Genomic DNA, 144,179 nt, shown 5'->3' with positions numbered 1-144,179 from the left:
CAGCCAGGGGATGTTAAGCCCATTTAAACCACAGCCAGGGGATGTTAAGCCACTTTAAAGTGGCTTTGTGTGTATTGTTAGAAATAATCATACTTGTAGAGTGTAACACCGGGATGTGAAGTTTATATCAGCCAATAAAACTAAACAACAATCTTGGACAGTGTTGTTGCACTCAAACAAACCAAAACAAAGGCAAACCACTTGTAAGAGTATGGGCACAATGTTCTACAGTATGTAGAGATCCAAATTACCCTTACAGTATATTGAGAAATACCCCCCTCCGCCCCCCGTGGCAGTCCTGTAGAGTAGAGCGTGTTCAGTGTGCAGGCAGGGCATGGTGTCGTGTGTGCTACAGCAAGGTCCTGCGTAGCCATAGTAACTCAGAGACTACACCTGTATCAAGCTGCTCTCCGTATCTGCAGTGGCAGGTCGGCCTCCGAGGTGTGCTGCATCCACACGAACTAACGCCAATGAATTAAGCCATATGTCCCCTTCAAATGGCTGCATGTCAAGTCAGCCACTGAGATGGCATTCAGGCCCCACGGCTCCATGGAATGCCTGGGAGAGAAGAATTGTGCACTACGAGGATATCAAGAGGCCAGGTCAAGATATCATCGGCTGGTGAAGAGACAACGCTATAGTGAGGATACCAAGAGGCCAGTTCAGGATATCATCGGCTGGTGAAGAGACAAGGCCTACCAAGATGCCAGGTCAGGATATCATTGGCTGGTGGAGAGACAGGGCCTACCAAGACGTCAGGTCGGGATATCATTGGCTGGTGGACTGACAAGGCCTACCAAGAGGTCAGGTCAGGATATCATTGGCTGGTGGAGAGACAAGGCCTACCAAGAGGTCAGGTCAGGATATCATTGGCTGGTGGAGAGACAAGGCCTACCAAGAGGTCAGGTCAGGATATCATTGGCTGGTGGAGAGACAAGGCCTACCAAGAGGTCAGGTCAGGACATCATTGGCTGGTGGAGAGACAAGGCCTACCAAGAGGTCAGGTCAGGATATCATTGGCTGGTGGAGAGACAGGGCCTACCAAGAGGTCAGGTCAGGATATCATTGGCTGGTGGAGAGACAAGGCCTACCAAGAGGTCAGGTCAGGATATCATTGGCTGGTGAAGAGACCAGGCCTACCAAGAGGTCAGGTCAGGATATCATTGGTTGGTGGAGAGACAACGCTATAGTGAGGATACCAAGAGGTCAGGTCAGGATATCATTGGCTGGTGGACAGACAAGGCCTACCAAGATGTCAGGTCAGGATATCATTGGCTGGTGGAGAGATAACGCTATAGTGAGGATACCAAGAGGTCAGGTCAGGATATCATTGGGTGGTGGAGAGACAAGGCCTACCAAGAGGTCAGGTCAGGATATCATTGGCTGGTGGAGAGAAAGGGCCTACCAAGAGGTCATGTCAGGATATCATTGGCTGGTGGAGAGACAAGGCCTACCAAGAGGTCAGGTCAGGATATCATTGGCTGGTGGAGAGACAAGGCCTACCACGAGGTCAGGTCAGGATATCATTGGCTGGTGGAGAGACAAGGCCTACCAAGATGTCAGGTCAGGATATCATTGGCTGGTGGACAGACAAGGCCTACCAAGATGTCAGGTCAGGATATCATTGGCTGGTGGAGAGATAACGCTATAGTGAGGATACCAAGAGGTCAGGTCAGGATATCATTGGCTGGTGGAGAGATAACGCTATAGTGAGGATACCAAGAGGTCAGGTCAGGATATCATTGGCTGGTGGAGAGATAACGCTATAGTGAGGATACCAAGATGTCAGGTCAGGATATCATTGGCTGGTGGAGAGATAACGCTATAGTGAGGATACCAAGAGGTCAGGTCAGGATATCATTAGGTGGTGGAGAGACAAGGCCTACCAAGAGGTCAGGTCAGGATATCATTGGCTGGTGGAGAGAAAGGACCTACCAAGAGGTCAGGTCAGGATATCATTGGCTGGTGGAGAGACAAGGCCATAGAGAGGGAGGGAGCTGTTGCAGGTTGCATGCTGGGAGTCAAGGGAAGGGGAAGTGTAACATGAAAACGTGATTCTGCAGCCCCAAGAGATGTTGTAAATCTCTCCTCTTTGCACTTAGGCTCCTATTGTAGTATGAGAAGTTTTCTGCCTGAGTTGGTAAATGTTTTAATGTGTCTGAGTCAAAGCAGTTTCCTGAGTTGGTAAATGTTTTAATGTGTCTGAGTCAAAGCAGTTTCCTGAGTTGGTAAATGTTTTAATGTGTCTGAGTCAAAGCAGTTTCCTGAGTTGGTAAATGTTTTAATGTGTCTGAGTCAAAGCAGTTTCCTGAGTTGGTAAATGTTTTAATGTGTCTGAGTCAAAGCAGCTCAATAGTTTTTCTGTTCCTTTTTGAAGAATATGCAAACTTTTGCACAAACGATTCCCACATATCCATGTAGCATCACACATTTTAAGCGTTTATATTCCACACATCAATTCTGAAGCACATACTATCTTTCTTCACCATTACTCAGTGAAGCTTGTGGATTGTTAACCCGAAACAATGCAATTCCCCCTGAACAAAGGAGAGATGCAATCTATCATAGGCCCCAGAGAGTCCAGTAACATCTTGGCACTTAAACTGAGCTCTGCTTGTTACTGAGGCTGCCTCTTCAATCTGCAGAGAGAATCGAGGGCAGATTTAAACACTAGGTTTTCATCTCAAATGGCACCATATTCCCTACATAGTGCACTACTTTGGACCAGGGCCCTATGGCACCATATTCCCTACATAGTGCACTACTTTGGACCAGACCAAATGGCTCCATATTCCCTACCTACTTTGGGCCAGGCAAATGGCTCCATATTCCCTACATAGTGCACTACTTTGGACCAGGACCAAATGGCTCCATATTCCCTACATAGTGCACTACTTTGGACCAGGACCAAATGGCTCCATATTCCCTACATAGTGCACTACTTTGGACCAGGGCCCTATGGCACTATATTCCCTACATAGTGCACTACTTTGGACCAGGACCAAATGGCTCCATATTCCCTACATAGTGCACTACTTTGGACCAGGACCAAATGGCTCCATATTCCCTACATAGTGCACTACTTTGGACCAGGGCCCAATGGCACTCCATATTCCCTACATAGTGCACTACTTTGGACCAGGACCAAATGGCTCCATATTCCCTACATAGTGCACTACTTTGGACCAGGACCAAATGGCTCCATATTCCCTACATAGTGCACTACTTTGGACCAGGGCCCATAAGGCACTTCGGAATAGGGAGCTATTTGAGACAGCCTTAAACAATGGCAATCCACGTGTTTGCCAGCAAGACAGTTGCTATGAAAGGTTGCCAGTTGACTTGAAGTATATTTTTTATATCTATATTTGCAGATAAAGAGGGCTGAAGATTAGAACCAAAATATTGTTCTGTAGCAACATTCCGATTAGGTCCCTTTAACGGTTTCGGCTAGACGTTATCCCACTGACGTACTGAGAATGTTCTAGGAACATTAAATCATGAGATTCAGTGCCGTTCCCGTTTGGTCACAGTATAACATTATAATAAGGTATTTAGATGTCCATTAGGGAACTTTACGAAAAGGTTCCTATTTGGTTCTGATAGAAAGTTATCCATGAGACATTCATTGACCACAAGGGAACGTTTCATGATGGTCCCAAGGGAACGTTCTCTGCGGGACGTCACTGAGGACCATGTCAGTTCTTTTTCAGGACGTTGTCAGGACTTTAATTTTACTAGTCATTAGGATGTTGCGTGATGGTCCCAAGGGAACGTCCCAGCAAAACAAATATTAGACGTTAGGACGTCTGCAGGACTTCACTAACTGGTTGCCTAAAGTGGTCAGGACATTGTGTCATGGTCCCCTGGAGGGTTTGTATAGTTCCCGGTGTCATGGCACTTAACAACCGGATCGTAAATACCTGGCAGAAACTCTCCCTTCTGCTCTGCAGTATTGAGTGAAAAATCCTTTGTACCTAAAGAGAGACTCTGGCCTAAAAACTCTAACATCCAAATATTGGACATTTGAATATTAGTTTTGAGATCATATCGTTTGGAATGGTTGGTGGGGATCTAAACAATAAATCATGTCAAAAGTTTATTGTATATAACTATCTTTGAAAGCTTACGCATTTGAGGTGTCAGGTTTGCATCTAAAGGTTGTAAAACGTATATGAATCCATTTGTGAAAAGATAGCAATGTGATTTTAGCCTTCCAAATAATAATTGTTTTTCTTGCAAAGACTTGTGCGAGTCAGTGGCTACGCCCCGAATGTCACGCCTTGGTCATAGTGTTTTGTGTTTTCGTTATATATTTGGTCAGGCCAGGGTGTGACATGGGTTTAATATGTTGTGTTTCGTATTGGGGTTTTGTATGCATTGGGATTGCGGCTGAGTAGGGGTGTAGCATATGCTTGGCTGCCTGAGGCGGTTCTCAATCAGAGTCAGGTGATTCTTGTTGTCTCTGATAGGGAACCATATTTAGGTAGCCGGGTTTCACTGTGTATTTCGTGGGTGATTGTTCCTGTCTCTGTGTAGTTGTTCACCAGACAGGCTGTATTAGGTTTTCACGTTCCGTTTGTTGTTTTTGTATTTGTATAGTTATTTCATGTATCGCGATCATTCATTAAAGACATGAGTAACCACCACGCTGCATTTCGGTCTGACTCTCTTTCGACAAACGAAACGACGTTACACCGAATGAGGTCAGAGTTTGTGTCCACATGATAGATCGCCCCTTTTTTTTACAGAGTGCTTTAAAGGACTCGCTGAAGAATTACATTAGACCAGAGAACGTGAGGACCATCCACACGTTGAAATGGTTGGAATTTAAATGAGACCAGGCAGTGTGGATTGGGGTCTACACGGTTGACAAATGGTATAAAACTTACAAGACCAGAAAATTGTAAGACCCTCTGAAACTCTCGAGTGAAGAAGATAAAGACTATCCCAGAACATGCGGTCTGCAGCTGTTAAAGTACCAGTAGCCTAGTGAACTTGACCAAAGACCACCGCGTGTACAACGTCTGGAGGATACATTCTAGCAAAACGCTCCAAGACAAAGAAAACTACAACTACATCTACAACTAAAATCAAATCAAATCAAATGTATTTATATAGCCCTTCGTACATCAGCTGATATCTCAAAGTGCTGTACAGAAACCCAGCCTAAAACGCCAAACAGCAAGCAATGCAGGTGTAGAAGCACGGTGGCTAGAAAAAGGACATTGTGACCTCTGGTGGACAAACCAGAGACTTCTGTCGAACTCCTCCTCAAAGACGGACTGGGTGATTTCAACAGCGAGAAGGCAAAGACATGCATGCGTAAATATACACCTTGCAATTATTTTCGAATGACTGGTTGTTCATGTGCAAAAGTATTCATTCTCATGAGTATAAATTCAACATGTATTTACCAGCCCAACCCTTTGTCTCTCCCACTCTCTTTATCTTGCCTCTCCCTTCCCATTGTGTAACCAAACGGTCATATTGGGTTCGTCCACTAGGGACTTTTCATTGCATTATGTTAGTAATCGATGATCTATACTGTGTGTGCGTTTATGTAATTCTGTGTGGTTATTTAGTTAGTTAGTGAATAAATAATTAAGCCAATTTGTGTATCGCTAATTCATCATTTAGGCTAGGGTTCGTGCAGATTTATGAGGTCAACGACATTCAGAATGAGACTGATATGAGGAAATTATTGATTATTGATTATTGACTGTTATGATATCGAGAGATTTATTTTGGGAAACGGTAACTCATTAAACAAACATCTCCCGTGGTGCCCCAAGTTACGAATGAGTTCATTCTTACATGATTAATTTAATCACGTAATAAATTAAACATAGCTAATTCATCGATAAATAGCATGTCATCACATGAATGATAGTCACGTTACAACACCGGTTTGTCCCAGGAAAGTCCCCAAGGACGTTTTTAGGACGTTCTTGGGACATTGTGTCATGGTCCCCTGGAGGTTCAGTGGTGAAGGACACAGAGGACTATGTTCTGTGGTGGAGGACACAGAGGACTATGTTCTGTGGTGGACACAGAGGACTATGTTATGTGGTGGACACAGAGGACTATGTTCTGTGGTGGACACAGAGGACTATGTTCTGTGGTGGACACAGAGGACTATGTTCAGTGGTGGAGGACACAGAGGACTATGTTCTGTGGTGGACACAGAGGACTATGTTATGTGGTGGACACAGAGGACTATGTTCTGTGGTGGACACAGAGGACTATGTTCTGTGGTGGACACAGAGGACTATGTTCTGTGGTGGACACAGAGGACTATGTTCTGTGGTGGACACAGAGGACTATGTTCTGTGGTGGACACAGAGGACTATGTTCTGTGGTGGACACAGAGGACTATGTTCTGTGGTGGACACAGAGGACTATGTTCAGTGGTGGAGGACATTTAGAACTGTTGTAGTAAAAAATACTCCAAAACACATGATTCTAAGTGCATATATACTGTCAACGTTTCAGTATACATGTAGTTATATCAATGTTTCAGTATACATGTAGTTATATTAATGTTTCAGTATACATATAGTTATATCAACGTTTCAGTATACATGTAGTTATATCAACGTTTCAGTATACATGTAGTTATATCAACGTTTCAGTATGCATGTAGTTATATCAACGTTTCAGTATACATGTAGTTATATCAACGTTTCAGTATACATGTAGTTATATCAATGTTTCAGTATACATATAGTTATATCATGTTTCAGTGTACATATAGTTATATCAACGTTTCAGTATGCATACTGTAGAGTTAAATCTGTGAAGAAGATCAAAACACATGCTGCTTGCCTAGTGCATTTGTTTTTCAAAAGCCTTAAATATACTCAAACGGCGGAGACTCGAAAAAGAGGTGGGCTGAATGTTTACCCCTGTACATATGTCCCCCCTCTATCACATAGGTTAAAGATTGAGACAGAGAGAAGAGAGAGAGAGATAGCAGATACACACAGAGAGAGAGATAGCAGATACACAGAGAGAGAGATAGCAGATACACAGAGAGAGAGAGAGATAGCAGATAGCAGATACACAGAGAGAGATAGCAGATACACAGAGAGAGAGAGAGAAGATAGACACAGAGAGAGAGAGAGAGAGAGAGAGAGAGAGAGAGAGAGAGAGAGAGAGAGAGAGAGAGAGAGAGAGAGAGAGAGCAGATACACAGAGAGAGAGATAGCAGATACACAGAGAGAGAGAGCAGATACACAGAGAGAGAGAGAGAGAGCAGATACACGGAGAGAGAGAGAGAGAGAGAGAGAGAGAGAGAGAGAGAGAGAGAGAGAGAGAGAGAGAGCAGATACACGGAGAGAGAGAGCAGATACACAGAGAGAGGAGAGAGAGCAGATACACACACACATAGAGAGAGAGAGAGAGAGAGAGAGAGAGAGAGAGAGAGAGAGAGAGAGAGAGAGAGAGAGAGGGAGCAGATACACGGAGAGAGAGAGAGCAGATACACGGAGAGAGAGAGCAGATACACAGAGAGAGAGAGCAGATACACGGAGAGAGAGAGAGCAGATACACAGAGAGAGAGAGAGAGCAGATACACGGAGAGAGAGAGAGCAGATACACACACAGAGAGAGAGAGAGAGAGCAGATACACAGAGAGGAGAGAGAGCAGATACACAGAGAGGAGAGAGAGCAGACACACAGAGAGAGAGAGAGAGAGAGAGAGCAGATACACAGAGAGAGAGAGAGAGAGAGAGAGAGAGAGAGAGAGAGAGAGAGAGAGAGAGAGAGAGAGAGAGAGAGAGAGCAGATACACAGAGAGAGAGAGCAGATACACAGAGAGAGAGAAAGCTGATACACAGAGAGAGAGAGAGAGAGAGCAGATACACGGAGAGAGAGAGAGCAGATACACAGAGAGAGAGAGAGAGATCTCAGATACACAGAGAGAGAGAGAGATCTCAGATACACGGAGAGAGAGAGAGAGAGAGAGCAGATGCAGGGACAGCAGCAGTGCGACAGTAAGGCTCGTATTTCTCTGCAACCCACAATGGTCATTGACTCCAGGGCTGAGTGGAATACTGAACGTCACACTGCACCACATCAGGACTGGACCAGGACCACTAGGACTACAGGATGACGATCAGATGGAGATGAAACAATGGAATCCGCCAAGGATGACTGATAACACTTCTAATATTGAAATAAATCACATTTTATTGGTCGCATACACATATTTAGCAGATATTATTGCAGGTGTATCGAAATGCTAGTATTACTACTAAGGATGGCTGATATCACCTCATACCTTTCTACACACTGTATGTGGATTATATATATATATATATATATATATATATATATATATATATATATATATATATACTTTGAGAGAGATGTGTGTATCTCTGTCCAGTCATGTACTGTATACGTTAGACATAAAGGAAAGCAAATTCATTAGGTAAGAGAAGGCATTAGTTGACCACTGGTATTGTTCAGTTTCCCCACCTGACCTTTCCTTACTCATTCTATTTTGTGTTTCAATATTTCAAGCTATCTGCTGTTATTTAAAACAAAAAAAATTACATTTGAAATTGGTCACTGTTCACTTGACATGATAATTGAAGATTTAACATACCAATTCACTTAACAAAATGAGTTATCCATTGTATTGTTAAATAAATAAATACTGTTTGGAAATAAAGTTCTCTAAGATCTACCCAGATCATTGTTCATTTATGAACATAAACGTAAATACAACCCCATTGAGTGGGATGCAGCTTTTTGTCATGATAGTTATTGGTGCAGTAATGAAGGAGGGGAACCGTTCAGATGTGGCCACGCAATTATATATGACTTTAATTAAACCATTTTTCCTTTCCTCAGCCATGGAAATCCTCGTCTCTAAATAAAGTAAATGTCTCCCCTCCCCTCTCACCAATTTGGCTCTGTGAAGGCATATAATTCCTTCTAATTGGTTCAGCCAAGCCCCTCCCACCTTTGTGATGTGTAACATTCTGCATAATTAATTGGTGAAGCTTTAGTGGCAGTAGAAGAGCTGAAGGGCTGAAGCCAGCTCTAACACGCACCATTAAAATACTAATCAAGCAGTGTGATATAAAAGAGAGATCTATGTTGTCGTAGACTATAGAAGATGAAATCCCATCAAGGCTTCCTGCTTCCTTCCAGCCCTGTCCTAGGAGGCTAAACTGCACTGCATGGACCTCTTAACCTCTTCATTACCTTGGAGAAAGAGTGGACCCTAATTAGAAGGTGCAGGGCCAACCCTTACAACAACAACAAAACACACATGAAAAAATCACATGTGAAAAAACACGTGGATTTCAGACACAGGTTAAAATTTATTTTTTTCGATTTGGAATTTTCACGAGTCAGACAGTGGTTTGTGGACACGTCTAACATTTCACATTAACTTTTCACGTGAACAAATCATGTCACTTGGGACAAACAAACACGTGAGGTTTTCGGACACGTGTGAAGTTTCACGACTCAGACAAGTGGTTTCACGACTCAGACAAGTGGTTTCACGACTCAGACAAGTGGTTTCACGACTCAGACAAGTGGTTTCCCAACATTCTGCATATGATATTATTGTAAGTCTTTTTATAGCTGGAGGGATTCTCGGTTCTCATACGGGAGAAGCCAACGCGATGTTCATTTCAAATGAACTGTGAACAACTTGAAATGAACAAAAATTATAATAACTGCAGATATCTTGAAATATTTTAAAACGTAGAATAGAACGAGTCATGGTTGCTCATGGTCATGTGATGGTCATGTGATGGTCATGTGATGAGGAAGCCTCGCCTGCGACTTAAAAATGAATGTTGTTTGAATGGTCACCATTCTACCAAGAGGGGCAACACTCATTTTGAAGTCGCAGGTGTGACTTCCTTATCACGTGACCATCACATGACCATCACATGACCATCACGTGACCATGAGCAACAATCCCGACTCATATGTCCACAACACTTTCACATGTGCATTTTCATATTTAATGTCAACTAGGGCTGTCAAACTATTCAAAAATGTGTTTGAGTTTATTGCAGGATTTGCTGTGAATCATCACGATTCATTGCAAATTCATAATTTTCTCAAATTGAGCTGTGATTTAAGATTTTCTATACAAAAAGCCTTACAAGAATATTGCAGTTTTGATTTTGTTCAAAGGAACGGTTAGTAAAATCAGATAAACACACTTGTCATGCCCTGATCTGTTTCACCTGTCCTTATGCTTGTCTCACCCCCCTCCAGGTGTCCGCCATCTCCCCCACTTATCCCCTGTCTGACTGCCCCTTGTCTCCTGTTTCCAGGCCCCCCCCGTCTCATCGACGGCCGACCGGCGTACATGAGGAAAGGCCTCTTGAAGGTTCGATCATGGGGCAGGGGATTCCAGTACCTGGTTGACTGGGAGGGTTATGGCCCAGAGGAGAGGTGCTGGGTCTCCGCTAGGAACTTCCTGGACCCAGGCCTCATCTCTGAGTTCCAACGCCGACCCCCAGCTCAACCAGGTATGGACCAAGTAGGACGCCAGGACTGTCACACTGGGAGGTTTATGGCCCAGAGGAGAGGTGCTGGGTCTCCGCTAGGAACTTCCTGGACCCAGGCCTCATCTCTGAGTTCCAACGCCGACCCCCAGCTCAACCAGGTATGGACCAAGTAGGACGCCAGGACTGTCACACTGGGAGGGTTATGGCCCGGAGGAGAGGTGCTGGGTCTCCGCTAGGAACATCCTGGACCCAGGCCTCATCTCTGAGTTCCAACGCCGACCCCCAGCTCAACCAGGTATGGACCAAGTAGGACGCCAGGACTGTCACACTGGGAGGGTTATGGCCTGGAGGAGAGGTGCTGGGTCTCCGCTAGGAACTTCCTGGACCCAGGCCTCATCTCTGAGTTCCAACGCCGACCCCCAGCTCAACCAGGTATGGACCAAGTAGGACGCCAGGACTTATTTATACCTGTTGTTCTTCCCCACATATTCCCTGGTTATATATCCCTGTTGTTCTTCCCCACATATTCCCTGGTTATTTATACCTGTTGTTCTTCCCCACATATTCCCTGGTTATTTATACCTGTTGTTCTTCCCCACATATTCCCTGGTTATTTATACCTGTTGTTCTTCCCCACATATTCCCTGGTTATATATCCCTGTTGTTCTTCCCCACATATTCCCTGGTTATTTATACCTGTTGTTCTTCCCCACATATTCCCTGGTTATATATCCCTGTTGTTCTTCCCCACATATTCCCTGGTTATTTATACCTGTTGTTCTTCCCCACATATTCCCTGGTTATTTATACCTGTTGTTCTTCCCCACATATTCCCTGGTTATATATCCCTGTTGTTCTTCCCCACATATTCCCTGGTTATTTATACCTGTTGTTCTTCCCCACATATTCCCTGGTTATTTATACCTGTTGTTCTTCCCCACATATTCTGAGCCCACCTGCCTGACCACTCTGCTTGCCTGTCCTGACTCTGAGCCCACCTGCCTGACCACTCTGCCTGCCTGTCCTGACTCTGAGCCCACCTGCCTGACCACTCTGCCTGCCTGTCCTGACTCTGAGCCCACCTGCCTGACCACTCTGCTTGCCTGTCCTGACTCTGAGCCCACCTGCCTGACCACTCTGCCTGCCTGTCCTGACTCTGAGCCCACCTGCCTGACCACTCTGCCTGCCTGTCCTGACTCTGAGCCCACCTGCCTGACCACTCTGCCTGCCTGTCCTGACTCTGAGCCCACCTGCCTGACCACTCTGCCTGCCTGTCCTGACTCTGAGCCCACCTGCCTGACCACTCTGCTTGCCCCTGACCGTGGGCCTGCCTGACCACTCTGCTTGCCCCTGACCGTGGGCCTGCCTGACCACTCTGCTTGCCCCTGACCGTGGGCCTGCCTGACCACTCTGCTTGCCCCTGACCGTGGGCCTGCCTGCCGTCCTGTACCTTTGCCGCTACTCTGGATTATCGACCTCTGCCTGCCTTGACCTGTAGTTTTCCTGCCCCTGTTGTTGCAATAAACATGGATACTTCAACACAGTCTGCACTTGGCCCTCACCTGAAACCTGATAACACCTCATCATCAACTTGTTTTATATCTCTTTGTTTATTTTAGATGTATAGATTACATATTTTGGATGTTTTCAGACAATGCAATAAAACAATTGACTGATTAACTCTGACAGAACAATATATATGTATTTTGGTACTTTTAATTTCGTGATATCCAATTGGCAGTTACTGTCTTGTCCCATCACTGCATCTCCCCTACAGACTCGGGAGAGGTGAAGGTCGAGAGCCATGCGTCCTTCGAAACGTGACCCTGCCAAGCCACACTGCTTCTTGACACACTGCTCATTTAACCCGGATGCCAGCCACTCCAATGTGTCGGAGGACCGAGGTCAGCTTGCAGCACCCGGGTCCCGCCACAAGGAGTCGCTAGAGAGCGATGGAACAGGGAAATCCCGGCTGGCCGAACCCAGAAGATGCTGGGCCAATTGTGTGCTGCCTCATGGGCTCGAACCCGTGTCTGTAGTGACGCCTCAAGCACGGCGATGCAGTGCCTTAGACCACTGCGCCACTCGGAAGAGAGAGCTAATTTGAACATGTTAAACAGGATAAATAAGGAGACACAGAGCGCAAGCTTCTCTGTTCTTTTCACTGGGCTTCTTCCAATGGTCACTGACCCTGAAGAAGAGAGGCGTGTGCCAGCAGCAGTAACACATCGAATGGATGTCTCAGAAATAAGAAATTATTTTTAATACACTTGAGTTATTATACTCAGGTAGGATCAGTTACATTTTTACAGAATGGCATTACAACATTTGCAATTCCATTTATGGAAACACTGTAACCTGTTAACCCCACCTTTTCACATGTGAGGAGAATAACACTATTTCACCACCACATGTGAACTTGCAATTTCACCTGTGAATGTTTCTTACATATGTAACTGCAAATTCAATGTTTATATGTAAATGGTTTCCACATGTGAACTGGCAATACCACAGGTGAAAGTGATGTTTTTACATTGGAGTTTTCTTACATGTGAAACTGCAAATGGGATTATTTCATGTGATTGTTTTTTTATAATGTGAAAATGCCCTTCCATATGTAAAAGTGAGATTTTTTACTTTGCATTTTCTTAAATGTGAAAACACCACCTTTTCACATATGCAATTACATATGAGGTAAAAACATGTTTTTCTTCTTTTCACGTGAAAAGGTGGTGCTAACATGTGAACTCCAAATGTTAAACGGGAAAATATGCTTGCGCATGTGAAATTTGAGCTCAACATGTGAAACTGCAAATTTGACCTGACATTATATGACGTTCTAGTGCCACGGTAATGTCTGAGGTGTGTGTTGCACAGAACAGAACAGTTACTAAGAATTCAATTGATTAAAAAAATATAAATTCTAATTGTGAAATATTTGTTTTCCATATTAAAAAGGACACACAGCTATGGTTTCATCAATCAAAAAGAGAAGCAGACAAACATCATGACAATGATTAATGCAATATACCTCCAATTATCTTGTCAAAGTCAACTCTGTATTCTATTTATGTAACTAGACAAGTCAGTTAAGAACTCATTCTTATTTTACAATGACGGCCTACCCCCGGGCCAAACCCTAACGACGCTGGGCCAATTGTGCGCCGCCCTATGGGACTCCCAATTACGGACAGTTGTGATACGGTCTGGAATCGAACCAGGGTGTCTATGGTGACACCTCTAGCACTGAGAGATGCAGTGCCTCAGACCGCAGCGCCACTCGGGAGCCCCTGTTGTGTTACGCAGACGTCGATTGATCAGAAGAGACTGTTGTTCTTGTGGCTGTCACTTCCAAGTGTAAATGGACAATCTCTGGTAGTGTAAAAGACTAGTGTCAAAATACACAAAACGTCACAGTAATGCAATGATTGAGGGAGGCATAGAGTACTACGCTTGGCCTTCTCCACTATACTAGTGATGTTAAGCTCATAATTAGAGGGTATAAAAGAATGAACTGGAGCCGTATGCTGTGCTTTCGGCACATACATGTATAATGCATGTAATAAACAGTATATATTTCCTATACGGAGAGAGAAAAAATGTCCCGCTTCAAGGGATTCAAAATGTAACGTCACAAGTAATTCCATCAGGAAAATATTGCAAGATCCACAGCCTTTGGCTAGAATCATGTAGATTTACCATGGCATGGGGTTGCATCCCAAATGGCACCCTATTCAATATATAGTGCAATACTTTTGACCAGAGCCCTGTTCAAAATTAGTGATCTAAATAGGAAATAGGTTGCCATTTGGGATGCAGACAGTGACTGTGGAAAGGATGTGCCAGGTTATAAATAGGATGGCAGGCACAGTTGTACCCCCTGGTTGTGTCAATAGACTACTGTTTCATAGGGGGCTAGAGGATTCCCCCGCTGACTAAATAGCAAAACACCCCCCAATGTCATGCAGTGTACTAACAGAGACATACTGGTGAAGTGCAGCCAGCCAGCCCATACCCAGGAGGAGATACATACTGGGCAAGAGCAGCCAGCCAGTCACTACCCAGGAGGAGATACTTCATACTGGGGAAGAGCAGCCAGCCAGTCACTACCCAGGAGGAGATACATACTGGGCAAGAGCAGCCAGCCAGTCACTACCCAGGAGGAGATACATACTGGTGAAGTGCAGCCAGCCAGCCCATACCCAGGAGGAGATACATACTGGGCAAGAGCAGCCAGCCAGTCACTACCCAGGAGGAGATACATCATACTGGGGAAGAGCAGCCAGCCAGTCACTACCCAGGAGGAGATACATACTGGTGAAGAGCAGCCAGCCAGTCACTACCCAGGAGGAGATACATACTGGGGAAGAGCAGCCAGCCAGTCACTACCCAGGAGGAGATACATACTGGGGAAGAGCAGCCTGCCAGTCACTACCCAGGAGGAGATACATACTGGGGAAGAGCAGCCAGCCAGTCACTACGCAGGAGGAGATACATCATACTTGGGAAGAGCAGCCAGCCAGTCACTTACCCAGGAGGAGATACATACTGGGGAAGAGCAGCCAGCCAGTCACTACGCAGGAGGAGATACATCATACTTGGGAAGAGCAGCCAGCCAGTCACTACCCAGGAGGAGATACATACTGGGGAAGAGCAGCCAGCCAGTCACTACCCAGAAGGAGATACATCATACTGGGGAAGAGCAGCCAGCCAGTCACTATCCAGGAGGAGATACATACTGGGGAAGAGCAGCCAGCCAGTCACTACCCAGGAGGAGATACATACTGGGGAAGAGCAGCCAGCCAGCCACTACCCAGGAGGAGATACATACTGGGGAAGAGCAGCCAGCCAGCCCATACCCAGGAGGAGATACATCATACTGGTGAAGAGCAGCCAGCCAGTCACTACCCAGGAGGAGATACATCATACTGGGGAAGAGCAGCCAGCCAGTCACTACCCAGGAGGAGATACATCATACTGGGGAAGAGCAGCCTGCCAGTCACTACCCAGGAGGAGATACATCATACTGGGGAAGAGCAGCCAGCCAGTCACTACCCAGGAGGAGATACATACTGGGGAAGAGCAGCCAGCCAGTCACTACCCAGGAGGAGATACATCATACTGGGGAAGAGCAGCCAGCCAGTCACTACCCAGGAGGAGATACATCATGAAGTCCAAGGATCCATATGGGTGAGATAGGAATCGTTGCCTCAGAATTTGTGTGGAACTGAATGGGTTGTGCAGCAAAAGAGGTCTGAAAGGCACCACAACCCATGGTTCCAAACCATCACAGTCCCCTTGCTGTGACAAACCAGAAAAGGGATAAGTCACAATCCTATTTTGCACACGACAATTGATTATTTAAGGAGCGGTATTATGCATGTCAACCTATTGTTGCATTAATAGGAAATGAAGACGATGTCAAACAGAAAAATATATGATTATTTTATTGTAAAGGAGAAAGGATGATTTTCAATGGAAAATGTCAACATGTAAAGGCAAATGAAGGATGGTTGATCGAGTCAATCTAATCAATCGGCCTGCAAAAGCAATGATTTCCAGAACCGATAAATACTGCACTGTTCTCCATCTGTAGATAAATACTGTACTGTACTCCATCTGTAGATAAATACTGCACTGTTCTCCATCTGTCGATAAATACTGCACTGTTCTCCATCTGTAGATAAATACTGCACTGTACTCCATCTGTAGATAAATACTGCACTGTACTCCATCTGTAGATAAATACTGCACTGTACTCCATCTGTAGATAAATACTGCACTGTTCTCCATCTGTAGATAAATACTGCACTGTACTCCATCTGTAGATAAATACTGCACTGTACTCCATCTGTAGATAAATACTGCACTGTACTCCATCTGTAGATAAATACTGCACTGTACTCCATCTGTAGATAAATACTGCACTGTACTCCATCTGTAGATAAATACTGCACTGTTCTCATCTGTAGATGAATACTGCACTGTACTCCATCTGTAGATGAATACTGCACTGTACTCCATATGTAGATGAATACTGCACTGTACTCCATCTGTAGATAAATACTGCACTGTACTCCATCTGTAGATAAATACTGCACTGTACTCCATCTGTAGATAAATACTGCACTGTTCTCCATCTGTAGATAAATACTGCACTGTTCTCCATCTGTAGATAAATACTGCACTGTTCTCCATCTGTAGATAAATACTGCACTGTACTCCATCTGTAGATAAATACTGCACTGTTCTCCATCTGTAGATAAATACTGCACTGTTCTCCATCTGTAGATAAATACTGCACTGTTCTCCATCTGTAGATAAATACTGCACTGTTCTCCATCTGTAGATAAATACTGCACTCTTCTCCATCTGTAGATAAATACTGCACTGTTCTCCATCTGTAGATAAATACTGCACTGTTATCCATCTGTAGATAAATACTGCACTGTACTCCATCTGTAGATAAATACTGTACTGTTCTCCATCTGTAGATAAATACTGCACTGTTCTCCATCTGTAGATAAATACTGCACTGTTCTCCATCTGTAGATAAATACTGCACTGTTCTCATCTGTAGATAAATACTGCACTCTTCTCCATCTGTAGATAAATACTGCACTGTTCTCCATCTGTAGATAAATACTGCACTGTTCTCCATCTGTAGATAAATACTGCACTGTACTCCATCTGTAGATAAATACTGCACTCTTCTCAATCTGTAGATAAATACTGCACTGTTTCTCCATCTGTAGATAAATACTGCACTGTTATCCATCTGTAGATAAATACTGCACTGTACTCCATCTGTAGATAAATACTGCACTGTTCTCCATCTGTCGATAAATACTGCACTGTACTCCATCTGTAGATGAATACTGCACTGTACTCCATATGTTGATCAATACTGCACTGTACTCCATCTGTAGATAAATACTGTATTCAATCTGTAGATAAATACTGCACTGTACTCCATATGTTGATAAATACTGCACAGTACTCCGTCTGTAGATAAATACTGTATTCAATCTGTAGATAAATACTGTATTCAATCTGTAGATAAATACTGCACTGTACTCCATATGTCAATAAATACTGCACAGTACTCCATCTGTAGATAAATACTGCACTGTTCTCCATCTGTAGATAAATACTGCACTGTACTCCATATGTCGATAAATACTGTATTCAATCTGTAGATAAATACTGCACTGTTCTCCATCTGTAGTATAATACTGCACTGTACTCCATCTGTAGATAATGTATATATACTACAAACAGTTATCTGGGCCCAAAATACAAACACTGTTGATGATGTCATTCAGTTGATAATCAGTGATGTAGAGAAGATGCAAGGTTCCTTCTTGGTCCTGGGGGGCCTTTTGGTTTAGAACCAATGTAACATGTTTCCGTGTACAAAGTTGCATAGGACGGCCCATAGAGTGGCCCATTGGACGGCCCATAGAGTGGCCCATAGGACGGCCCATAGAGTGGCCCATAGGACGGCCCATAGAGTGGCCCATAGGACGACACATAGGACGGCCCATAGGACGGCCCATAGAGTGGCCCATAGGACGGCCCATAGAGTGGCCCATAGGACGACACATAGGACAGCTCATAGGACGGCCCATAGAGTGGCCCTGGGCATTCCCTGTAGATCTTTGGATGATGATATGCTCTATGACAATGTCCTCCCCACTGATATAGGACACAAGCTATACTGGAAAGGGAGGGATGGAGGGATAGAGGGATGGAGGAGGAGTATAGGGATGGAGGGATGGAAGGATAGAGGGATGGAGGAGTATAGGGATGGAGGGATGGAGGGATAGAGGAGTATAGGGATGGAGGGATGGAAGGGAGGTCACCAGATCGATAGGATTATCTATCAGCCATTCCAGTCTTCATATCATTGGCCAGTTAATCTTATTTCCCGGTGACATTTGTCTATGAAGGGCATTATTTTCCTTTCAGACAAGATTACCCCCCTCTACCCTACCATCTCCCTAATCCCATGGGAGACCCCTTCCTTGGTTCACGAGTGTACTGCAATACATTGAATGGATTGGATTTATCCATACAATTAGCCCCAAGTCAAAGTTTGGATTAGTGTCCGTTATGGACAGGTGTGCTGACCGTAGGGTTGTTCACAGTTCTCCTGCTGCAGGCCAGGCGCTGCCAGAAAGGTCACACGGGAAAATATAATAGACTTTGGCATGCCCCAAATGGCATCCTCTGCTCTACATACAGGAGTGCACTAATTTTGACCTGAGCCCACAGGGCCTGGTCAAAAGTAGTGCACTACATAGGAAATAGGTTGCCGCTTGCGACGTAGAATTTATCCAAGGCTTGTATAGCTGCAATTTACACCTTTACACTTAGACTAACAGGATAAATAGGAGGGTGGTTATACCTGAGAAAGTCTCTATTCCAAACAACCATATCTCTGCCTCCCTCAGCAGGTTTATAATGGCCGTAGTGGAGCCTCACAGTGATGGACGTCGTGGAGCCTCACAGTGATGGATGTAGTGGAGCCTCACAGTGATGGACGTAGTGGAGCCTCACAGTGATGGACGTAGTGGAGCCTCACAGTGATGGACGTAGTGGAGCCTCACAGTGATGGACGTAGTGGAGCCTCACAGTGATGGACATCGTGGAGCCTCACAGTGATGGACGTAGTGGAGCCTCACAGTGATGGACGTAGTGGAGCCTCACAGTGATGGACGTAGTGGAACTTCACAGTGATGGACGTAGTGGAGCCTCACAGTGATGGACGTAGTGGAGCCTCACAGTGATGGACGTAGTGGAGCCTCACAGTGATGGACGTAGTGGAGCCTCACAGTGATGGACGTAGTGGAGCCTCACAGTGATGGACGTAGTGGAGCCTCACAGTGATGGACGTAGTGGAGCCTCACAGTGATGGACGTAGTGAAGCCTCACAGTGATGGACGTAGTGGAGCCTCACAGTGATGGACGTAGTGGAGCCTCACAGTGATGTTAGAGGGACAATCTGCAGTTGCTACCTCCCATTTTTGGACTTATAAATGAATGATACGTACCCATTGATTATTAAAGAATAGAACTTATAAATGTCTCATGAGCTTAGTTCAACGGTCGTACCCCATCATGACCCAAAATATAAGCTTGTTTTACTCCGATGTTATTAAACAAAGTAAATGTTAACACTCACTGTAAGGTTTAGTAGCATCCAGGTATGAAACACGATATTTTGACAGGGAAAGGACTCTGGGTGGAGTATTTATTACTTCATGGCGTTCATACTGTAGATACAAACTGTCTGCTGACATTCACACTACACATACAGTCCACTGTGATTTTCTTTAGATAACAATCCACAATGGAAAGGTCGAAGAAAAACCATGTAGGCCTCTGACACTGATGTTGTTGTCGTCCCATTTCCTTGTGCCTGAACACATACCAACTCTCCCTGCAGGTGTAACAGAGAACTAACTCTCAGAGGATAATAGACTAGTGAAAAATGGAGATATTAGATATATAGAGCACACAGCGTTTTAATCCGTTTGCTCAGCTTTTAGTTCAGGATCAGAACATATAAAGAGCATTTGTGTTTGATGAAGATGAACTCTCATCTTGCGTTCAGTCCACATGTTTGAACTTGAGTGAACCGTCTATCAGGCACCAAACTGTGAGGGCATTACCTAGGCATATTCATCTATGCATCATAATGTCTTTACTCTCCTTATTAATAATGTAGTTTTTACTAATTGAATTTATCTTCTCGTTCATACTTTCCCATTCCTTCATGATGTAGATACAGGCATACGAAGCTTCCTTCCGTGTTAATGCTCTCCCTCACTGGTTGTCTTAACGTCTCATACCGTGTTCAGTCGCTAGGCAAAGTAAGATACATTTCAACTATCATTTTTACTCACTGCCTCACACTTAATTCATCAATCTTTCACGTCCACGATTTCAGTCGCTATAGTCAAGGGAAAGTAAGCTACAGTACAGTCGTGGCCAAAAGTTTTGAGAATTTCCACAAAGTTTGCTGCTTCAGTGGCTTTAGATATTTTTGTCAGATGTTACTATGTCATACTGACATATAATTACAAGCATTTCCTAAGTGTCAAATGCTTTTATTGACAATTACATGAAGTTGATTCAAAGAGTCAATTATTTGCAGTGTTGACCCTTCGTTTTCAAGACCTCTGCAATCCGCTCTGGCATGATGTCAATTAACTTCTGGGCCACATCCTGACTGATGGCAGCCCATTCTTGCATCAATGCTTGGAGTTTGTCAGAATTTGTGGGTTTTTGTTTGTCCACCTGCCTCTTGAGGATTGACCACAAGTTCTCAATGGGATTAAGGTCTGGGGAGTTTCCTGGCCATGGATCTAGAATATCGATGTTTTATTCCCCGAGGCACTTAGTTATCACTTTTGCCTTATGGCAAGGTGCGCCATCATGCTGGAAAAGGCCTTGTTTGTCTCCAAACTGTTCCTGGATGGTTGGGAGAAGTTGCTCTTGAAGGTTGTGTTGGTACCATTCTTTATTCATGGCTGTGTACTTAGGCAAAATTGTGAGTGAGCCCACTCCCTTGGCTGAGAAGCAACCCCACACATGAATGGTCTCAGGATGCTTTACTGTTGGCATGACACAGGACTGATGGTAGCGCTCACCTTGTCTTCTCCGGACAAGCTTTTTTCCGGATGCCCCAAACAATCGGAAAGGGGATTCATCAGAGAAAATGACTTTACCCCAGCCCTCAGCAGTCCAATCCCTGTACCTTTTGCAGAATATCAGTCTGTCCTTGATGTTATTCCTGGAGAGAAGTGGCTTCTTTGCTGCCCTTCTTGACACCAGGCCATCCTCCAAAAGTCTTTGCCGCACTGTGCGTGCAGATGCACTCACACCTGCCTGCTGCCATTTCTGAGCAAGCTCTGTGCTGGTGGTGCCCCGATCCTGCAGCTGAATCAACTTTAGGAGACGGTCCTGGCGCTTGCTGCACTTTCTTGGGCGCCCTGAAGCCTTCTTCACAACAATTGAACTGCTCTCCTTTAAGTTCTTGATGATCCGATAAATGATTTGGGTGCAATCTTACTGGCAGCAATATCCTTGCCTGTGAAGCCCTTTTTTGTGCAAAGCAATGATGATGGCACGTGTTTCCTTGCAGGTAACCATGGTTGACAGAGGAATAACAATGATTCCATGCACCACCCTCCTTTTGAAGCTTCCAGTCTGTTATTCGAACTCAATCAGCATGACAGAGTGATCTCCAGCCTTGTCCTCGTCAACACTCACACCTGTGTAAACGAGACAATCACTGACATGATGTCAGCTGGTCCTTTTGTGGCAAGGCTGAAATGCAGTGGAAATGTTTTTTTGGGGACTCAGTTCAGTTGCATGGCAAATAGTGACTTTGCAATTCATCTGATCACTCTTCATAACATTCTGGAGTATATGCAAATTGGCACCATACAAAGTGAGGCAGCAAACTTTGTGAAAATTAATATTTGTCATTCTCAAAACATTTGGCCACAACTGTACATTTAGCTGTTAAGTCCTCCTATACATACAGTTTGAATTAGAGGTTTTCCTCCCTGAATTTAACTCATAATTCGCTCACGTTCTAACAGTGTACAGTAGCTAGGCAAAGTAAGCTACATTTTGGTGTTCAGAAAGCAGACCTCCATTCTCTGAGATTTGATCAATATAAAAAGCTATTAGCATTCATGGCGTCATATGAGGCCCCTCTAAGACATCAGCAACAGAGTTAGAGTGGAGATAATGCGTTTTCCCTGAAAGAGTCTAGATGAAGCTGTAAGTCTCCTCTGTACACTACCTATCAATACAGTGACATTGTACGTGTAGTGCAATCACTTTGGCATCAGGGGGAGAGCAAATGACTTTTAAAAAGCTGTCATTTTTCATTTTTCATTTGGCAGCGGTTTATAAGGGTTTTCATCCTTGTCTCTCTTTCTGCAATGCAGCCGGTGCTCGGGCGTGGGGGGTCAGATACTGAACCACATTACCCTAACATGCCCACATTAAATCACTTTAGTTCGTTAACAACCGTGTCATGACTTGACAGCATTTTCTTGACTTGACACCAAATGATCGTTTTTTTCATTGCACATCAGAAAAGGGCAAAATACCCTTTGCAAGGTGACATAAACAAAACAGATACTGAGACCAAAACAAATATTCGGATAAGTTAAACAAACAACAACAAACAGAAGTACGCATTAGCATATGAATTTCTCGGATTTTGATTCTCTAAACCTAAATATTCCAATTGGCTACACATGGTGGGGAAGGCAACTGAGAAAGAAGGCCTGACACCATTGGTTGCATTTTAGACCGCAGAGGAGCTAGTCTAACCAATTGCCATCCTCTTTAAGAAGCATTTTGCCACTTTCCGCTGCATCTTGCAACGCTGCATCCATGCAGTTTCCTCCTCCTCTAGGAAATATCAAGGGAAACTAAATCAGTTTGTGTGATAGTGAAATGCCAGTGAGCAGGAGAGGGAGGAGGGAGGGATGGAGGGAGGGAGGGAGGGAGGGAGGGAGGAGGGAGGGAGGGAGGGAGGGAGGGAGGGAGGGAGGGAGGGAGGGAGGGAGGGAGGGAGGGGATGCACCTGAGAGACCCAGTGATTTATTGCTTTACTGTGCTAAAACCAAGTCGCCTTGCTAGCTGCTTTAATTAGGAAATACTGTGCAGGCAACTGAGCGCACCAGGAACCCTTAAATCTCTTCCCTCCACCAGCATTGATGTTCATAGCACTGCACCATTCATCAACATTGAGAAGATATCACCACTACATCTGCAGTACTACATATACAGTTATATTTATTATAGAATACAGTTTTCTATATATATACAGTGGGGCAAAAAAGTATTTAGTCAGCCACCAAGTGTGCAAGTTCTCCCACTTAAAAAGATGAGAGAGGCCTGTAATTGTCATCAAAGGTACACTTCAACTATGACAGACGAAATGAGAAGAAAAAAATTTGAGAAAATCACATTGTAGGATTTTTTATGAATTTATTTGCAAATTATGGTGGAAAATAAGTATTTGGTCAATAACAAAATTGTATCTTAATACTTAGTTATATACCCTTTGTTAGCAATGACAGAGGTCAAACGTTTTCACAAGGTTTTCACACACTGTTGCTGGTATTTTGGCCCATTCCTCCATGCAGATCTCCTCTAGAGCAGTGATGTTTTGGGGCTGTTGCTGGGCAACACGGACTTTCAACTCCCTCCAAAGATTTTCTATGGGGTTGAGATCTGGAGACTGGCTAGGCCACTCCAGGGCCCCATTCATTATTTCCTTTACAGGGATCAGTCGTCCTGGTCCCTTTGCAGAAAAACAGCCCCAAAGCATGATGTTTCCACCCCCATGCTTCACAGTAGGTATGGTGTTCTTTGGATGCAACTCAGCAATCTTTGTCCTCCAAACATGACGAGTTGAGTTTTTACCAAAAAGTTATATTTTGGTTTCATCTGACCATATGACATTCTCCCAATCTTCTTCTGGATCATCCAAATGCTCTCTAGCAAACTTCAGAAGGGCCTGGACATGTACTGGCTTAAGCAGGGGGACACGTCTGGCACTGCAGGATTTGAGTCCCTGGCGGCGTAGTGTGTTACTGATGGTAGGCTTTGTGACTTTGGTCCCAGCTCTCTGCAGGTCATTCACTAGGTCCCCCCCGTGTGGTTCTGGGATTTTTGCTCACCGTTCTTGTGATCATTTTGACCCAAAGGGGTGAGATCTTGCGTGGAGCCCCAGATCGAGGGAGATTATCAGTGGTCTTGTGCCTTTTTGTCCCCCCTCCTTGTTTTATAATTTCACTGCGAGGCGATATGCTTATTGACCATTTGAATGCCTTGGGCAGGCTGTTTAGAGGTTTTCGGAGGATGAATTTAGGACCACACGGACACCTCGGAGTAGGGGTGATGTGCTAAAAGCTGTGTGAATGGCTGTGTGAATGCAAAGATTACAGTGAATGGCCCGCCAGGTCATGCCCCCCCACCCCCCACTTCTAAAACAAAAGTTACAACCCTGATATCTAGAACTATATATAACCTAGCCTTTTACCATTATTTAACTAGGCAAGTAAGTTAAAACCTCTTGAAACTAGGGGCACTATTTTTATTTTTGGAAAAATAACGTTCCCAAAGTAAACTGTCTATTGCTCAGGACCAGATGCTAGGATATGCATATAATTGACAGCTTAGGATAGAAAACACTCTAAAGTTTCCAAAACTGTCAAAATATTGTCTGTGAGTATAACAGAACTGATATTGCGGGCGAAACCCTGAGGAAAATCCAATCAGGAAGTGCCTCTTGTTTTGAAACCGTTGTGTTTCTATGCATCCCTATTGGCTATTGAAAGGGATATCAACCAGATTCCTTTTTCTATGTATTCCCTGAGGTGTCTACAGCATTTTGACGTAGTTTCACACCTTGATGTTGAAGAATGAGAGTAAACGACTACATTGCGTAAGTGGCCAGCTGAGGGCTTTCAGAGTGATTCTTGCGTAAAAGACAGAGGTAGTCATTTTGAGGATTGATTATAAAAAACGTTTGCCATATTTCTGTCGATATTATGGATATCATTTGGATTTTTTTTCGGCGTTGTCGTGACCGCTATTTCCGGTGGATTTCTCAACATAAGTGACAAACAAACGGAGGTATTTTGGGTATAAAAATTATCTTTATGTCTAACTGGGAGTCTCGTCAGTGAAAACATCCAAAGATCATCAAAGGTAAAGTTAATTTAATTGCTTTTCTGATTTTTGTGACCAAGCTTCCTGCTGCTAGCTGGACATAATGCTATGCTAGGCTATCGATAAACTTACACAAACGCTTGTCTTGCTTTGGCTGTAAAGCATAATTTCAAAATCTGAGACGACAGGGCGATTAACAAAAGGCTAAACTGTGTTTCGTGGTGATTTCATGAATATGAATATTTTCTAGTAAGATTATTTGGCCGTTGCGCTATGCTAATTAGTGTAGTTGATGACAATTCATCCGGATCCGGGATGGGTAGTTCCAAGAGGTAATTAAGAACAAATTCTTATTTACAATGACGGCCTACCCTAGCCAAACCTAGATGACGCTGGGCCAATTGTGCGCTGCCCTATGGGACTCCCAATCACAGCCAGATGTGATGCAGCCTGGATTCAAACCAGGTACTGCAGTGATGCCTCTTGCACTGAGATGTAGTGTGTTAGACCGCTGCGCCACTCAGGAACCCTGGCTATACAGCTTCAAATTCCACATATGTCAAATAGAGAGTAGTGTGTGTGTCATGTCTTTGGCTATGCCGGATTAATTGATAAAACATGCTATTCTATAAAATAATTTCTCCGTAATTAATATCACCTGATTGAGCTAATCATGTAAATGTAATTAACTAGAGAGTCAGGGATCACAAAATAATATTTATAGAGCTGTTATCTTCCGAATAAACTCTTAAAGACTAGGTAATATTTTACATCAATAGCAATCAACATTAATCTTCATTTTACTTCCGCCTCATAATCTGAAAGTTGTAAATTCTTGGTTATCTGCAAGAACCCTGGCTAACAATTTGAATCAACAATTCAAAATTGTGTTTAATAATTTATTTACTAAATACCTAACTAATCACACATAATTCACATACACATAATTAAATCATAACTTGATTACTAATTACGTCATAGGAAAACGTCCCTAGCGGGCGGAATAGATATGACGGCTTGTTACACATTAGGAAAATGGGCTGGGTTGAGTGAAAGAGCGGGAAGACAGGAACAAAGGTGAAGCTGTGCTATCGTAAATACAGTATCTTATGCATTCTAAATTACCGCCCATTTGGAAAAGGAAAATGCAATACATATTTACTCTGAGCTGCGATTCAGTAGGTTGGTGGTAGATGGAAGGCCGTGTTGCCAGAGTCCTCTGTCCTTTGAATAATGTCTCTGGTTGTCAATTGGATACGTTGTAGTACCGTCGTTGTGTGATAGACGGGATACTCTGTCTGTTTCTTCCTAACCTGCGATTGCAGCTGCGGTCGCTAACTCAACAGCTAGGAGGTATCACTTCTGTAGTGAATAAGAGTTCAAAGTTCATACCATTTGCAACCAAAGCTCCTGCTGATGTTGGCTTCGTCCTGTAGTTATTTTCTGAAACATTCTGACATAGGATCGTCATCCTACCTCATCGGAACAGGAAGTTCTGTTGTCGTCAAGTCTTTATATAGGAAGGGAGAATAGGGCGTGTTTGAACAGTTTTATAGCCCTTGTCCCTTCACAGGGGAGGGCCACTGATTGAGCAGCCCTATCTTATGAAAACCCAAATGTCACATTTTAGAAGCTAAAATCACATTTCATCCCATCACAAATAATATTTCATTTTCAAACATTTAAATTGAACAACAATTCCATGTGAATCCGATAACTCTGATGTGTAGACTTTCCACTGTAGTGTTTATGTCATCTTATCATTGATGAGAATGTCTCAGATGACAACCGAACTGACATCATATTCATTAAGTACCACCGCATATGTTCAATTGTTCGAATTACCAGAATATAGTTCATTTCCCCCCACATTTTGACGTTCCCAGAATCTCTATGTTGACCATGGGTTTTGCAAATTTAGCTTTAGTAGGGTAGAGAGAGGAAAAAGGGGGGAAGAGGTATTTATGACTGTCACAAACCAACCCCCCAGGCCAACGTCATGACATGTGCTTTGTACACATTTCACTGTGTCATTATAATTGCATGAAAAAGCTCCTCACTGTCAGAGGTGTCCTTGGTACATCACACTGGAAGTTCAGATTGTCACGTTCTGACCTTTATTTTCTGTGTTTTGTGTTTAGTTAGTATGGTCAGGGCGTGAGTTGGGTGGGCAGTCTATGTTTGTTTGTCTAGGTTTTGGGAATTTCTATGTTTCGGCCTAGTATGGTTCTCAATCAGAGGCAGGTGTCATTAGTTGTCTCTGATTGAGAATCATACTTAGGTGGCCTGGGTTTCACTGTGTGTTTGTGGGTGATTGTTTCCTGTCTTCGTGTATGCACCAGATAGGACTGTAATTTGAGTTTTCACGTTTTCTTGTTTTGTTAGTTTGTTCATGTGTACCTTAAAACATTAAAGAAGTACCATGGAAAATTACCACGCCGCGTATTGGTCCTCTGATCCGTTTCGCCTCTCCTCTTCGGAAGAAGAGGAGGAAACTCGTTACAGAATCACCCACCACAATCGGACCAAGCGGCGTGGTAAAGGACAGCGACGACAGCAGCAGCAGCATCAACAACAGAGGCCACCATCACAGGACTCCTGGACATGGGAGCAGATATTGAACGGAGAGGGACCCTGGGCACGGGCTGGGGAAAATCGCAGCCCCAAAGCAGAGCTGGAGGCAGCGAAAGCTGATCGGCGGCAATATGAGGAGCCAGCACGGCAGTGCGACAGGTACGAGAGGCAGCCCCAAATTTTTTTTTTGGGGGCACACGAGGGGTGGTACTAAGCCAGGTAGCAGACCTGAGCTCACTCCTCGTGCTTATTATGAGCAGCGCATTACTGGTCAGGCACCGTGTTATGCGGTTGAGCGCACGGTGTCGCCAGTGCGTGTCCATAGCCCGGTGCGCTATAGGGCAGCCCCGAGAGTGCCATGCGAGTGTGGGCATTGAGCCAGGGCGTATGGTGCCTGCTCAGCGGGTCTGGTCGCCGGTACGCAGTCTGGGTCCAGGTTATCCTGCGCCGGCTCTGCGTGCTGTGTCTCCGGGCGCTGGGAGGGTGCAGTGCGTCCCTCTGCCTGCGCTCCGCTCGTACCGGGCAACTGTGGGAGTGGAGCCTAGGGGAGAGGTGCGTGTAGTAAGCACTAGATCTCCCGTGCTTACCCACAGCCCGGTTCAACCTGTGCCTGCACTTTTGAGGGTCCGGGCTCGAGTAGTTGTCCAGCCTGGGGAAGTGGTGCCAAGGTTGCGCACCAGAGCTCCAGTGCTCCCCACAGCCCGGTCTTTCAGGCTCCTCCTAACACCAAGCCTCCTGAAAGTCTCCCCAGCCTGGTAGTTCCTGTGGCAGCCCCACGCACCAGGCTGTCTCTCAGTCTCCTCCCTGCAGGTGCTCCCGCCTGTCCGGCGCCGCTGCCGGAGCGTTCCGCCTGTCCGGCGCCGCTGCCGGAGCCTCCCGCCTGTCCGGCGCCGCTGCCGGAGCCTCCCGCCTGTCCGGCGCCGCTGCCGGAGCCTCCCGCCTGTCCGGAGCCTCCCGCCTGTCCGGCGCCGCTGCCGGAGCCTCCCGCCTGTCCGGCGCCACTGCCGGAGCCTCCCGCCTGTCCGGCGCCGCTGCCGGGAGCCTCCCGCCTGTCCGGCGCCGCTGCTGGAGCGTCCCGCCTGTCCGGCGCCGCTGCCTCCTGTAGCAGCTCCACGCACCAGGCTGTCTCTCTGTCTCCTCTCTGCAGGTGCTCCCGCCTGTCCGGCGCCGCTGCCGGAGCCTCCCGCCTGTCCGGCGCCGCTGCCGGAGCCTCCCGCCTGTCCGGCGCCGCTGCCGGAGCCTCCCGCCTGTCCGGCGCCGCTGCCGGAGCCTCCCGCCTGTCCGGCGCCGCTGCCAGAGCGTCCCGCCTGTCCGGCGCCGCTGCCGGAGCCCCTCAGCCCAGAGGCGCCAGAGCCCCTCAGCCCAGAGGCGCCAGAGCCCCTCAGCCCAGAGGCGCCAGAGCCCCTCAGCCCAGAGGCGCCAGAGCCCCTCAGCCCAGAGGCGCCAGAGCCCCTCAGCCCAGAAGCGCCAGAGCCCCTGTCCCTCTGTCCAGAGCCCCTGTCCCTCTGTCCAGAGCTTCTGCCCCTCTGTCCCGAGCTGCCCCTCTGTCCAGTGGGGTCATTGAGAGGGGTTGCCATGGTGAGAAAGCCACGGAGGCGGACAAAGACAATGGTGAAGTGGGGTCCGCGTCCCGCGCCAGAACCGCCACCGCGGACAGATGCCCACCCAGACCCTCCCCTATAGGTCAAGGTTTTGCGGCCGGAGTCCGCACCTTTGGGGGTACTGTCACGTTCTGACCTTTATTTTCTGTGTTTTGTGTTTAGTTAGTATGGTCAGGGCGTGAGTTGGGTGGGCAGTCTATGTTTGTTTGTCTAGGTTTTGGGAATTTCTATGTTTTCGGCCTAGTATGGTTCTCAATCAGAGGCAGGTGTCATTAGTTGTCTCTGATTGAGAATCATACTTAGGTGGCCTGGGTTTCACTGTGTGTTTGTGGGTGATTGTTTCCTGTCTTCGTGTATGCACCAGATAGGACTGTAATTTGAGTTTTCACGTTTTCTTGTTTTGTTAGTTTGTTCATGTGTACCTTAAAACATTAAAGAAGTACCATGGAAAATTACCACGCCGCGTATTGGTCCTCTGATCCGTTTCGCCTCTCCTCTTCGGAAGAAGAGGAGGAAACTCGTTACACAGATAAAGTACAGTGGCATGCTGAGACATTGGAGGAAGATCATGCTGAGTCAAGCCTTACATACTGTACTGTAGTAGATTGCTGCTTTAGTAGTATGACGAAAGCATGAATAATCTCAAAAATCTCAAATGTAACACGGGTATTGTTCTGGTACATTAGATAGTCGAAAAACATCCTTAGGAGTAGCCCTTTTGCTCTAGCAGGGCCCATCCCAAGTCTGTTCATGGCTTTGTAACTTGATGTTCAGTTGAGATGTCTCCTGGTTCAGACTGAATGCATTTATACTGCTGTCCCAGTCAGATATAGAGAAGGCTGACAGAGGATTGCAGCGCTGGAGCTCAATCCTAAACCTACTCCTACTCCATAAGGTCGTTCAGTCTTTAGTGTTCTTCGTGTCGAAGAGCTTGGCAAGAGCTTGTGCCACTCAGAAAAATGGCAAATGTGATTATTAGGCCATTGTTATAAGGTATACTCCCTAGTGTATAATGTGATTATTAGGCCATTGTTATAAGGTATCCTCCTTAGTGTATAATGTGATTATTAGGCCATTGTTATAAGGTATCCTCCTTAGTGTATAATGTGATTATTAGGCCATTGTTATAAGGTATCCTCCTTAGTGTATAATGTGATTATTAGGCCATTGTTATAAGGTATCCTCCTTAGTGTATAATGTGATTATTAGGCCATTGTTATAAGGTATCCTCCTTAGTGTATAATGTGATTATTAGGCCATTGTTATAAGGTATCCTCCTTAGTGTATAATGTGATTATTAGGCCATTGTTATAAGGTATCCTCCCTAGTGTATAATGTGATTATTAGGCCATTGTTATAAGGTATCCTCCTTAGTGTATAATGTGATTATTAGGCCATTGTTATAAGGTATCCTCCTTAGTGTATAATGTGATTATTAGGCCATTGTTATAAGGTATCCTCCTTGGTGTATAATGTGATTATTAGGCCATTGTTATAAGGTATCCATCCTCCTTAGTGTATAATGTGATTATTAGGCCATTGTTATAAGGTATCCTCCTTAGTGTATAATGTGATTATTAGGCCATTGTTATAAGGTATCCTCCTTAGTGTATAATGTGATTATTAGGCCATTGTTATAAGGTATCCTCCTTAGTGTATAATGTGATTATTAGGCCATTGTTATAAGGTATCCTCCTTCGTGTATAATGTGATTGCTAGGCCATTGTTATAAGGTATCCTCCTTAGTGTATAATGTGATTATTAGGCCATTGTTATAAGGTATCCTCCTTAGTGTATAATGTGATTATTAGGCCATTGTTATAAGGTATCCTCCTTAGTGTATAATGTGATTATTAGGCCATTGTTATAAGGTATCCTCCTTGGTGTATAATGTGATTATTAGGCCATTGTTATAAGGTATCCTCCTTAGTGTATAATGTGATTATTAGGCCATTGTTATAAGGTATCCTCCTTAGTGTATAATGTGATTATTAGGCCATTGTTATAAGGTATCCTCCTTAGTGTATAATGTGATTATTAGGCCATTGTTATAAGGTATCCTCCTTAGTGTATAATGTGATTATTAGGCCATTGTTATAAGGTATCCTCCTTGGTGTATAATGTGATTATTAGGCCATTGTTATAAGGTATCCTCCTTAGTGTATAATGTGATTATTAGGCCATTGTTATAAGGTATACTCCCTAGTGTATAATGTGATTATTAGGCCATTGTTATAAGGTATCCTCCTTAGTGTATAATGTGATTATTAGGCCATTGTTATAAGGTATCCTCCTTAGTGTATAATGTGATTATTAGGCCATTGTTATAAGGTATCCTCCTTAGTGTATAATGTGATTATTAGGCCATTGTTATAAGGTATCCTCCTTAGTGTATAATGTGATTATTAGGCCATTGTTATAAGGTCTCCTCCTTAGTGTATAATGTGATTATTAGGCCATTGTTATAAGGTATCCTCCTTAGTGTATAATGTGATTATTAGGCCATTGTTATAAGGTATCCTCCTTAGTGTATAATGTGATTATTAGGCCATTGTTATAAGGTATCCTCCTTAGTGTATAATGTGATTATTAGGCCATTGTTATAAGGTATCCTCCTTAGTGTATAATGTGATTATTAGGCCATTGTTATAAGGTATCCTCCTTAGTGTATAATGTGATTATTAGGCCATTGTTATAAGGTATCCTCCTTAGTGTATAATGTGATTATTAGGCCATTGTTATAAGGTATCCTCCCTAGTGTATAATGTGATTATTAGGCCATTGTTATAAGGTATCCTCCCTAGTGTATAATGTGCTTGGAACAAAAGAGTTGATGTATGTTCAAAACCTGCACTGTAAATACTGTTCTCATATCAATAGAAATATCCGTAGACCTTCATGGGGCGATATCAACATGTCCTCTATGATTATTTCAAATCAAATTTGATTTGTCACGTGCGCCGAACAAAAACAGGCCCCTAACCAACAGTGCAGTTTTAAGAAAAACCTACAATTTTAATTTTAAAAAGGTAAGAGATGAGAATAAAAAAATAATTAAAGAGCAGCAGTAAATAACATTAGCGTGGCTATATACAGGGAAACTCCTCATTTAGTATACATGGATAGTCTAACTGTACACTACAGGAACACTTTCCCAGTCATTCAAATGGGATCATTTCAGCTATTCCCTGTTGTATTACTCTAAGATCTATTTAGCAGGAAATGTCATTAAGAACATTCATTAAATACTAAGATTATCAATTATGCAACGGAGGCACTCCACACTACAATTGTGTAATATGTTTGTAAATAATTTAAAGATTTAAAATACAGACGGTAATGTTATGCTGCTACCCAAGAGGAAGGCTTTTCACATCAGTTTGGGGACAGAGATGATACAAAATAGAAAGTACCATTTAGACAGATCTGATAACCACGTCTGGGATTCCTCACGTCAGTGACGTAGATCTAACCAGACATTATAATTGGACATGGCGTATGTGTACACTGTGTAGCAACGTAGTTAAGTAAGTAAGCCTTGTCCCATGTCTTTCCAATGTGCTACTATTTAATGATGACGGTTTACTGAACATAACATACGGGCAGAGAAGGATTTGGCTTGCTGGCCTAACAGCAGCCAAGAGAATGGTTGCCTTACGATGGTAAGCCCCACACACTCTGCCACATCCTTACGATGGCAAGCCCCAACACACTCTGCCACATCCTTACGATGGCAAGCCCCAACACACTCTGCCACATCCTTACGATGGTAAGCTCCACACACTCTGCCACATCCTTACGATGGCAAGCCCCACACACTCTGCCACATCCTTACGATGGCAAGCCCCACACTCTGCCACATCCTTACGATGGCAAGCCCCACACACTCTGCCACATCCTTACGATGGTAAGCCCCACACACTCTGCCACATCCTTACGATGGCAAGCCCCACACACTCTGCCACATCCTTACGATGGTAAGCCCCACACACTCTGCCACATCCTTACGATGGTAAGCCCCAACACACTCTGCCACATCCTTACGATGGCAAGCCCCAACACACTCTGCCACATCCTTACGATGGTAAGCCCCAACACACTCTGCCACATCCTTACGATGGTAAGCCCCAACACACTCTGCCACATCCTTACGATGGTAAGCCCCAACACACTCTGCCACATCCTTACGATGGTAAGCCCCAACACACTCTGCCACATCCTTACGATGGTAAGCCCCAACACACTCTGCCACATCCTTACGATGGCAAGCCCCAACACACTCTGCCACATCCTTACGATGGTAAGCCCCAACACACTCTGCCACATCCTTACGATGGCAAACCCCACACACTCTGCCACATCCTTACGATGGCAAGCCCCACACACTCTGCCACATCCTTACGATGGTAAGCCCCACACACTCTGCCACATCCTTACGATGGCAAGCCCCACACACTCTGCCACATCCGTACGATGGTAAGCCCCACACACTCTGCCACATCCTTACGATGGTAAGCCCCACACTCTGCCACATCCTTACGATGGCAAGCCCCACACTCTGCCACATCCTTACGATGGTAAGCCCCAACACACTCTGCCACATCCTTACGATGGTAAGCCCCAACACACTCTGCCACATCCTTACGATGGTAAGCCCCAACACACTCTGCCACATCCTTACGATGGCAAGCCCCACACTCTGCCACATCCTTACGATGGTAAGCCCCAACACACTCTGCCACATCCTTACGATGGCAAGCCCCACACTCTGCCACATCCTTACGATGGTAAGCCCCACACACTCTGCCACATCCTTACGATGGTAAGCCCCAACACACTCTGCCACATCCTTACGATGGCAAGCCCCAACACACTCTGCCACATCCTTACGATGGTAAGCCCCAACACACTCTGCCACATCCTTACGATGGCAAGCCCCAACACACTCTGCCACATCCTTACGATGGTAAGCCCCAACACACTCTGCCACATCCTTACGATGGTAAGCCCCAACACACTCTGCCACATCCTTACGATGGTAAGCCCCAACACACTCTGCCACATCCTTACGATGGTAAGCCCCAACACACTCTGCCACATCCTTACGATGGCAAGCCCCAACACACTCTGCCACATCCTTACGATGGTAAGCCCCACACACTCTGCCACATCCTTACGATGGTAAGCCCTCACACTCTGCCACATCCGAAACGATGGTAAGCCCCAACACACTCTGCCACATCCTTACGATGGTAAGCCCCAACACACTCAGCCACATCCTTACGATGGCAAGCCCCACACACTCTGCCACATCCTTACGATGGCAAGCCCCACACACTCTGCCACATCCTTACGATGGTAAGCCCCAACACACTCTGCCACATCCTTACGATGGTAAGCCCCACACATTCTGCCACATCCTTACGATGGCAAGCCCCACACACTCTGCCACATCCTTACGATGGCAAGCCCCACACACTCTGCCACATCCTTACGATGGCAAGCCCCACACTCTGCCACATCCTTACGATGGTAAGCCCCACACACTCTGCCACATCCTTACGATGGTAAGCCCCACACACTCTGCCACATCCTTACGATGGCAAGCCCCACACACTCTGCCACATCCTTACGATGGCAAGCCCCACACACTCTGCCACATCCTTACGATGGCAAGCCCCACACTCTGCCACATCCTTACGATGGTAAGCCCCACACACTCTGCCACATCCTTACGATGGTAAGCCCCACACACTCTGCCACATCCTTACTATGGCAAGCCCCACACACTCTGCCACATCCTTACGATGGTAAGCCCCACACACTCTGCCACATCCTTACGATGGCAAGCCCCACACACTCTGCCACATCCGTACGATGGTAAGCCCCACACACTCTGCCACATCCTTACGATGGTAAGCCCCAACACACTCTGCCACATCTCCTTACGATGGCAAGCCCCACACTCTGCCACATCCTTACGATGGTAAGCCCCAACACACTCTGCCACATCCTTACGATGGCAAGCCCCACACTCTGCCACATCCTTACGATGGTAAGCCCCAACACACTCTGCCACATCCGAAACGATGGCAAGCCCCACACTCTGCCACATCCTTACGATGGTAAGCCCCAACACACTCTGCCACATCCGAAACGATGGTAAGCCCCAACACACTCTGCCACATCCTTACGATGGTAAGCCCCACACACTCTGCCACATCCTTACGATGGCAAGCCCCACACACTCTGCCACATCCTTACGATGGTAAGCCCCACACACTCTGCCACATCCTTACGATGGCAAGCCCCACACACTCTGCCACATCCTTACGATGGCAAGCCCCACACACTCTGCCACATCCTTACGATGGCAAGCCCCACACACTCTGCCACATCCTTACGATGGCAAGCCCCACACACTCTGCCACATCCTTACGATGGCAAGCCCCACACACTCTGCCACATCCTTACGATGGCAAGCCCCAACACACTCAGCCACATCCTTACGATGGCAAGCCCCACACACTCTGCCACATCCTTACGATGGCAAGCCCCACACACTCTGCCACATCCGAAACGATGGTAAGCCCCAACACACTCTGCCACATCCTTACGATGGTAAGCCCCACACACTCTGCCACATCCTTACGATGGCAAGCCCCACACACTCTGCCACATCCTTACGATGGTAAGCCCCACACACTCTGCCACATCCTTACGATGGCAAGCCCCACACACTCTGCCACATCCTTACAATGGCAAGCCCCACACACTCTGCCACATCCTTACGATGGCAAGCCCCACACACTCTGCCACATCCTTACGATGGCAAGCCCCACACTCTGCCACATCCTTACGATGGCAAGCCCCACACACTCTGCCACATCCTTACGATGGTAAGCCCACACACTCTGCCACATCCTTACGATGGCAAGCCCCACACACTCTGCCACATCCGTACGATGGTAAGCCCCACACACTCTGCCACATCCTTACGATGGTAAGCCCTAACACACTCTGCCACATCCTTACGATGGCAAGCCCCACACTCTGCCACATCCTTACGATGGTAAGCCCCAACACACTCTGCCACATCCTTACGATGGCAAGCCCCACACTCTGCCACATCCTTACGATGGTAAGCCCCAACACACTCTGCCACATCCTTACGATGGTAAGCCCCACACTCTGCCACATCCTTACGATGGTAAGCCCCAACACACTCTGCCACATCCTTACGATGGTAAGCCCCAACACACTCTGCCACATCCTTACGATGGTAAGCCCCACACACTCTGCCACATCCTTACGATGGCAAGCCCCACACACTCTGCCACATCCTTACGATGGTAAGCCCCACACACTCTGCCACATCCTTACGATGGCAAGCCCCACACACTCTGCCACATCCTTACGATGGCAAGCCCCACACACTCTGCCACATCCTTACGATGGCAAGCCCCACACACTCTGCCACATCCTTACGATGGCAAGCCCCACACACTCTGCCACATCCTTACGATGGCAAGCCCCACACACTCTGCCACATCCTTACGATGGCAAGCCCCAACACACTCTGCCACATCCTTACGATGGCAAGCCCCACACACTCTGCCACATCCTTACGATGGCAAGCCCCACACACTCTGCCACATCCTTATGATGGTAAGCCCCACACACTCTGCCACATCCTTACGATGGTAAGCCCCACACACTCTGCCACATCCAAAACGATGGCAAGCCCCAACACACTCTGCCACATCCTTACGATGGTAAGCCCCAACACACTCTGAAGTACATCGAAAAAATCAAGAGAAAACTGCAAGACTCAATAGAAGACAAAACAAGGAACAAACCAAAAAGGACAGGCTTTTGAAAAATTAACTATTTTTCATAAAATTGTACAGTTATCTTAGCTAGCTGAATTGCTAGCAGAATTGTTTACTTTTTGCTAAGCAGTTGCTATGGACTCTCCTGGAAGAAGCTAGCTAGCTTACAAAGAATAACAACAAAAAATATCTAGTTAACAGAAGAAAGGAAGACAAAATAAGGACAAAAGAAGGACAGAAGAAAAAGGAAAAGAAAGAGGACAACAAAGTGAAACAGTCGTCCTAACGTAGTCTACACTGCTATCTGCCCAGCAGCTAGCCAGCTAGCAAACGTCCACCGTCTACCGAATAGCAGCACTGTAGAAACTATTACACTCAACTGAACGACTTGATTAGTGTAGTGTTAGCTAGCTACATAGTTGTCTTTGCTGTCTTCGTATCCAAGATAATTGTGTAGTTTAGAGCGTGTAGTCTTAGAGTGATTATCTTAATTTACCGAGGTTAGCTAGCCAGCTATTTGTCGTCCTTAACGTAGGAGACACTGCTAGCTAGCCAACAGCTAGCCAACGTCTACTGAATAGAACTTCCGCACTCAACAACCCGGTCGCATTCCGCTTCGCTCCACAGGTAGTATCACATTTTCATTTCATTTCATTACAGCACAACGGTTTGATTTGTTTGATCGTAGCTAGCTACATAGCTAGCTACATAGCCGTCTGTGTATCAAAGATAATTGTGTAGTCTAGAGCGATTTTCTAGGTTAGCTAGCCAGCTATTGTCATTCTTTTAAGCAACGTAACGTAATCAACACTGCTAGCTAGCCAGCTAGCCCCGAATAGCAGCACTGTAGATACTATTACACTCAAAGGAACGACTTGATTAGTGTAGTGTCAACAACGCAGCCACTGCCAGCAAGCCTACAAAGTCAACAACGCAGCCACTGCCAGCTAGCCTACTTCAGCAGTACTGTATCATTTTAATCAATAAGATTCTTGCTACGTAAGCTTAACTTTCTGAACATTCGAGACGTGTAGTCCACTTGTCATTCCAATCTCCTTGCATTAGCGTAGCCTCTTCTGTAGCCTGTCAACTATGTGTCTGTCTATCCCTGTTCTCTCCTCTCTGCACAGACCATACAAATGCTCCACACCGCGTGGCCGCGGCCACCCTAATCTGGTGGTCCCAGCGCGCACGACCCACGTGGAGTTCCAGGTCTCCGGTAGCCTCTGGAACTGCCGATCTGCGGCCAACAAGGCAGAGTTCATCTCAGCCTATGCCTCCCTCCAGTCCCTCGACTTCTTGGCACTGACGGAAACATGGATCACCACAGATAACACTGCTACTCCTACTGCTCTCTCTTCGTCCGCCCACGTGTTCTCGCACACCCGGAGAGCTTCTGGTCAGCGGGGTGGTGGCACCGGGATCCTCATCTCTCCCAAGTGGTCATTCTCTCTTTCTCCCCTTACCCACCTGTCTATCGCCTCCTTTGAATTTCATGCTGTCACAGTTACCAGCCCTTTCAAGCTTAACATCCTTATCATTTATCGCCCTCCAGGTCCCCTCGGAGAGTTCATCAATGAGCTTGATGCCTTGATAAGCTCCTTTCCTGAGGACGGCTCACGTCTCACAGTTCTGGGCGACTTTAACCTCCCCACGTCTACCTTTGACTCATTCCTCTCTGCCTCCTTCTTTCCACTCCTCTCCTCTTTTGACCTCACCCTCTCACCTTCCCCCCTACTCACAAGGCAGGCAATACGCTCGACCTCATCTTTACTAGATGCTGTTCTTCCACTAACCTCATTGCAACTCCCCTCCAAGTCTCCGACCACTACCTTGAATCCTTTTCCCTCTCGCTCTCATCCAACACTTCCCACACTGCCCCTACTCGGATGGTATCGCGCCGTCCCAACCTTCGCTCTCTCTCCCCCGCTACTCTCTCCTCTTCCATCCTATCATCTCTTCCCTCTGCTCAAACCTTCTCCAACCTGATTCTGCCTCCTCAACCCTCCTCTCCTCTCTTTCTGCATCCTTTGACTCTCTATGTCCCCTATCTTCCAGGCCGGCTCGGTCCTCCCCTCCCGCTCCGTTGCTCGACGACTCATTGCGAGCTCACAGAACAGGGCTCCGGGCAGCCGAGCGGAAATGGAGGAAAACTCGCCTCCCTGCGGACCTGGCATCCTTTCACTCCCTCCTCTCTACATTTTTCTCCTCTGTCTCTGCTGCTAAAGCCACTTTCTACCACTCTAAATTCCAAGCATCTGCCTCTAACCCTAGGAAGCTCTTTGCCACCTTCTCCTCCCTCCTGAATCCTCCCCCTCCTCCCTCTCTGCAGATGACTTCGTCAACCATTTTGAAAAGAAGGTCGACGACATCCGATCCTCGTTTGCTAAGTCAAACGACACCGCTGGTTCTGCTCACACTGCCCTACCCTGTGCTCTGACCTCTTTCTCCCTCTCTCTCCAGATGAAATCTCGCGTCTTGTGACGGCCGGCCGCCCAACAACCTGCCCGCTCGACCCTATCCCCTCCTCTCTTCTCCAGACCATTTCCGGAGACCTTCTCCCTTACCTCACCTCGCTCATCAACTTATCCCTGACCGCTGGCTACGTCCCTTCCGTCTTCAAGAGAGCGAGAGTTGCACCCCTTCTGAAAAAAACCTACACTCGATCCCTCCGATGTCAACAACTACAGACCAGTATCCCTTCTTTCTTTTCTCTCCAAAACTCTTGAACGTGCCGTCCTTGGCCAGCTCTCCCGCTATCTCTCTCAGAATGACCTTCTTGATCCAAATCAGTCAGGTTTCAAGACTAGTCATTCAACTGAGACTGCTCTTCTCTGTATCACGGAGGCGCTCCGCACTGCTAAAGCTAACTCTCTCTCCTCTGCTCTCATCCTTCTAGACCTATCGGCTGCCTTCGATACTGTGAACCATCAGATCCTCCTCTCCACCCTCTCCGAGTTGGGCATCTCCGGCGCGGCCCACGCTTGGATTGCGTCCTACCTGACAGGTCGCTCCTACCAGGTGGCGTGGCGAGAATCTGTCTCCTCACCACGCGCTCTCACCACTGGTGTCCCCCAGGGCTCTGTTCTAGGCCCTCTCCTATTCTCGCTATACACCAAGTCACTTGGCTCTGTCATAACCTCACATGGTCTCTCCTATCATTGCTATGCAGACGACACACAATTAATCTTCTCCTTTCCCCCTTCTGATGACCAGGTGGCGAATCGCATCTCTGCATGTCTGGCAGACATATCAGTGTGGATGACGGATCACCACCTCAAGCTGAACCTCGGCAAGACGGAGCTGCTCTTCCTCCCGGGAAGGACTGCCCGTTCCATGATCTCACCATCATGGTTGACAACTCCATTGTGTCCTCCTCCCAGAGCGCTAAGAACCTTGGCGTGATCCTGGACAACACCCTGTCGTTCTCAACTAACATCAAGGCGGTGGCCCGTTCCTGTAGGTTCATGCTCTACAACATCCGCAGAGTACGACCCTGCCTCACACAGGAAGCGGCGCAGGTCCTAATCCAGGCACTTGTCATCTCCCGTCTGGATTACTGCAACTCGCTGTTGGCTGGGCTCCCTGCCTGTGCCATTAAACCCCTACAACTCATCCAGAACGCCGCAGCCCGTCTGGTGTTCAACCTTCCCAAGTTCTCTCACATCACCCCGCTCCTCCGCTCTCTCCACTGGCTTCCAGTTGAAGCTCGCATCCGCTACAAGACCATGGTGCTTGCCTACGGAGCTGTGAGGGGAACGGCACCTCAGTACCTCCAGGCTCTGATCAGGCCCTACACCCAAACAAGGGCACTGCGTTCATCCACCTCTGGCCTGCTCGCCTCCCTACCACTGACGAAGTACAGTTCCCACTCAGCCCAGTCAAAACTGTTCGCTGCTCTGGCCCCCAATGGTGGAACAAACTCCTCACGACGCCAGGACAGCGGAGTCAATCACCACCTTCCGGAGACACCTGAAACCCCACCTCTTTAAGGAATACCTAGGATAGGATAAAGTAATCCTTCTCACCCCCCTTAAAAGATTTAGATGCACTATTGTAAAGTGGCTGTTCCACTGGATGTCATAAGGTGAATGCACCAATTTGTAAGTCGCTCTGGATAAGAGCGTCTGCTAAATGACTTAAATGTAAATGTAAATGTAAAATTACAGCCATCAACCCTCAACTCACACAAACATCCCAAGACAGTAGACTGTCTGCAAATATACCCCATTCCAAAAATGTGTTTTCCCTTTTCTGTTTTACCAGGAGGAATGGTATCTAAAATCTAAAATAACCTATTTCAGGGAACTAGAATATTTTGTGCTGCCACAGTCTACAGCACAGTGGCTAGAGGCAGAGAGAACTGTCACAGTCTACAGCACAGTGGCTAGAGGCAGAGAGAACTGCCACAGTCTACAGCACAGTGGCTTGAGGCAGAGAGAACTGCCACAGTCTACAGCACAGTGGCTAGAGGCAGAGAGAACTGCCACAGTCTACAGCACAGTGGCTAAAGGCAGAGAGAACTGCCACAGTCTACAGCACAGTGGCTAGAGGCAGAGAGAACTGCCAAATCAAATCAAATCAAATCACATTTTATTTGTCACATACACATGGTTAGCAGATGTTAATGCGAGTGTAGCGAAATGCTTGTGCTTCTAGTTCCGACAATGCAGTGATAACCAACAAGTAATCTAACTAACAATTCCAAAACTACTGTCTTATGCACAGTGTAAGGGGATAAAGAATATGTACATAAGGATATATGAATGAGTGATGGTACAGAGCAGCATACAGTAGATGGTATCGAGTACAGTATATACATATGAGATGAGTATGTAGACAAAGTAAACAAAGTGGCATAGTTAAAGTGGCTAGTGATACATGTATTACATAAGGATGCAGTCGATGATGTAGAGTACAGTATATACGTATGCATATGAGATGAATAATGTAGGGTAAGTAACATTATATAAGGCAGCATTGTTTAAAGTGGCTAGTGATATATTTACATCATTTCCCATCAATTCCCATTATTAAAGTGGCTGGAGTTGGGTCAGTGTCAATGACAGTGTGTTGGCAGCAGCCACTCAATGTTAGTGGTGGCTGTTTAACAGTCGGATGGCCTTGAGATAGAAGCTGTTTTTCAGTCTCTCGGTCCCAGCTTTGATGCACCTGTACTGACCTCGCCTTCTGGATGATAGCGGGGTGAACAGGCAGTGATTCGGGTGGTTGATGTCCTTGATGATCTTTATGGCCTTCCTGTAACATCGGGTGGTGTAGGTATCCTGGAGGGCAGGTAGTTTGCCCCGGTGATGCGTTGTGCAGACCTCACTACCCTCTGGAGAGCCTTACGGTTGAGGGCGGAGCAGTTGCCGTACCAGGCAGTGATACAGCCCGCCAGGATGCTCTCGATTGTGCATCTGTAGAAGTTTGTGAGTGCTTTTGGTGACAAGCCAAATTTCTTCAGCCTCCTGAGGTTGAAGAGGCGCTGCTGCGCCTTCTTCACGACGCTGTCAGTGTGAGTGGACCAATTCAGTTTGTCTGTGATGTGTATGCCGAGGAACTTAAAACTTGCTACCCTCTCCACTACTGTTCCATCGATGTGGATAGGGGGTGTTCCCTCTGCTGTTTCCTGAAGTCCACAATCATCTCCTTAGTTTTGTTGACGTTGAGTGTGAGGTTATTTTCCTGACACCACACTCCGAGGGCCCTCACCTCCTCCCTGTAGGCCGTCTCGTCGTTGTTGGTAATCAAGCCTACCACTGTTGTGTCGTCCGCAAACTTGATGATTGAGTTGGAGGCGTGCGTGGCCACGCAGTCGTGGGTGAACAGGGAGTACAGGAGAGGGCTCAGAACGCACCCTTGTGGGGCCCCGTGTTGAGGATCAGCGGGGAGGAGATGTTGTTGCCTACCCTCACCACCTGGGGGCGGCCCGTCAGGAAGTCCAGGACCCAGTTGCACAGGGCGGGGTCGAGACCCAGGGTCTCGAGCTTGATGACGAGCTTGAGAGTACCATGGTGTTGAATGACGAGCTGTAGTCGATGAACAGCATTTTTACATAGGTATTCCTCTTGTCCAGGTGGGTTAGGGCAGTGTGCAGTGTGGTTGAGATTGCATCGTCTGTGGACCTATTTGGGCGGTAAGCAAATTGGAGTGGGTCTAGGGTGTCAGGTAGGGTGGAGGTGATATGGTCCTTGACTAGTCTCTCAAAGCACTTCATGATGACGGAAGTGAGTGCTACGGGGCGGTAGTTGTTTAGCTCAGTTACCTTAGCTTTCTTGGGAACAGGAACAATAGTGGCCCTCTTGAAGCATGTGGGAACAGCAGACTGGTATAGGGATTGATTGAATATGTCCGTAAACACACCGGCCAGCTGGTCTGCGCATGCTCTGAGGGCGCGACTGGGGATGCCGTCTGGGCCTGCAGCCTTACGAGGGTTAACACGTTTAAATGTCTTACTCACCTCGGCTGCAGTGAAGGAGAGACCGCATGTTTTCGTTGCAGGCCGTGTCAGTGGCACTGTATTGTCCTCAAAGCGGGCAAAAAGTTATTTAGTCTGCCTGGGAGCAAGACATCCTGGTCCGTGACTGGGCTGGGTTTCTTCTTGTAGTCCGTGATTGACTGTAGACCCTGCCACATGCCTCTTGTGTCTGAGCCATTGAATTGAGATTCCACTTTGTCTCTGTACTGACGCTTAGCTTGTTTAATAGCCTTGCGGAGGGAATAGCTGCATTGTTTATATTCGGACATGTTACCAGACACCTTGCCCTGATTAAAAGCAGTGGTTCGCGCTTTCAGTTTCACGCGAATGCTGCCATCAATCCACGGTTTCTGGTTAGGGAATGTTTTTATCGTTGCTATGGGAACGACATCTTCGACGCACGTTCTAATGAACTCGCACACCGAATCAGCGTATTCGTCAATATTTTTATCTGACGCAATACGAAACATGTCCCAGTCCACGTGATGGAAGCAGTCTTGGAGTGTGGAGTCAGCTTGGTCTGACCAGCGTTGGACAGACCTCAGCGTGGGAGCCTCTTGTTTTAGTTTCTGCCTGTAGGCAGGGATCAGCAAAATGGAGTCGTGGTCAGCTTTTCCGAAAGGGGGCGGGGCAGGGCCTTATATGCGTCGCGGAAGTTAGAGTAACAATGATCCAAGGTTTTACCACCCCTGGTTGCGCAATCGATATGCTGATAAAATTTAGGGAGTTTTGTTTTCAGATTAGCTTTGTTAAAATCCCCAGCTACAATGAATGCAGCCTCCGGATAAATGGTTTCCAGTTTGCAAAGAGTTAAATAAAGTTTGTTCAGAGCCATCGATGTGTCTGCTTGGGGGATATATACGGCTGTGATTATAATCGAAGAGAATTCTCTTGGAAGATAATGCGGTCTACATTTGATTGTGAGGAATTCTAAATCAGGTGAACAGAAGGATTTGAGTTCCTGTATGTTTCCTTCATCACACCATGTCTCGTTAGTCATGAGGCATACGCCCCGCCACTCTTCTTACCAGAGAGATGTTTGTTTCTGTCGGCGCGATGCGTGGAGAAACCCGTTGACTGCACCACATCGGATAGCGTCTCTCCAGTGAGCCATGTTTCCGTGAAGCAGAGAACGTTGCAGTCTCTGATGTCCCTCTGGAATGCCACCCTTGCTCGGATTTCGTCAACCTTGTTGTCAAGAGACTGGACATTGGCAAGAAGAATGCTGGGGAGTGGTGCGCGATGTGCCCTTTTTCGGAGTCTGACCAGAATACCGCCTCGTTTCCCTCTTTTTCTGAGTCGTTTTCTTGGGTCGCTGCATGCGATCCATTCCGTTGTCCTGTTTGTAAGGCAGAACACAGGATCCGCGTCGCGGAAAACATATTCTTGGTCGTACTGATGGTGAGTTGACGCTGATCTTATATTCAGTAGTTCTTCTCGACTGTATGTAATGAAACCTAAGATGACCTGGGGTACTAATGTAAGAAATAACACGTAAAAAAACAAAAAACTGCATAGTTTCCTAGGAACGCGAAGCGAGGCGGCCATCTCTGCCACAGTCTACAGCACAGTGGCTAAAGGCAGAGAGAACTGCCACAGTCTACAGCACAGTGGCTCGAGGCAGAGAGAACTGCCACAGTTTACAGCACAGTGGCTAAAGGCAGAGAGAACTGCCACAGTCTACAGCACAGTGGCTAAAGGCAGAGAGAACTGCCACAGTCTACAGCACAGTGGCTAGAGGCAGAGAGAACTGCCACAGTCTACTGCACAGTGTCTAGAGGCAGAGAGAACTGCCACAGTCTACTGCACAGTGGCTAGAGGCAGAGAGAAAGCTTCCATTTGAACTGATGTGTATTTCTAATTCACCTTCCTCTGCTCTCCTGTACTCTCCCTGCCCCTCTCCTCACCCTTCCCTCCCTTCCCCTCTCCTCACCTTCCTCTCCTCCCCTCTCCTCTCATCATCCTTCCCTTCCCTCCTCTCCTGTCCTTCCCTCTCCTCTCATCATCCTCCTCTCCTCTCATCATCCTCCTCTCCTCTCATCATCCCCCTCTCCTCATCCTCCTCTCCTCTCATCATCCTCCTCTCCTCTCATCATCCTCCTCTCATCATCCTCCTCTCCTCTCATCATCCTCCTCTCCTCTCATCATCCTCCTCTCCTCTCATCATCCTCCTCTTCTCTCATCATCCTCCTCTCATCATCCTCCTCTTCTCTCATCATCCTCCTCTTCTCTCATCATCCTCCTCTCTCCTCTGGTTATAATTGAATATTTGGGGAATTTCAGACATCAAGGCTGTTCCTTTGACCACTGACTGATGTGACAGTTTTCAGTGCATTGACTTTGTTATCAAGTGGATTTTTTAAAAGGCAGATTCATGTAAAGTACTGTAGGTCTATACCCTTGTGAGTGAGTGGTGACGGGGTTTATATACTTTGTTGAATAAAGAAAGAAATGGATGAAGCCATTATCTCAAACCCAAACAAATGCTGCTCCCCTACAAGGCCTCTGGACTGTATTATTCAGCAGGGACATGGAGCTTCCTCTTCAGGGTCTTCAAAGCCTTTGTCAATGTCATGTCTGGCAGAGTAATTAGAATAATATAAATTCATGTAACAGTTTCATTCTATATTATCTGCGTAGGTGTAACTGTTTGTGGATTTACATGTTATTTTTTGGGCAGGGGGGGATTACTTTTGGGTGTTGTGGGGTATCAATTATTGAGAGGTCCATTCTACAGAATGTAATATGTTTTCACCAGGCCCTTACATACAGCTGATGGTGATTAATATGTCTTCACCAGGCCCTTACATACAGCTGATGGTGATTAATATGTCTTCACCAGACCCTTACAGACAGCTGATGGTGTTTAATATGTCTTCACCAGGCCCTTACAGACAGCTGATGGTGTTTAATATGTCTTCACCAGGCCCTTACAGACAGCTGATGGTGTTTAATATGTCTTCACCAGGCCCTTACAGACAGCTGATGGTGTTTAATATGTCTTCCTCGGGCCCTTACAGACAGCTGATGGTGTTTAATATGTCTTCACCAGGCCCTTACAGACAGCTGATGGTGTTTAATATGTCTTCACCAGACCCTTACAGACAGCTGATGGTGTTTAATATGTCTTCACCAGGCCCTTACAGACAGCTGATGGTGTTTAATATGTCTTCACCAGGCCCTTACAGACAGCTGATGGTGTTTAATATGTCTTCACCAGGCCCTTACAGACAGCTGATGGTGTTTAATATGTCTTCACCAGGCCCTTACAGACAGCTGATGGTGTTTAATATGTCTTCACCAGGCCCTTACATACAGCTGATGGTATTTAATATGTCTTCACCAGGCCCTTACATACAGCTGATGGTGTTTAATATGTCTTCACCAGGCGTTTACAGACAGCTGATGGTGTTTAATATGTCTTCACCAGGCCCTTACAGACAGCTGATGGTGTTTAATATGTCTTCACCAGGCCCTTACAGACAGCTGATGGTGTTTAATATGTCTTCACCAGGCCCTTACAGACAGCTGGTGGTGTTTAATATGTCTTCACCAGGCCCTTACAGACAGCTGATGGTGTTTAATATGTCTTCACCAGGCCCTTACAGACAGCTGGTGGTGTTTAATATGTCTTCACCAGGCCCTTACAGACAGCTGATGGTGTTTAATATGTCTTCACCAGGCCCTTACAGACAGCTGATGGTGTTTAATATGTCTTCACCAGGCCCTTACAGACAGCTGATGGTGTTTAATATGTCTTCACCAGGCCCTTACAGACAGCTGATGGTGTTTAATATGTCTTCACCAGGCCCTTACAGACAGCTGATGGTGTTTAATATGTCTTCACCAGGCCCTTACAGACAGACAGCTGATGGTGTTTAATATGTCTTCACCAGGCCCTTACAGACAGCTGATGGTGTTTAATATGTCTTCACCAGGCCCTTACAGACAGCTGATGGTGTTTAATATGTCTTCACCAGGCCCTTACAGACAGCTGATGGTGTTTAATATGTCTTCACCAGGCCCTTACAGACAGCTGATGGTGTTTAATATGTCTTCACCAGGCCCTTACAGACAGCTGATGGTGTTTAATATGTCTTCACCAGGCCCTTACAGATAGCTGATGGTGTTTAATATGTCTTCACCAGGCCCTTACAGACAGCTGATGGTGTTTAATATGTCTTCACCAGGCCCTTACAGACAGCTGATGGTGTTTAATATGTCTTCACCAGGCCCTTACAGACAGCTGATGGTGTTTAATATGTCTTCACCAGGCCCTTACAGACAGCTGATGGTGTTTAATATGTCTTCACCAGGCCCTTACATACAGCTGATGGTGTTTAATATGTCTTCACCAGGCCCTTACAGACAGCTGATGGTGTTTAATATGTCTTCACCAGGCCCTTACAGACAGCTGATGGTGTTTAATATGTCTTCACCAGGCCCTTACAGACAGCTGATGGTGTTTAATATGTCTTCACCAGGCCCTTACAGACAGCTGATGGTGTTTAATATGTCTTCCTCGGGCCCTTACAGACAGCTGATGGTGTTTAATATGTCTTCACCAGGCCCTTACAGACAGCTGGTGGTGTTTAATATGTCTTCACCAGGCCCTTACAGACAGCTGATGGTGTTTAATATGTCTTCACCAGGCCCTTACAGACAGCTGATGGTGTTTAATATGTCTTCACCAGGCCCTTACATACAGCTGATGGTGTTTAATATGTCTTCCTCGAGCCCTTACAGACAGCTGGTGGTGTTTAATATGTCTTCACCAGGCCCTTACAGACAGCTGATGGTGTTTAATATGTCTTCCTCGAGCCCTTACAGACTGCTGATGGTGTTTAATATGTCTTCCTCGAGCCCTTACAGACAGCTGATGGTGTTTAATATGTCTTCCTCGAGCCCTTACAGACAGCTGGTGGTGTTTAATATGTCTTCACCAGGCCCTTACAGACAGCTGGTGGTGTTTAATATGTCTTCACCAGGCCCTTACAGACAGCTGATGGTGTTTAATATGTCTTCACCAGGCCCTTACATACAGCTGATGGTGTTTAATATGTCTTCACCAGACCCTTACATACAGCTGATGGTGTTTAATATGTCTTCACCAGGCCCTTACAGACAGCTGATGGTGTTTAATATGTCTTCACCAAGCCCTTACAGACAGCTGATGGTGTTTAATATGTCTTCACCAAGCCCTTACAGACATTTACATTTACATTTAAGTCATTTAGCAGACGCTCTTATCCAGAGCGACTTACAAATGCTGATGGTGTTTAATATGTCTTCACCAAGCCCTTACAGACCGCTGATGGTGTTTAATATGTCTTCCTCGAGCCCTTACAGACAGCTGATGGTGTTTAATATGTCTTCACCAAGCCCTTACAGACCGCTGATGGTGTTTAATATGTCTTCCTCGAGCCCTTACAGACAGCTGATGGTGTTTAATATGTTTTCACCAGGCCCTTACAGACAGCTGATGGTGTTTAATATGTCTTCACCAGGCCCTTACAGACAGCTGATGGTGTTTAATATGTCTTCACCAGGCCCTTACAGACAGCTGATGGTGTTTAATATATTTCTTCACCAGGCCCTTACAGACAGCTGATGGTGTTTAATATGTCTTCACCAGGCCCTTACAGACAGCTGATGGTGTTTAATATGTCTTCCTCGGGCCCTTACAGACAGCTGATGGTGTTTAATATGTCTTCACCAGGCCCTTACAGACAGCTGATGGTGTTTAATATGTCTTCACCAGGCCCTTACAGACAGCTGATGGTGTTTAATATGTCTTCACCAGGCCCTTACAGACAGCTGATGGTGTTTAATATGTCTTCACCAGGCCCTTACAGACAGCTGATGGTGTTTAATATGTCTTCACCAGGCCCTTACAGACAGCTGATGGTGTTTAATATGTCTTCCTCGGGCCCTTACAGACAGCTGATGGTGTTTAATATGTCTTCACCAGGCCCTTACAGACAGCTGATGGTGTTTAATATGTCTTCACCAGGCCCTTACAGACAGCTGATGGTGTTTAATATGTCTTCACCAGGCCCTTACAGACAGCTGATGGTGTTTAATATGTCTTCCTCGGGCCCTTACAGACAGCTGATGGTGTTTAATATGTCTTCACCAGGCCCTTACAGACAGCTGGTGGTGTTTAATATGTCTTCACCAGGCCCTTACAGACAGCTGATGGTGTTTAATATGTCTTCACCAGGCCCTTACAGACAGCTGATGGTGTTTAATATGTCTTCACCAGGCCCTTACATACAGCTGATGGTGTTTAATATGTCTTCCTCGAGCCCTTACAGACAGCTGGTGGTGTTTAATATGTCTTCACCAGGCCCTTACAGACAGCTGATGGTGTTTAATATGTCTTCCTCGAGCCCTTACAGACAGCTGATGGTGTTTAATATGTCTTCCTCGGGCCCTTACAGACAGCTGATGGTGTTTAATATGTCTTCACCAGGCCCTTACATACAGCTGATGGTGTTTAATATGTCTTCACCAGGCCCTTACAGACAGCTGGTGGTGTTTAATATGTCTTCACCAGGCCCTTACAGACAGCTGATGGTGTTTAATATGTCTTCACCAGGCCCTTACATACAGCTGATGGTGTTTAATATGTCTTCACCAGGCCCTTACATACAGCTGATGGTGTTTAATATGTCTTCACCAGGCCCTTACATACAGCTGATGGTGTTTAATATGTCTTCACCAGGCCCTTACATACAGCTGATGGTGTTTAATATGTCTTCACCAGGCCCTTACAGACAGCTGGTAGTGTTTAATATGTCTTCACCAGGCCCTTACAGATAGCTGATGGTGTTTAATATGTCTTCACCAGGCCCTTACAGACAGCTGATGGTGTTTAATATGTCTTCACCAGGCCCTTACAGACAGCTGATGGTGTTTAATATGTCTTCACCAGGCCCTTACAGACAGCTGATGGTGTTTAATATGTCTTCACCAGGCCCTTACAGACAGCTGATGGTGTTTAATATGTCTTCACCAGGCCCTTACAGACAGCTGATGGTGTTTAATATGTCTTCACCAGGCCCTTACAGACAGCTGATGGTGTTTAATATGTCTTCACCAAGCCCTTACAGACCGCTGATGGTGTTTAATATGTCTTCCTCGAGCCCTTACAGACAGCTGATGGTGTTTAATATGTTTTCACCAGGCCCTTACAGACAGCTGATGGTGTTTAATATGTCTTCACCAGGCCCTTACAGACAGCTGATGGTGTTTAATATGTCTTCACCAGGCCCTTACAGACAGCTGATGGTGTTTAATATGTCTTCACCAGGCCCTTACAGACAGCTGATGGTGTTTAATATGTCTTCACCAGGCCCTTACAGACAGCTGATGGTGTTTAATATGTCTTCCTCGAGCCCTTACAGACAGCTGATGGTGTTTAATATGTCTTCACCAGGCCCTTACAGACAGCTGATGGTGTTTAATATGTCTTCACCAGGCCCTTACAGACAGCTGATGGTGTTTAATATGTCTTCACCAGGCCCTTACAGACAGCTGATGGTGTTTAATATGTCTTCACCAGGCCCTTACAGACAGCTGGTGGTGTTTAATATGTCTTCACCAGGCCCTTACAGACAGCTGGTGGTGTTTAATATGTCTTCACCAGGCCCTTACAGACAGCTGGTGGTGTTTAATATGTCTTCACCAGGCCCTTACAGACAGCTGATGGTGTTTAATATGTCTTCACCAGGCCCTTACAGACAGCTGATGGTGTTTAATATGTCTTCACCAGGCCCTTACAGACAGACAGCTGATGGTGTTTAATATGTCTTCACCAGGCCCTTACAGACAGCTGATGGTGTTTAATATGTCTTCACCAGGCCCTTACAGACAGCTGATGGTGTTTAATATGTCTTCACCAGGCCCTTACAGACAGCTGATGGTGTTTAATATGTCTTCACCAGGCCCTTACAGACAGCTGATGGTGTTTAATATGTCTTCACCAGGCCCTTACAGACAGCTGATGGTGTTTAATATGTCTTCACCAGGCCCTTACAGATAGCTGATGGTGTTTAATATGTCTTCACCAGGCCCTTACAGACAGCTGATGGTGTTTAATATGTCTTCACCAGGCCCTTACAGACAGCTGATGGTGTTTAATATGTCTTCACCAGGCCCTTACAGACAGCTGATGGTGTTTAATATGTCTTCACCAGGCCCTTACAGACAGCTGATGGTGTTTAATATGTCTTCACCAGGCCCTTACATACAGCTGATGGTGTTTAATATGTCTTCACCAGGCCCTTACAGACAGCTGATGGTGTTTAATATGTCTTCACCAGGCCCTTACAGACAGCTGATGGTGTTTAATATGTCTTCACCAGGCCCTTACAGACAGCTGATGGTGTTTAATATGTCTTCACCAGGCCCTTACAGACAGCTGATGGTGTTTAATATGTCTTCCTCGGGCCCTTACAGACAGCTGATGGTGTTTAATATGTCTTCACCAGGCCCTTACAGACAGCTGGTGGTGTTTAATATGTCTTCACCAGGCCCTTACAGACAGCTGATGGTGTTTAATATGTCTTCACCAGGCCCTTACAGACAGCTGATGGTGTTTAATATGTCTTCACCAGGCCCTTACATACAGCTGATGGTGTTTAATATGTCTTCCTCGAGCCCTTACAGACAGCTGGTGGTGTTTAATATGTCTTCACCAGGCCCTTACAGACAGCTGATGGTGTTTAATATGTCTTCCTCGAGCCCTTACAGACTGCTGATGGTGTTTAATATGTCTTCCTCGAGCCCTTACAGACAGCTGATGGTGTTTAATATGTCTTCCTCGAGCCCTTACAGACAGCTGGTGGTGTTTAATATGTCTTCACCAGGCCCTTACAGACAGCTGGTGGTGTTTAATATGTCTTCACCAGGCCCTTACAGACAGCTGATGGTGTTTAATATGTCTTCACCAGGCCCTTACATACAGCTGATGGTGTTTAATATGTCTTCACCAGGCCCTTACATACAGCTGATGGTGTTTAATATGTCTTCACCAGGCCCTTACAGACAGCTGATGGTGTTTAATATGTCTTCACCAAGCCCTTACAGACAGCTGATGGTGTTTAATATGTCTTCACCAAGCCCTTACAGACATTTACATTTACATTTAAGTCATTTAGCAGACGCTCTTATCCAGAGCGACTTACAAATGCTGATGGTGTTTAATATGTCTTCACCAAGCCCTTACAGACCGCTGATGGTGTTTAATATGTCTTCCTCGAGCCCTTACAGACAGCTGATGGTGTTTAATATGTCTTCACCAGGCCCTTACAGACAGCTGGTGGTGTTTAATATGTCTTCCTCGGGCCCTTACAGACAGCTGATGGTGTTTAATATGTCTTCACCAGGCCCTTACAGACAGCTGATGGTGTTTAATATGTCTTCACCAGGCCCTTACAGACAGCTGATGGTGTTTAATATGTCTTCACCAGGCCCTTACAGACAGCTGATGGTGTTTAATATGTCTTCACCAGGCCCTTACAGACAGCTGATGGTGTTTAATATGTCTTCACCAGGCCCTTACAGACAGCTGATGGTGTTTAATATGTCTTCCTCGGGCCCTTACAGACAGCTGATGGTGTTTAATATGTTTTCACCAGGCCCTTACAGACAGCTGATGGTGTTTAATATGTCTTCACCAGGCCCTTACAGACAGCTGATGGTGTTTAATATGTCTTCACCAGGCCCTTACAGACAGCTGATGGTGTTTAATATGTCTTCACCAGGCCCTTACAGACAGCTGATGGTGTTTAATATGTCTTCACCAGGCCCTTACAGACAGCTGATGGTGTTTAATATGTCTTCCTCGGGCCCTTACAGACAGCTGATGGTGTTTAATATGTCTTCACCAGGCCCTTACAGACAGCTGATGGTGTTCAATATGTCTTCACCAGGCCCTTACAGACAGCTGATGGTGTTTAATATGTCTTCACCAGGCCCTTACAGACAGCTGATGGTGTTTAATATGTCTTCCTCGGGCCCTTACAGACAGCTGATGGTGTTTAATATGTCTTCACCAGGCCCTTACAGACAGCTGGTGGTGTTTAATATGTCTTCACCAGGCCCTTACAGACAGCTGATGGTGTTTAATATGTCTTCACCAGGCCCTTACAGACAGCTGATGGTGTTTAATATGTCTTCACCAGGCCCTTACATACAGCTGATGGTGTTTAATATGTCTTCCTCGAGCCCTTACAGACAGCTGGTGGTGTTTAATATGTCTTCACCAGGCCCTTACAGACAGCTGATGGTGTTTAATATGTCTTCCTCGAGCCCTTACAGACAGCTGATGGTGTTTAATATGTCTTCCTCGGGCCCTTACAGACAGCTGATGGTGTTTAATATGTCTTCACCAGGCCCTTACATACAGCTGATGGTGTTTAATATGTCTTCACCAGGCCCTTACAGACAGCTGGTGGTGTTTAATATGTCTTCACCAGGCCCTTACAGACAGCTGATGGTGTTTAATATGTCTTCACCAGGCCCTTACATACAGCTGATGGTGTTTAATATGTCTTCACCAGGCCCTTACATACAGCTGATGGTGTTTAATATGTCTTCACCAGGCCCTTACATACAGCTGATGGTGTTTAATATGTCTTCACCAGGCCCTTACATACAGCTGATGGTGTTTAATATGTCTTCACCAGGCCCTTACAGACAGCTGGTAGTGTTTAATATGTCTTCACCAGGCCCTTACAGATAGCTGATGGTGTTTAATATGTCTTCACCAGGCCCTTACAGACAGCTGATGGTGTTTAATATGTCTTCACCAGGCCCTTACAGACAGCTGATGGTGTTTAATATGTCTTCACCAGGCCCTTACAGACAGCTGATGGTGTTTAATATGTCTTCACCAGGCCCTTACAGACAGCTGATGGTGTTTAATATGTCTTCACCAGGCCCTTACAGACAGCTGATGGTGTTTAATATGTCTTCACCAGGCCCTTACAGACAGCTGATGGTGTTTAATATGTCTTCACCAAGCCCTTACAGACCGCTGATGGTGTTTAATATGTCTTCCTCGAGCCCTTACAGACAGCTGATGGTGTTTAATATGTTTTCACCAGGCCCTTACAGACAGCTGATGGTGTTTAATATGTCTTCACCAGGCCCTTACAGACAGCTGATGGTGTTTAATATGTCTTCACCAGGCCCTTACAGACAGCTGATGGTGTTTAATATGTCTTCACCAGGCCCTTACAGACAGCTGATGGTGTTTAATATGTCTTCACCAGGCCCTTACAGACAGCTGATGGTGTTTAATATGTCTTCCTCGAGCCCTTACAGACAGCTGGTGGTGTTTAATATGTCTTCACCAGGCCCTTACAGACAGCTGATGGTGTTCAATATGTCTTCACCAGGCCCTTACAGACAGCTGATGGTGTTTAATATGTCTTCACCAGGCCCTTACAGACAGCTGATGGTGTTTAATATGTCTTCCTCGAGCCCTTACAGACAGCTGATGGTGTTTAATATGTCTTCACCAGGCCCTTACAGACAGCTGATGGTGTTTAATATGTCTTCACCAGGCCCTTACAGACAGCTGATGGTATTTAATATGTCTTCACCAGGCCCTTACAGACAGCTGATGGTGTTTAATATGTCTTCACCAGGCCCTTACATACAGCTGATGGTATTTAATATGTCTTCCTCGGGCCCTTACAGACAGCTGATGGTGTTTAATATGTCTTCACCAGGCCCTTACAGACAGCTGATGGTGTTTAATATGTCTTCCTCGGGCCCTTACAGACAGCTGATGGTGTTTAATATGTCTTCACCAGGCCCTTACAGACAGCTGATGGTGTTTAATATGTCTTCACCAGGCCCTTACAGACAGCTGGTGGTGTTTAATATGTCTTCACCAGGCCCTTACATACAGCTGATGGTGTTTAATATGTCTTCACCAGGCCCTTACAGACAGCTGGTAGTGTTTAATATGTCTTCACCAGGCCCTTACAGATAGCTGATTGTGTTTAATATGTCTTCACCAGGCCCTTACAGACAGCTGATGGTGTTTAATATGTCTTCACCAGGCCCTTACAGACAGCTGATGGTGTTTAATATGTCTTCACCAGGCCCTTACAGACAGCTGATGGTGTTTAATATGTCTTCACCAGGCCCTTACAGACAGCTGATGGTGTTTAATATGTCTTCACCAGGCCCTTACAGACAGCTGATGGTGTTTAATATGTCTTCACCAGGCCCTTACAGACAGCTGATGGTGTTTAATATGTCTTCACCAGGCCCTTACAGACAGCTGATGGTGTTTAATATGTCTTCACCAGGCCCTTACAGACAGCTGATGGTGTTTAATATGTCTTCACCAGGCCCTTACAGACAGCTGATGGTGTTTAATATGTCTTCCTCGGGCCCTTACAGACAGCTGATGGTGTTTAATATGTCTTCACCAGGCCCTTACAGACAGCTGATGGTGTTTAATATGTCTTCACCAGGCCCTTACAGACAGCTGATGGTGTTTAATATGTCTTCACCAGGCCCTTACAGACAGCTGATGGTGTTTAATATGTCTTCCTCGAGCCCTTACAGACAGCTGATGGTGTTTAATATGTCTTCACCAGGCCCTTACAGACAGCTGATGGTGTTTAATATGTCTTCACCAGGCCCTTACAGACAGCTGATGGTGTTTAATATGTCTTCACCAGACCCTTACAGACAGCTGGTGGTGTTTAATATGTCTTCACCAGGCCCTTACAGATAGCTGATGGTGTTTAATATGTCTTCACCAGGCCCTTACAGACAGCTGATGGTGTTTAATATGTCTTCACCAGGCCCTTACAGACAGCTGATGGTGTTTAATATGTCTTCACCAGGCCCTTACAGACAGCTGATGGTGTTTAATATGTCTTCACCAGGCCCTTACAGACAGCTGATGGTGTTTAATATGTCTTCACCAGGCCCTTACAGACAGCTGATGGTGTTTAATATGTCTTCACCAGGCCCTTACAGACAGCTGATGGTGTTTAATATGTCTTCACCAAGCCCTTACAGACCGCTGATGGTGTTTAATATGTCTTCCTCGAGCCCTTACAGACAGCTGATGGTGTTTAATATGTTTTCACCAGGCCCTTACAGACAGCTGATGGTGTTTAATATGTCTTCACCAGGCCCTTACAGACAGCTGATGGTGTTTAATATGTCTTCACCAGGCCCTTACAGACAGCTGATGGTGTTTAATATGTCTTCACCAGGCCCTTACAGACAGCTGATGGTGTTTAATATGTCTTCACCAGGCCCTTACAGACAGCTGATGGTGTTTAATATGTCTTCCTCGAGCCCTTACAGACAGCTGGTGGTGTTTAATATGTCTTCACCAGGCCCTTACAGACATCTGATGGTGTTCAATATGTCTTCACCAGGCCCTTACAGACAGCTGATGGTGTTTAATATGTCTTCACCAGGCCCTTACAGACAGCTGATGGTGTTTAATATGTCTTCCTCGAGCCCTTACAGACAGCTGATGGTGTTTAATATGTCTTCACCAGGCCCTTACAGACAGCTGGTGGTGTTTAATATGTCTTCACCAGGCCCTTACAGACAGCTGATGGTGTTTAATATGTCTTCACCAGGCCCTTACAGACAGCTGATGGTGTTTAATATGTCTTCACCAGGCCCTTACATACAGCTGATGGTGTTTAATATGTCTTCCTCGAGCCCTTACAGACAGCTGGTGGTGTTTAATATGTCTTCACCAGGCCCTTACAGACAGCTGATGGTGTTTAATATGTCTTCCTCGAGCCCTTACAGACAGCTGATGGTGTTTAATATGTCTTCCTCGGGCCCTTACAGACAGCTGATGGTGTTTAATATGTCTTCACCAGGCCCTTACAGACAGCTGATGGTGTTTAATATGTCTTCACCAGGCCCTTACAGACAGCTGGTGGTGTTTAATATGTCTTCACCAGGCCCTTACAGACAGCTGATGGTGTTTAATATGTCTTCACCAGGCCCTTACATACAGCTGATGGTGTTTAATATGTCTTCACCAGGCCCTTACATACAGCTGATGGTGTTTAATATGTCTTCACCAGGCCCTTACATACAGCTGATGGTGTTTAATATGTCTTCACCAGGCCCTTACAGACAGCTGGTAGTGTTTAATATGTCTTCACCAGGCCCTTACAGATAGCTGATGGTGTTTAATATGTCTTCACCAGGCCCTTACAGACAGCTGATGGTGTTTAATATGTCTTCACCAGGCCCTTACAGACAGCTGATGGTGTTTAATATGTCTTCACCAGGCCCTTACAGACAGCTGATGGTGTTTAATATGTCTTCACCAGGCCCTTACAGACAGCTGATGGTGTTTAATATGTCTTCACCAGGCCCTTACAGACAGCTGATGGTGTTTAATATGTCTTCACCAGGCCCTTACAGACAGCTGATGGTGTTTAATATGTCTTCACCAGGCCCTTACAGACAGCTGGTGGTGTTTAATATGTCTTCACCAGGCCCTTACAGACAGCTGATGGTGTTTAATATGTCTTCACCAGGCCCTTACATACAGCTGATGGTGTTTAATATGTCTTCACCAGGCCCTTACATACAGCTGATGGTGTTTAATATGTCTTCACCAGGCCCTTACATACAGCTGATGGTGTTTAATATGTCTTCACCAGGCCCTTACATACAGCTGATGGTGTTTAATATGTCTTCACCAGGCCCTTACAGACAGCTGGTGGTGTTTAATATGTCTTCACCAGGCCCTTACAGACAGCTGATGGTGTTTAATATGTCTTCACCAGGCCCTTACAGACAGCTGATGGTGTTTAATATGTCTTCACCAGGCCCTTACAGACAGCTGGTGGTGTTTAATATGTCTTCACCAGGCCCTTACAGACAGCTGGTGGTGTTTAATATGTCTTCACCAGGCCCTTACAGACAGCTGGTGGTGTTTAATATGTCTTCACCAGGCCCTTACAGACAGCTGGTGGTGTTTAATATGTCTTCACCAGGCCCTTATATACAGCTGGTGGTGTTTAATATGTCTTCACCAGGCCCTTACAGACAGCTGATGGTGTTTAATATGTCTTCACCAGGCCCTTACAGACAGCTGGTGGTGTTTAATATGTCTTCACCAGGCCCTTACAGACAGCTGGTGGTGTTTAATATGTCTTCACCAGGCCCTTACAGACAGCTGATGGTGTTTAATATGTCTTCCTCGGGCCCTTACAGACAGCTGGTGGTGTTTAATATGTCTTCACCAGGCCCTTACAGACAGCTGGTGGTGTTTAATATGTCTTCACCAGGCCCTTACAGACAGCTGATGGTGTTTAATATGTCTTCACCAGACCCTTACAGACAGCTGATGGTGTTTATTATGTCTTCACCAGGCCCTTACAGACAGCTGATGGTGTTTAATATGTCTTCACCAGACCCTTACAGACAGCTGATGGTGTTTAATATGTCTTCACCAGGCCCTTACAGACAGCTGATGGTGTTTAATATGTCTTCACCAGGCCCTTACAGACAGCTGGTGGTGTTTAATATGTCTTCACCAGGCCCTTACAGACAGCTGATGGTGTTTAATATGTCTTCACCAGGCCCTTACAGACAGCTGATGGTGTTTAATATGTCTTCACCAGGCCCTTACAGACAGCTGATGGTGTTTAATATGTCTTCACCAGGCCCTTACAGACAGCTGATGGTGTTTAATATGTCTTCACCAGGCCCTTACAGACAGCTGATGGTGTTTAATATGTCTTCACCAGACCCTTACAGACAGCTGATGGTGTTTAATATGTCTTCACCAGGCCCTTACAGACAGCTGGTGGTGTTTAATATGTCTTCACCAGGCCCTTACAGACAGCTGATGGTGTTTAATATGTCTTCACCAGGCCCTTACAGACAGCTGATGGTGTTTAATATGTCTTCACCAGACCCTTACAGACAGCTGATGGTGTTTAATATGTCTTCACCAGGCCCTTACAGACAGCTGATGGTGTTTAATATGTCTTCACCAGGCCCTTACATACAGCTGATGGTGTTTAATATGTCTTCACCAGGCCCTTACAGACAGCTGGTGGTGTTTAATATGTCTTCACCAGGCCCTTACAGACAGCTGATGGTGTTTAATATGTCTTCACCAGGCCCTTACAGACAGCTGGTGGTGTTTAATATGTCTTCACCAGGCCCTTACAGACAGCTGATGGTGTTTAATATGTCTTCACCAGACCCTTACAGACAGCTGGTGGTGTTTAATATGTCTTCACCAGGCCCTTACAGACAGCTGGTGGTGTTTAATATGTCTTCACCAGGCCCTTACAGACAGCTGATGGTGTTTAATATGTCTTCACCAGGCCCTTACAGACAGCTGGTGGTGTTTAATATGTCTTCACCAGGCCCTTACAGACAGCTGATGGTGTTTAATATGTCTTCACCAGGCCCTTACAGACAGCTGGTGGTGTTTAATATGTCTTCACCAGGCCCTTACAGACAGCTGGTGGTGTTTAATATGTCTTCACCAGGCCCTTACAGACAGCTGATGGTGTTTAATATGTCTTCACCAGGCCCTTACAGACAGCTGGTGGTGTTTAATATGTCTTCACCGGGCCCTTACAGACAGCTGGTGGTGTTTAATATGTCTTCACCAGGCCCTTACAGACAGCTGATGGTGTTTAATATGTCTTCACCAGGCCCTTACAGACAGCTGATGGTGTTTAATATGTCTTCACCAGGCCCTTACAGACAGCTGATGGTGTTTAATATGTCTTCACCAGGCCCTTACAGACAGCTGATGGTGTTTAATATGTCTTCACCAGGCCCTTACAGACAGCTGATGGTGTTTAATATGTCTTCACCAGGCCCTTACAGACAGCTGGTGGTGTTTAATATGTCTTCACCAGGCCCTTGCAGACAGCTGATGGTGTTTAATATGTCTTCACCAGGCCCTTACAGACAGCTGATGGTGTTTACAGACAGCTGATGGTGTCTTCACCAGGCCCTTACAGACAGCTGATGGTGTTTAATATGTCTTCACCAGGCCCTTACAGACAGCTGATGGTGTTTAATATGTCTTCACCAGGCCCTTACAGACAGCTGATGGTGTTTAATATGTCTTCACCAGGCCCTTACAGACAGCTGATGGTGTTTAATATGTCTTCACCAGGCCCTTACAGACAGCTGATGGTGTTTAATATGTCTTCACCAGGCCCTTACAGACAGCTGATGGTGTTTAATATGTCTTCACCAGGCCCTTACAGACAGCTGATGGTGTTTAATATGTCTTCACCAGACCCTTACAGACAGCTGATGGTGTTTAATATGTCTTCACCAGGCCCTTACAGACAGCTGATGGTGTTTAATATGTCTTCACCAGACCCTTACAGACAGCTGATGGTGTTTAATATGTCTTCACCAGGCCCTTACAGACAGCTGATGGTGTTTAATATGTCTTCACCAGGCCCTTACAGACAGCTGTCTTCACCATGCAGACAGCTGTGGTGTTTAATATGTCTTCACCAGGCCCTTACAGACAGCTACAGACAGCTGATGGTGTTTAATATGTCTTCACCAGGCCCTTACAGACAGCTGATGGTGTTTAATATGTCTTCACCAGGCCCTTACAGACAGCTGATGGTGTTTAATATGTCTTCACCAGGCCCTTACAGACAGCTGATGGTGTTTAATATGTCTTCACCAGGCCCTTACAGACAGCTGATGGTGTTTAATATGTCTTCACCAGACCCTTACAGACAGCTGATGGTGTTTAATATGTCTTCACCAGGCCCTTACAGACAGCTGATGGTGTTTAATATGTCTTCACCAGGCCCTTACAGACAGCTGATGGTGTTTAATATGTCTTCACCAGGCCCTTACAGACAGCTGATGGTGTTTAATATGTCTTCACCAGGCCCTTACAGACAGCTGATGGTGTTTAATATGTCTTCACCAGGCCCTTACAGACAGCTGGTGGTGTTTAATATGTCTTCACCAGGCCCTTACAGACAGCTGATGGTGTTTAATATGTCTTCACCAGGCCCTTACAGACAGCTGGTGGTGTTTAATATGTCTTCACCAGGCCCTTACAGACAGCTGATGGTGTTTAATATGTCTTCACCAGACCCTTACAGACAGCTGGTGGTGTTTAATATGTCTTCACCAGGCCCTTACAGACAGCTGATGGTGTTTAATATGTCTTCACCAGGCCCTTACAGACAGCTGATGGTGTTTAATATGTCTTCACCAGGCCCTTACAGACAGCTGATGGTGTTTAATATGTCTTCACCAGGCCCTTACAGACAGCTGATGGTGTTTAATATGTCTTCACCAGGCCCTTACAGACAGCTGATGGTGTTTAATATGTCTTCACCAGGCCCTTACAGACAGCTGATGGTGTTTAATATGTCTTCACCAGGCCCTTACAGACAGCTGATGGTGTTTAATATGTCTTCACCAGGCCCTTACAGACAGCTGATGGTGTTTAATATGTCTTCACCAGGCCCTTACAGACAGCTGATGGTGTTTAATATGTCTTCACCAGGCCCTTACAGACAGCTGATGGTGTTTAATATGTCTTCCCGGGCCCTTACAGACAGCTGATGGTGTTTAATATGTCTTCACCAGGCCCTTACAGACAGCTGGTGGTGTTTAATATGTCTTCACCAGGCCCTTACAGACAGCTGATGGTGTTTAATATGTCTTCACCAGGCACTTACAGACAGCTGATGGTGTTTAATATGTCTTCACCAGGCCCTTACAGACAGCTGATGGTGTTTAATATGTCTTCCTCGAGCCCTTACAGACAGCTGGTGGTGTTTAATATGTCTTCACCAGGCCCTTACAGACAGCTGATGGTGTTTAATATGTCTTCCCAGAGCCCTTACAGACAGCTGATGGTGTTTAATATGTCTTCCCAGGCCCTTACAGACAGCTGATGGTGTTTAATATGTCTTCACCAGGCCCTTACATACAGCTGATGGTGTTTAATATGTCTTCACCAGGCCCTTACAGACAGCTGGTGGTGTTTAATATGTCTTCACCAGGCCCTTACAGACAGCTGATGGTGTTTAATATGTCTTCACCAGGCCCTTACATACAGCTGATGGTGTTTAATATGTCTTCACCAGGCCCTTACATACAGCTGATGGTGTTTAATATGTCTTCACCAGGCCCTTACATACAGCTGATGGTGTTTAATATGTCTTCACCAGGCCCTTACATACAGCTGATGGTGTTTAATATGTCTTCACCAGGCCCTTACAGACAGCTGGTAGTGTTTAATATGTCTTCACCAGGCCCTTACAGATAGCTGATGGTGTTTAATATGTCTTCACCAGGCCCTTACAGACAGCTGATGGTGTTTAATATGTCTTCACCAGGCCCTTACAGACAGCTGATGGTGTTTAATATGTCTTCACCAGGCCCTTACAGACAGCTGATGGTGTTTAATATGTCTTCACCAGGCCCTTACAGACAGCTGATGGTGTTTAATATGTCTTCACCAGGCCCTTACAGACAGCTGATGGTGTTTAATATGTCTTCACCAGGCCCTTACAGACAGCTGATGGTGTTTAATATGTCTTCACCAGGCCCTTACAGACAGCTGATGGTGTTTAATATGTCTTCACCAGGCCCTTACAGACAGCTGATGGTGTTTAATATGTCTTCCTCGGGCCCTTACAGACAGCTGATGGTGTTTAATATGTCTTCACCAGGCCCTTACAGACAGCTGATGGTGTTTAATATGTCTTCACCAGGCCCTTACAGACAGCTGATGGTGTTTAATATGTCTTCACCAGGCCCTTACAGACAGCTGATGGTGTTTAATATGTCTTCCTCGGGCCCTTACAGACAGCTGATGGTGTTTAATATGTCTTCACCAGGCCCTTACAGACAGCTGGTGGTGTTTAATATGTCTTCCTCGGGCCCTTACAGACAGCTGATGGTGTTTAATATGTCTTCACCAGGCCCTTACAGACAGCTGATGGTATTTAATATGTCTTCACCAGGCCCTTACAGACAGCTGATGGTGTTTAATATGTCTTCACCAGGCCCTTACAGACAGCTGGTGGTGTTTAATATGTCTTCACCAGGCCCTTACAGACAGCTGATGGTGTTTAATATGTCTTCCTCGAGCCCTTACAGACAGCTGATGGTGTTTAATATGTCTTCCTCGGGCCCTTACAGACAGCTGATGGTGTTTAATATGTCTTCACCAGGCCCTTACATACAGCTGATGGTGTTTAATATGTCTTCACCAGGCCCTTACAGACAGCTGGTGGTGTTTAATATGTCTTCACCAGGCCCTTACAGACAGCTGATGGTGTTTAATATGTCTTCACCAGGCCCTTACATACAGCTGATGGTGTTTAATATGTCTTCACCAGGCCCTTACATACAGCTGATGGTGTTTAATATGTCTTCACCAGGCCCTTACATACAGCTGATGGTGTTTAATATGTCTTCACCAGGCCCTTACATACAGCTGATGGTGTTTAATATGTCTTCACCAGGCCCTTACAGACAGCTGATGGTGTTTAATATGTCTTCCTCGGGCCCTTACAGACAGCTGGTGGTGTTTAATATGTCTTCACCAGGCCCTTACAGACAGCTGATGGTGTTTAATATGTCTTCACCAGGCCCTTACAGACAGCTGATGGTGTTTAATATGTCTTCACCAGGCCCTTACAGACAGCTGATGGTGTTTAATATGTCTTCCTCGGGCCCTTACAGACAGCTGATGGTGTTTAATATGTCTTCACCAGGCCCTTACAGACAGCTGGTGGTGTTTAATATGTCTTCACCAGGCCCTTACAGACAGCTGATGGTGTTTAATATGTCTTCACCAGGCCCTTACAGACAGCTGATGGTGTTTAATATGTCTTCACCAGGCCCTTACAGACAGCTGATGGTGTTTAATATGTCTTCCTCGGGCCCTTACAGACAGCTGATGGTGTTTAATATGTCTTCACCAGGCCCTTACAGACAGCTGATGGTGTGTAATATGTCTTCCTCGGGCCCTTACAGACAGCTGATGGTATTTAATATGTCTTCCTCGGGCCCTTACAGACAGCTGATGGTGTTTAATATGTCTTCACCAGGCCCTTACAGACAGCTGATGGTGTTTAATATGTCTTCACCAGGCCCTTACAGACAGCTGATGGTGTTTAATATGTCTTCACCAGGCCCTTACAGACAGCTGATGGTGTTTAATATGTCTTCACCAGGCCCTTACATACAGCTGATGGTGTTTAATATGTCTTCACCAGGCCCTTACATACAGCTGATGGTGTTTAATATGTCTTCACCAGGCCCTTACATACAGCTGATGGTGTTTAATATGTCTTCACCAGGCCCTTACATACAGCTGATGGTGTTTAATATGTCTTCACCAGGCCCTTACAGACAGCTGGTAGTGTTTAATATGTCTTCACCAGGCCCTTACAGATAGCTGATGGTGTTTAATATGTCTTCACCAGGCCCTTACAGACAGCTGATGGTGTTTAATATGTCTTCACCAGGCCCTTACAGACAGCTGATGGTGTTTAATATGTCTTCACCAGGCCCTTACAGACAGCTGATGGTGTTTAATATGTCTTCACCAGGCCCTTACAGACAGCTGATGGTGTTTAATATGTCTTCACCAGGCCCTTACAGACAGCTGATGGTGTTTAATATGTCTTCACCAGGCCCTTACAGACAGCTGATGGTGTTTAATATGTCTTCACCAGGCCCTTACAGACAGCTGATGGTGTTTAATATGTCTTCACCAGGCCCTTACAGACAGCTGATGGTGTTTAATATGTCTTCACCAGGCCCTTACAGACAGCTGGTGGTGTTTAATATGTCTTCACCAGGCCCTTACAGACAGCTGATGGTGTTTAATATGTCTTCACCAGGCCCTTACAGACAGCTGATGGTGTTTAATATGTCTTCACCAGGCCCTTACAGACAGCTGATGGTGTTTAATATGTCTTCCTCGGGCCCTTACAGACAGCTGATGGTGTTTAATATGTCTTCACCAGGCCCTTACAGACAGCTGGTGGTGTTTAATATGTCTTCACCAGGCCCTTACAGACAGCTGATGGTGTTTAATATGTCTTCACCAGGCCCTTACAGACAGCTGATGGTGTTTAATATGTCTTCACCAGGCCCTTACATACAGCTGATGGTGTTTAATATGTCTTCCTCGAGCCCTTACAGACAGCTGGTGGTGTTTAATATGTCTTCACCAGGCCCTTACAGACAGCTGATGGTGTTTAATATGTCTTCCTCGAGCCCTTACAGACAGCTGATGGTGTTTAATATGTCTTCCAGACAGCGTTTAATATGTCTTCACCAGGCCCTTACAGACAGCTGGTGGTGTTTAATATGTCTTCACCAGGCCCTTACAGACAGCTGATGGTGTTTAATATGTCTTCACCAGGCCCTTACAGACAGCTGATGGTGTTTAATATGTCTTCACCAGGCCCTTACAGACAGCTGATGGTGTTTAATATGTCTTCACCAGGCCCCTCGAGCCCTTACAGACAGCTGATGGTGTTTAATATGTCTTCACCAGGCCCTTACAGACAGCTGGTGGTGTTTAATATGTCTTCACCAGGCCCTTACAGACAGCTGATGGTGTTTAATATGTCTTCACCAGGCCCTTACAGACAGCTGATAGTGTTTAATATGTCTTCACCAGGCCCTTACAGACAGCTGATGGTGTTTAATATGTCTTCACCAGGCCCTTACAGACAACTGATGGTGTTTAATATGTCTTCACCAGGCCCTTACAGACAGCTGATGGTGTTTAATATGTCTTCACCAGGCCCTTACAGACAGCTGATGGTGTTTAATATGTCTTCACCAGGCCCTTACAGACAGCTGATGGTGTTTAATATGTCTTCACCAGGCCCTTACAGACAGCTGATGGTGTTTAATATGTCTTCACCAGGCCCTTACAGACAGCTGATGGTGTTTAATATGTCTTCACCAAGCCCTTACAGACAGCTGATGGTGTTTAATATGTCTTCCTCAGCCCTTACAGACAGCTGATGGTGTTTAATATGTTTTCACCAGGCCCTTACAGACAGCTGATGGTGTTTAATATGTCTTCACCAGGCCCTTACAGACAGCTGATGGTGTTTAATATGTCTTCACCAGGCCCTTACAGACAGCTGATGGTGTTTAATATGTCTTCACCAGGCCCTTACAGACAGCTGATGGTGTTTAATATGTCTTCACCAGGCCCTTACAGACAGCTGATGGTGTTTAATATGTCTTCATCGGGCCCTTACAGACAGCTGGTGGTGATTAATATGTCTTCACCAGGCCCTTACAGACAGCTGATGGTGTTTAATATGTCTTCACCAGGCCCTTACAGACAGCTGATGGTGTTTAATATGTCTTCACCAGGCCCTTACAGACAGCTGATGGTGTTTAATATGTCTTCACCAGGCCCTTACAGACAGCTGATGGTGTTTAATATGTCTTCACCAGGCCCTTACAGACAGCTGATGGTGTTTAATATGTCTTCACCAGGCCCTTACAGACAGCTGATGGTGTTTAATATGTCTTCCTCGGGCCCTTACAGACAGCTGATGGTGTTTAATATGTCTTCCTCGGGCCCTTACAGACAGCTGATGGTGTTTAATATGTCTTCACCAGGCCCTTACAGACAGCTGATGGTGTTTAATATGTCTTCACCAGGCCCTTACAGACAGCTGATGGTGTTTAATATGTCTTCACCAGGCCCTTACAGACAGCTGATGGTATTTAATATGTCTTCACCAGGCCCTTACAGACAGCTGATGGTGTTTAATATGTCTTCACCAGGCCCTTACAGACAGCTGATGGTGTTTAATATGTCTTCACCAGGCCCTTACAGACAGCTGATGGTGTTTAATGTCTTCACCAGGCCCTTACAGACAGCTGATGGTGTTTAATATGTCTTCCTCGGGCCCTTACAGACAGCTGATGGTGTTTAATATGTCTTCACCAGGCCCTTACAGACAGCTGATGGTGTTTAATATGTCTTCACCAGGCCGTTACAGACAGCTGATGGTGTTTAATATGTCTTCACCAGGCGTTTACAGACAGCTGTAGTTCCTTTATTGAGATTGATACACAGCGTTTTGCAGCAGCTGCATAAAATTGACCTCCGTCATCTGCAGAAGGACATGTTGAAGCACAATGGGTCAAGCTCACTAATGATGCTATTAGTCGGAGTCTCACAGGAGCTGGTTATAGTAGTGACGTGGACTGTACGTTCTGTGCATCCCAAATAGCACCCTATTTCCTTCATAGGGCTGCAGGGTAGCCTAGTGGTTAGAGCGTTGGACTAGTAGCCGGAAGGTTGCAAGTTCAAACCCTCGAGCTGACAAGGTACAAATCTGTCGTTCTGCCCCTGAACAGGCTGTTCCTAGGGCGTCATTGAAAATAAGAATTAGTTCTTAACTGACTTGCCTGGTTAAATAAAGGTAAAATGTGAATAGTGCACTTCTGTTGACCAGGGCCCATTGGACTCTGGTCAAAGTAGGTGCACTATATAGGGAATAGAATGCCATTTTGGGGACATAGCTGTGCAATACTGTTGTCAAGACCCATGTGAAATGACTGAATGATGCTCCTATGGATCCATAAATGAAATGATATGAAAGGATAGAGGACAACAATCACATAATAATATATACAGTATGAAATGTATAATATTGATCATGTGTTTCCCCCTAAAAATATATATGATTTACCAATTTCATGAAGATATCCCAACTTCTATGTTCTACTGTTGGTTGGCTGTAAAGGTCATTGCTCACAGTGACTGTCTTCACCAGTGGAGAGGTCAAGGGTTCAGTAGTTCATAAGTTCAAAGCATAGGAGTGGGGTTTCATATCCTTCTCGTATAGTAAACCTGATTGGCCGAATGATTCGCCATGACTCTACTGTAATGATGAGCATAATTTAGAAAACTTAAGAGAAAAAAGTTTAAGCCGTCTGGAAATGACAACCGTTTTGGGCAAGAGATGAGAAACTGTGTAGAACAATTATGTGTAAACACAAACCAGGTTTCTGGAGACACGCTTTGGCAATCAGACACTGGCAACAGCAGTACCAGACAGCTGCAAGGTTTTCCGATTGAAGTGATCTCTGTGTGAAATATTACCATCAATGCTAACTCCATACACTGCATTCTGGAAGTATTCAGACCACTTCACTTTTTCCACATTTTGTTACATTACAGCCTTATTCTAAAATTAATTAAATATATATTTTTTTACACACAATACCCCATAATGACATCCCAATACCCCATAATGACATCACAATACCCCATAATGACATCTCAATACCCATTCATGACATCACAATACCCCATAATGACGAAGTGAGAATAGTTTTTCAGACACTTTAGCAAATGTATAATAGATAAATTAACTGAAATAGCTTATTTATAAGTATTCAGTTCCTTTGCTATAAGACTCTAAATTGAGCTCAGGTGCATCCTGTTTCCATTGATCGTCCTTGAGATGTCTCTACAACAAGGTCCTACAGTTGACAGTGCATGTCATTATAAGGAACATAAAATTTGACATACCAATTAGGATGTGTCTAGAAATACTCTAATCAGTTATAGAACCCATTGCCCTTTATGGAAGCGCTTCCAAAACCTTCCATAACAAAGCCATCACCTACAGAGAAATTTACCTGGAGAAGAGTCCCCTAAGCAAGCTGGTCCTGGGGCTCTGTTCACAAACACGAATAGACCCCAAGAGCCCCAGGACAGCAATACAATTAGACCCAACCAAATCATGAGAAAACTAAAGATAATTACTTGACATATTGGAAAGAATTACCAAAAAAAAACAGAGCAAACTAGAATGATATTTGGCCCTAAACAGAGAGTACACAGTGAATACCTGACCACTGTGACTGATCCTAAACAGAGAGTACACAGTGGATACCTGACCACTGTGACTGACCCTAAACAGAGAGTATACAGTGAATACCTGACCACTGTGACTGACCCTAAACAGAGAGTACACAGTGGATACCTGACCACTGTGACTGACCCTAAACAGAGAGTACACAGTGAATACCTGACCACTGTGACTGACCCTAAACAGAGAGTATACAGGGAATACCTGACCACTGTGACTGACCCTAAACAGAGAGTACACAGTGGATACCTGACCACTGTGACTGATCCTAAACAGAGAGTACACAGTGGATACCTGACCACTGTGACTGATCCTAAACAGAGAGTACACAGTGAATACCTGACCACTGTGACTGATCCTAAACAGAGAGTACACAGTGAATACCTGACCACTGTGACTGACCCTAAACGGAGAGTATACAGGAAATACCTGACCACTGTGACTGACCCTAAACAGAGAGTATACAGGGAATACCTGACCACTGTGACTGACCCTAAACGGAGAGTATACAGGGAATACCTGACCACTGTGACTGGCCCTAAACAGAGAGTATACAGGAATACCTGACCACTGTGACTGGCCCTAAACAGAGAGTATACAGGGAATACCTGACCACTGTGACTGACCCTAAACAGAGAGTATACAGGGAATACCTGACCACTGTGACTGACCCTAAACAGAGAGTATACAGGGAATACCTGACCACTGTGACTGACCCTAAACAGAGAGTATACAGGGAATACCTGACCACTGTGACTGACCCTAAACAGAGAGTACACAGGGAATACCTGACCACTGTGACTGGCCCTAAACAGAGAGTACACAGTGAATACCTGACCACTGTGACTGACCCTAAACGGAGAGTATACAGGAAATACCTGACCACTGTGACTGACCCTAAACAGAGAGTATACAGGGAATACCTGACCACTGTGACTGACCCTAAACGGAGAGTATACAGGGAATACCTGACCACTGTGACTGGCCCTAAACGGAGAGTATACAGGGAATACCTGACCACTGTGACTGACCCTAAACAGAGAGTATACAGGGAATACCTGACCACTGTGACTGACCCTAAACAGAGAGTATACAGGGAATACCTGACCACTGTGACTGACCCTAAACAGAGAGTATACAGGGAATACCTGACCACTGTGACTGACCCTAAACGGAGAGTATACAGGGAATACCTGACCACTGTGACTGACCCTAAACAGAGAGTACACAGGGAATACCTGACCACTGTGACTGGCCCTAAACAGAGAGTACACAGGGAATACCTGACCACTGTGACTGACCCTAAACAGAGAGTACACAGTGAATACCTGACCACTGTGACGGACCCTAAACAGAGATTACACAGTGAATACCTGACCACTGTGACGGACCCTAAACAGAGAGTACACAGGGAATACCTGACCACTGTGACTGACCCTAAACAGAGAGTATACAGGGAATACCTGACCACTGTGACTGACCCTAAACAGAGAGTATACAGGGAATACCTGACCACTGTGACTGACCCTAAACAGAGAGTATACAGGGAATACCTGACCACTGTGACTGACCCTAAACGGAGAGTATACAGGGAATACCTGACCACTGTGACTGACCCAACAGATTTCACAATGTACAGACTCAGTGAGTATGGCCTTGCTATGCAGAAAGGCCGCCGTAGGCAGACCTGGTTCTGAAGAGAAGACTGGCTATTTGCACACTGCCCACAAAATGAGGTGGAAACTGAGCTGCACTTCCTAACCTCCTGCCCAATGTATGACCATATTAGAGACACATATTTCCCTCAGATTACAAAGACCCACAAAGAATTCGAAAACAAATCCAATTTTGATAAACTCCCATATCTACTGGGTGAAATACCAGTGTGTCATCACAGCAGCAATATTTGTGACCTGTTGCCACAAGAAAAGGGCAACCAGTGAAGAACAAACACCATTATAAATACAACCCATATTGATGTTAATTTATTTTCCCTTTTGTACTTTAACTATTTAGGAGGAGAGGAGTAGGGGAGAGACATGGCTGTTGTCACTAAGCACAAATTACAGTACACGGTCATGACAGGTGACACATCACCAACACTTTCACTGTTAATTAACTAAGATTCTGTTCCTGACCTCCTTTTCTCTCTCTCCCCCTCTTGTCTGTCTGTCTGTGTGTCTGTGTGTGTCTCTGTCTGTCTCTCTCTCTCTCTCTCTCTCTCTCTCTCTCTCTCTCTCTCTCTCTCTCTCTCTCCTCTCCAAACTAAGAGGGAGATGTGAAGTTCTGTAACTCAATAATTTAATTTATCATTTTTTCCCCCTCCTTTACTGTAGAGCTGTTTTTGTGTTTTCCAGTCTGAACAAGACATTGTATTTACACAATGCTGAAATATTCACAATAGAATAACACGTTTGTAGATGAAGCAAATGTTTGAATAAAGAAGGAAGAGTCTCCCTCTCTCTATATATATATATGCTCTCTCTATATATATATTATGAGTCCCAAATGCCACCATATTCCCTACAGAGTGCACTACTTTTGACCAGAGAGATGTATAGGGAATAGGGTGCCATTTGGGACAGCCCATAAGACTCCCGAGAGCCAAAGCAGAATAGCTAGAGTCCGTGAGAAAGTGATAAATCATGGTCCAACTCTGTGGCCCAAATGGCAGCATATCTCCTTTATAGTGCACTAACTTTGACCAGGAACCATAGGGGATAGGGTGCCATTTGGGAGTTAAGTTAGTGCTTTGAGCTAGTGCTTTGTTGTTCCTTTTCTCCTCCTCAGCCCTCCACAGCTGAGCCGGTACGTTGATGAATAACTGTTCTCAGAGAGAAGAGCATAAAAAAACAAGAAAATGAACGTCATAAATTAAAACTATTCTGGGGCTGTTTCTCCCTGATCCTGGCACGGAGAGAGGGGTAGAGGGTAGGGTGGTGGAGGTGTGGGGGTTAGAGGGTAGGGTGATGGAGGTGTGGAGTGGGTAGAGGGTAGGGTGATGGAGGTGTGGAGGGGTAGAGGGGTAGATGGTAGGGTGATGGTGGTGTGGAGTCAGTAGAGGGTAGGGTGATGGAGGTGTGGAGGTGGAGGGGTAGAGGGTAGGGTGGTGGAAGTGTGGAGGGGTAGAGGGTACGGTGGTGGAGGTGTGGAGGGGTAGAGGGTAGGGTGATGGAGGTGTAGAGGGTAGGGTGATGGAGGTGTGGAGGGGTAGAGGGGTAGATGGTAGGGTGGTGGAGGTGTGGAGGGGTAGAGGGTAGGGTGATGGAGGTGTGGAGGGGTAGAGGGTAGGGTGATGGAGGTGTGGAGGGGTAGAGGGTAGGGTGATGGAGGTGTGGAGGGGTAGAGGGTAGGGTGGTGGAGGTGTGGAGGGGTAGAGGGGTAGAGGGTAGGGTGATGGCGGTGTGGAGGGGTAGAGGGTAGGGTGATGGAGGTGTGGAGGGGTAGAGGGTAGGGTGGTGGAGGTGTGGAGGGGTAGAGGGTAGGGTGATGGAGGTATGGAGGGGTAGAGGGTAGGGTGGTGGAGGTGAGGAGGGTTAGAGGGTAGGGTGATGGAGGTGTGGAGGGGTAGAGGGTAGGGTGGTGGAGGGGTAGATGGTAGGGTGATGGTGGTGTGGAGTCGGTAGAGGGTAGGGTGATGGAGGTGTGGAGGTGGAGGGGTAGAGGGTAGGGTGGTGGAAGTGTGGAGGGGTAGAGGGTAGGGTGGTGGAGGTGTGGAGGGGTAGAGGGTAGGGTGATGGAGGTGTGGAGGGGTAGAGGGGTAGATGGTAATGTGATGGAGGTGTGGAGGAGAAGAGGGTAGGGTGATGGAGGTGTAGAGGGTAGGGTGATGGAGGTGTGGAGGGGTAGAGGGGTAGATGGTAGGGTGGTGGAGGTGTGGAGGGGTAGAGGGTAGGGTGATGGAGGTGTGGAGGGGTAGAGGGTAGGGTGATGGAGGTGTGGAGGGATAGAGGGTAGGGTGATGGAGGTGTGGAGGGGTAGAGGGTAGGGTGGTGGAGGTGTGGAGGGGTAGAGGGGTAGAGGGTAGGGTGATGGCGGTGTGGAGGTGTAGAGGGTAGGGTGATGGAGGTGTGGAGGGGTAGAGGGTAGGGTGGTGGAGGTGTGGAGGGGTAGAGGGTAGGGTGATGGAGGTGTGGAGGGGTAGAGGGTAGGGTGGTGGAGGTGTGGAGGGTTAGAGGGTTGGGTGATGGAGGTGTGGAGGGGTAGAGGGTAGGGTGGTGGAGGGGTAGAGGGTAGGGTGATGGGGGGTGGAGGGGTACATGGTGGGGTAATGGAGGTGTGGAGGGGTAGAGGGTAGGTTGATTGAGGTGTGGAGGGGTAGAGGGTAGGGTGATTGAGGTGTGGAGGGGTAGAGGGTAGGGTGATGGAGGTGTGGAGGGGTAGAGGGGTAGATGGTAGGGTGATGGGGGTGTGGAGGGGTAGAGGGTAGGGTGATGGAGGTGTGGAGGGTAGAGGGTAGGATGATGGAGGGGTAGATGGTAGGGTGATGGGGGTGTGGAGGGGTAGATAGTAGGGCGGTGGAGGTGAGGAGGGGTAGAGGGTAGGGTGGTGGACGTGTGGAGGGGTAGAGGGTAGGGTGATGGAGGTGTGGAGGGGTAGATGGTAGGGTGATGGGGGTGTGGAGGGGTAGATAGTAGGGTGGTGGAGGTGAGGAGGGGTAGAGGGTAGGGTGGTGGACGTGTGGAGGGGTAGAGGGTAGGGTGATGGAGGTGTGGAGGGGTAGAGGTTAGGGTGATGGAGGGGTAGAGGGTAGGGTGATGGAGGTGTGGAGGTGGAGGGGTAGAGGGTAGGGTGGTGTAAGTGTGGAGGGGTAGAGGGTAGGGTGATGGAGGTGTGGAGGGGTAGAGGTTAGGGTGATGGAGGGGTAGAGGGTAGGGTGATGGAGGTGTGGAGGTGGAGGGGTAGAGGGTAGGGTGGTGGAAGTGTGGAGGGGTAGAGGGTAGGGTGGTGGAGGTGTGGAGGGGTAGAGGGTAGGGTGATGGAGGTGTGGAGGGGTAGAGGGGTAGATGGTAATGTGATGGAGGTGTGGAGGAGAAGAGGGTAGGGTGATGGAGGTGTGGAGGTGTAGAGGGTAGGGTGATGGAGGTGTGGAGGGGTAGAGGGTAGGGTGATGGAGGTGTGGAGGGGTAGAGGGTAGGGTGGTGGAGGTGTGGAGGGGTAGAGGGGTAGAGGGTAGGGTGATGGAGGTGTGGAGGTGTAGAGGGTAGGGTGATGGAGGTGTGGAGGGGTAGAGGGTAGGGTGGTGGAGGTGTGGAGGGTAGGGTGATGGAGGTATGGAGGGGTAGAGGGTAGGGTGGTGGAGGTGAGGAGGGTTGGGTGATGGAGGTGTGGAGGGGTAGAGGGTAGGGTGGTGGAGGGGTAGAGGGTAGGGTGATGGGGGTGTGGAGGGGTACATGGTGGGGTAATGGAGGTGTGGAGGGGTAGAGGGTAGGTTGATTGAGGTGTGGAGGGGTAGAGGGTAGGGTGATGGAGGTGTGGAGGGGTAGAGGGTAGGGGGATTGAGGTGTGGAGGGGTAGAGGGTAGGGTGATTGAGGTGTGGAGGGGTAGAGGGTAGGGTGATGGAGGTGTGGAGGGGTAGAGGGGTAGATGGTAGGGTGATGGGGGTGTGGAGGGGTAGAGGGTAGGGTGGTGGAGGTGTGGAGGGGTAGAGGGTAGGGTGATGGAGGTGTGGAGGGGTAGAGGGTAGGGTGATGGAGGTGTGGAGGATAGAGGGTAGGATGATGGAGGGGTAGATGGTAGGGTGATGGGGGTGTGGAGGGGTAGATAGTAGGGCGGTGGAGGTGAGGAGGGGTAGAGGGTAGGGTCGTGGACGTGTGGAGGGGTAGAGGGTAGGGTGATGGAGGTGTGGAGGGTTAGATGGTAGGGTGATGGGGGTGTGGAGGGGTAGATAGTAGGGTGGTGGAGGTGAGGAGGGGTAGAGGGTAGGGTGGTGGACGTGTGGAGGGGTAGAGGGTAGGGTGATGGAGGTGTGGAGGGGTAGAGGTTAGGGTGATGGAGGGGTAGAGGGTAGGGTGATGGAGGTGTGGAGGTGGAGAGGTAGAGGGTAGGGTGGTGGAAGTGTGGAGGGGTAGGGTGATGGAGGTGTGGAGGGGTAGAGGGGTAGATGGTAATGTGATGGAGGTGGGAGGAGAAGAGGGTAGGGTGATGGAGGTGTGGAGGTGTAGAGGGTAGGGTGATGGAGGTGTGGAGGGGTAGAGGGTAGGGTGGTGGAGGTGTGGAGGGGTAGAGGGTAGGGTGATGGAGGTATGGAGGGGTAGAGGGTAGGTGGTGGAGGTGAGGAGGGTTAGAGGGTAGGGTGATGTAGGTGTGGAGGGGTAGAGGGTAGGGTGATGGAGGGGTAGAGGGGTAGATGGTAGGGTGATGGGGTGTGGAGGGGTAGAGGGTAGTGTCGTGGGAGGTGTGGAGGGGTAGAGGGTAGGGTGATGGAGGTGTGGAGGGGTAGAGGGTAGGGTGATGGAGGGGTAGAGGGGTAGATGGTAGGGTGATGGGGTGTGGAGGGGTAGAGGGTAGGGTGGTGGAGGTGGAGGGGTAGAGGGTAGGGTGATGGAGGGGTAGAGGGTAGGGTGATGGAGGTGTGGAGTGGGTAGAGGGTAGGATGATGGAGGTGTGGAGGGGTAGATGGTAGGGTGATGGGGGTGTGGAGGGGTAGAGGGGTAGATGGTAGGGTGATGGAGGTGTGGAGTGGGTAGAGGGTATGATGATGGAGATGTGGAGGGGTAGATGGTAGGGTGATGGGGGTGTGGAGGGGTAGATGGTAGGGCGATGGGGGTGTGGAGGGGTAGATAGTAGGGTGGTGGACGTGAGGAGGGGTAGAGGGTAGGGTGGTGAACGTGTGGAGGGGTAGAGGGTAGGGTGATGGAGGTGTGGAGGGGTAGAGGGTAGGGTGATGGAGGTGTGGAGGGGTAGAGGGTAGGGTGATGGAGGGGTAGAGGGGCAGTGTGATGGAGGTGTAGACGGATAGAGGGTAGGTAGTGTGATGGAGGTGTAGAGGGATAGAGGGTAGGTAGGTTATGGAGGTGTAGAGGGATAGAGGGTAGGTAGGGTGATGTAGGTGTAGAGGGATAGAGGGTAGGTAGTGTGATGGAGGTGTAGAGGGATAGAGGGTATGTAGGTTATGGAGGTGTGAAGGGATAGAGGGTAGGTAGGTTATAGAGGTGTGAAGGGATAGAGGGTAGGTAGGGTGATGGAGGTGTAGAGGGATAGAGGGTAGGTAGTGTGATGGAGGTGTAGAGGGATAGAGGGTAGGTAGTGTGATGGAGGTGTAGAGGGATAGAGGGTAGGTAGTGTGATGGAGGTGTAGAGGGATAGAGGGTAGGTAGTGTGATGGAGGTGTAGAGGGATAGAGGGTAGGTAGTGTGATGGAGGTGTAGAGGGATAGAGGGTAGGTAGTGTGATGGAGGTGTAGAGGGATAGAGGGTAGGTAGGGTGATGTAGGTGTGAAGGGATAGAGGGTAGGTAGGTGATGGAGGTGTGAAGGGATAGAGGGTAGGTAGTGTGATGGAGGTGTAGAGGGATAGAGGGTAGGTAGTGTGATGGAGGTGTAGAGGGATAGAGGGTAGGTAGGGTGATGGAGGTGTAGAGGGATAGAGGGTAGGTAGGTTGATGGGGGTGTGGAGTGGTAGAGCATTAGGGTGATGGAGGGGTAGAGGGATAGAGGGTAGGTAGGGTGATGGAGGTGTAGAGGGGTAGAGGGTAGGTAGGGTGGTGGAGGTCTGGAGGGATAGAGCGTAGGTAGGTTACGGAGGTGTAGAGGGATAGAGGGTAAGTAGGTTATGGAGGTGTGAAGGGATAGAGGGTAGGCTGGGTGATGTAGGTGTAGAGGGATAGAGGGTAGGTAGTGTGATGGAGGTGTAGAGGGATAGAGGGTAGGTAGTGTGATGGAGGTGTAGAGGAATAGAGGGTAGGTAGGTTATGGAGGTGTGAAGGGATAGAGGGTAGGTAGTGTGCTGGAGGTGTAGAGGGATAGAGGGTAGGTAGTGTGATGGAGGTGTAGAGGGATAGAGGGTAGGTAGGTTATGGAGGTGTAGAGGGATAGAGGGTAGGTAGGGTGATGTAGGTGTAGAGGGATAGAGGGTAGGTAGGGTGATGTAGGTGTAGAGGGATAGAGGGTAGGTAGGGTGATGGAGGTGTAGAGGGATAGAGGGTAGGTAGGTTATGGAGGTGTGAAGGGATAGAGGGTAGGTAGTGTGCTGGAGGTGTAGAGGGATAGAGGGTAGGTAGTGTGATGGAGGTGTAGAGGGATAGAGGGTAGGTAGTGTGATGGAGGTGTAGAGGGATAGAGGGTAGGTAGTGTGATGGAGGTGTAGAGGGATAGAGGGTAGGTAGGGTGATGGAGGTGTAGAGGGATAGAGGGTAGGTAGGTTATGGAGGTGTAGAGGGATAGAGGGTAGGTAGGTTATGGAGGTGTAGAGGGATAGAGGGTAGGTAGGGTGATGGAGGTGTAGAGGGTAGGTAGGGTGATGGAGGTGTAGAGGGATAGAGGGTAGGTAGTGTGATGGAGCTGTAGAGAGATAGAGGGTAGGTAGGTTATGGAGGTGTGAAGGGATAGAGGGTAGGTAGGGTGATGGAGGTGTAGAGGGATAGAGGGTAGGTAGGGTGATGTAGGTGTGAAGGGATAGAGGGTAGGTAGGTGATGGAGGTGTGAAGGGATAGAGGGTAGGTAGTGTGATGGAGGTGTAGAGGGATAGAGGGTAGGTAGTGTGATGGAGGTGTAGAGGGATAGAGGGTAGGTAGGTTATGGAGGTGTGAAGGGTTGGCGCACCCCCCTTTGTTTGTGCCGTGGCGGAGATCTTTGTGCGCTATACTTGGCCTTGTCTTAAGATGGTAAGTTGTTTGTTGAAGATATCCCTCTAGTGTTGTGGGGGCTGTACATTGGCAAAGTGGGTGGGGTTATATCCTGTCTGTTTGGCCCTGTCCGGGGGTCTCGCAGATGGGGCCACAGTGTCTCCCAACCCCTCCTGTCTCAGCCTCCAGTATTTATGCTGCAATAGTTTATGTGACGGGGGCTAGGGTCAGTTTGTTATATCTGGAGTATTTCTCCTGTTTTTTCCTGTGTCCTGTGTGAATTTAAGTGTGCTCTCTCTAATTATTTTTCTTTCTTTCTCTCTCTCGGAGGAACTGAGCACTAGGACCGTGCTCCTTGCTGTCCCCAGTCCACCTGTCCGTGCTGCTGCTCCAGTTTCCAACTGTTCTTCCTGCGACTATGGAACCCTGACCTGTTCACCGGACATGCTACCTGTCCCAGACCTTCTGTTTTCAACTCTCTAGAGACAGCAGGAGCGGTAGAGGTACTCTGAATGATCGGCTATGAAAAGCCAAATGACATTTACTCTTTAGGTGCTGACCTGCTGCATTTTCGACAACCACTGTGATTATTATTATCTGACCCTGCTGGTCATCAATGAACGTTTGCACATCTTGGCCATGTTCTCCACCCGGCACAGCCAGAAGAGGACTGGCCACCCCTCTAATTGTCTTCCTAGGTTCTGTACCTTCTAGAATGGTCTGAAAGGATAGTTATAATACTAGCCTAGCCACCGTGCTTCTACACTTGCATTGCTTGCTGTTTGGGGTTTTAGGCTGGGTTTCTGTACAGCACTTTGAGATATCAGCTGATGTACGAAGGGCTTTATAAATACATTCGATTTGATTTTCTTAGTCAATAGAACACTAGATAAGGCCCTGGTCAATAGAAGAACACGAGATAGGGCCCTGGTCAATAGAAGAACACTAGATAGGGCCCTGGTCAATAGAAAAACACTAGATAGGGCCCTGGTCAATAGAAGAACACTAGATAGGGCCCTGGTCAATAGAAGAACACTAGATAAGGCCCTGGTCAATAGAAGAACACGAGATAGGGCCCTGGTCAATAGAAGAACACGAGATAGGGCCCTGGTCAATAGAAGAACACTAGATAGGGCCCTGGTCAATAGAAGAACACTAGATAGGGCCCTGGTCAATAGAAGAACACTAGATAGGGCCCTGGTCAATAGAACACTAGATAAGGCCCTGGTCAATAGAAGAAAACGAGATAGGGCCCTGGTCAATAGAAGAACACTAGATAGGGCCCTGGTCAATAGAACACTAGATAGGGCCCTGGTCAATAGAAGAACACGAGATAGGGCCCTGGTCAATAGAAGAACACTAGATAGGGCCCTGGTCAATAGAAGAACACTAGATAGAGCCCTGGTCAATAGAACACTAGATAAGGCCCTGGTCAATAGAAGAACACTAGATAGAGCCCTGGTCAATAGAAGAACACTAGATAGGGCCCTGGTCAATATAATAACACTAGATAGGGCCCTGGTCAATCGAAGATCACTATATAGGTGATCTATATGGTCAAGGGCTGAAGAGTACTGAGGAGGGCTGAGGAGGACTGATGAGGGCTGAGAAGGACTGATGAGGGCTGAAGAGTACTGAGGGGGGCTGAGGAGGACTGATGAGGGCTGAGGAGGGCTGATGAGGGCTGAAGAGTACTGAGGAGGGCTTTGGAGTACTGAGGAGGGCTTTGGAATACTGAGGAGGGCTGAAGAGTGCTGATGAGGGCTGTGGAGTACTGAGGAGGGCTGAGGAGGGCTGAGGAGGACTGATGAGGGCTGAGGAGGACTGATGAGGGCTGAAGAGTACTGATGAGGGCTGAGGAGGACTGATGAGGGCTGAGGAGGCCTGATGAGGGCTGAGGAGGACTGAGGAGGGCTGATGAGGGCTGTGGAGGGCTGAGGAAGACTGAAGAGGGCTGAGGAGGACTGAGGAGGACTGAGGAGGACTGAGGAGGGCTGAAGAGTACTGAGGAGGGCTGAGGAGGGCTGTGGAGTACTGGGGAGGGCTGAGGAGGGCTGATGAGGGCTGATGAGGGCTGACGAGGGCTGACGAGGGCTGAGGAGGGCTGAGGAGGACTGAGGAGGGCTGAGGAGGACTGAGGAGGGCTGAGGAGGGCTGAGGAGGACTGAGGAGGACTGAGGAGGACTGAAGAGGGCTGTGGAGTACTGAAGAGCGCTGAAGAGGGCTGTGGAGTCCAGAAGAGCGCTGATGAGGGCTGATGAGGGCTGAGGAGGGCTGAGGAGGGCTGAGGAGGACTGAGGAGGGCTGAGTAGGGCTGAGTAGGGCTGTGGAGGGCTGAGGAGGACTGAGGAGGGCTGAGGAGGGCTGAGGAGGGCTGAGGAGGGCTGAGGAGGGCTGAGGAGGGCTGAGGAGGGCTGAGGAGGGCTGAGGAGGGCTGAGGAGGGCTGATGAGGGCTGATGAGGGCTGTGGAGTACTGAAGAGGGCTGAAGAGTGCTGAGGAGGGCTGTGGAGGGCTGAAGAGGGCTGATGAGGGCTGATGAGGGCTGTGGAGTACTGAGGAGGGCTGAGGAGGGCTGGTTTTGCGCTGTGGAGTACTGAGGAGTGCTAAGGAGGGCTGAGGAGGGCTGAGGAAATGTGGGGAGGGCTGAGGCGGTGTGAGGCAGTGTCAGAATGGCTGAGGTGGTGTGAGGCGGTGTGAGGAGGGCTGTGGAGTACTGATGAGGGCTGAAGAGGGCTGAGGAGGGCTGAGCAGGGCTGAGGAGGGCTGAGGAGGGCTGAGGAGGGCTGAGGAGGGCTGATGAGGGCTGTGGAGTACTGAAGAGGGCTGAAGAGGGCTGTGGAGTACTGAAGAGGGCTGAGGAGGGCTGAGGAGGGCTGAGGAGGGCTGATGAGGGCTGTGGAGTATTGAAGAGGGCTGAAGAGGGCTGTGGAGTACTGAAGAGGGCTGAGGAGGGCTGAGGAGGGCTGAGGAGGGCTGAGGAGGCCTGAGGAGGGCTGATGAGGGCTGTGGAGTACTGAGGAGGACTGAGGAGAGCTGATGAGGGCTGTGGAGTACTGAGGAGGGCTGAGGAGGGCTGAGGAGGGATGAGGAGGACTGAGGAGGGCTGATGAGGGCTGATGAGGGCTGATGAGGGCTGAGGCGGACTGAGGCGGGCTGACGAGGGCTGAGGAGGGCTGAGGAGGACTGAGGAGGGCTGAGGAGGGCTGAGGAGGGCTGAGGAGGACTGAAGAGGGCTGTGGAGGGCTGTGGAGGGCTGTGGAGGACTGAGGAGGACTGAGGAGGGCTAAGGAGGACTGAGGAGGGCTGAGGAGGGCTAAAGAGGGCTGTGGAGTACTGAGGAGGGCTGAAGAGGGCTGTGGAGGGCTGTGGAGTACTGGGGAGGGCTGAGGAGGGCTGATGAGGGCTGATGAGGGCTGACGAGGGCTGACGAGGGCTGAGGAGGGCTGAGGAGGGCTGAGGAGGACTGAGGAGGACTGAAGAGGACTGAAGAGGGCTGTGGAGTACTGAAGAGCGCTGAAGAGGGCTGTGGAGTCCAGAAGAGCGCTGATGAGGGCTGATGAGGGCTGAGGAGGGCTGAGGAGGGCTGAGGAGGACTGAGGAGGGCTGAGTAGGGCTGAGTAGGGCTGTGGAGGGCTGAGGAGGACTGAGGAGGGCTGAGGAGGGCTAAGGAGGGCTGAGGAGGGCTGAGGAGGGCTGAGGAGGGCTGAGGAGGGCTGATGAGGTCTGATGAGGGCTGTGGAGTACTGAAGAGGGCTGAAGAGTGCTGAGGAGGGCTGTGGAGGGCTGAAGAGGGCTGATGAGGGCTGATGAGGGCTGATGAGGGCTGATGAGGGCTGTGGAGTACTGAAGAGGGCTGAAGAGTGCTGAGGAGGGCTGTGGAGGGCTGAAGAGGGCTGATGAGGGCTGATGAGGGCTGATGAGGGCTGTGGAGTACTGAGGAGTACTAAGGAGGGCTGAGGAGGGCTGAGGAAATGTTGGGAGGGCTGAGGCGGTGTGAGGCAGTGTCAGAATGGCTGAGGTGGTGTGAGGCGGTGTGAGGAGGGCTGTGGAGTACTGATGAGGGCTGAAGAGGGCTGAGGAGGGCTGAGCAGGGCTGAGGAGGGCTGAGGAGGGCTGAGGAGGGCTGATGAGGGCTGTGGAGTACTGAAGAGGGCTGAAGAGGGCTGTGGAGTACTGAAGAGGGCTGAGAAGGGCTGAGGAGGGCTGAGGAGGGCTGAGGAGGCCTGAGGAGGGCTGAGGAGGGCTGATGAGGGCTGTGGATTACTGAGGAGGACTGAGGAGAGCTGATGAGGGCTGTGGAGTACTGAGGAGGGCTGAGGAGGGCTGAGGAGGGCTGAGGAGGACTGAGGAGGGCTGATGAGGGCTGATGAGGGCTGATGAGGGCTGAGGCGGACTGAGGCGGGCTGACGAGGGCTGAGGAGGGCTGAGGAGGACTGAGGAGGGCTGAGGAGGGCTGAGGAGGACTGAAGAGGGCTGTGGAGGGCTGTGGAGGGCTGTGGAGGACTGAGGAGGACTGAGGAGGGCTGAGGAGGGCTAAAGAGGGCTGTGGAGTACTGGGGAGGGCTGAAGAGGGCTGTGGAGTCTTGAAGAGTGCTGAAGAGGGCTGTGGAGTCCTGAAGAGGGCTGTGGAGGGCTGAGGAGGGCTGAGGAGGGCTGAGGAGGGCTGAGGAGGGCTGTGGAGGACTGAGGAGGGCTGAGGAGGGCTGAGGAGGGCTGAGGAGGGCTGAGGAGGGCTGAAGAGGGCTGTGGAGGGCTGAGGAGGGCTGTGGAGGGCTGAGGAGGGCTGAGGAGGGCTGAGGAGGGCTGAGGAGGGCTGAGGAGGGCTGAGGAGTACTGAGGAGGGCTGAGGAGGGCTGAGGAGGGCTGAGGAGGGCTGAGGAGGGCTGATGAGGGCTGTGGAGTACTGAAGAGGGCTGAGGAGGGCTGAGGAGGGCTGATGAGGGCTGAGGAGGGCTGAGGAGGGCTGAGGAGTACTGAAGAGGGCTGAGGAGGGCTGTGGAGGGCTGAAGAGGGCTGAGGAGGGCTGAGGAGGGCTGAGGAGGGCTGGGGAGGGCTGAGGAGGGCTGAGGAGGACTGAAGAGGGCTGAGGAGGGCTGAGGAGGGCTGAAGAGGGCTGAGGAGGGCTGATGAGGGCTGTGGAGTACTGAGGAGTACTAAGGAGGGCTGAGGAGGGCTGAGGAAATGTGGGGAGGGCTGAGGTGGTGTGAGGCGGTGTCAGGATGGCTGAGGTGGTGTGAGGCGGTGTCAGGATGGCAAAGGAGGGCTGAGGCGGTGTGAGGCAGTGTCAGAATGGCTGAGGTGGTGTGAGGCGGTGTCAGGATGGCAAAGGAGGGCTGAGGCGGTGTGAGGAGGGCTGAGGAGGGCTGAGGCGGTGTGAGGAGGGCTGAGGCGGTGTGAGGCGGTGTGAGGAGGGCTGAGGTGGTGTGATGTTGTGAGGAGGGCTGGGGTGGTGTGAGGCGGTGTGAGGCAGTGTGAGGAGGGCTGATGCAGTGTGAGGAGGGCTGAGGTAGTGTGAGGCGGTGTGATGAGGTGTTGTGAGGAGGGCTGGGGTGGTGTGAGGCGGTGTGAGGCGGTGTGAGGAGGGCTGATGCAGTGTGAGGAGGGCTGAGGCAGTGTGAGGCGGTGTGGGGAGGGCTGAGGCGGTGTGGGGAGGGCTGAGGCGGTGTGAGGAGGTGTGCTGAGGCTGTGTGAAGGGGTGTGAGGAGGGCTGAGGCAGTTTGAGGCAGTGTGAGGAGGGCTGAGACAGTGTGAGGGGGGCTGAGGCAGAGTGAGGAGGGCTGAGGCGGTGTGAGGAGGTGTGAGGAAGGCTAAGGTGGTGTGAGGAGGGCTAAGGTAGTGTGAGGAGGGCTGAGGAGGTACATCCTCATCCAATGATCTCTCACCATAAAGACACACAACACATTCCAATTAAAGCCCCTCTCCTCTCTGGCCAGTCTAATACTGCAACCCTTGTGTGTTGTGAGTTTGTCCTCTAAGGGAAAATAATTTACTGTATCGACTCGTGTATTTGGTGTTTGTATATACGTTGTATACAGAGAACTATGTTTGTATCTTGATGGTCAATACTATTACGCAGGATGTGTTGTTTTAGTGTCTGAAAAAATGGTTTGTTTTTCTTTTGTTCGCTGAGGAAATGGTGTTGGAAAGGGTGAGGGGTTGTACTTTATTTGATGTGAGGGTAAGCTACATTGCGTGTTCACAGAGGGAAGGACAAGCACACCCTTGTTGCAGGGTTGTCTATAAATACATTCCCAGGGACAAGTCTTGTCGAGGGAGAACATTGTAAGCTTGAGTGGGTTAGTGCCAGCCTAAATTGAGATATGAATGATAGCCAAGCAGCCACCAGTCTCTCGCTCTCTCCCTCTTAAAACATGGGGGCAGGCCAACCCGGTTAGTGCCAGCCAGGCAGGCAATCCTCATTCCAAATACGCTAATACATATCCCCATATCCCACACTGTCTGTCTGTAATATAACACACTACCCTGCTGGTTTTAATGAAGCACCTCCATAAGATGCTCATGGAGAAATCCCTTCCCTCCTTTAACCCGCCCTGTGTCTTTACCGCGTTAGCATGGATGCTCTATCTGCTGTGTGAGATATGGGCGACACCGCACCATGCTGTTGGTTTTATGGGCAGGGGAGCAGCCGGCCAATCAGATGTTGCGAAGACGAAGCATCCCGCTTCTCTAATGAAGCTATTAACAATGGTCGGCTGCTGCCAGATGGTCTGTCATTGAGGAGGAGTGGAGAGAGAGAACGAGGGAAAAGAGAGAGGGGGGGGAGAAAGAGTGGGAGTGGGGGAAAGAGGAGGAGAACAGGGAAGGAGAGAGAGAGAGAGAGAGAGAAAGAGAGACAGGCAGACAAACAGACAGACAGACAGACAGACAGACAGACAGACAGACAGACAGACAGACAGACAGACAGACAGACAGACAGACAGACAGACAGACAGACAGACAGACAGACAGTGCAGCTGAGGCCTGTGTTGCTGTGCTCTGTTCTCAATGGGGTAGTTTAAAGGTTGTTGTTTTTGTTTTATTTGAAAGCCAATACCAGGGAGATTAGTGGATAACCCATTCAGAGTGTACCAATGTGCTGCGTCCCAAATGGAACCATGTTCCCTACTCAGTCTACTCCTTTGGACCAGGGCCCCTTCTCTGGTCCAAAGTAGTGCACTATAAAGGGAAGAGGTGCACGGCCCTCTGGAAGCTCGTCCTAGTTCACTCCGCTCGCTCCGTTTTTTTTCATTAGCTCGATCACGAGGGAGAAAACAAGCTGTCATTGGTTCATGCTGACGTTACAGAACACACATGACCACACACAGTCATCATTATGTGAAATGTGGAGAAAACTCTCCCCTTATTCCATGATATATAACATAGGATTCACCAGTTCTGCCAAGTGTTTGTGTTTGAGGTGAACGTAGCATCAGTTTTTTACTATCAATCTGTCTATCAGCCTTTAACTGGGGAAATATCGTAGGCTTCACTCCTCAATTCAGTAGCCTATATCTTCACTCCTCAATTCAGTAGGCTATATCTTCACTCCTCAATTCAGAAGCCTATATTTTCACTCCTCAATTCAGTAGGCTATATTTTCACTCCTCAATTCAGTAGCCTATATTTTCACTCCTCAATTCAGTAGGCTATATTTTCACTCCTCAATTCAGTAGCCTATATTTTCACTCCTCAATTCAGTAGGCTATATCTTCACTCCTCAATTCAGTAGCCTATATCTTCACTCCTCAATTCAGAAGGCTATATCTTCACTCCTCAATTCAGTAGCCTATATTTTCACTCCTCAATTCAGTAGCCTATATCTTCACTCCTCAATTCAGTAGGCTATATCTTCACTCCTCAATTCAGTAGCCTATATCTTCACTCCTCAATTCAGTAGGCTATATCTTCACTCCTCAATTCAGTAGCCTATATTTTCACTCCTCAATTCAGTAGGCTATATTTTCACTCCTCAATTCAGTAGGCTATATTTTCACTCCTCAATTCAGTAGGCTATATTTTCACTCCTCAATTCAGTAGGCTATATTTTCACTCCTCAATTCAGTAGCCTATATTTTCACTCCTCAATTCAGTAGGCTATATTTTCACTCCTCAATTCAGTAGCCTATATTTTCACTCCTCAATTCAGTAGGCTATATCTTCACTCCTCAATTCAGTAGCCTATATCTTCACTCCTCAATTCAGTAGCCTATATTTTCACTCCTCAATTCAGTAGCCTATATTTTCACTCCTCAATTCAGTAGCCTATATCTTCACTCCTCAATTCAGTAGGCTATATTTTCACTCCTCAATTCAGTAGCCTATATTTTCACTCCTCAATTCAGTAGGCTATATCTTCACTCCTCAATTCAGTAGCCTATATCTTCACTCCTCAATTCAGTAGGCTATATCTTCACTCCTCAATTCAGTAGCCTATATCTTCACTCCTCAATTCAGTAGCCTACATCTTCACTCCTCAATTCAGTAGGCTATATCTTCACTCCTCATTTCAGTAGGCTACATCTTCACTCCTCAATTCAGTAGCCTATATCTTCACTCCTCAATTCAGTAGGCTACATCTTCACTCCTCAATTCAGTAGGCTATATCTTCACTAGGCTATATCTTCACCTTCACTCCTCAATTCAGTAGCCTATATCTTCACTCCTCAATTCAGTAGGCTACATCTTCACTCCTCAATTCAGAAGGCTATATCTTCACTCCTCAATTCAGTAGGCTATATATTCACTCCTCAATTGAGTAGCCTATATCTTCACTCCTCAATTCGGTAGGCTATATCTTCACTCCTCTCAATTCAGTAGGCTATATCTTCACTCCTCAATTCAGTAGGATACATCTTCACTCCTCAATTCAGTAGGCTATATCTTCACTCCTCAATTCAGTAGGCTATATCTTCACTCCTCAATTCAGTAGGATACATCTTCACTCCTCAATTCAGTAGGCTATATCTTCACTCCTCAATTCAGTAGGCTACATCTTCACTCCTCAATTCAGTAGGCTATATCTTCACGCCTCAATTCAGTAGGCTATATCTTCACTAGGCTATATCTTCACTCCTCAATTCAGTAGCCTATATCTTCACTCCTCAATTCAGTAGCCTATATCTTCACTCCTCAATTCAGTAGGCTACATCTTCACTCCTCAATTCAGTAGGCTATATAGTCACTCCTCAATTCAGTAGGCTATATAGTCACTCCTCAATTCAGTAGGCTATATCTTCACTCCTCAATTCAGTAGGCTACATCTTCACTCCTCAATTCAGTAGGCTATATCTTCACTCCTCAATTCAGTAGGCTATATCTTCACTCCTCAATTCAGTAGGCTACATCTTCACTCCTCAATTCAGTAGGATACATCTTCACTCCTCAATTCAGTAGGCTATATCTTCACTCCTCAATTCAGTAGCCTATATCTTCACTCCTCAATTCAGTAGACTATATCTTCACTCCTCAATTCAGTAGGATACATCTTCACTCCTCAATTCAGTAGCCTATATCTTCACTCCTCAATTCAGTAGGCTATATCTTCACTCCTCAATTCAGTAGGCTATATCTTCACTCCTCAATTCAGTAGGCTATATCTTCACTCCTCAATTCAGTAGCCTATAACTTCACTCCTCAGTTCAGTAGGCTATATCTTCACTCCTCAATTCAGTAGCCTATATCTTCACTCCTCAATTCAGTAGGCTATATCTTCACTCCTTGATTCATGTAGCCTATATCTTCACTCCTCAATTCAGTAGCCTAGAACTTCACTCCTCAATTCAGTAGCCTATATCTTCACTCCTCAATTCAGTAGGCTATATTTTCACTCCTCAATTCAGTAGGCTATATCTTCACTCCTCAATTCAGTAGGCTATATCTTCACTCCTCAATTCAGTAGGCTATATTTTCACTCCTCAATTCAGTAGGCTATATTTTCACTCCTCAATTCAGTAGCCTATATCTTCACTCCTCAATTCAGTAGCCTATATTTTCACTCCTCAATTCAGTAGGCTATATTTTCACTCCTCAATTCAGTAGCCTATATCTTCACTCCTCAATTCAGTAGCCTATATTTTCACTCCTCAATTCAGTAGGCTATATTTTCACTCCTCAATTCAGTAGCCTATATTTTCACTCCTCAATTCAGTAGGCTATATCTTCACTCCTCAATTCAGTAGCCTATATCTTCACTCCTCAATTCAGTAGGCTATATCTTCACTCCTCAATTCAGTAGGCTATATCTTCACTCCTCAATTCAGTAGGATACATCTTCACTCCTCAATTCAGTAGGCTATATCTTCACTCCTCATTTCAGTAGGCTACATCTTCACTCCTCAATTCAGTAGCCTATATCTTCACTCCTCAATTCAGTAGGCTACACCTTCACTCCTCAATTCAGTAGGCTATATCTTCACTAGGCTATATCTTCACCTTCACTCCTCAATTCAGTAGCCTATATCTTCACTCCTCAATTCAGTAGGCTACATCTTCACTCCTCAATTCAGAAGGCTATATCTTCACTCCTCAATTCAGTAGGCTATATCTTCACTCCTCAATTCAGTAGCCTATATCTTCACTCCTCAATTCAGTAGGCTATATCTTCACTCCTCAATTCAGTAGGCTATATCTTCACTCCTCAATTCAGTAGGATACATCTTCACTCCTCAATTCAGTAGGCTATATCTTCACTCCTCAATTCAGTAGGCTATATCTTCACTCCTCAATTCAGTAGGATACATCTTCACTCCTCAATTCAGTAGGCTATATCTTCACTCCTCAATTCAGTAGGCTACATCTTCACTCCTCAATTCAGTAGGCTATATCTTCACGCCTCAATTCAGTAGGCTATATCTTCACTAGGCTATATCTTCACTCCTCAATTCAGTAGCCTATATCTTCACTCCTCAATTCAGTAGCCTATATCTTCACTCCTCAATTCAGTAGGCTACATCTTCACTCCTCAATTCAGTAGGCTATATCTTCACTCCTCAATTCAGTAGGCTATATCTTCACTCCTCAATTCAGTAGGCTACATCTTCACTCCTCAATTCAGTAGGCTACATCTTCACTCCTCAATTCAGTAGGCTATATCTTCACTCCTCAATTCAGTAGGCTATATCTTCACTCCTCAATTCAGTAGGATACATCTTCACTCCTCAATTCAGTAGGCTAGATCTTCACTCCTCAATTCAGTAGCCTATATCTTCACTCCTCAATTCAGTAGGCTATATCTTCACTCCTCAATTCAGTAGCCTATATCTTCACTCCTCAATTCAGTAGGCTATATCTTCACTCCTTGATTCATGTAGCCTATATCTTCACTCCTCAATTCAGTAGCCTAGAACTTCACTCCTCAATTCAGTAGCCTATATCTTCACTCCTCAATTCAGTAGGCTATATCTTCACTCCTCAATTCAGTAGCCTATATCTTCACTCCTCAATTCAGTAGCCTATATCTTCACTCCTCAATTCAGTAGCCTATATCTTCACTCCTCAATTCAGTAGGCTATATCTTCACTCCACAATTCAGTAGCCTATATCTTCACTCCTCAATTCAGTAGGCTATATCTTCACTCCTCAATTCAGTAGCATATATCTTCACTCCTCGATTCGGCTGTGAGTTAGGAGCTGTGACTGGCTTAGCTGTGGGGAAATTACCACTCCGCAGAAATGGGAACCTAGTTATCTAATATGCTAAAACGTAGAAATGGAAACCTAGTTATCTAATATGCTAAAACGTAGAAATGGAAACCTAGTTATCTAATATGCTAAAACGTAGAAATGGGAACCTAGTTATCTAATATGCTAAAATGCAGAAATGGGAACCTAGTTATCTAGTATGCTAAAACGTAAAACACTAAGATAAGCAGGCACCCCTGTCTGTATCCTGAACCTAAAAAAAATAGTTGAAAGTGGAGCAACATTTTGTCCACTGTCCAATTTGTTGTGTGGGTCTGTTGGGAGGCATGACGTAAGGGCCTCTGAACACAGGAGTGGTTCACCTTCAGTTAACTGGGCCTTCATCCTGCCTTCATCCAGCCTGTGACTCTCAATGTTTTACTGCAGAACTCTGTGACTTACTGGAGGTTAAGTTTGATAGTGAAGGAAATGAGTGAAAGCCTAGAGTATCACAAAATCCAATTCATAACAACTGATTCCAACCACTAAACCTGGAGGCTTGGTTCACCATGAAGCAGACCTGGATCCACATCGCCTCTGTACTATACTGGATATTATATTACTGATCTGGGACCAGGCTAGGGGTTAACACTGATCTGGGGCTTGGCTATGATGTTAGTACTGATCTGGGACCATGCTAAGAGGTTAGTACTGTTCTGGGACTAGGCTATGAGGTTAATACTGATCTGGGACCAGGCTAAGAGGTTAATACGGATCTGGGACCAGGCTAAGAGGTTAGTACTGATCTGGGACCAGGCTAAGAGGTTAGTACTGATCTGGGACCAGGCTAAGAGGTTAAAAAGATATGGAAGTAAAATCATGGAAGTCTATCGCCAAGCTGATTCATGATCACTGAAGCCAACCTCTAACCTAATAGCTCTGAATGTGTCTTTCCCCAATGAAAACCTTCCTTTTACATGTCATCAGCTACTTGAATTACAATTCTAATAGAATTCCTTACTAACCCATGCATATTTAGCCAGCACACACATCAATAATTTAATCCAGCATGCCAATGTGGAATTGTTTACAAAGTGTGATTTCTTGTGCATTTGATCGCTCTCTTCAAAGCCTGAGTCAACTATCAACACAAAGATCATGTATTATCATTTGTACAATGTGTGGTAGCCTGGTCCTAGATCAGTTTGTGCCGTATACTTCTATAGCCATTGTCATGCCAAAGGACCAGGCTACCACACTTTGTAAACAATTCCACATTGGCATGCTGGATTAAATTATTGATGTGTGTGCTGGCTAAATATGCATGGCTTAGTAATCTAGCCTGACCAATCCAGTTGAGAGCCCAATCCCCAAACAGAGATCTGATAGATGTGAAATAAGGAATTCTATTAGAATTGTAATTCTAGGAAGGAAGGAAGGTTTTCATTGGGGAAAGACACATTCAGAGAGTCAATGTGAGAGCTTGTCAACTTCCTTGGGGTTCTATTCCAGCAGAATGCTAGAATGTTCCACATTAAATCTGTTCAAGAATACGGCTGTCCAAATATATATACATTCGAAAAACCAGGCGTACATTCCGCTGCATATGAACCTCCATCTGTTAGACTGTATGGAACGGTGAGAGTTGTCACGGCTACCGCTGGGCCTGTCAATAAATGTCTCATATATATTGAGACAAATTACAAATGTCTGTGAACGGTCTTAGCTCAGTACCTAGTGGCTGTGGGTGTACATTATAGAGACGCAGCACCATGCCTCAAATGGAAGTGTCCCTCCCTGACAGAGAGAAGAGAAAGGCATTTTGTGTGCGTGCATGCGTGCGTGCGTGTGTGTATGCGTGCGTATGTACATGAGTTTATGCATGTGTGTGTTTGTGTGGCGTGTGTGTGTGGTGTGTGGGGTGGGGTTGGGTGGTTGTGTGTGTGTGTGTGTGTGTGTGTGTGTGTGTGTGTGTGTGTGTGTGTGTGTGTGTGTGTGTGTGTGTGTGTGTGTGTGTGTGTGTGTGTGTGTGTGTGTGTGTGTGTGTGTGTGTGTGTGTGTGTGTGTGTGTGTGTGTGTGTTTGCGTGTAAGCGTGTGAGGGAGGCAGCTCACAGAGAGACTGAATTAGCCTGTTACTTCAGGCATATTGTCAGCTACATTAGGACATGACCTCTACAGTATTACTACTCTCTGGGTCTACCTTCATACAGTGGCAGTATCAGAGTTCCTATCGATACTGTAAATTACTGTACGACTACTGAATATGTGAAACATAGTCTAGGCCCAGGGGAATAAATAATCAATTTATCCACTGGGGTGTATGGTTAGTGGATATACAGCCACATTTAGACTAGTGTAGAACTATTAGTGGATATACAGCCACATTTATACTAGTGTAGAACTATTAGTGGATATACAGCCACATTTAGACTAGTGTAGAACTATTAGTGGATATACAGCCACATTTAGACTAGTGTAGAACTATTAGTGGATATACAGCCACATTTATACTAGTGTAGAACTATTAGTGGATATACAGCCACATTTATACTAGTGTAGAACTATTAGTGGATATACAGCCATATCTAGACTAGAGTAGAACTATTAGTGGATATACAGCCACATTTAGACTAGTGTAGAACTATTAGTGGATATACAGCCACATTTATACTAGTGTAGAACTATTAGTGGACATACAGCCATATCTAGACTAGTGTAGAACTATTAGTGGATATACAGCCATATCTAGACTAGTGTAGAACTATTAGTGGATATACAGCCATATCTAGACTAGTGTAGAACTATTAGTGGATATACAGCCATATCTAGACTAGTGTAGAACTATTAGTGGATATACAGCCATATCTAGACTAGTGTAGAACTATTAGTGGATATACAGCCATATTTAGACTAGTGTAGAACTATTAGTGGATATACAGCCATATCTAGACTAGTGTAGAACTATTAGTGGATATACAGCCATATCTAGACCATATCTAGACTCCTAGCCATATCTAGACTAGTGTAGAACTATTAGTGGATATACAGCCATATCTAGACCATATCTAGACTACTAGCCATATCTAGACTAGTGTAGAACTATTAGTGGACATACAGCCATATCTAGACTAGTGTAGAACTATTAGTGGATATACAGCTGTATCTATCTAGACTAGTGTAGAACTATTAGTGGATATACAGCCATATCTAGACTAGTGTAGAACTATTAGTGGATATACAGCCATATCTAGACTAGTGTAGAACTATTAGTGGATATACAGCCATATCTAGACTAGTGTAGAACTATTAGTGGATATACAGCCATATCTAGACTAGTGTAGAACTATTAGTGGATATACAGCCATATCTAGACTAGTGTAGAACTATTAGTGGATATACAGCCATATCTAGACTAGTGTAGAACTATTAGTGGATATACAGCCATATCTAGACCATATCTAGACTACTAGCCATATCTAGACTAGTGTAGAACTATTAGTGGATATACAGCTGTATCTATCTAGACTAGTGAAGAACTATTAGTGGATATACAGCCATAGTCTTCCGGTTACTAGCCCAACGCTCTAACCACTAGGCTACCCTGCCGCCCCGGTCCTTCAATCAATGTAGTCTGTATCACGTCTGTCAGCAGCAATCGTAATTAAACACTCTTAAAAATAATGTTGAAAAGGGGATTATTTTAGCTAACTTCGCTGGTTAGGCCTACATTGGTTGGAAGAAAAAAGTACATTAGGTCTACGAACCACTATATATTTAGCCAACTGTATAAAGTTTCTACCGGTAGCTTGCAACGTAAATATTATCAGCTTATTGTACTATGGCAAATGGGCCCTTCTGCTGCTTGACAGGCAGAACCCACAAAAGATGGGACATGAACCTAAACCACTCATTCTTGTCAGGTACAGTTCACTTTAATTTTATACCACTCAAATATCCAATTAATGGTGGCCAATATTGAGAGATATTGTGAGGCTACTCTCACGTATCGGAAATGACATGATCAACTGATGTTTATTGATCATCAAGCATGCAGTATAACTCTAATGATAGAGCTAAATGTGGAATAATCAGAGATATGTAGGTCTGACTATACGCATGAAGAGGTGATTATACCACAACCAAATAGTTAACATTAATTAAATAATTCCTTAAAAATGGCATGCTGTTCACAATGGTTTCAGCAGACCTGTGACTCTCCTTGCACCCCAGCAGGCAACTCGAGTGCTTTACACCTTACATGCTGACTAGACTGCTCGCGTGCATGTTGATTTTTTCCACCCACACGAGACGTGATCAGGACACACAGGTTGAAATATCAAAACAAACTCTGAACCAACTATATTAATTTGGGGACAGGTCGAAAAGCAATCATATCTGACAATTTAGCTAGCTTGCTTGCTGTTGCTAGATAATTTGTCCTGGCATATAAACATTGGGTTGTTATTTTACCTGAAATGCACAAGGTCCTCTACTCCGACAATTAATCCACAGATAAAAGGGTAAACCAAGTTTCTAGTGATCTCTTCTCCTTCAGGCTTCTTCTTCTTTGGACTTTATAGAACGGTTGGCAACCAACTTTAAGGTGCATTACCACCACCAACTGGACTGGAGTGTGGACCTCAGTTCATCTTTCAATCACCCACGTTGGTATATGCGGGACTTGCAGAGCATCAAGCATCACAAATAGAACAGAAGTTCTATTTTAGCGCCTGGCTCATTGGCGCGCGTGAGCAGTGTGGGTGCAATGATTGAATTACATGTATGTGTACATTTATTTTGTAACGCTCGTGCACACGACGCAAGCAGTGTGGTAAGCTTTAATTAATATAGTTGGTTCAATTTTGATATTTCAACCTGGTTGTGTCCTAATCGTGTCTGATGCGGGTGGACAAAAATCAACGATGCGTGCAATCGCACACGCAGACCACGCGTCATCTGGTCACCATACCAGTGCCCTAAAAACAGGTCAAGGCTGTGCTCTGTTTTATTACCAATAAATGACCTGTTGATGTAACAGCCTAGATGAGCTAGGGGAAATGATTCACACGTTGAATGAACTATTGGATTTTGTCCTTGAAGAAAGGGCTCAAACGTGCTCCATTTTCTATCCTGTTGAAGTCTTCTGGTGATTTAACGTTAACGATAACGTTAACGCGGCCGCTACACTCTAAAAATTAGGGGTTCAACAAGAGTTCTTCAAAGATCCTCAAAGTTCTTCAAAGAACCTTAAGGTTCTAGGCACTGAAAATTGCCACCAAAAGGTTATTCCAAGAACCCCATAGGAGGTGGGGTTCATCGAGGAACATCCTTTGTTGGTGGGGGTTCTTGCAGGAACCTAACTGCCCTACTGAAACATTTGGATTTGAATGTGAAAGGACAGCAGGTGCAGGCACTTAACTGAAAAATGTTAAGATCTCCTCAATTTAAGGTAAGGTTTGTCCCTTATATGATATAAATCTATATTGTTTTATGATGATACCATCTATCTTTTCATATATGTGCAAATATTTCTAAAACAGAAAACAGACACAATTCAATGGATATCAATCAACAAAGAGGTATGTAGGCTATAAGAATATGTTGAAGGCTGGCTGGGTGCAGATGACTGAACTGGTCACTTGTGTGTCTGTGTCTGCAGGTATACAGACGAGGAGGCATACAAAGGTATGTCAATTGGTATGTTATGCTGATCACATGTACCATCCTCCTCCCTGAACTCTTCAATGAATATCCCATAGGCCTCTACATTATGGAAAGTGTATGTGTATGAAAACCATTATCAAAACACTTTTTGAAATTCATATTTACCACTAAAACCAAGGTATGAATACTGCTGTAAAAAAAACTGTATAATGACTATTTTGTGGATTCACAGACTTCACCCTCCCTATACCTCTGATGAATATAACAGAAAACCTGTTCGATCACAATGCACTGAAAAATCATTCTGGCTATGCATACAGAGAACATTAACACATTAACATAAACACGACAGAGGACTTGAGGCTTTGTGAGGAGTTTTCCTCATATTTGGGTATTTTTTATTCTGATTTGCCACTAAAATCATAATAAACACTGAAAACTAAAATATTGTGTTATTGTTCTAATTGTTCTGCATATTAATAATAATAATAATGGGGGGTTAAAAAATGTACCCCAAAAGGTCCTTCAACAAGTTATTTGAGGATCCTTGGGGCGGCAGGGTAGCCTAGTGGTTAGAGTGTTGGACTAGTAACCGGAAGGTTGCAAGTTCAAACCCCCCGAGCTGACATGGTACAAATCTGTCGTTCTGCCCCTGAACAGGCAGTTAACCCACTGTTCTTAGGCCGTCATTGAAAGTAAGAATTTGTTCTTAACTGACTTGCCTGGTTAAATAAAGGTAAAATAAAATAAAATTCTATGAAAAGGGTTTTTGAAGAACCCCTGAAAGAAACTCCAGGAACCTTTTCTTTTTAGAGTATTGATTTCTTTTTGTTAACATGATATGGTTTTTATCGTTGGTTTCTGACTAATGCATTGTGAGTGTGACTGGTAATAGTGTAAGCTCTTACAACAAACATTAAAATGATTTTAAAAAATAAAATAAAAACATATGCACTTTATAAGGTCACAGAATACTTCACAAGACCGTACTACAAAAAAAGTATTACCGTAACGAAGACCAGTTGATGTTGTGTGATTAAGACATGCCAGCACCACATTGCTACTGTAAAATGTTCTGTATGTCACCTTAGCCCCACTAGCTGTGGCAAATGTAATTACCAAGTGGTCTGGGCTCCAGCCAAACAAGCCACCTAAATACACTACCTGATATTGGTTGTTCCTGAGGCAGAGGCAACAGTTGATCTATGCAAAATGTTCAGTCTGTAATCTGTAACCCAATAACACTATGACCTATAGGATGTATAATAACACTATCACATATAGATTATGTATAATAACAATATCACATATAGATTATGTATAATAACACTATCACCTATAGAATGTATAATAAAACTATCACCTATAGACTATGTATAATAAAACTATCACCTATAGACTATGTATAATAAAACTATCACAAATAGACTATCACCTATAGTATGTATAATAACACTATCACATATAGGATGTATAATAAAACTATCACCTATAGAATATGTATAATAACACTATGACCTATAGGAGGTATAATAACACTATGACTTATAGACTATGTATAATAACAATATGACCTATAGACTATGTATAATAACACTATCACCTATAGGGGGTATAATAAAACTATCACCTATAGACTATGTATAATAACACTATCACCTATAGACGATGTATAATAACACTATCACCTATAGACTATGTATAATAACACTATCACCTATAGACTATGTATAATAACACTATCACCTATAGACTATGTATAATAACACTATGACCTATAGGGGGTATAATAACACTATCACCTATAGACTATGTATAATAACACTATCACCTATAGGAGGTATAATAACACTATCACCTAAAGATTATGTATAATAACACTATCACCTGTAGGATGTATAATAACACTATCACCTATAGACTATGTATAATAACACTATCACCTATAGGAGGTATAATAACACTATCACCTATAGACTATGTATAATAACACTATCACATATAGTCTATGTATAATAACACTATCACATATAGATTATGTATAATAACACTATCACCTATAGACTATGTATAATAACACTATCACCTATAGGAGGTATAATAACACTATCACATATAGTCTATGTATAATAACACTATGACCTATAGGATGTATAATAACACTATCACATATAGATTATGTATAATAACACTATCACCTATAGACTATGTATAATAACACTATCACCTATAGGAGGTATAATAACACTATCACCTATAGACTATGTATAATAACACTATCACATATAGACTATGTATAATAACACTATCACCTATAGACTATGTATAATAACACTATCACCTATAGACTATGTATAATAACACTATCACCTATAGGGGGTATAATAACACTATCACCTATAGACTATGTATAATAACACTATCACCTATAGGATGTATAATAACACTATCACCTATAGACTATGTATAATAACACTATCACCTATAGACTATGTATAATAACACTATCACCTATAGACTATGTATAATAACACTATCACCTATAGACTATGTATAATAACACTATCACCTATAGACTATGTATAATAACACTATCACCTATAGGGGGTATAATAACACTATCACCTATAGGAGATATAATAACACTATCACTTATAGGAGGTATAATAACACTATCACCTATAGGATGTATAATAACACTATCACCTATAGACTATGTATAATAACACTATCACCTATAGACTATGTATAATAACACTATCACCTATAGGAGGTATAATAACACTATCACCTATAGGATGTATAATAACACTATCACATATAGTCTATGTATAATAACACTATCACCTATAGATTATGTATAATAAAACTATCACCTATAGACTATGTATAATAACACTATCACCGATAGGAGATATAATAACACTATCACTTATAGGAGGTATAATAACAATATCACCTATAGACTATGTATAATAACACTATCACCGATAGGAGATATAATAACACTATCACTTATAGGAGGTATAATAACACTATCACCTATAGGATATATAATAAAACTGTCACCTATAGACTATCACCTATAGGATGTATAATAAAACTATCACCTATAGACTATGTATAATAACACTATCACCTATAGACTATGTATAATAATACTATCACCTATAGACTATCTGTAATAACACTATGACCTATAGGATGTATAATAACACTATGACCTATAGACTATATATAATAACACTATCACCTGTAGGAGGTATAATAACACTATCACCTATAGACTATATATAATAACACTATCACCTGTAGGAGGTATAATAAAACTATTGCCTATAGGAGGTATAATAACACTATCACCTATAGACTATGTATAATAACACTATCACCTATAGGGGGTATAATAACACTATCACCTATAGACTATGTATAATAACACTATCACCGGTAGGAGATATAATAACACTATCACCTATAGGATGTATAATAACACTATCACCTATAGACTATGTATAATAAAACTATCACCTATAGACTATGTATAATAACACTATCACCTATATAATATGTATAATAACACTATCACCTATAGACTATGTATAATATTACTATCACCTATAGGAGGTATAATAAAACTATCACCTATAGACTATGGAGAATAACACTATCACCTATAGACTATGTATAATAACACTATCACCTATAGACTATGTATAATAACACTATCACCTATAGACTATGTATAATAACACTATGACCTATAGGGGGTATAATAACACTATCACCTATAGACTATGTATAATAACACTATCACCTATAGGAGGTATAATAACACTATCACCTAAAGATTATGTATAATAACACTATCACCTGTAGGAGGTATAATAACACTATCACCTATAGATTATATATAATAACACTATCACCTATAGGTGGTATAATAAAACTATTGCCTATAGGATGTATAATAACAATATGACCTATAGACTATGTATAATAACACTATGACCTATAGGGGTATAATAACACTATCACCTATAGACTATGTATAATAACACTATGACCTATAGGGGTATAATAACACTATCACCTATAGACTATGTATAATAACACTATCACCTATAGGAGGTATAATAACACTATCACCTATAGACTATGTATAATAACACTATCACATATAGATTATGTATAATAACACTATCACCTATAGACTATGTATAATAACACTATCACCTATAGACTATGTATAATAACACTATCACCTATAGACTATGTATAATAACACTATCACCTATAGACTATGTATAATAACACTATCACCTATAGGGGGTATAATAACACTATCACCTATAGACTATGTATAATAACACTATGACCTATAGGGGGTATAATAACGCTATCACCTATAGACTATGTATAATAACACTATGACCTATAGGGGGTATAATAACACTATCACCTATAGACTATGTATAATAACACTATCACCTATAGGAGGTATAATAAAACTATTGCCTATATGATGTATAATAACACTATGACCTATATACTATGTATAATAACACTATGACCTATAGACTATGTATAATAACACTATCACCTATAGGAGGTATAATAACACTATCACCTATAGGAGGTATAATAAAACTATTGCCTATAGGATGTATAATAACACTATGACCTATAGACTATGTATAATAACACTATGACCTATAGACTATGTATAATAACACTATGACCTATAGAGTATGTATAATAACACTATCACCTATAGGAGGTATAATAACACTATCACCTATAGGAGGTATAATAACACTATCACCTATAGGAGGTATAATAAAACTATTGCCTATAGGATGTATAATAACACTATGACCTATAGACTATGTATAATAACACTATCACCTATAGGAGGTATAATAAAACTATCCCCTATAGGATGTATAATAACAATATGACCTATAGACTATGTATAATAACACTATCACCTATAGGATGTATAATAACACTATCACCTATAGACTATGTATAATAACACTATCACCTATAGGAGGTATAATAACACTATCACCTATAGGAGGTATAATAACACTATCACCTATAGGATGTATAATAACACTAGACCTATAGGAGGTATAATAACACTATCACCTATAGGAGGTATAATAAAGCTATTGCCTATAGGATGTATAATAACACTATGACCTATAGACTATGTATAATAACACTATCACCTATAGGAGGTATAATAACACTATCACCTATAGGGGGTATAATAACACTATCACCTATAGGAGGTATAATAACACTATCACCTATAGGAGGTATAATAACACTATCACCTATAGGAGGTATAATAACACTATCACCTATAGGATGTATAATAACACTATCACCTATAGACTATATATAATAACACTATCACCTGTAGGAGGTATAATAACACTAGACCTATAGGAGGTATAATAACACTATCACTTATAGGATGTATAATAACACTAGACCTATAGGAGGTATAATATTACTATCATCTATTTTTATTTTTTTTATTTCACCTTTATTTAACCAGGTAGGCTAGTTGAGAACAAGTTCTCATTTGCAACTGCGACCTGGCCAAGATAAAGCATAGCAGTGTGAACAGACAACACAGAGTTACACATGGAGTAAACAATTAGCAAGTCAATAACACAGTAGAAAAAAATGGGCAGTCTATATACAATGTGTGCAAAAGGCATGAGGTAGGCGAATAATACAATTTTGCAGATTAACACTGGAGTGATAAATGATCAGATGGTCATGTACAGGTAGAGATATTGGTGTGCAAAAGAGCAGGAACGTAAATAAATAAAAACAGTTTAAAAACAGTATGGGAATGAGGTAGGTGAAAATGGGTGAGCTATTTACCTATAGACTATGTACAGCTGCAGCGATCGGTTAGCTGCTCGGATAGCTGATGTTTGAAGTTGGTGAGGGAGATAAAAGTCTCCAACTTCAGCGATTTTGCAATTCGTTCCAGTCACAGGCAGCAGAGTACTGGAACGAAAGGCGGCCAAATGAGGTGTTGGCTTTAGGGATGATCAGTGAGATACACCTGCTGGAGCGCGTGCTACGGATGGGTGTTGCTATCGTGACCAGTGAACGGCGGAGCTTTACCTAGCATGGACTTGTAGATGACCTGGAGCCAGTGGGTCTGGCGACGGATATGTAGTGAGGGCCAGCCGACTAGAGCATACAGGTCGCAGTGGTGGGTGGTATAAGGTGCTTTAGTGACAAAACGGATGGCACTGTTATAGACTGCATCCAGTTTGCTGAGTAGAGTGTTGGAAGCTATTTTGTAGATGACATCGCCGAAGTCGAGGATCGGTAGGATAGTCAGTTTTACTAGGGTAAGCTTGGCAGCGTGAGTGAAGGAGGCTTTGTTGCGGAATAGAAAGCCGACTCTTGATTTGATTTTTGATTGGAGATGTTTGATGTGAGTCTGGAAGGAGAGTTTGCAGTCTAGCCAGACACCTAGGTACTTATAGATGTCCACATATTCAAGGTCGGAACCATCCAGGGTGGTGATGCTAGTCAGGCATGCGGGTGCAGGCAGCGATCGGTTGAAAAGCATGCATTTGGTTTTACTCGCGTTTAAGAGCAGTTGGAGGCCACGGAAGGAGTGCTGTATGGCATTGAAGCTCGTTTGGAGGTTTGATAGCACAGTGTCCAATGACGGGCCGAAAGTATATAGAATGGTGTCGTCTGCGTAGAGGTGGATCAGGGAATCGCCCGCAGCAAGAGCAACATCATTGATATATACAGAGAAAAGAGTCGGCCCGAGAATTGAACCCTGTGGCACCCCATAGAGACTGCCAGAGGACCGGACAGCATGCCCTCCGATTTGACACACTGAACTCTGTCTGCAAAGTAATTGGTGAACCAGGCAAGGCAGTCATCCGAAAAACCGAGGCTGTTGAGTCTGCCGATAAGAATATGGTGATTGACAGAGTCGAAAGCCTTGGCAAGGTCGATGAAGACGGCTGCACAGTACTGTCTTTTATCGATGGCGGTTATGATGTCGTTTAGTACCTTGAGGATGTATAGTAACACTAGACCTATAGGATGTATAATGACACTATCACCTATAGACTATATATAATAACACTATCACTTATAGGATGTATAATAACACTAGAACTATAGGAGGTATAATATCACTATCACCTATAGACTATGTAGAATAACACTATCACCTATAAGAGGTATAATAACACTATGACCTATAGATTATGTATAATAACACTATCACCTATAGACTATGTATAATAATACTATCACCTATAGACTATCTATAATAACACTATGACCTATAGGATGTATAATAACACCATCACCTATAGACTATATATAATAACACTATCACTTATAGGATGTATAATAACACTAGACCTATAGGAGGTATAATAACACTATCACCTATAGGATGTATAATAACACTAGACCTATAGGAGGTATAATAACACTATCACCTATAGACTATATATAAAACACTATAACTTATAGGGATGTATAATAATACTATCACCTATAGGGGGTATAATAACACTATCACCTATAGACTATGTAGAATAACACTATGACCTATAGACTATGTATAATAACACCATCACTTATAAGAGGTATAATAACACTATCACCTATAGGAGGTATAATAACACTATCACTTATAGATTATTTAGAATAACACTATCACCTATAGGATTTATAATAACACTATTACCTATAGGATGTATAATAACACTATGACCTATAGACTATGTATAATAACACTATCACTTATAAGAGGTATAATAACACTATCAATTATAGGAGGTATAATAACACTATCACTTATAGGAGGTATAATAACACTATCACCTATAGACTATGTAGAATAACACTATCACCTATAGACTATGTATAATAACACTATCAACTATAGGAGGTATAATAACACTATCACTTATAGGAGGTATAATAACACTATGACCTATAGGATGTATAATAACACTATCACCTATAGACTATGTAGAATAACACTATCACCTATAGTATGTATAATAACACTATCACCTATAGACGATGTAGAATAACACTATGACCTATAGACTATGTATAATAACACCATCACTTATAAGAGGTATAATAACACTATGACCTATAGGGGGTATAATAACACTATCACCTATAGATTATATATAATAACACTATCACCTATAGGAGGTATAATAACACTATCACCTATAGACTATATATAATAACACTATCACCTGTAGGAGGTATAATAACACTATGACCTATAGGATGTATAATAACACCATCACCTATAGGAGGTATAATAACACTATGACCTATAGACTATGTATAATAACACTATCACTTATAAGAGGTATAATAACACTATCACCTATATACTATGTATAATAACACTATCACCTATAGGAGATATAATAACACTATCACCTATAGGAGGTATAATAACACTATCACCTATAGGAGGTATAATAACACTATCACCTATAGATTATATATAATAACACTATCACCTATAGGAGGTATAATAACACTATCACCTATAGACTATATATAATAACACTATCACCTGTAGGAGGTATAATAACACTATGACCTATAGGATGTATAATAACACCATCACCTATAGACTATATATAATAACACTATCACTTATAGGATGTATAATAACACTATGACCTATAGGAGGTATAATAACACTATCACCTATAGGATGTATAATAACACTAGACCTATAGGAGGTATAATAACACTATCACCTATAGACTATGTAGAATAACACTATCACCTATAAGAGGTATAATAACACTATGACCTATAGATTATGTATAATAACACTATCACCTATAGACTATGTATAATAATACTATCACCTATAGACTATCTGTAATAACACTATGACCTATAGGATGTATAATAACACTATGACCTATAGACTATATATAATAACACTATCACCTGTAGGAGGTATAATAACACTATCACCTATAGACTATATATAATAACACTATCACCTATAGGAGGTATAATAACACTAGACCTATAGGAGGTATAATAACACTATCACCTATAGACTATGTATAATAACACTATCACCTATAGGGGTATAATAACACTATCACCTATAGACTATGTATAATAACACTATCACCGGTAGGAGATATAATAACACTATCACCTATAGGATGTATAATAACACTATCACCTATAGACTATGTATAATAAAACTATCACCTATAGACTATGTATAATAACACTATCACCTATATAATATGTATAATAACACTATCACCTATAGACTATGTATAATATTACTATCACCTATAGGAGGTATAATAACACTATCACCTATAGAATATGTATAATAACACTATCACCTATAGACTATGTATACTAACACTATCACCTATAGGCTAAGTATAATATTACTGTCACCTATAGACTATGTATAATAACACTATGACCTATAGGGGTATAATAACACTATCACCTATAGACTATGTATAATAACACTATCACCTATAGGAGGTATAATAACACTATCACCTATAGACTATGTATAATAACACTATCACCTATAGGGGGTATAATAACACTATCACCTATAGACTATGTATAATAACACTATCACCTATAGGTGGTATAATAAAACTATTGCCTATAGGATGTATAATAACACTATGACCTATAGGATGTATAATAACACTATGACCTATAGATTGTGTATAATAACACTATCACCTATAGACTATGTATAATAACACTATCACCTATAGGAGGTATAATAACACTATCACCTATAGACTATGTATAATAACACTATGACCTATAGGATGTATAATAACACTATCACATATAGTCTATGTATAATAACACTATCACATATAGATTATGTATAATAACACTATCACCTATAGACTATGTATAATAACACTATCACCTATAGACTATGTATAATAACACTATCACCTATAGACTATGTATAATAACACTATCACCTATAGACTATGTATAATAACACTATCACCTATAGACGATGTATAATAACACTATCACCTATAGACTATGTATAATAACACTATGACCTATAGGGGTATAATAACGCTATCACCTATAGACTATGTATAATAACACTATGACCTATAGGGGTATAATAACACTATCACCTATAGACTATGTATAATAACACTATCACCTATAGGAGGTATAATAAAACTATTGCCTATATGATGTATAATAACACTATGACCTATATACTATGTATAATAACACTATGACCTATAGACTATGTATAATAACACTATCACCTATAGGAGGTATAATAACACTATCACCTATAGGAGGTATAATAAAACTATTGCCTATAGGATGTATAATAACACTATGACCTATAGACTATGTATAATAACACTATGACCTATAGACTATGTATAATAACACTATGACCTATAGAGTATGTATAATAACACTATCACCTATAGGAGGTATAATAACACTATCACCTATAGGAGGTATAATAACACTATCACCTATAGGAGGTATAATAAAACTATTGCCTATAGGATGTATAATAACACTATGACCTATAGACTATGTATAATAACACTATCACCTATAGGAGGTATAATAAAACTATCCCCTATAGGATGTATAATAACAATATGACCTATAGACTATGTATAATAACACTATCACCTATAGGATGTATAATAACACTATCACCTATAGACTATGTATAATAACACTATCACTTATAGGAGGTATAATAACACTATCACCTATAGGGGGTATAATAACACTATCACCTATAGGAGATATAATAACACTATCACTTATAGGAGGTATAATAACACTATCACCTATAGGATGTATAATAACACTATCACCTATAGACGATGTATAATAACACTATCACCTATAGACTATGTATAATAACACTATCACCTATAGGAGGTATAATAAAACTATTGCCTATAGGATGTATAATAACACTATCACCTATAGGAGGCATAATAACACTATCACCTATAGGAGGTATAATAACACTATCACCTATAGGAGGTATAATAACACTATCACCTATAGGATGTATAATAACACTATCACCTATAGACTATATATAATAACACTATCACCTGTAGGAGGTATAATAACACTATGACCTATAGGATGTATAATAACACTATCACCTATAGACTATATATAATAACACTATCACTTATAGGATGTATAATAACACTAGACCTATAGGAGGTATAATAACACTATCACCTATAGATGATGTATAATAACACTATCGACCTATAGGAGGTATAATATTACTATCATCTATTTTTTTTTTTTTTTCACCTTTATTTAACCAGGTAGGCTAGTTGAGAACAAGTTCTCATTTGCAACTGCGACCTGGCCAAGATAAAGCATAGCAGTGTGAACAGACAACACAGAGTTACACATGGAGTAAACAATTAGCAAGTCAATAACACAGTAGAAAAAATGGGCAGTCTATATACAATGTGTGCAAAAGGCATGAGGTAGGCGAATAATACAATTTTGCAGATTAACACTGGAGTGATAAATGATCAGATGGTCATGTACAGGTAGAGATATTGGTGTGCAAAAGAGCAGGAAAGTAAATAAATAAAAACAGTATAAAAACAGTATGGGAATGAGGTAGGTGAAAATGGGTGAGCTATTTACCTATAGACTATGTACAGCTGCAGCGATCGGTTAGCTGCTCGGATAGCTGATGTTTGAAGTTGGTGAGGGAGATAAAAGTCTCCAACTTCAGCGATTTTTGCAATTCGTTCCAGTCACAGGCAGCAGAGTACTGGAACGAAAGGCGGCCAAATGAGGTGTTGGCTTTAGGGATGATCAGTGAGATACACCTGCTGGAGCGCGTGCTACGGATGGGTGTTGCTATCGTGACCAGTGAACGGCGGAGCTTTACCTAGCATGGACTTGTAGATGACCTGGAGCCAGTGGGTCTGGCGACGGATATGTAGTGAGGGCCAGCCGACTAGAGCATACAGGTCGCAGTGGTGGGTGGTATAAGGTGCTTTAGTGACAAAACGGATGGCACTGTTATAGACTGCATCCAGTTTGCTGAGTAGAGTGTTGGAAGCTATTTTGTAGATGACATCGCCGAAGTCGAGGATCGGTAGGATAGTCAGTTTTACTAGGGTAAGCTTGGCAGCGTGAGTGAAGGAGGCTTTGTTGCGGAATAGAAAGCCGACTCTTGATTTGATTTTTGATTGGAGATGTTTGATGTGAGTCTGGAAGGAGAGTTTGCAGTCTAGCCAGACACCTAGGTACTTATAGATGTCCACATATTCAAGGTCGGAACCATCCAGGGTGGTGATGCTAGTCGGGCATGCGGGTGCAGGCAGCGATCGGTTGAAAAGCATGCATTTGGTTTTACTCGCGTTTAAGAGCAGTTGGAGGCCACGGAAGGAGTGCTGTATGGCATTGAAGCTCGTTTGGAGGTTTGATAGCACAGTGTCCAATGACGGGCCGAAAGTATATAGAATGGTGTCGTCTGCGTAGAGGTGGATCAGGGAATCGCCCGCAGCAAGAGCAACATCATTGATATATACAGAGAAAAGAGTCGGCCCGAGAATTGAACCCTGTGGCACCCCATAGAGACTGCCAGAGGACCGGACAGCATGCCCTCCGATTTGACACACTGAACTCTGTCTGCAAAGTAATTGGTGAACCAGGCAAGGCAGTCATCCGAAAACCGAGGCTGTTGAGTCTGCCGATAAGAATATGGTGATTGACAGAGTCGAAAGCCTTGGCAAGGTCGATGAAGACGGCTGCACAGTACTGTCTTTTATCGATGGCGGTTATGATGTCGTTTAGTACCTTGAGGATGTATAATAACACTAGACCTATAGGAGGTATAATAACACTATCACCTATAGACTATATATAAAACACTATAACTTATAGGGATGTATAATAATACTATCACCTATAGGGGGTATAATAACACTATCACCTATAGACTATGTAGAATAACACTATGACCTATAGACTATGTATAATAACACCATCACTTATAAGAGGTATAATAACACTATGACCTATAGGAGGTATAATAACACTATCACCTATAGATTATATATAATAACACTATGACCTATAGGATGTATAATAACACTATCACCTATAGACTATATATAATAACACTATCACCTGTAGGAGGTATAATAACACTATCACCTATAGACTATATATAATAACACTATCACCTATAGGATGTATAATAACACTATCACTTATAGGATGTATAATAACACTAGACCTATAGGAGGTATAATAACACTATCACCTATAGGATGTATAATAACACTAGACCTATAGGAGGTATAATAACACTATCACCTATAGACTATATATAAAACACTATAACTTATAGGGATGTATAATAACACTATCACCTATAGACTATGTAGAATAACACTATCACCTATAGGAGGTATAATAACACTATGATCTATAGATTATGTATAATAACACTATCACCTGTAGGAGGTATAATAACACTAGACCTATAGGAGGTATAATAACACTATCACCTATAGACTATATATAATAACACTATAACTTATAGGATGTATAATAACACTATTACCTATAGGATGTATAATAACACTATGACCTATAGACTATGTAGAATAACACTATCACTTATAAGAGGTATAATAACACTATTACCTATAGGATGTATAATAACACTATGACCTATAGACTATGTAGAATAACACTATGACCTATAGACTATGTATAATAACACCATCACTTATAAGAGGTATAATAACACTATCAACTATAGGAGGTATAATAACACTATCACTTATAGGAGGTATAATAACACTATGACCTATAGGATGTATAATAACACTATCACCTATAGACTATGTAGAATAACACTATCACCTATAGACTATGTATAATAACACTGTCACCTATAGACTATGTATAATAACACTATCACCTATAGGAGGTATAATAACACTATCACTTATAGGAGGTATAATAACACTATGACCTATAGGATGTATAATAACACTATCACCTATAGACTATATATAATAACACTATCACCTGTAGGAGGTATAATAACACTATCACCTATAGACTATGTATAATAACACTATCACCTATAGACGAGGTATAATAACACTATGACCTATAGACTATGTATAATAACACTATGACCTATAGGATGTATAATAACACTATGACCTATAGACTATGTATAATAACACTATCACTTATAGGAGGTATAATAACAATATCACCTATAGACTATGTATAATAACACTATCACCGATAGGAGATATAATAACACTATCACTTATAGGAGGTATAATAACACTATCACCTATAGGATATATAATAAAACTGTCACCTATAGACTATCACCTATAGGATGTATAATAAAACTATCACCTATAGACTATGTATAATAACACTATCACCTATAGACTATGTATAATAACACTATCACCTATAGGAGGTATAATAACACTATCACCTATAGGAGGTATAATAACACTATCACCTATAGGATGTATAATAACACTAGACCTATAGGAGGTATAATAACACTATCACCTATAGGAGGTATAATAACACTATCACCTATAGACTATGTATAATAACACTATCACCTATAGGAGGTATAATAACACTATCACCTATAGGAGGTATAATAACACTATCACCTATAGACTATGTATAATAACACTATCACCTATAGGAGGTATAATAACACTATCACCTATAGACTATGTATAATAACACTATCACCTATAGGAGGTATAATAACACTATCACCTATAGGGGGTATAATAACACTATCACCTATAGGGGTATAATAACACTATCACCTATAGACTATGTATAATAACACTATCACCTATAGACTATGTAGAATAACACTATGACCTATAGACTATGTATAATAACACCATCACTTATAAGAGGTATAATAACACTATCACCTATAGGAGGTATAATAACACTATCACTTATAGGAGGTATAATAACACTATGACCTATAGGATGTATAATAACAATATCACATATAGATTATGTATAATAACACTATCACCTATAGACTATGTATAATAACACTATCACCTATAGGAGGTATAATAACACTATCACCTATAGACTATGTATAATAACACTATCACATATAGTCTATGTATAATAACACTATCACATATAGATTATGTATAATAACACTATCACCTATAGACTATGTATAATAACACTATCACCTATAGGAGGTATAATAACACTATCACCTATAGGATGTATAATAACACTATCACCTATAGACTATGTATAATAACACTATGACCTGTAGGATGTATAATAACACTATCACCTATAGACTATATATAATAACACTATCACTTATAGGATGTATAATAACACTAGACCTATAGGAGGTATAATAACACTATCACCTATAGATTATGTATAATAACACTATCGCCTATAGGAGGTATAATAACACTATCACCTATAGGATGTATAATAACACTATCACCTATAGACTATATATAATAACACTATCACCTATAGGAGGTATAATAACACTATCACCTATAGGAGGTATAATAACACTATCACCTATAGGAGGTATAATAACACTATGACCTATAGACTATGTAGAATAACACTATCACCTATAGACTATGTATAATAACACTATCACCTATAAGAGGTATAATAACACTATGACCTATAGGGGGTATAATAACACTATGACCTATAGGATGTATAATAACACTATCACCTATAGACTATGTAGAATAACACTATCACCTATAGACTATGTATAATAACACTGTCACCTATAGACTATGTATAATAACACTATCACCTATAGACGAGGTATAATAACACTATGACCTATAGACTATGTATAATAACACTATCACTTATAAGAGGTATAATAACACTATGACCTATAGGAGGTATAATAACACTATCACCTATAGACTATATATAATAACACTATCACCTATAGGATGTATAATAACACTATCACCTATAGACTATGTATAATAACACTATCACCTATAGGAGGTATAATAACACTATGACCTATAGACTATGTATAATAACACTATCACCTATAGGAGGTATAATAACACTATGACCTATAGACTATGTATAATAACACTATCACTTATAAGAGGTATAATAACACTATCACCTATATACTATGTATACTAACACTATCACCTATAGGAGGTATAATAACACTATCACCTATAGGAGGTATAATAACACTATCACCTATAGGATGTATAATAACACTATCACCTATAGACTATGTATAATAACACTATCACTTATAGGAGGTATAATAACACTATGACCTATAGGGGGTATAATAACACTATCACCTATAGACTATGTATAATAACACTATCACCTATAGGAGGTATAATAACACTATCACCTATAGACTATGTATAATAACACTATCACCTATAGGAGGTATAATAACACTATCACCTATAGGATGTATAATAACACTATCACCTATAGACTATGTATAATAACACTATCACCTATAGGGGTATAATAACACTATCACCTATAGACTATGTATAATAACACTATCACCTATAGACTATATATAATAACACTATCACCTGTAGGAGGTATAATAACACTAGACCTATAGGAGGTATAATAACACTATCACCTATAGACTATATATAATAACACTATAACTTATAGGATGTATAATAACACTATCACCTATAGGGGGTATAATAACACTATCACCTATAGACTATGTAGAATAACACTATCACCTATAGGAGGTATAATAACACTATGATCTATAGATTATGTATAATAACACTATCACTTATAGGAGGTATAATAACACTATGACCTATAGGAGGTATAATAACACTATCACCTATAGACTATGTATAATAGCACTATCACCTATAGACGATGTATAATAACACTGTCACCTATAGACTATGTATAATAACACTATCACCTATAGGATGTATAATAACACTATCACCTATAGATTATTTAGAATAACACTATCACCTATAGGATTTATAATAACACTATCACCTATAGGATGTATAATAACACTATGACCTATAGACTATGTAGAATAACACTATCACCTATAGGAGGTATAATAACACTACCACCTATAGGAGGTGTAATAACACTATCACCTATAGACTATGTATAATAACACTATCACCTATAGGATGTATAATAACACTATCACCTATAGACTATGTATAATAACACTATCACCTATAGGATGTATAATAACACTATGACCTGTAGGATGTATAATAACACTATCACCTATAGACTATGTAGAATAACACTATCACCTATAGGAGGTATAATAACACTACCACCTATAGGAGGTGTAATAACACTATCACCTATAGGAGGTATAATAACACTATGACCTATAGACTATGTATAATAACACTATCACTTATAAGAGGTATAATAACACTATGACCTATAGGGGGTATAATAACACTATCACCTATAGGAGGTATAATAACACTATCACTTATAGGAGGTATAATAACACTATCACCTATAGTATGTAGAATAACACTATCACCTATAGACTATGTATAATAACACTATCACCTATAGACTTTGTATAATAACACTATCACCTATAGGAGGTATAATAACACTATCACCTATAGACTATGTATAATAACACTATCACCTATAGACTATGTATAATAACACTATGACCTATAGGGGGTATAATAACACTACCCACCAAAGTGGGTGGGGTTATATCCTTCCTGTTTGGCCCTGTCCGGGAAGGTGAACGGAAAAGCTCTGGAGCAACGAACCGCCCTTGCTGTCTCTGCCTGGCCGGTTCCCCTCTTTCCACTGGGATTCTCTGCCTCTAACCCTATTACAGGGGCTGAGTCACTGGCTTACTGGGGCTCTCTCATGCCGTCCCTGGAAGGGGTGCGTCACCTGAGTGGGTTGATTCACTGATGTGGTCATCCTGTCTGGGTTGGCGCCCCCCCTTGGGTTGTGCCATGACGGAGATCTTTGTGGGCTATACTCAGCCTTGTCTCAGGATGGTAAGTTGGTGGTTGAAGATATCCCTCTAGTGGTGTGGGGGCTGTGCTTCTGCAAAGTGGGTGGGGTTATCCTTCCTGTTTGGCCCTGTCCGGGGGTGTCCTCGGATGGGGCCACAGTGTCTCCCGACCCCTCCTGTCTCAGCCTCCAGTATTTATGCAGCAGTAGTTTATGTGTCGGGGGGCTAGGGTCAGTTTGTTATATCTGGAGTACTTCTCCTGTCCTATTCGGTGTCCTGTGTGAATCTAAGTGTGCGTTCTCTAATTCTCCCCTTCTCTCTTTCTTTCTCTCTCTCAGAGGACCTGAGCCCTAGGACCATGCCCCAGGACTACCTGACATGATGACTCCTTGCTGTCCCCAGTCCACCGGGCCGTGCTGCTGCTCCAGTTTCAACTGACCTGAGCCCTAGGACCATGCCCCAGGACTACCTGACATGATGACTCCTTGCTGTCCCCAGTCCACCTGACCGTGCTGCTGCTCCAGTCTCAACTGTTCTGCCTTATTATTATTCGACCATGCTGGTCATTTATGAACATTTCAACATCTTGGCCATGTTCTGTTATAATCTCCACCCGACACAGGCAGAAGAGGAATGGCCACCCCACATAGCCTGGTTCCTCTCTAGGTTTCTTCCTAGGTTTTGGCCTTTCTAGGGAGTTTTTCCAAGCCACCGTGCTTCTACACCTGCATTGCTTGCTGTTTGGGGTTTTAGGCTGGGTTTCTGTACAGCACTTTGAGATATCAGGTGATGTACGAAGGGCTATATAAATACATTTGATTTGATTTTGACTATCACCTGTAGACTATGTATAATAACACTATCACCTATAGGGGGTATAATAACTATGGACCCTAACCTTGTGGACCCTAACCCTATGGACCCTATGGACCCTAACCCTATTGACCCTAACCCCATGGGCCCTAACCCTATGGACCCTAACCCCGTGGGCCCTAACCCTATGGACCCTAACCCCGTGGGCCCTAACTCTATGGACCCTAACCCCGTGGGCCCTGACCCTATGGACCCTAACCCTATGGACCCTAACCCCGTGGGCCCTAACCCTATGGACCCTAACCCCGTGGGCCCTGACCCTATGTACCCCATGGACCCTAACCGTGTGGGCCCTAACCCTATGGACTCTATGGACCCTAACCCTGTGGGCCCTAACTCTATGGACCCCATGGACCCTAACACTGTGGACCCTATGGACCCTAACCCTATGGACCCTATGGACCCTAACCCTGTGGGCCCTAACACTATGGACCCCATGGACCCTAGCCCTATGGACCCTAACCCTATGGACCCTAACCCTGTGGACCCCATGGACCCTAACCCTGTGGACCCTAACCCTATGGACCCCATGAACCCTAACCCCGTGGGCCCTAACCCTATGGACCCCATGGACCCTAACCTTGTGGGCCCTGGTCAAAAGTAATTCACTACCCTGTGGACCCTGGTGAAAAGTAATGCACTACCCTGTGGACCCTAACCCCGTGGGCCCTGGTCAAAAGTAATGCACTACCCTGTGGGCCCTGGTCAAAAGTAATGCACTACCCTGTGGGCCCTAACCCTGTGGGCCCTAACCCTATGGACCCTAACCCTATGGACCCTAACCCTGTGGGCTCTGGTCAAAAGTAATGCATTACCCTGTGGGCCCTAACCCTGTGGGCCCTGGTCAAAAGTAATACACTACCCTGTGCACCCTAACCCTGTGGACCCTAACCCTATGGACCCTAACCCTATGGAGCCTAACCCTGTGGGCCCTAACCCTGTGGGCCCTAACCCTGTGGACCCTAACCCTGTGGGCCCTAACCCTGTGGGCCCTAACCCTGTGGGCCCTGGTCAAAAGTAATGCACTACCCTGTGGACCCTAACCCTGTGGGCCCTGGTCAAAAGTAATACACTACCCTGTGGGCCCTAACCCTGTGGGCCCTAACCCTATGGACCCTAACCCTGTGGGCCCTGGTCAAAAGTAATGCACTACCCTGTGGACCCTAACCCTGTGGACCCTAACCCTGTGGACCCTAACCCTGTGGGCCCTAACCCTGTGGGCCCTAACCCTGTGGACCCTAACCCTGTGGGCCCTGGTCAAAAGTAATTCACTATAAAGGCAATAGGGTACCATTTAGAACACATTCCCAGTGTCATTCCAGAGGACTCAACACTATGCCCTAATAAAGTATCACCACCTTGGGGCTCGGTTTATCTTTCCTATCTGCAAAGCCACAATTGTGGTCCTTCTGTGGCTCAGTTGGTAGAGCATGGCCCTTGTAACGCCAGGGTAGTGGGTTCGATTCCCGGGACCACCCATACGTAGAATATATGCACACATGACTGTAAGTCGCTTTGGATAAAAGCGTCAGCTAAATGGCATATATATTATATTATTATTATATTAAATGAAAAGCAATAACATTTCCTACAGAACAGCAGCACAGTGGCACACCTCCACAGTATCCCCAAAAATATATCAGTTTTTGACGAATATTACTGTGAAACAGCAAGCACACACATTATTATCGGTCACTACTGTTGCAATAAATAACAACCGTACCACTTTAAGTGCTCAGTCCTCTCGTGACCAGAAGGATCGTAGAATCGGAAAAACAAAACATATGCCATTTGATGGAGGTTACTCTAGACCACAATGTTATGCTGGACCAGTCATTCCAAGCATCTTATAAATATATTAACTAGGCCACTGAGAGACTATTGTTACGTATTGTAGCTGCCCAATGGATACAGATCCGTTCTGCATCTCAAATGGCACCCTATTTCCTCTATAGTGCACTATTTTTGATCAGGTCCCAAAGGGGTAGTGCACTACTTTTGACCCGGGTCCATAGAGTAGTGCACTACTTTTGATCCGGGTCCATAGAGTAGTGCACTACTTTTGACCAGGGTCCATAGTGTAGTGCACTACTTTTGACCAGGGTCTACAGGGTAGTGCACTACTTTTGACCAGGGTCCATAGTGTAGTGCACTACTTTTGACCAGGGTCCATAGGGTAGTGCACTACTTTTGACCAGGGTCCATAGTGTAGTGCACTACTTTTGACCCGGGTCCATAGGGTAGTGCACTACTTTTGACCAGGGTCCATAGGGTAGTGCACTACTTTTGACCAGGGTCCATAGTGTAGTGCACTACTTTTGACCCGGGTCCATAGGGTAGTGCACTACTTTTGACCCGGGTCCATAGGGTAGTGCACTACTTTTGACCAGGGTCCATAGTGTAGTGCACTACTTTTGACCAGGGTCCATAGTGTAGTGCACTACTTTTGACCAGGGTCCATAGGGTAGTGCACTACTTTTGACCAGGGTCCATAGTGTAGTGCACTACTTTTGACCAGGGTCCATAGGGTAGTGCACTACTTTTGACCAGGGTCCATAGTGTAGTGCACTACTTTTGACCAGGGTCCATAGTGTAGTGCACTACTTTTGACCAGGGTCTACAGGGTAGTGCACTACTTTTGACCAGGGTCCATAGTGTAGTGCACTACTTTTGACCAGGGTCTACAGGGTAGTGCACTACTTTTGACCAGGGTCCATAGTGTAGTGCACTACTTTTGACCAGGGTCCATAGGGTAGTGCACTACTTTTGACCCGGGTCCATAGGGTAGTGCACTACTTTTGACCAGGGTCCATAGTGTAGTGCACTACTTTTGACCAGGGTCCATAGGGTAGTGCACTACTTTTGACCAGGGTCCATAGGGTAGTGCACTACTTTTGACCAGGGTCCATAGTGTAGTGCACTACTTTTGACCAGGGTCTACAGGGTAGTGCACTACTTTTGACCAGGGTCCATAGTGTAGTGCACTACTTTTGACCCGGGTCCATAGGGTAGTGCAATACTTTTGACCAGGGTCCATAGTGTAGTGCACTACTTTTGACCAGGGTCCATAGGGTAGTGCACTACTTTTGACCAGGGTCCATAGTGTAGTGCACTACTTTTGACCAGGGTCCACAGGGTAGTGCACTACTTTTGACCACGACCCATAGACCAGCCCCAGTTGTTTTGGAAGGATAATATCCACCTTTTAACGATCCACATAAACATATTTGTTCAAACAGACGTGGCAGAGTGGGACTGATTTGATTAACAGGTTTGCATATTTTTCAATTTACATATGTTGTAGTGTGTTATTTAAACTCAGGGGGAAAAAAATAAACGTCCCTTTTTGTAATGAATTTCCTCCTCTTCTTCCGAAGAGGAGAGGCGAAACGGATCAGAGGACCAATACGCGGCGTGGTAATTGTCCATGGTACTTTTTTAATGCGTAAAGGTACACATGAACAAACTAACAAAAAAAAACAAGAAATGTGAAACTCAAAACAGTCCTATCTGGTGCACACACAGAGACAGGAACAATCACCCACAAACACACAGTGAAACCCAGGCCACCTAAGTATGATTCTCAATCAGAGACAACTAATGACACCTGCCTCTGATTGAGAACCATACTAGGCCGAAACATAGAAATAACCAAAACATAGAAAAACAAACATAGACTGCCCACCCAACTCACGCCCTGACCATACTAACTAAATACAAAAACACAGGAAATAAAGGTCAGAACGTGACAGTACCCCCCCCCCAAAGGTGCGGACTCCGGCCGCAAAACCTTGACCTATAGGGGAGGGTCTGGGTGGGCGTCTGTCCGCGGTGGCGGTTCTGGCGCGGGACGCGGACCCCACTTCACCATTGTCTTAGTCCGCTTTATTGTCCGCCTCCGTGGCCTTCTCACCATGGCAACCCCTCTCAATGACCCCACTGGACAGAGGGGCAGCTCGGGACAGAGGGACAGAAGCTCTGGACAGAGAGGCAGGGGCTCTGGCGCCTCTGGGCTGAGGGGCTCTGGCGCCTCTGGGCTGAGGGGCTCTGGCGCCTCTGGGCTGAGGGGCTCTGGCGCCTCTGGGCTGAGGGGCTCCGGCAGCGGCGCCCCGGACAGGCGGGAGGCTCCGGCAGCGGCGCCGGACAGGCGGGAGGCTCCGGCAGTGGCGCCGGACAGGCGGGACGCTCCGGCAGCGGCGCCGGACAGGCGGGAGGCCCGGCAGTGGCGCCGGACAGGCGGGAGGCTCCGGCAGTGGCGCCGGACAGGCGGGAGGCTCCGGCAGCGGCGCCGGACAGGCGGGAGGCTCCGGCAGTGGCGCCGGACAGGCGGGACGCTCCGGCAGCGGCGCCGGACAGGCGGGAGGCTCCGGCAGCGGCGCCGGACAGGCGGGAGCACCTGCAGGGAGGAGACTGAGAGACAGCCTGGTGCGTGGGGCTGCCACAGGAACCACCAGGCTGGGGAGACCTTCAGGAGGCTTGGTGTTAGGAGGAGCCTGAAAGACCGGGCTGTGAGGGAGCACTGGAGCTCTGGTGCGCAACGTTGGCACCACTTCCCCAGGCTGGACAAATACTCTAGCCCGGACCCTCCAGAGTGCAGGCACAGGTTGAACCGGGCTGTGGGTAAGCACGGGAGATCTAGTGCTTACTACACGCACCTCTCCCCTAGGCTCTACTCCCACAGTTGCCCGGTACGAGCGGAGCGCAGGCAGAGGACGCACTGCACCCTCCCAGCGCCCCGGAGACACAGCACGCAGAGCCGGCGCAGGATAACCTGGACCAAGACTGCGTACCGGCGACCAGACCCGCTGAGCAGGCACCATACGCCCTGGCTCAATGCCCACACTCGCATGGCACTTTCGGGGGCTGCCCTATAGCGCACCGGGCTATGGACACGCACTGGCGACACCGTGCGCTCAACCGCATAACACGGTGCCTGACCAGTAATGCGCTGCTTATCATAAGCACGAGGAGTGAGCTCAGGTCTGCTACCTGGCTTAGTACCACACCTCGTGTGCCCCCCAAAAAAAAAAAAAAAAAAAATTTGGGGCTGCCTCTCGTACCTGTCGCACTGCCGTGCTGGCTCCTCATATTGCCGCCGCTCAGCTTTCGCTGCCTCCAGCTCTGCTTTGGGGCTGCGATTTTCCCCAGCCCGTGCCCAGGGTCCCTCTCCGTTCAGTATCTGCTCCCATGTCCAGGAGTCCTGTGATGGTGGCCTCTGTTGTTGATGCTGCTGCTGCTGTCGTCGCTGTCCTTTACCACGCCGCTTGGTCCGATTTTGGTGGGTGATTCTGTAATGAATTTCCTCCTCTTCTTCCGAAGAGGAGAGGCGAAACGGATCAGAGGACCAATACGCGGCGTGGTAATTGTCCATGGTACTTTTTTAATGCGTAAAGGTACACATGAACAAACTAACAAAAAAAACAAGAAATGTGAAACTCAAAACAGTCCTATCTGGTGCACACACAGAGACAGGAACAATCACCCACAAACACACAGTGAAACCCAGGCCACCTAAGTATGATTCTCAATCAGAGACAACTAATGACACCTGCCTCTGATTGAGAACCATACTAGGCCGAAAACATAGAAATAACCAAAACATAGAAAAACAAACATAGACTGCCCACCCAACTCACGCCCTGACCATACTAACTAAATACAAAAACACAGGAAATAAAGGTCAGAACGTGACACTTTTTCAGGACCCTGTCTTTCAAAGATAATTTAAAAAAAACTAAATAACTTCACAGATCTTCATTGTAAAGGGTTTAAACACTGTTTCCCATGCTTGTTCAATGAACCATAAACAATTAATGAACATGCACCTGTGGAACGGTCGTTAAAACACTAACAGCTTACAGACGGTAGGCGATCAAGGTCACAGTTATGAAAACTTAGGACACGAAAGAGGCCTTTCTACTGACTCTGAAAAACACCAAAAGAAAGATGCCCAGGGTCGCTGCTCATCTGTGTGAACATGCCTTAGGCATGTTTCAAGGAGGCATGAGGACTGCAGACTTGTCCAGGGCAATAAATTGCAAAGTGAGACGCCTAAAACAGCACTACAGGGAGACAACCGATCGTCCTCGCAGTGGCAGACCACGTGTAACAACACCTGCACAGGATCGGTACATCCTAACATCACACCTGTGGGACAGGTACAGGATAGCAACAACAACTGCCCGAGTTACACCAGGAACGCACAATCCCTCCATCAGTGCTCAGACTGTCCGCAATAGGCAGAGAGAGGCTGGACTGAGGGCTTGTAGGCCTGTTGTAAGGCAGGTCCTCACCAGACATCACCGGCAACAATGTTGCCTAAGGGCACAAACCCACCATCACTGGACCAGACAGGACTTGCAAAAAGTGCTCTTCACTGACGAGTTGTGGTTCTGTCTCACCAGGGGTGATGGTCGGATTTGCGTTCATCATCGAAGGAATGAGCGCTACACCGAGGCCTGTACTCTGGAGTGAAATCGATTTGGAGGTGGAGGGTCCATCATGGTCTGGGGCGGTGTTTCACAGCATCATCGTACTGAGCTTGTTGTCATTGCAGGCAATCTCAACGCTGTGCGTAACAGGGAAGACATCCTCCTCCCTCATGTGGTACCCTTCCTGCAGGCTCATCCTGACATGTCAATGCCACCAGCCATACTGCTCGTTCTGTGCATGATTTCCTGCAAGACAGGAATGTCAGTGTTCTGTCATGGCCAGTGAAGAGCACGGATCTCAATCCCATTGAGCATGTCTGGGACCTGTTGGATCGGAGGATGAGGGCAAGGGCCATTCTCCCAGAAATGTCTGGGACCTGTTGGGTCGGAGGGTGAGGGCTAGGGCCATTCCCCCAGAAATGTCTGGGACCTGTTGGATCGGAGGGTGAGGGCTAGGGCCATTCCCCCAGAAATGTCTAGGACCTGTTGGATCGGAGGGTGAGGGCTAGGGCCATTCCCCCAGAATTGTCTGGGACCTGTTGGATCAGAGGGTGAGGGCTAGGGCCATTCTCCCAGAAATGTCTGGGACCTGTTGGGTCGGAGGGTGAGGGCTAGGGCCATTCCCCCCAGAAATGTCTGGGACCTGTTGGATCGGAGGGTGAGGGCTAGGGCCATTCCCCCAGAAATGTCTGGGACCTGTTGGGTCGGAGGGTGAGGGCTAGGGCCATTCCCCCAGAAATGTCTGGGACCTGTTGGATCGGAGGGTGAGGGCTAGGGCCATTCCCCCCAGGTGCCTTGGGGAAAGAGTGGGGAAACATCTCACATCAAGAACTGGCAAATCTGGTGCAGTCCATGAGGAGGAGATGTAGTACTTAATGATACTGACTGTTACTTTTAACCCCCCCTTTGTTCAGGGACACATTATTCCATTTATGTTAGTCACGTGTCTGTGGAACTTGTTCAGTTTATGTCTCAGTTGTTGAATCTTGTCATGTTCATACAAATATTTACACGTGTTAAGTTTGCTGAAAATAAACGTAGTTGACAGTGAGAGGACGTTTATTTTTTTGCTGAGTTTGTTATTGAAGCTTTTCGAGTTCACTTTGTCGCTCCTCTCTTGGATTCCTTCTACTACAGCAGTGAATGTAATGTAAGTGCGCCAGATTCGGCCCTTGTTAACACTGCCTCTCTCGCGGGGAAACATCTATTTGACGTTTGCAATCTTTCACACAGACAGTTGCTTGTACAATTTTCCACCAGGCTAGACTTGGCTTGGCGCCTAATGGGAAAAAAAGATGGCTGCCATGATCAAAGTATAATTCACCAGCAAAGTCCCTGATATTGATAAGACGCGGCTCTGCAGCGACGAAGCTGTACAGTAAATTGCTTTAATCTCGGGGTGTAATTTATCACTCTGCACCACGATCTGAGACAGGGTGAGGGGAGGCTCACAGCTGAAGTCAATCCCAAAAGGAAAGAAACCAGGAAATCCTTTGCCCCTAAAGCTGTTTTGCCAACACTTGTCGAGGAAGTAGAATAGAGAGCCGACACTAAACAATACATACGTGCATTTATTGTTGTCTTGTTTCTCCTTTATATTTCATATTTAAAACACTGATAAGTATGTTGATTAAACACCTGTAAATGTCTCAATTCCTTTCAGACCAGGCATGTTATGTGGTTAAACTATGGGAACTCTCTATGCGGCCTCTAGGAAGATCAGTATTCAGTAGCGGTCTTCATGTGCCAAGGGTTGTCAACTAATATGCGCTTTATGTCATGACAAGTGGAAGATGTTGTGAAATGATGTCTTAATTAATAAAGGGATTTAAATGATAATGTAGAGAGAATCTTACAGCAGATGTAGCTACGTAGCCTACTGTCTTAGCCTACTGGTACTGCTTACAGTTTTGTATCTTGCCAAGATCTCTACATCTCTGACTTTTCACTGTTTGTAGCCCTCGCTTTCATCACAAATAGTAGTAGAATTTCAAATCAATCAGGGAGGGAAGGTGGTTTGAGATGTGATGTTGGTGTTGCAGGAAAGACATCATCCTCAAACTGCTATTGATGTGAATGTCAAGAATGGTGAGGCAGCCCGAGGCACACATATCACTAAAGGAACGCAGAACAAAGCACTGTAATTAGCAGATAGCCTTCCACTCCCTCCCAACCTGCCACTATGACATCACCGCCCGGGTTCTGATGGAAGTGTTATTTTTAACATACAATGTTTTCAACTGAGATATTTGAGACACATTGACATACATGATTAGATTGCGCATGATCATTGTTACTGTAATTATTATTCAACAACTCCTCAACTTGGATTTGATCTCAAGATCTCTTGGAGGATCTTCCTGCTACGCCACCACGTCAACATGTCAACTATCAGTTCATCTGACTGTTTCTCTCATCATTGATTTCATGTACTTATTTAAGCAACGTTTTTATTTTGGCATAATAGTCTAATGTTGGTAGGGCATGTTACTCTGTTTTACTGTTACTCCTTAATAAATCATAAATACATGTTTTTTATGAGTGTGCTGTCAGCAAGAACTGAGATTTACTTTGAAGAGCAGATTGTAGCAATAAAGGTGAAATCCGTTATTAACAGAGACGTGGTGTTGTAACAGGAACAGAGACCTGGAGGTGTAACAGGAACAGAGACCTGGAGAGGTGGAACAGGAACAGAGACCTGGAGAGGTGGAACAGGAACAGAGACCTGGAGAGATGGAACAGGAACAGAGACCTGGAGGTGTAACAGGAACAGAGACCTGGAGAGGTGGAACAGGAACAGAGACCTGGAGAGGTGGAACAGGAACAGAGACCTGGAGAGGTGTAACAGGAACAGAGACCTGGAGGTGTAACAGGAACAGAGACCTGGAGGTGTAACAGGAACAGAGACCTGGAGGTGTAACAGGAACAGAGACCTGGAGAGGTGTAACAGGAACAGAGACCTGGAGAGGTGAAGCAGGAACAGAGACGTGGAGAGGTGTAACAGGAATAGAGACGTGGAGAGGTGTAACAGGAACAGAGACCTGGAGAGGTGGAACAGGAATAGATATGTGGAGGTGTAACAGGAACAGAGACCTGGAGAGGTGTAACAGGAATAGAGATGTGGAGGTGTAACAGGAATAGAGACGTGGAGAGGTGTAACAGGAACAGAGACCTGGAGAGGTGGAACAGGAACAGAGACGTGGAGAGGTGTAACAGGAATAGAGATGTGGAGAGGTGTAACAGGAACAGAGACGTGGAGAGGTGTAACAGGAATAGAGATGTGGAGGTGTAACAGGAACAGAGACCTGGAGAGGTGTAATAGGAATAGAGACGTGGAGAGGTGTAACAGGAACAGAGACCTGGAGAGGTGTAATAGGAATAGAGACGTGGAGAGGTGTAACAGGAACAGAGACCTGGAGAGGTGTAACAGGAATAGAGATGTGGAGAGGTGTAATAGGAATAGAGACGTGGAGAGGTGTAACAGGAACAGAGACCTGGAGAGGTGGAACAGGAACAGAGACGTGGAGAGGTGTAACAGGAATAGAGATGTGGAGAGGTGTAATAGGAATAGAGACCTGGAGAGGTGTAACAGGAACAGAGACCTGGAGAGGTGTAATAGGAATAGAGACCTGGAGAGGTGTAACAGGAATAGAGATGTGGAGAGGTGTAACAGGAACAGAGACCTGGAGAGGTGGAACAGGAACAGAGACGTGGAGAGGTGTAACAGGAATAGAGATGTGGAGAGGTGTAACAGGAACAGAGACGTGGAGAGGTGTAACAGGAATAGAGATGTGGAGGTGTAACAGGAACAGAGACCTGGAGAGGTGTAATAGGAATAGAGACGTGGAGAGGTGTAACAGGAACAGAGACCTGGAGAGGTGTAACAGGAACAGAGACCTGGAGAGGTGTAACAGGAATAGAGATGTGGAGAGGTGTAACAGGAACAGAGACATGGAGGTGTAACAGGAACAGAGGTTGGGGGATGTAGGGTAAATGGAGCGGCATAGCTTCAAGTAAACATTCACTTTCAAAAGGATTTCCTGGCTTACTGGAAATTTTGCTCATAGTTGATGTATAACCAACACACATCCAGCTCAAAGCGGGAGGTTTAAAAAGTACTTTCTTAGTCGCCAAAGTACTGGAGCATGTCTTTAATAATATTTAGTTAAAATAACTCAATATTTTTTTACATTGCACGATAATACAAACTGACAAATGACTACTGTACAAATACTTGTACACACACACTATTATGTGGAGACATTTTGGTGACCTCCTATAGTGGATCCCCCACAACGATACAGACCTATGGGCCTTTACGCGGTGGAGGTGTAACAGGAATAGAGACGTGGAGAGGTGTAACAGGAATAGAGACGTGGAGAGGTGTGGTGACCTCCTATAGTGGATCCCCCACAACGATACAGACCTATGGGCCTTTACGCGGTGGAGGTGTAACAGGAATAGAGACGTGGAGAGGTGTAACAGGAATAGAGACGTGGAGAGGTGTGGTGACCTCCTATAGTGGATCCCCCACAACGATACAGACCTATGGGCCTTTACGCGGTGGAGGTGTAACAGGAATAGAGACGTGGAGAGGTGTAACAGGAATAGAGAAGTGGAGAGGTGTGGTGACCTCCTATAGTGGATCCCCCACAACGATACAGACCTATGGGCCTTTACGCGGTGGAGGTGTAACAGGAACAGAGACGTGGAGAGGTGTAACAGGAATAGAGACGTGGAGAGGTGTAACAGGAATAGAGACGTGGAGAGGTGTAACAGGAATAGAGACGTGGAGAGGTGTAACAGGAATAGAGATGTGGAGAGGTGTAACAGGAATAGAGACGTGGAGAGGTGTGGTGACCTCCTATAGTGGATCCCCCACAACGATACAGACCTATAGGCCTTTAGGCAACATATGGATTCCACTGTTTATGGTCGAATGATCATTTCATGCATGACTTATTCATTTCCCTATAACGCAAAGGATTGTGGGAAAATCATTGAACTAGATTAAGATATATTGCCTTGCTGCATGGGGCTAGAACCAATATAACATCATTCAGAAAGGATTTACAAAACCGTGTTAAATTAATCTCAGCACATTGTTCTGCAAGGGGAAATTAGTATTTATCAGGGACAAATATTTACATATATTATGCTAAAATAATGCCATACAAAATCTTCTGTTTGCTTGATGACTCGTCAAGTAGCTGCATGATTTTCAAAGTAAAACCGTGCCTGAACGCAGCTTTTCTCTGGTTGAGATGGACTTCCTGTTTGCTGCATCTGTTAGTTCTGCCCCCGGGGGAATCCAGATGGGCTGAGGCGGCCTTAGAACAATATAGACAGAGGAGGAAAGAGGAAAATAACCACTCAAAGCTGCCGTCATAACGTCTCTAACATGCCCAATATCCCATAAGGCCGAGGGTTTCATATTTCTATATATACTGTATGTGACATAAAACACATCCAGTGTGTTACCAAATACTATACTATATATGTCACATCTTCCTCCAACTCGTGTAGCTACAACAGCAAATGAGAATGTCTTACATGAACTGTTATGTAGCAGTATGTATCAACTACAGGACATGTCTGAATCATAAGTATCTAGCTACAGCTAAACTGTATCTACTCCTTACAGTCCAGAGGTAGATTGGAAGTGTGGACGAGGCAGTTACTGTTTCAGCAAGCGTGCTATTTTATAGTGACCAGGCAGGCAGGTTCCCGGTCAGCTCACTAGGAGCCCCTCTCCTCTTCTCTTCTCCTCTCCTCTCCTCCCTCTGGGCTGTTCAGATCTGTTTGATAGCATTTAGCAGGACAAGTACATGTCAACTGCAGCTGACCTCGCCAATTATCACCCTGACAGAGAACTAATGACAGGATTCCTATTCACTGGTACTGCTATAGGGAACCTGTTAGCGGCTGGATAGACATCACTCACACCATAGTCATTGTTCATTGACCAATGTTGACATTTTTTTACGAGGTAGGAAGTGAAGTGCTCTGTTGAAACCAATGCAAAAACATTCCTAAAGCGTGACCTGTAGATTGAAAACCACTGACATTATTCCTATTCACCATTACTACTATGGACAGCCTTATGGCTGATAGATTCCTGTTCACCATTACTACTATGGGCAGCCTTATGGCTGATAGATTCCTGTTCACCATTACTACTATGGACAGCCTTATGGCTGATAGATTCCTGTTCACCATTACTACTATGGGCACCCTTATGGCTGATAGATTCCTGTTCACCATTACTTCTATGAACAGCCTTATGGCTGATAGATTCCTGTTCACCATTACTACTATGGGCAGCCTTATGGCTGATAGATTCCTGTTCACCATTACTACTATGGGCAGCCTTATGGCTGATAGATTCCTGTTCACCATTACTTCTATGAACAGCCTTATGGCTGATAGATTCCTGTTCACCATTACTACTATGGGCAGCCTTATGGCTGATAGATTCCTGTTCACCATTACTACTATGGACAGCCTTATGGCTGATAGATTCCTGTTCACCGTAACTACTATGGACATCATTATGGCTGATAGATTCCTGTTCACCATTACTACTATGGGCAGCCTTATGGCTGATAGATTCCTGTTCACCATTACTACTATGGACAGCCTTATGGCTGATAGATTCCTGTTCACCATTACTACTATGGACAGCCTTATGGCTGATAGATTCCTGTTCACCATTACTACTATGGACAGCCTTATGGCTGATAGATTCCTGTTCACCATTACTACTATGGGCAGCCTTATGGCTGATAGATTCCTGTTCATCATTACTACTATGGACATCATTATGGCTGATAGATTCCTGTTCACCATTACTACTATGGACAGCCTTATGGCTGATAGATTCCTGTTCACCATTACTACTATGGGCACCCTTATGGCTGATAGATTCCTGTTCACCATTACTACTATGGACAGCCTTATGGCTGATAGATTCCTGTTCACCATTACTACTATGGGCACCCTTATGGCTGATAGATTCCTGTTCACCATTACTACTATGGACAGCCTTATGGCTGATAGATTCCTGTTCACCGTAACTACTATGGACATCATTATGGCTGATAGATTCCTGTTCACCATTACTACTATGGACAGCCTTATGGCTGATAGATTCCTGTTCACCATTACTACTATGGACAGCCTTATGGCTGATAGATTCCTGTTCACCATTACTACTATGGACAGCCTTATGGCTGATAGATTCCTGTTCACCATTACTACTATGGACAGCCTTATGGCTGATAGATTCCTGTTCACCATTACTACTATGGACATCATTATGGCTGATAGATTCCTGTTCACCATTACTACTATGGACATCATTATGGCTGATAGATTCCTGTTCACCATTACTACTATGGGCAGCCTTATGGCTGATAGATTCCTGTTCACCATTACTACTATGGACAGCCTTATGGCTGATAGATTCCTGTTCACCATTACTACTATGGGCACCCTTATGGCTGATAGATTCCTGTTCACCATTACTACTATGGACAGCCTTATGGCTGATAGATTCCTGTTCACCATTACTACTATGGGCACCCTTATGGCTGATAGATTCCTGTTCACCATTACTACTATGGACAGCCTTATGGCTGATAGATTCCTGTTCACCATTACTACTATGGGCACCCTTATGGCTGATAGATTCCTGTTCACCATTACTTCTATGGACAGCCTTATGGCTGATAGATTCCTGTTCACCGTAACTACTATGGACATCATTATGGCTGCAGGATTTCTACACAGGGGAAGGTAAGTGCATTATTGCATAGTGGGGTGATTCAAACTGTTGTTAGTAGCCATATCAGTGAGTTCAGTGAGTTCAGTCCTCTGTGCAATGGGAGGCCAATTCATTTTGTTAGTGTGCAGTGGTTAACTAGTTTGTTAGTGTGCAGTGGTTAACTAGTTTGTTAGTGTGCAGTGGTTAACTAGTTTGTTAGTGTGCAGTGGTTAACTAGTTTGTTCGTGTGCAGTGGTTAACTAGTTTGTTAGTGTGCAGTGGTTAACTAGTTTGTTAGTGTGCAGTGGTTAACTAGTTTGTTAGTGTGCAGTGGTTAACTAGTTTGTTAGTGTGCAGTGGTTAACTAGTTTGTTAGTGTGCAGTGGTTAACTAGTTTGTTAGTGTGCAGTGGTTAACTAGTTTGTTAGTGTCTGTTACGTCTCTGTTAAAACAATGACAAACAGAGCCACGTGTACTGTGATGAATTGAAAGATAAGTTCTGGATGGTGCTTGGACAAAACCTCAAAGTAAAATGAGTAAAAGTATTCACTAATCTCCACTGCGTGTTAGCTCAGTAGTATTGTACATGCAGCTCAGTATTATCATTATGTATTTAACCACTAATACTCGTAGCCACACCTCATTCCCATTCAAGGTTGAAATCCAATGGAGTTTAATGGACAGACTACATACCTTATTATGCCTTATGCCAGCAGGGTTCAGCAGGGTTACATACCTTATTATGCCTTATGCCAGCAGGGTTCAGCAGGGCTACATACCTTGTTATGCCTAATATCAGCAGGGCTACATACCTTATTATGCCTTATGCCAGCAGGGTTCAGCAGGGCTACATACCTTGTTATGCCTTATATCAGCAGGGCTACATACCTTGTTATGCCTTATATCAGCAGGGCTACATACCTTGTTATGCCTTATGCCAGCAGGGTTCAGCAGGGTTACATACCTTGTTATGCCTTATATCAGCAGGGCTACATACCTTGTTATGCCTTATATCAGCAGGGCTACATACCTTGTTATGCCTTATATCAGCAGGGCTACATACCTTATTATGCCTTATGCCAGCAGGGCTACATACCTTATTATGCCTTATGCCAGCAGGGCTACATACCTTATTATGCCTTATGCCAGCAGGGCTACATACCTTATTATGCCTTATGCCAGCAGGGCTACATACCTTGTTATGCCTTATGCCAGCAGGGCTACATACCTTATTATGCCTTATGCCAGCAGGGCTACCTTGTTATGCCTTATGCCAGCAGGGCTACATACCTTGTTATGCCTTATGCCAGCAGGGCTACATACCTTATTATGCCTTATGCCAGCAGGGCTACATACCTTGTTATGCCTTATGCCAGCAGGGCTACATACCTTATTATGCCTTATGCCAGCAGGGCTACATACCTTGTTATGCCTTATGCCAGCAGGGTTCAGCAGGGCTACATACCTTGTTATGCCTTATGCCAGCAGGGCTACATACCTTATTATGCCTTATGCCAGCAGGGCTACATACCTTGTTATGCCTTATGCCAGCAGGGCTACATACCTTGTTATGCCTTATGCCAGCAGGGCTACATACCTTATTATGCCTTATGCCAGCAGGGCTACATACCTTGTTATGCCTTATGCCAGCAGGGCTACATACCTTATTATGCCTTATGCCAGCAGGGTTCAGCAGGGCTACATACCTTGTTATGCCTTATATCAGCAGGGCTACATACCTTGTTATGCCTTATGCCAGCAGGGTTCAGCAGGGCTACATACCTTGTTATGCCTAATATCAGCAGGGTTCAGCAGGGCTACATACCTTGTTATGCCTTATATCAGCAGGGCTACATACCTTATTATGCCTTATGCCAGCAGGGTTCAGCAGGGTTACATACCTTGTTATGCCTTATGCCAGCAGGGTTCAGCAGGGCTACATACCTTGTTATGCCTAATATCAGCAGGGTTCAGCAGGGCTACATACCTTGTTATGCCTTATGCCAGCAGGGTTCAGCAGGGCTACATACCTTGTTATGCCTTATATCAGCAGGGCTACATACCTTGTTATGCCTTATATCAGCAGGGCTACATACCTTGTTATGCCTTATATCAGCAGGGTTCAGCAGGGCTACATACCTTATTATGCCTTATGCCAGCAGGGTTCAGCAGGGCTACATACCTTATTATGCCTTATGCCAGCAGGGTTCAGCAGGGCTACATACCTTGTTATGCCTTATATCAGCAGGGTTCAGCAGGGCTACATACCTTGTTATGCCTTATATCAGCAGGGCTACATACCTTGTTATGCCTTATATCAGCAGGGCTACATACCTTGTTATGCCTAATATCAGCAGGGTTCAGCAGGGTTACATACCTTATTATGCCTTATGCCAGCAGGGTTCAGCAGGGCTACATACCTTGTTATGCCTTATATCAGCAGGGCTACATACCTTGTTATGCCTTATATCAGCAGGGTTCAGCAGGGCTACATACCTTGTTATGCCTTATGCCAGCAGGGTTCAGCAGGGCTACATACCTTGTTATGCCTAATATCAGCAGGGTTCAGCAGGGCTACATACCTTGTTATGCCTTATATCAGCAGGGCTGCATACCTTGTTATGCCTTATATCAGCAGGGCTACATACCTTGTTATGCCTAATATCAGCAGGGTTCAGCAGGGCTACATACCTTGTTATGCCTTATGCCAGCAGGGTTCAGCAGGGCTACCTACATACCTTGTTATGCCTTATATCAGCAGGGCTACATACCTTGTTATGCCTAATATCAGCAGGGTTCAGCAGGGTTACATACCTTGTTATGCCTAATATCAGCAGGGTTCAGCAGGGCTACATATTCTGATCCATGATGTTAATTCACAGGTCAAGCTTCCTCTGATATCAGCAATCATAGTCAAATCCATACTGTACCTCACAGGATGAGATGGAGCCTTCACTGTGACCTATAATCAATGACTTAGAATCTCCATTCACTGTGACCTATAATCAATGACTTAGAATCTCCATTCACTGTGACCTATAATCAATGACTTAGAATCTCCATTCACTGTGACCTATAATCAATGACTTAGAATCTCCATTCACTGTGACCTATAATCAATTACATAGAATCTCCATTCACTGTGACCTATAATCAATTACTTAGAATCTCCATTCACTGACCTATAATCAATTACTTAGAATCTCCATTCACTGTGACCTATAATCAATGACTTAGAATCTCCATTCACTGTGACCTATAATCAATGACTTAGAATCTCCATTCACTGTGACCTATAATCAATGACTTAGAATCTCCATTCACTGTGACCTATAATCAATTACATAGAATCTCCATTCACTGTGACCTATAATCAATTACTTAGAATCTCCATTCACTGACCTATAATCAATTACTTAGAATCTCCATTCACTGTGACCTATAATCAATTACTTAGAATCTCCATTCACTGACCTATAATCAATTACTTAGAATCTCCATTCACTGACCTATAATCAATTACTTAGAATCTCCATTCACTGTGACCTATAATCAATTACTTAGAATCTCGGGGCGGCAGGGTAGCGTAGTGGTTAGAGAGTTGGACTAGTAACCGGAAGGTTGCAAGTTCCAACCCCCGAGCTGATGAGGTACAAATCTGTCGTTCTGCCCCTGAACGGGCAGTTAACCCACTGTTCCTAGGCCTTCATTGAAAATAAGAATGTGTTCTTAACTGACTTGCCTAGTTAAATAAAGTTCAAATAAAAAATCTCCATTCACTGACCTATAATCAATTACTTAGAATCTCCATTCACTGACCTATAATCAATGACTTAGAATCTCCATTCACTGACCTATAATCAATTACTTAGAATCTCCATTCACTGTGACCTATAATCAATGACTTAGAATCTCCATTCACTGACCTATAATCAATTACTTAGAATCTCCATTCACTGTGACCTATAATCAATGACTTAGAATCTCCATTCACTGACCTATAATCAATGACTTAGAATCTCCATTCACTGACCTATAATCAATTACTTAGAATCTCCATTCACTGTGACCTATAATCAATGACTTAGAATCTCCATTCACTGTGACCTATAATCAATGACTTAGAATCTCCATTCACTGACCTATAATCAATTACTTAGAATCTCCATTCACTGTGACCTATAATCAATGACTTAGAATCTCCATTCACTGACCTATAATCAATTACTTAGAATCTCCATTCACCGTGACCAATAATCAATGACTTAGAATCTCCATTCACTGACCTATAATCAATTACTTAGAATCTCCATTCACCGTGACCAATAATCAATGACTTAGAATCTCCATTCACTGACCTATAGTCAAGTGACTTAGAATCTCCATTCGCTGTGACCTACAGTCAGTGAATGAGAATCCCCTCCACTGTGACCTACAGTCAGTGAATGAGAATCCCCTCCACTGTGACCTACAGTCAGTGAATGAGAATCCCCTCCACTGTGACCTACAGTCAGTGAATGAGAATCCCCTCCACTGTGACCTACAGTCAGTGAATGAGAATCCCCTCCACTGTGACCTACAGTCAGTGAATGAGAATCCCCTCCACTGTGACCTACAGTCAGTGAATGAGAATCCCCTCCACTGTGACCTACAGTCAGTGAATGAGAATCCCCTCCACTGATCCCAACCCATTGACAGAAACAGATAGAGCTACAGTATGTAAGAAGTGCTGCGCCCTAAATTGTACATGTGAGCCTTGCAGGGAGGTCTATACCATTCTAAACCCCATGAGGATTTGTCTTGAATTTGACAAGATGACAGGAGTGAGCCTACGTGACTCCTAGACCACACAGAACTCCTAATAAATATACTATTTTATCAAAGTGCTGCGGATTATAGTACAGTCTGGCTACACGAGGTAAGAAGACATATTCTTATCATGGATTTACAACCCTGATCCGGTAAACAGAAGAAAAAAAACATGCAGCACGATATGACAACACGAAGGAAAACTATGACATCTTTTAGGCATGGGTGAAAGAGCAAAAGCAACCCCCCCACCCCCACCCCCCCAATGCACAATTACAAAACACCAATAATATATTAAGATGTGTTATTGTGATGCCTCTAAACTTCCATCTTCCACTATAATCCCCAGGATGCATTTTACATTTTTATTTTAACACCTCGGGGAAATGTAGAGGTATCTTTCTCTGACCAACAATACAAGCAGACTGCTATATCTCATGTATTATTCATGATACAGTCTCTGTGCTGTAGTTCACTGCAGAGGGCATCTTCTGGTTTAGGGCAGAGAGGTATAAGTTCAGCACAGGGGAATAACGAGCCAGGCCTGTCTCTCTAGTTGGATGGAGAGGAGCTGAAGAATTTCAGTGTTTTTATCAATCTCAGCCATATGGTGTGGTAACCTGTCTGTAATTTATGGTGTGGTAACCTGTCTGTAATTTATGGTGTGGTAACCTGTCTGTAATTTATGGTGTGGTAACCTGTCTGTAATTTATGGTGTGGTAACCTGTCTGTAATTTATGGTGTGGTAACCTGTCTGTAATTTATGGTGTGGTAACCTGTCTGTAATTTATGGTGTGGTAACCTGTCTGTAATTTATGGTGTGGTAACCTGTCTGTAATTTATGGTGTGGTAACCTGTCTGTAATTTATGGTGTGGTAACCTGTCTGTAATTTATGGTGTGGTAACCTGTCTGTAATTTATGGTGTGGTAACCTGTCTGTAATTTATGGTGTAGTAACCTGTCTGTAATTTATGGTGTGGTAACCTGTCTGTAATTTATGGTGTAGTAACCTGTCTGTAATTTATGGTGTGGTAACCTGTCTGTAATTTATGGTGTGGTAACCTGTCTGTAATTTATGGTGTGGTAACCTGTCTGTAATTTATGGTGTGGTAACCTGTCTGTAATTTATGGTGTAGTAACCTGTCTGTAATTTATGGTGTGGTAACCTGTCTGTAATTTATGGTGTGGTAACCTGTCTGTAATTTATGGTGTGGTAACCTGTCTGTAATTTATGGTGTGGTAACCTGTCTGTAATTTATGGTGTAGTAACCTGTCTGTAATTTATGGTGTGGTAACCTGTCTGTAATTTATGGTGTAGTAACCTGTCTGTAATTTATGGTGTGGTAACCTGTCTGTAATTTATGGTGTGGTAACCTGTCTGTAATTTATGGTGTGGTAACCTGTCTGTAATTTATGGTGTGGTAACCTGTGGTGTGGTAACCTGTCTGTAATTTATGGTGTGGTAACCTGTCTGTAATTTATGGTGTGGTAACCTGTCTGTAATTTATGGTGTGGTAACCTGTCTGTAATTTATGGTGTAGTAACCTGTCTGTAATTTATGGTGTAGTAACCTGTCTGTAATTTATGGTGTGGTAACCTGTCTGTAATTTATGGTGTGGTAACCTGTCTGTAATTTATGGTGTGGTAACCTGTCTGTAATTTATGGTGTGGTAACCTGTCTGTAATTTATGGTGTGGTAACCTATCTGTAATTTATGGTGTGGTAACTGTATCTGTAATTTATGGTGTGGTAACCTGTCTGTAATTTATGGTGTGGTAACCTGTCTGTAATTTATGGTGTGGTAACCTGTCTGTAATTTATGGTGTGGTAACCTGTCTGTAATTTATGGTGTAGTAACCTGTCTGTAATTTATGGTGTGGTAACCTGTCTGTAATTTATGGTGTGGTAACCTGTCTGTAATTTATGGTGTAGTAACCTGTCTGTAATTTATGGTGTGGTAACCTGTCTGTAATTTATGGTGTGGTAACCTGTCTGTAATTTATGGTGTGGTAACCTGTCTGTAATTTATGGTGTGGTAACCTATCTGTAATTTATGGTGTGGTAACCTGTCTGTAATTTATGGTGTGGTAACCTGTCTGTAATTTATGGTGTAGTAACCTGTCTGTAATTTATGGTGTGGTAACCTGTCTGTAATTTATGGTGTGGTAACCTGTCTGTAATTTATGGTGTGGTAACCTGTCTGTAATTTATGGTGTAGTAACCTGTCTGTAATTTATGGTGTAGTAACCTGTCTGTAATTTATGGTGTGGTAACCTGTCTGTAATTTATGGTGTGGTAACCTGTCTGTAATTTATGGTGTGGTAACCTGTCTGTAATTTATGGTGTGGTAACCTGTCTGTAATTTATGGTGTGGTAACCTGTCTGTAATTTATGGTGTGGTAACCTGTCTGTAATTTATGGTGTGGTAACCTGTCTGTAATTTATGGTGTGGTAACCTGTCTGTAATTTATGGTGTGGTAACCTGTCTGTAATTTATGGTGTGGTAACCTGTCTGTAATTTATGGTGTGGTAACCTGTCTGTAATTTATGGTGTGGTAACCTGTCTGTAATTTATGGTGTGGTAACCTATCTGTAATTTATGGTGTGGTAACCTGTCTGTAATTTATGGTGTGGTAACCTGTCTGTAATTTATGGTGTGGTAACCTGTCTGTAATTTATGGTGTGGTAACCTGTCTGTAATTTATGGTGTGGTAACCTGTCTGTAATTTATGGTGTGGTAACCTATCTGTAATTTATGGTGTGGTAACCTGTCTGTAATTTATGGTGTGGTAACCTGTCTGTAATTTATGGTGTGGTAACCTGTCTGTAATTTATGGTGTGGTAACCTGTCTGTAATTTATGGTGTGGTAACCTGTCTGTAATTTATGGTGTGGTAACCTGTCTGTAATTTATGGTGTGGTAACCTGTCTGTAATTTATGGTGTGGTAACCTGTCTGTAATTTATGGTGTGGTAACCTGTCTGTAATTTATGGTGTGGTAACCTGTCTGTAATTTATGGTGTGGTAACCTGTCTGTAATTTATGGTGTGGTAACCTGTCTGTAATTTATGGTGTGGTAACCTGTCTGTAATTTATGGTGTGGTAACCTGTCTGTAATTTATGGTGTGGTAACCTGTCTGTAATTTATGGTGTGGTAACCTGTCTGTAATTTATGGTGTGGTAACCTGTCTGTAATTTATGGTGTGGTAACCTGTCTGTAATTTATGGTGTGGTAACCTGTCTGTAATTTATGGTGTGGTAACCTGTCTGTAATTTATGGTGTGGTAACCTGTCTGTAATTTATGGTGTGGTAACCTGTCTGTAATTTATGGTGTGGTAACCTATCTGTAATTTATGTGTGGTAACCTGTCTGTAATTTATGGTGTGGTAACCTGTCTGTAATTTATTGGTGTGGTAAACCTGTCTGTAATTTATGGTGTAGTAACCTGTCTGAAATTTATGGTGTAGTAGACCTGTCTGTAATTTACAGGTGTAGTAACCTGTCTGTAATTTATGGTGTAGTAACCTGTCTGAAATTTATGGTGTAGTAACCTGAAATCTGTAATACAACAGGTGTAGTAGACCTGTCAGTGAAATGCTGAATACAACAGGTGTAGTAGACCTTACAGTGAAATTACAACTGGTGTAGTAACCTGTCAGTGAAATGCTGAATATGGTGTAGTAGACCTGTCAGTGAAATTGAATACAGGTGTAGTAGACCTTACAGTGAAATGCTGAATACAACAGGTGTAGTAGACCTGTCTGAAATTTACAGGTGTAGTAGACCTGTCAGTGAAATGCTGAATACAACAGGTGTAGTAACCTATCTGTAATTTATGGTGTGGTAACCTTGTCTGAAATGCTTATGGTGTGGTAACCTGTCAGTGAAATGCTAATTTATGGTGTAGTAGACCTGTCTGAAATTTACAATGGTGTAGTAGACCTTACAGTGAAATGTGAATACAATGGTGTAGTAACCTGTCTGTAATTTATGGTGTAGTAACCTATCTGTAATTTATGGTGTGGTAGACCTATCTGTAATTTATGGTGTGGTAACCTACAGTGTCTGTAATTTACAGGTGTGGTAACCTGTCTGTAATTTATGGTGTAGTAACCTTACAGTGAAATGCTGAATACAACAGGTGTCTGAAATGCTGAATTTATGGTGTAGTAACCTGTCTGAAATTTATACAACAGGTGGTAACCTGTCTGAAATTTACAACAGGTGTAGTAGACCTATCTGCAATTTATGTGTCTGGATGTCTCTTCAAACTCTGGAATATGTCAAAGGTCAAATCAAATCAAATACAACTGGTTTATTAGTCACAGTGAAATGCTGAATACAACAGACCTTACAGTGAAACGCTGAATACAACAGACCTTACAGTGAAATGCTTACTTACAACAGACCTTACAGTGAAATGCTTACTTACAGGCTCTAACCAATAGTGCAAAAAAACAGGTATTAGGTGAACAATAGGTAAGTAAAGAAATAAAACAACAGTAAAAAGACAGGTTATATACAGTAGAGAGGTTATATACAGTAGAGAGACTATATACAGTAGAGAGGCTATATACAGTAGAGAGGCTATATACAGTAGAGGCTATATACAGTAGAGAGGCTATATACAGTAGAGAGGCTATATACAGTAGAGAGGCTATATACAGTAGAGAGGCTATATACAGTAGAGAGGCTATAACAGTAGCGAGGCTATATACAGTAGAGAGGCTATATACAGTAGAGAGGCTATATACAGTAGAGAGGCTATATACAGTAGAGAGGTTATAAAAGTAGTGAGGCCACATACAGACAGTGTGGTTAGTAAGGCTGATTGAGGTAGTATGTACATGTAGATATGGTTAAAGTGACTATGCATATATGATGAACAGAGAGTAGCAGTAGCGTAAAAGAGGGGTTGGCGGGTGGTGCACAATGCAGATAGCCCAGTTAGACAATGTGTGGGAGCACTGGTTGTTCTTCCTAATTGAGGTAGTATGTACATGAATGTATAGTTAAAGTGACTATGCATATATGATAAACAGAGAGTAGCAGCAGCGTAAAAAATACATGTTGGGGGAGGCACACAATGCAAATAGTCCGGGTAGCCATTTGGTTACCTGTTCAGGAGTCTTATGGCTTGGGGGTAAAAACTGTTAAGAATACTTTTTTTTTTGTCCTAGACTTGGCCCTCCGGTACCGGTTGCCATGCGGTAGTAGAGAGAACGGTTTATGACTGGGGTGGCTGGGGTCTTTGACAATTTTTAGTGCCTTCCTCTGACACCGCCTGGTGTAGAGGTCCTGGATGGCAGGCAGCTTAGCCCCAGTGATGTACTGGGCCGTACGCACTACCCTCTGTAGTGCCTTGCAGTCAGAGGCCGAACAATTGCCATAGTCAGGATGCTCTCAATGTTGCAGCTATAGAACCTTTTGAGAATCTGAGGACCCATGCCAAATCTTTTTATTTTTCTGAGGGCTTTGTCATACCCTCTTCACGGCTGTCTTGGTGTGTTTGGACCATTCTAGTTTGTTGTTGATGTGGACACCAAGGAACTTGAAGCTCTCAACCTGCTCCACTACAGCCCCGTCGATGAGAATGGAGGCGTGCTCGGTCCTCCTTTTCCTGTAGTCCACAATCATCTCCTTAGTCTTGGTTACATTGAGGGATGGGTTGTTATTCTGGCACCACACGTCCAGGTCTCTGACCTCCTCCCTATAGCCTGTCTCGTCGTTGTCGGTGATCAAGCCTACCACTGTTGTGTCGTCTGCAAACTTAATGATGGTGTTGGAGTCGTGCCTGGCCATGCAGTCGTGGGTAAACAGGGAGTACAGGAGGGGACTGAGCACGCACCCCTGGGGAGCTCCAGTGTTGAGAATCAGCGTGGCAGATGTGTTGCTACCTAGCCTCACCACCTGGGGGCGGCCCGTCAGGAAGTCCAGGATCCCGTTGCAGAGGGAGGTGTTTAGTCCCAGGTTCCTTAGCTTAGTGATGAGCTTTGAAGGTACTATGGTGTTGAACGCTGAGCTGTGTTCCTTTTGTCCAGGTGTGAAAGGGCAGTGTGGAGTGCAGTAGAGATTGCATCATCTGTGGATCTGTTTGGGCGGTATACAAATTGGAGTGGGTCTAGGGTTTCAGGGATAATGGTGTAATGATAATGATTGTACCTCGTCTAGTTTATTGTCCAGTGATTGCACGTTGGCGAGTAGCATTGACGGTAACGGCAGCTTTCCCACTCGCCTTTTCCGGGTCCTGACCAGTCACCCGGCTCTTTGTCCTCTGTACCTGCGTCACTTCCTCTTGTAAAATAACAGAGATGTTGGCCCTGTTGGGTGTTTGGAAAATGTCTTGTGCGTCTTGCTTGTTGAAGAAACAAATATTTGTCTAATCCGAGGTGAGTGATCTTTGTCCTGATATCCAGAAGCTCTTTTTTTGCCGTAAGATACGGTTGCAGAAACATTATGTACAAAATAATTTACAAATAAAGTGAACCAAAAAAACACATAATAGCACAATTGGTTAGGCGCCCGTAAAACTGCTGCCATTTCTTCCGGCGCCAAGTCATGTCTTTGTCATTTGTCATGACATTGTCTTGTTTATAGTAACCAAACATACACACACACACACAGACACAGATACAGATACACACACACACACACACACACACACACACACACACACACACACACACACACACACACACACACACACACACACACACACACACACACACACACACACACACACACACACACACACACACACACACACACACACACACTGTCTTAACTTTATATGCATACCCCATGAGCCCATGTGTGTTGATCATTGATCATGATTTCCTGTTGACCTCTCAATAACTCAACATACAGGCTCTCTCTCTCTCATTCCTGGTTGACCTCTCAATAACTCAACATACAGGCTCTCTCTCTCTCCTTCCTGTTGACCTCTCAATAACTCAACATACAGGCTCTCTCTCTCTCCTTCCTGTTGACCTCTCAATAACTCAACATACAGGCTCTCTCTCTCTCCTTCCTGGTTGACCTCTCAATAACTCAACATACAGGCTCTCTCTCTCTCCTTCCTGGTTGACCTCTCAATAACTCAACATACAGGCTCTCTCTCTCCTTCCTGGTTGACCTCTCAATAACTCAACATACAGGCTCTCTCTCTCTCCTTCCTGTTGACCTCTCAATAACTCAACATACAGGCTCTCTCTCTCTCCTTCCTGGTTGACCTCTCAATAACTCAACATACAGGCTCTCTCTCTCTCCTTCCTGGTTGACCTCTCAATAACTCAACATACAGGCTCTCTCTCTCTCCTTCCTGGTTGACCTCTCAATAACTCAACATACAGGCTCTCTCTTCTTCCTGTTGACCTCTCAATAACTCAACATACAGGCTCTCTCTCTCTCCTTCCTGGTTGACCTCTCAATAACTCAACATACAGGCTCTCTCTCTCCTTCCTGTTGACCTCTCAATAACTCAACATACAGGCTCTCTCTCTCTCCTTCCTGGTTGACCTTTCAATAACTCAACATACAGGCTCTCTCTCTCTCCTTCCTGTTGACCTCTCAATAATTCAACATACAGGCTCTCTCTCTCCTTCCTGGTTGACCTCTCAATAACTCAACATACAGGCTCTCTCTCTCTCCTTCCTGGTTTACCTCTCAATAACTCAACATACAGGCTCTCTCTCTCCTTCCTGTTGACCTCTCAATAATTCAACATACAGGCTCTCTCTCTTCCTGTTGACCTCTCAATAACTCAACATACAGGCTCTCTCTCTCTCCTTCCTGGTTGACCTCTCAATAACTAAACATACAGGCTCTCTCTCTCCTTCCTGGTTGACCTCTCAATAACTCAACATACAGGCTCTCTCTCTCTCCTTCCTGGTTGACCTCTCAATAACTCAACATACAGGCTCTCTCTCTCCTTCCTGGTTGACCTCTCAATAACTCAACATACAGGCTCTCTCTCTCTCCTTCCTGGTTGACCTCTCAATAACTCAACATACAGGCTCTCTCTCTCTCCTTCCTGGTTGACCTCTCAATAACTCAACATACAGGCTCTCTCTCTCTCCTTCCTGGTTGACCTCTCAATAACTCAACATACAGGCTCTCTCTTCTTCCTGTTGACCTCTCAATAACTCAACATACAGGCTCTCTCTTCTTCCTGTTGACCTCTCAATAACTAAACATACAGGCTCTCTCTCTCTCTCCTTCCATGAGCACACAATTGCGTCGAGTGACAAGTTCATTTTTCTCCTGCTGAATAGATTGAGTCATTGATTTTAATCTTGGAGCCGTATGGCGGTTTTGATTAATGAAATGAAAGGACCTTTTCCCAAAGCACTACAGAGAATATGTTGCCTGTTTACTCTACTTCTACCACTGTGATAATCTTCTGACACTTACAGTACAATGTACAACTGAGCTCAGAAACGGACAACGGGAAATATTTGGGGTCCATTGCTGAAAACAGGTAACCTTGACCTTGGGGTTATTGATGATATTGATGGTTCATAATAATACATTTTAATATGGTAATATATTTCAATGTAGTAGGAGCTCAATATGTATATGAAGGACTCTCACACATTGTACCTGTAGTAAAGAAAGCCTTGACTACACTTCTACAATAGAAATGGACTCCCAGGTTAAAATGTATTTGACATTGTGACCAGTGATGTCTTACCAAACGCAGAGCTAATGCCTATAATAGTATGTCCCCAAGGACAATGGCTGCTGATGCAGAGACAAAGAGACCTCTCCTCTACGGCTGTAGAGACCAGGTTGTAGCCCTACAATTTATCAGTCTGGCTAAATTAGGGTGATTGCTAAATGTGGTCCCTTGTGCGAATGTGAAGAAATGTGGCTTTTAATGTGATTGCCAGAGGCAGCTGTGCCATAACTCAAGGTTAAGGTTGGTTGCAGAAAGGGAATCATTTTTTTTTATTTTTTATATGAGGGCATTTACAATGTGATGATGCCAAACATGCTTTAATGAGAAGTGGGAGAAGTGCTTTGTGGTCCACCTGTAAATATGGAATAGTGGATATGTCCTTTTTCATTAGAACTTCTGTCCTGGGGGGCGAACAAGGATTTTTTATTTTTTTTGTTCCATCCACTTACGCTTTGACATCTAATGCACACAATAAAACAGAGGAGGAACATTTTAATCATGATTTTGACGATAGATCCAATCACCTTTATTCATGATAACGTGACATATTTTATGGGTTAATAACTACAGGACTCAACTGTATTAACCTCTGAGAGGTCCCATTTAAGTAGAATATTAAACAGAATTTAGATTTTGTGATAGCCCAGTGTGTGTGTGTGTGTGTGTGTGTGTGTGTGTGTGTGTGTGTGTGTGTGTGTGTGTGTGTGTGTGTGTGTGTGTGTGTGTGTGTGTGTGTGTGTGTGTGTGTGTGTGTGTGTGTGTGTGTAATTATCAAGCCACAGAAAGGGGTATCCAATGTGTTCCTTATCCCAGAGGTACCCTTCCTCCCAGACACAGGTGTGCCCATAAAGCGTGACCGATCAATTTCAGATAGCATCCTGTGTCTCCCTCTCTCACAGACAATAGTCTTGCATGACCTGATCTGTTGTTCATTTCAAAAGATAAATAGATTAGCTGTTAACATTTAAAAAATGTTATGAATGAGGATGTTTGTGTTATTGCTATATAGCCTTTATAAGAAGACTATATAACAATAGCTAAACACGGAATTCTCTGTATAACTAGACCGTGTCTATCCCAAATTACACCCTATTCCCTACAGTATATAGTGAGTGACCAGAGTAGTGCACTATATATGGAATAGCTTGCCATTTTGGGACTGGGAAGAAGCTGAGGAACAACAAGAGATGAATAGGAGGAGGAAGACTGAATGGTAAATATCTGGGTGAATAGAATGTATGATGAATGTTCTATTCTATTAGGTAGTAAATGTCGGTAAACTTAAAATAATCTATGATTAATTACAGTGCCTTGCGAAAGTATTCGGCCCCCTTGAACTTTGTGACCTTTTGCCACATTTCAGGCTTCAAACATAAAGATATAAAACTGTATTTTTTTGTGAAGAATCAACAACAAGTGGGACACAATCATGAAGTGGAACGACATTTATTGGATATTTCAAACTTTTTTAACAAATCAAAAACTGAAAAATTGGGCGTGCAAAATTATTCAGCCCCCTTAAGTTAATACTTTGTAGCGCCACCTTTTACTGCGATTACAGCTGTAAGTTTAATGTTCCAACAGGGGCAGACAGGTCAAGACAGGCAGGGGTCAGTAAACCAGAGGTGGGGCAACGGTACAGGTCGGCAGGCAGACTCAGGGACAGGCAGGGGTCAGTAAACCAGAGGTGGGGCAACGGTACAGGTCGGCAGGCAGACTCAGGGACAGGCAGGGGTCAGTAAACCAGAGGTGGGGCAACGGTACAGGTCGGCAGGCAGACTCAG

This window comes from Oncorhynchus keta, chromosome 4 (genome assembly GCF_023373465.1).
Source record: "Oncorhynchus keta strain PuntledgeMale-10-30-2019 chromosome 4, Oket_V2, whole genome shotgun sequence".
NCBI classification, from domain to species: Eukaryota; Metazoa; Chordata; class Actinopteri; order Salmoniformes; family Salmonidae; genus Oncorhynchus; species Oncorhynchus keta.
This window is presented reverse-complemented; position numbering follows the sequence as displayed.